The following is a 123417-nucleotide window of genomic DNA, read 5'->3' as shown; positions in this document are numbered from 1 at the left end:
CCCCAACCTAACCCCAACCTAACCCCAACCTAACCCCAACCTAACCCCAACCTAACCCCAACCTAACCCCAACCTAACCCCAACCTAACCCCAACCTAACCCCAACCTAACCCCAACCTAACCCCAACCTAACCCCAACCTAACCCCAACCTAACCCCAACCTAACCCCAACCTAACCCCAACCTAACCCCAACCTAACCCCAACCTAACCCCAACCTAACCCCAACCTAACCCCAACCTAACCCCAACCTAACCCCAACCTAACCCCAACCTAACCCCAACCTAACCCCAACCTAACCCCAACCTAACCCCAACCTAACCCCAACCTAACCCCAACCTAACCCCAACCTAACCCCAACCTAACCCCAACCTAACCCCAACCTAACCCCAACCTAACCCCAACCTAACCCCAACCTAACCCCAACCTAACCCCAACCTAACCCCAACCTAACCCCAACCTAACCCCAACCTAACCCCAACCTAACCCCAACCTAACCCCAACCTAACCCCAACCTAACCCCAACCTAACCCCAACCTAACCCCAACCTAACCCCAACCTAACCCCAACCTAACCCCAACCTAACCCCAACCTAACCCCAACCTAACCCCAACCTAACCCCAACCTAACCCCAACCTAACCCCAACCTAACCCCAACCTAACCCCAACCTAACCCCAACCTAACCCCAACCTAACCCCAACCTAACCCCAACCTAACCCCAACCTAACCCCAACCTAACCCCAACCTAACCCCAACCTAACCCCAACCTAACCCCAACCTAACCCCAACCTAACCCCAACCTAACCCCAACCTAACCCCAACCTAACCCCAACCTAACCCCAACCTAACCCCAACCTAACCCCAACCTAACCCCAACCTAACCCCAACCTAACCCCAACCTAACCCCAACCTAACCCCAACCTAACCCCAACCTAACCCCAACCTAACCCCAACCTAACCCCAACCTAACCCCAACCTAACCCCAACCTAACCCCAACCTAACCCCAACCTAACCCCAACCTAACCCCAACCTAACCCCAACCTAACCCCAACCTAACCCCAACCTAACCCCAACCTAACCCCAACCTAACCCCAACCTAACCCCAACCTAACCCCAACCTAACCCCAACCTAACCCCAACCTAACCCCAACCTAACCCCAACCTAACCCCAACCTAACCCCAACCTAACCCCAACCTAACCCCAACCTAACCCCAACCTAACCCCAACCTAACCCCAACCTAACCCCAACCTAACCCCAACCTAACCCCAACCTAACCCCAACCTAACCCCAACCTAACCCCAACCTAACCCCAACCTAACCCCAACCTAACCCCAACCTAACCCCAACCTAACCCCAACCTAACCCCAACCTAACCCCAACCTAACCCCAACCTAACCCCAACCTAACCCCAACCTAACCCCAACCTAACCCCAACCTAACCCCAACCTAACCCCAACCTAACCCCAACCTAACCCCAACCTAACCCCAACCTAACCCCAACCTAACCCCAACCTAACCCCAACCTAACCCCAACCTAACCCCAACCTAACCCCAACCTAACCCCAACCTAACCCCAACCTAACCCCAACCTAACCCCAACCTAACCCCAACCTAACCCCAACCTAACCCCAACCTAACCCCAACCTAACCCCAACCTAACCCCAACCTAACCCCAACCTAACCCCAACCTAACCCCAACCTAACCCCAACCTAACCCCAACCTAACCCCAACCTAACCCCAACCTAACCCCAACCTAACCCCAACCTAACCCCAACCTAACCCCAACCTAACCCCAACCTAACCCCAACCTAACCCCAACCTAACCCCAACCTAACCCCAACCTAACCCCAACCTAACCCCAACCTAACCCCAACCTAACCCCAACCTAACCCCAACCTAACCCCAACCTAACCCCAACCTAACCCCAACCTAACCCCAACCTAACCCCAACCTAACCCCAACCTAACCCCAACCTAACCCCAACCTAACCCCAACCTAACCCCAACCTAACCCCAACCTAACCCCAACCTAACCCCAACCTAACCCCAACCTAACCCCAACCTAACCCCAACCTAACCCCAACCTAACCCCAACCTAACCCCAACCTAACCCCAACCTAACCCCAACCTAACCCCAACCTAACCCCAACCTAACCCCAACCTAACCCCAACCTAACCCCAACCTAACCCCAACCTAACCCCAACCTAACCCCAACCTAACCCCAACCTAACCCCAACCTAACCCCAACCTAACCCCAACCTAACCCCAACCTAACCCCAACCTAACCCCAACCTAACCCCAACCTAACCCCAACCTAACCCCAACCTAACCCCAACCTAACCCCAACCTAACCCCAACCTAACCCCAACCTAACCCCAACCTAACCCCAACCTAACCCCAACCTAACCCCAACCTAACCCCAACCTAACCCCAACCTAACCCCAACCTAACCCCAACCTAACCCCAACCTAACCCCAACCTAACCCCAACCTAACCCCAACCTAACCCCAACCTAACCCCAACCTAACCCCAACCTAACCCCAACCTAACCCCAACCTAACCCCAACCTAACCCCAACCTAACCCCAACCTAACCCCAACCTAACCCCAACCTAACCCCAACCTAACCCCAACCTAACCCCAACCTAACCCCAACCTAACCCCAACCTAACCCCAACCTAACCCCAACCTAACCCCAACCTAACCCCAACCTAACCCCAACCTAACCCCAACCTAACCCCAACCTAACCCCAACCTAACCCCAACCTAACCCCAACCTAACCCCAACCTAACCCCAACCTAACCCCAACCTAACCCCAACCTAACCCCAACCTAACCCCAACCTAACCCCAACCTAACCCCAACCTAACCCCAACCTAACCCCAACCTAACCCCAACCTAACCCCAACCTAACCCCAACCTAACCCCAACCTAACCCCAACCTAACCCCAACCTAACCCCAACCTAACCCCAACCTAACCCCAACCTAACCCCAACCTAACCCCAACCTAACCCCAACCTAACCCCAACCTAACCCCAACCTAACCCCAACCTAACCCCAACCTAACCCCAACCTAACCCCAACCTAACCCCAACCTAACCCCAACCTAACCCCAACCTAACCCCAACCTAACCCCAACCTAACCCCAACCTAACCCCAACCTAACCCCAACCTAACCCCAACCTAACCCCAACCTAACCCCAACCTAACCCCAACCTAACCCCAACCTAACCCCAACCTAACCCCAACCTAACCCCAACCTAACCCCAACCTAACCCCAACCTAACCCCAACCTAACCCCAACCTAACCCCAACCTAACCCCAACCTAACCCCAACCTAACCCCAACCTAACCCCAACCTAACCCCAACCTAACCCCAACCTAACCCCAACCTAACCCCAACCTAACCCCAACCTAACCCCAACCTAACCCCAACCTAACCCCAACCTAACCCCAACCTAACCCCAACCTAACCCCAACCTAACCCCAACCTAACCCCAACCTAACCCCAACCTAACCCCAACCTAACCCCAACCTAACCCCAACCTAACCCCAACCTAACCCCAACCTAACCCCAACCTAACCCCAACCTAACCCCAACCTAACCCCAACCTAACCCCAACCTAACCCCAACCTAACCCCAACCTAACCCCAACCTAACCCCAACCTAACCCCAACCTAACCCCAACCTAACCCCAACCTAACCCCAACCTAACCCCAACCTAACCCCAACCTAACCCCAACCTAACCCCAACCTAACCCCAACCTAACCCCAACCTAACCCCAACCTAACCCCAACCTAACCCCAACCTAACCCCAACCTAACCCCAACCTAACCCCAACCTAACCCCAACCTAACCCCAACCTAACCCCAACCTAACCCCAACCTAACCCCAACCTAACCCCAACCTAACCCCAACCTAACCCCAACCTAACCCCAACCTAACCCCAACCTAACCCCAACCTAACCCCAACCTAACCCCAACCTAACCCCAACCTAACCCCAACCTAACCCCAACCTAACCCCAACCTAACCCCAACCTAACCCCAACCTAACCCCAACCTAACCCCAACCTAACCCCAACCTAACCCCAACCTAACCCCAACCTAACCCCAACCTAACCCCAACCTAACCCCAACCTAACCCCAACCTAACCCCAACCTAACCCCAACCTAACCCCAACCTAACCCCAACCTAACCCCAACCTAACCCCAACCTAACCCCAACCTAACCCCAACCTAACCCCAACCTAACCCCAACCTAACCCCAACCTAACCCCAACCTAACCCCAACCTAACCCCAACCTAACCCCAACCTAACCCCAACCTAACCCCAACCTAACCCCAACCTAACCCCAACCTAACCCCAACCTAACCCCAACCTAACCCCAACCTAACCCCAACCTAACCCCAACCTAACCCCAACCTAACCCCAACCTAACCCCAACCTAACCCCAACCTAACCCCAACCTAACCCCAACCTAACCCCAACCTAACCCCAACCTAACCCCAACCTAACCCCAACCTAACCCCAACCTAACCCCAACCTAACCCCAACCTAACCCCAACCTAACCCCAACCTAACCCCAACCTAACCCCAACCTAACCCCAACCTAACCCCAACCTAACCCCAACCTAACCCCAACCTAACCCCAACCTAACCCCAACCTAACCCCAACCTAACCCCAACCTAACCCCAACCTAACCCCAACCTAACCCCAACCTAACCCCAACCTAACCCCAACCTAACCCCAACCTAACCCCAACCTAACCCCAACCTAACCCCAACCTAACCCCAACCTAACCCCAACCTAACCCCAACCTAACCCCAACCTAACCCCAACCTAACCCCAACCTAACCCCAACCTAACCCCAACCTAACCCCAACCTAACCCCAACCTAACCCCAACCTAACCCCAACCTAACCCCAACCTAACCCCAACCTAACCCCAACCTAACCCCAACCTAACCCCAACCTAACCCCAACCTAACCCCAACCTAACCCCAACCTAACCCCAACCTAACCCCAACCTAACCCCAACCTAACCCCAACCTAACCCCTAACCTAACCCCAACCTAACCCCAACCTAACCCCAACCTAACCCCAACCTAACCCCAACCTAACCCCAACCTAACCCCAACCTAACCCCAACCTAACCCCAACCTAACCCCAACCTAACCCCAACCTAACCCCAACCTAACCCCAACCTAACCCCAACCTAACCCCAACCTAACCACTACCTAACCTAACCCCAACCTAACCCCAACCTAACCCCAACCTAACCCCAACCTAACCCCAACTTAACCCCAACCTAACCCAACCTACCACAACCTCAACCTAACCCACCTACCCACCTAACCCCAACCTAACCCAACCTAACCCCAAACTAACCCCAACCTAACCCCAACCTAACCCCAACCTAACCCCAACCTAACCCCAACCTAACCCCAACCTAACCCCAACCTAACCCCAACCTAACCCCAACCTAACCCCAACCTAACCCCAACCTAACCCCAACCTAACCCCAACCTAACCCAACCTAACCCAACCTAACCCCAACCTAACCCCAACCTAACCCCAACCTAACCCCAACCTAACCCCAACCTAACCCCAACCTAACCCCAACCTAACCCCAACCTAACCCCAACCTAACCCCAACCTAACCCCAACCTAACCCCAACCTAACCCCAACCTAACCCCAACCTAACCCCAACCTAACCCCAACCTAACCCCAACCTAACCCCAACCTAACCCCAACCTAACCCCAACCTAACCCCAACCTAACCCCAACCTAACCCCAACCTAACCCCAACCTAACCCCAACCTAACCCCAACCTAACCCCAACCTAACCCCAACCTAACCCCAACCTAACCCCAACCTAACCCCAACCTAACCCCAACCTAACCCCAACCTAACCCCAACCTAACCCCAACCTAACCCCAACCTAACCCCAACCTAACCCCAACCTAACCCCAACCTAACCCCAACCTAACCCCAACCTAACCCCAACCTAACCCCAACCTAACCCCAACCTAACCCCAACCTAACCCCAACCTAACCCCAACCTAACCCCAACCTAACCCCAACCTAACCCCAACCTAACCCCAACCTAACCCCAACCTAACCCCAACCTAACCCCAACCTAACCCCAACCTAACCCCAACCTAACCCCAACCTAACCCCAACCTAACCCCAACCTAACCCCAACCTAACCCCAACCTAACCCCAACCTAACCCCAACCTAACCCCAACCTAACCCCAACCTAACCCCAACCTAACCCCAACCTAACCCCAACCTAACCCCAACCTAACCCCAACCTAACCCCAACCTAACCCCAACCTAACCCCAACCTAACCCCAACCTAACCCCAACCTAACCCCAACCTAACCCCAACCTAACCCCAACCTAACCCCAACCTAACCCCAACCTAACCCCAACCTAACCCCAACCTAACCCCAACCTAACCCCAACCTAACCCCAACCTAACCCCAACCTAACCCCAACCTAACCCCAACCTAACCCCAACCTAACCCCAACCTAACCCCAACCTAACCCCAACCTAACCCCAACCTAACCCCAACCTAACCCCAACCTAACCCCAACCTAACCCCAACCTAACCCCAACCTAACCCCAACCTAACCCCAACCTAACCCCAACCTAACCCCAACCTAACCCCAACCTAACCCCAACCTAACCCCAACCTAACCCCAACCTAACCCCAACCTAACCCCAACCTAACCCCAACCTAACCCCAACCTAACCCCAACCTAACCCCAACCTAACCCCAACCTAACCCCAACCTAACCCCAACCTAACCCCAACCTAACCCCAACCTAACCCCAACCTAACCCCAACCTAACCCCAACCTAACCCCAACCTAACCCCAACCTAACCCCAACCTAACCCCAACCTAACCCCAACCTAACCCCAACCTAACCCCAACCTAACCCCAACCTAACCCCAACCTAACCCCAACCTAACCCCAACCTAACCCCAACCTAACCCCAACCTAACCCCAACCTAACCCCAACCTAACCCCAACCTAACCCCAACCTAACCCCAACCTAACCCCAACCTAACCCCAACCTAACCCCAACCTAACCCCAACCTAACCCCAACCTAACCCCAACCTAACCCCAACCTAACCCCAACCTAACCCCAACCTAACCCCAACCTAACCCCAACCTAACCCCAACCTAACCCCAACCTAACCCCAACCTAACCCCAACCTAACCCCAACCTAACCCCAACCTAACCCCAACCTAACCCCAACCTAACCCCAACCTAACCCCAACCTAACCCCAACCTAACCCCAACCTAACCCCAACCTAACCCCAACCTAACCCCAACCTAACCCCAACCTAACCCCAACCTAACCCCAACCTAACCCCAACCTAACCCCAACCTAACCCCAACCTAACCCCAACCTAACCCCAACCTAACCCCAACCTAACCCCAACCTAACCCCAACCTAACCCCAACCTAACCCCAACCTAACCCCAACCTAACCCCAACCTAACCCCAACCTAACCCCAACCTAACCCCAACCTAACCCCAACCTAACCCCAACCTAACCCCAACCTAACCCCAACCTAACCCCAACCTAACCCCAACCTAACCCCAACCTAACCCCAACCTAACCCCAACCTAACCCCAACCTAACCCCAACCTAACCCCAACCTAACCCCAACCTAACCCCAACCTAACCCCAACCTAACCCCAACCTAACCCCAACCTAACCCCAACCTAACCCCAACCTAACCCCAACCTAACCCCAACCTAACCCCAACCTAACCCCAACCTAACCCCAACCTAACCCCAACCTAACCCCAACCTAACCCCAACCTAACCCCAACCTAACCCCAACCTAACCCCAACCTAACCCCAACCTAACCCCAACCTAACCCCAACCTAACCCCAACCTAACCCCAACCTAACCCCAACCTAACCCCAACCTAACCCCAACCTAACCCCAACCTAACCCCAACCTAACCCCAACCTAACCCCAACCTAACCCCAACCTAACCCCAACCTAACCCCAACCTAACCCCAACCTAACCCCAACCTAACCCCAACCTAACCCCAACCTAACCCCAACCTAACCCCAACCTAACCCCAACCTAACCCCAACCTAACCCCAACCTAACCCCAACCTAACCCCAACCTAACCCCAACCTAACCCCAACCTAACCCCAACCTAACCCCAACCTAACCCCAACCTAACCCCAACCTAACCCCAACCTAACCCCAACCTAACCCCAACCTAACCCCAACCTAACCCCAACCTAACCCCAACCTAACCCCAACCTAACCCCAACCTAACCCCAACCTAACCCCAACCTAACCCCAACCTAACCCCAACCTAACCCCAACCTAACCCCAACCTAACCCCAACCTAACCCCAACCTAACCCCAACCTAACCCCAACCTAACCCCAACCTAACCCCAACCTAACCCCAACCTAACCCCAACCTAACCCCAACCTAACCCCAACCTAACCCCAACCTAACCCCAACCTAACCCCAACCTAACCCCAACCTAACCCCAACCTAACCCCAACCTAACCCCAACCTAACCCCAACCTAACCCCAACCTAACCCCAACCTAACCCCAACCTAACCCCAACCTAACCCCAACCTAACCCCAACCTAACCCCAACCTAACCCCAACCTAACCCCAACCTAACCCCAACCTAACCCCAACCTAACCCCAACCTAACCCCAACCTAACCCCAACCTAACCCCAACCTAACCCCAACCTAACCCCAACCTAACCCCAACCTAACCCCAACCTAACCCCAACCTAACCCCAACCTAACCCCAACCTAACCCCAACCTAACCCCAACCTAACCCCAACCTAACCCCAACCTAACCCCAACCTAACCCCAACCTAACCCCAACCTAACCCCAACCTAACCCCAACCTAACCCCAACCTAACCCCAACCTAACCCCAACCTAACCCCAACCTAACCCCAACCTAACCCCAACCTAACCCCAACCTAACCCCAACCTAACCCCAACCTAACCCCAACCTAACCCCAACCTAACCCCAACCTAACCCCAACCTAACCCCAACCTAACCCCAACCTAACCCCAACCTAACCCCAACCTAACCCCAACCTAACCCCAACCTAACCCCAACCTAACCCCAACCTAACCCCAACCTAACCCCAACCTAACCCCAACCTAACCCCAACCTAACCCCAACCTAACCCCAACCTAACCCCAACCTAACCCCAACCTAACCCCAACCTAACCCCAACCTAACCCCAACCTAACCCCAACCTAACCCCAACCTAACCCCAACCTAACCCCAACCTAACCCCAACCTAACCCCAACCTAACCCCAACCTAACCCCAACCTAACCCCAACCTAACCCCAACCTAACCCCAACCTAACCCCAACCTAACCCCAACCTAACCCCAACCTAACCCCAACCTAACCCCAACCTAACCCCAACCTAACCCCAACCTAACCCCAACCTAACCCCAACCTAACCCCAACCTAACCCCAACCTAACCCCAACCTAACCCCAACCTAACCCCAACCTAACCCCAACCTAACCCCAACCTAACCCCAACCTAACCCCAACCTAACCCCAACCTAACCCCAACCTAACCCCAACCTAACCCCAACCTAACCCCAACCTAACCCCAACCTAACCCCAACCTAACCCCAACCTAACCCCAACCTAACCCCAACCTAACCCCAACCTAACCCCAACCTAACCCCAACCTAACCCCAACCTAACCCCAACCTAACCCCAACCTAACCCCAACCTAACCCCAACCTAACCCCAACCTAACCCCAACCTAACCCCAACCTAACCCCAACCTAACCCCAACCTAACCCCAACCTAACCCCAACCTAACCCCAACCTAACCCCAACCTAACCCCAACCTAACCCCAACCTAACCCCAACCTAACCCCAACCTAACCCCAACCTAACCCCAACCTAACCCCAACCTAACCCCAACCTAACCCCAACCTAACCCCAACCTAACCCCAACCTAACCCCAACCTAACCCCAACCTAACCCCAACCTAACCCCAACCTAACCCCAACCTAACCCCAACCTAACCCCAACCTAACCCCAACCTAACCCCAACCTAACCCCAACCTAACCCCAACCTAACCCCAACCTAACCCCAACCTAACCCCAACCTAACCCCAACCTAACCCCAACCTAACCCCAACCTAACCCCAACCTAACCCCAACCTAACCCCAACCTAACCCCAACCTAACCCCAACCTAACCCCAACCTAACCCCAACCTAACCCCAACCTAACCCCAACCTAACCCCAACCTAACCCCAACCTAACCCCAACCTAACCCCAACCTAACCCCAACCTAACCCCAACCTAACCCCAACCTAACCCCAACCTAACCCCAACCTAACCCCAACCTAACCCCAACCTAACCCCAACCTAACCCCAACCTAACCCCAACCTAACCCCAACCTAACCCCAACCTAACCCCAACCTAACCCCAACCTAACCCCAACCTAACCCCAACCTAACCCCAACCTAACCCCAACCTAACCCCAACCTAACCCCAACCTAACCCCAACTCTGTCGAAAGCATTCCAACCCTATAGAATGCATTCCAACTCTGTAGAAAGCATTCCAACCCTGTAGAAAGCATTCCAACCCTGTAGAAAGCATTCCAACCCTGTAGAAAGCATTCCAACCCTGTAGAAAGCATTCCAACCCTGCAGACGTCATTCCAACCCAGTAGAAAGCATTCCAACCCTGTAGAAAGCATTCCAACCCTGTAAAAAGGTATTCCAACCCTGTACAAAGGTATTCCAACCCTGTACAAAGGTATTCCAACCCTGTACAAAGGTATTCCAACTGTGTCGAAAGCATTCCAACCCTGTACAAAGGTATTCCAACTGTGTCGAAAGCATTCCAACCCTGTAGAAAGCATTCCAACTCTGTACAAAGATATTCCAACTCTGTACAAAGATATTCCAACTCTGTAGAAAGCATTCCAACCCTCTAGAAAGCATTCCAATCCTGTACAAAGCATTCCAACCCTCTAGAAAGCATTCCAATCCTGTACAAAGCATTCCAACTCTGTAGAAAGAATTCCAACCCTCTAGAAAGCATGACAACCCTGTAGAAAGTATAACAACCCTGTAGAAAGCATTCCAACCCTGTACAAAGGTATTCCAACTCTGTAGAAAGAATTCCAACCCTGTACATAACATTCTAAATCTGTATAAAGGTATTCCAACTCTGTAGAAAGCATTCCAACCCAGTAGAAAGCATTCCAACCCTGTAGAAAGCATTCCAACCCTCTATAAGGCATTCCAACGCTGTAGAAAGCATTCCAACCCTCTAGAAAGCATTCCAACCCTGTAAAAAGGTATTCCAACCCTGTACAAAGGTATTCCAACTCTGTCGAAAGCATTCCAACCCTGTAGAAAGCATTCCAACTCTGTACAAAGATATTCCAACTCTGTAGAAAGCATTCCAACCCTGTAGCAAGCATTCCAACCCTGTAGAAAGCATTCCTACCCTGTAGAAAGCATTCCAACTCTGTCGAAAGCATTCCAACTCTGTACAAAGGTATTCAAACTCCGTCGAAAGCATTCCAACCCTGTACAAAGGTATTCCAACTCTGTCGAAAGCATTCCAACCCTGTGGAAAGCAGTCCAACTCTGTAGAATGCATTCCAACCCTGTAAATAACATTCTAACCCTGTACAAAGGTATTCCAAATCTGTCGAACGCATTCCAACCCTGTAGAAAGCATTCCAACCCTGTACAAAGGTATTCCAACTCTGTAGAAAGCATTCCAACCCTGTACATAACATTCTGACTCTGTACAAAGGTATTCCAACTCTGTCGAAAGCATTCCAACCCTGTAGAAAGCATTCCAACTCTGTACAAAGGTATTCCAACTCTGTAGAAAGCATTCCAACCCTGTACATAACATTCTGACTCTGTACAAAGGTATTCAAACTCCGTCGAAAGCATTCCAGCCCTGTACAAAGGTATTCCAACTCTGTCGAAAGCATTCCAACCCTGTAGAAAGCATTCCAACCCTGTAGAAAGCATTCCAACCCTCTAGAAAGCATGACAACCCTCTAGAAAGCATTCCAACCCTGTACAAAGCATTCCAACTCTGTACAAAGGTATTCCAACCCTGTAGAAAGTATTCCAACCCTGTAGAAAGCATTCCAACTCAGTACAAAGGTATTCCAACTCTGTAGAAAGAATTCCAACCCTGTACATAACATTCTGACTCTGTACAAAGGTATTCCAACTCTGTCGAAAGCATTCCAACCCTGTAGAAAGCATTCCAACTCTGTACAAAGGTATTCCAACTCTGTAGAAAGCATTCCAACCCTGTACATAACATTCTGACTCTGTACAAAGGTATTCAAACTCCGTCGAAAGCATTCCAGCCCTGTACAAAGGTATTCCAACTCTGTCGAAAGCATTCCAACCCTGTAGAAAGCATTCCAACCCTGTAGAAAGCATTCCAACCCTGTAGAAAGCATTCCAACCCTGTAGAAAGCATTCCAACCCTCTAGAAAGCATTCCAACCCTGTACGAAGCTGTTTCAACCCTGTACAAAGGTATTCCAACTCCGTAGAAAGTATTCCAACCCTGTACAAAGCTGTTCCAACCCTGCACAAAGGTATTCCAACTCTGTAGAAAGCATTCCAACCCTGTACATAACATTCTGACTCTGTACAAAGGTATTCCAACTCTGTCGAAAGCATTCCAACCCTGTAGAAAGCATTCCAACGCTGTAGAAAGCATTCCAACACTGTGGAAAGCATTCCAACCCTGTGGAAAGCATTCCAACCCTGTGGAAAGCATTCCAACCCTGCGGAAAGCATTCCAACCCTGTGGAAAGCATTCCAACCCTGTGGAAAGCACTCCAACCCTGTGGAAAGCACTCCAACCCTGTGGAATGCATTCCAACCCTGTACATTACATTCTAACTCTGTACAAAGGTATTCCAACTCTGTCGAAAGCATTCCAACCCTGTAGAAAGCATTCCATCTCTGTACAAAGGTATTCCAACTCTGTCGAAAGCATTCCAACCCTGTGGAAAGCATTCCAACCCTGTGGAAAGCATTCCAACCCTGTGGAAAGCATTCCAACCCTGTGGAAAGCATTCCAACCCTGTGGAAAGCATTCCAACCCTGTGGAAAGCATTCCAACCCTGTGGAAAGCATTCCAACCCTGTGGAAAGCATTCCAACCCTGTAGAAAGCATTCCATCTCTGTACAAAGGTATTCCAACTCTGTCGAAAGCATTCCAACCCTGTGGAAAGCATTCCAACCATGTGGAATGCATTCCAACCCTGTGGAAAGCATTCCAACCCTGTGGAAAGCATTCCAACCCTGTAGAAAGCATTCCATCTCTGTACAAAGGTATTCCAACTCTGTCGAAAGCATTCCAACCCTGTGGAAAGCATTCCAACCCTGTGGAAAGCATTCCAACCCTGTGGAAAGCATTCCAACCCTGTGGAAAGCATTCCAACCCTGTACATTACATTCTAACTCTGTCGAAAGCATTCCAACTCTGTCGAAAGCATTCCAACCCTGTGGAAAGCATTCCAACCCTGTGGAAAGCATTCCAACCCTGTGGAAAGCATTCCAACCCTGTGGAAAGCATTCCAACCCTGTAGAAAGCATTCCATCTCTGTACAAAGGTATTCCAACTCTGTCGAAAGCATTCCAACCCTGTGGAAAGCATTCCAACCCTGTGGAAAGCATTCCAACCCTGTGGAAAGCATTCCAACCCTGTGGAAAGCATTCCAACCCTGTACATTACATTCTAACTCTGTACAAAGGTATTCCAACTCTGTCGAAAGCATTCCAAACCTGTAGAAAGCTTTCCAACCCTGTAGAAAGCATTCCATCTCTGTACAAAGGTATTCCAACTCTGTCGAAAGCATTCCAACCCTGTAGAAAGCATTCCATCTCTGTACAAAGGTATTCCAACTCTGTCGAAAGCATTCCAACCCTGTGGAAAGCATTCCAACCCTGTGGAAAGCATTCCAACCCTGTGGAAAGCAATCCAACCCTGTGGAAAGCATTCCAACCCTGTGGAAAGCACTCCAACCCTGTGGAAAGCATTCCAACCCTGTGGAATGCATTCCAACCCTGTACATTACATTCTAACTCTGTACAAAGGTATTCCAACTCTGTCGAAAGCATTCCAACCCTGTAGAAAGCATTCCATCTCTGTACAAAGGTATTCCAACTCTGTCGAAAGCATTCCAACCCTGTGGAAAGCATTCCAACCCTGTGGAAAGCATTCCAACCCTGCGGAAAGCATTCCAACCCTGTGGAAAGCATTCCAACCCTGTGGAAAGCACTCCAACCCTGTGGAAAGCACTCCAACCCTGTGGAAAGCATTCCAACCCTGTGGAATGCATTCCAACCCTGTACATTACATTCTAACTCTGTACAAAGGTATTCCAACTCTGTCGAAAGCATTCCAACCCTGTAGAAAGCATTCCATCTCTGTACAAAGGTATTCCAACTCTGTCGAAAGCATTCCAACTCTGTCGAAAGCATTCCAACTCTGTCGAAAGCATTCCAACTCTGTCGAAAGCATTCCAACTCTGTCGAAAGCATTCCAACCCTGTGGTAAGCATTCCAACCCTGTGGAAAGCATTCCAACCCTGTGGAAAGCATTCCAACCCTGTGGAAAGCACTCCAACCCTGTGGAAAGCATTCCAACCTTGTGGAAAGCATTCCAACCCTGTACATTACATTCTAACTCTGTACAAAGGTATTCCAACTCTGTCGAAAGCATTCCAACCCTGTAGAAAGCTTGCCAACCCTGTAGAAAGCATTCCATCTCTGTACAAAGGTATTCCAACTCTGTCGAAAGCATTCCAACCCTGTGGAAAGCATTCCAACCCTGTGGAAAGCACTCCAACCCTGTAGAAAGCATTCCATCTCTGTACAAAGGTATTCCAACTCTGTCGAAAGCATTCCAACCCTGTGGAAAGCATTGCAACCCTGTAGAAAGCATTCCATCTCTGTACAAAGGTATTCCAACCCTGTGGAAAGCATTCCAACCCTGTGGAAAGCATTCCAACCCTGTGGAAAGCATTCCAACCCTGTGGAAAGCATTCCAACCCTGTGGAAAGCATTCCAACCCTGTGGAAAGCATTCCAACCCTGTACATTACATTCTAACTCTGTACAAAGGTATTCCAACTCTGTCGAAAGCATTCCAACCCTGTAGAAAGCTTTCCAACCCTGTAGAAAGCATTCCATCTCTGTACAAAGGTATTCCAACTCTGTCGAAAGCATTCCAACCCTGTAGAAGGCATTCCATCTCTGTACAAAGGTATTCCAACTCTGTCGAAAGCATTCCAACCCTGTGGAAAGCATTCCAACCCTGTGGAAAGCATTCCAACCCTGTGGAAAGCATTCCAACCCTGTGGAAAGCAATCCAACCCTGTGGAAAGCATTCCAACCCTGTGGAAAGCACTCCAACCCTGTGGAAAGCATTCCAACCCTGTGGAATGCATTCCAACCCTGTACATTACATTCTAACTCTGTACAAAGGTATTCCAACTCTGTCGAAAGCATTCCAACCCTGTAGAAAGCATTCCATCTCTGTACAAAGGTATTCCAACTCTGTCGAAAGCATTCCAACCCTGTGGAAAGCATTCCAACCCTGTGGAAAGCATTCCAACCCTGCGGAAAGCATTCCAACCCTGTGGAAAGCATTCCAACCCTGTGGAAAGCACTCCAACCCTGTGGAAAGCACTCCAACCCTGTGGAATGCATTCCAACCCTGTACATTACATTCTAACTCTGTACAAAGGTATTCCAACTCTGTCGAAAGCATTCCAACCCTGTAGAAAGCATTCCATCTCTGTACAAAGGTATTCCAACTCTGTCGAAAGCATTCCAACTCTGTCGAAAGCATTCCAACTCTGTCGAAAGCATTCCAACTCTGTCGAAAGCATTCCAACCCTGTGGAAAGCATTCCAACCCTGTGGAAAGCATTCCAACCCTGTGGAAAGCATTCCAACCCTGTGGAAAGCATTCCAACCCTGTGGAAAGCACTCCAACCCTGTGGAAAGCATTCCAACCCTGTGGAAAGCACTCCAACCCTGTGGAAAGCATTCCAACCTTGTGGAAAGCATTTCAACCCTGTACATTACATTCTAACTCTGTACAAAGGTATTCCAACTCTGTCGAAAGCATTCCAACCCTGTAGAAAGCATTCCATCTCTGTACAAAGGTATTCCAACTCTGTCGAAAGCATTCCAACTCTGTCGAAAGCATTCCAACTCTGTCGAAAGCATTCCAACTCTGTCGAAAGCATTCCAACTCTGTCGAAAGCATTCCAACTCTGTCGAAAGCATTCCAACCCTGTGGAAAGCATTCCAACCCTGTGGAAAGCATTCCAACCCTGTGGAAAGCATTCCAACCCTGTGGAAAGCACTCCAACCCTGTGGAAAGCATTCCAACCTTGTGGAAAGCATTTCAACCCTGTACATTACATTCTAACTCTGTACAAAGGTATTCCAACTCTGTCGAAAGCATTCCAACCCTGTAGAAAGCTTTCCAACCCTGTAGAAAGCATTCCATCTCTGTACAAATGTATTCCAACTCTGTCGAAAGCATTCCAACCCTGTGGAAAGCATTCCAACCCTGTGGAAAGCACTCCAACCCTGTAGAAAGCATTCCATCTCTGTACAAAGGTATTCCAACTCTGTCGAAAGCATTCCAACCCTGTGGAAAGCATTCCAACCCTGTGGAAAGCATTCCAACCCTGTGGAAAGCATTCCAACCCTGTGGAAAGCATTCCAACCCTGTGGAAAGCATTCCAACACTGTGGAAAGCATTCCAACCCTGTACATTACATTCTAACTCTGTACAAAGGTATTCCAACTCTGTCGAAAGCATTCCAACTCTGTCGAAAGCATTCCAACCCTGTGGAAAGCATTCCAACCCTGTGGAAAGCATTCCAAGCCTGTGGAAAGCATTCCAACCCTGTAGAAAGCATTCCATCTCTGTACAAAGGTATTCCAACTCTGTCGAAAGCATTCCAACTCTGTCGAAAGCATTCCAACTCTGTCGAAAGCATTCCAACTCTGTCGAAAGCATTCCAACCCTGTAGAAAGCTTTCCAACCCTGTAGAAAGCACTCCATCTCTGTACAAAGGTATTCCAACTCTGTCGAAAGCATTCCAACCCTGTAGAAAGCTTTCCAACCCTGTAGAAAGCATTCCATCTCTGTACAAAGGTATTCCAACTCTGTCAAAAGCATTCCAACCCTGTAGAAAGCATTCCACCTCTGTACAAAGGTATTCCAACTCTGTCGAAAGCATTCCATCTCTGTACAAAGGTATTCCAACTCTGTCGAAAGCATTCCAACTCTGTCGAAAGCATTCCAACTCTGTCGAAAGCATTCCAACTCTGTCGAAAGCATTCCAACTCTGTCGAAAGCATTCCAACTCTGTCGAAAGCATTCCAACCCTGTGGAACGCATTCCAACCCTGTGGACAGCATTCCAACCCTGTGGACAGCATTCCAACCCTGTGGAAAGCATTCCAACCCTGTGGAAAGCATTCCAACCCTGTGGAAAGCATTCCAACCTTGTGGAAAGCATTCCAACCCTGTACATTACATTCTAACTCTGTACAAAGGTATTCCAACTCTGTCGAAAGCATTCCAACCCTGTAGAAAGCTTTCCAACCCTGTAGAAAGCATTCCATCTCTGTACAAAGGTATTCCTACTCTGTCAAAAGCATTCCAACCCTGTAGAAAGCATTCCACCTCTGTACAAAGGTATTCCAACTCTGTCGAAAGCATTCCAACCCTGTGGAAAGCATTCCAACCCTGTGGAAAGCATTCCAACCCTGTGGAAAGCATTCCAACCCTGTGGAAAGCACTCCATCCCTGTGGAAAGCATTCCAACCCTGTGGAAAGCATTCCAACCCTGTACATTACATTCTAACTCTGTACAAAGGTATTCCAACTCTGTCGAAAGCATTCCAACACTGTAGAAAGCATTCCATCTCTGTACAAAGGTATTCCAACTCTGTCGAAAGCATTCCAACTCTGTCGAAAGCATTCCAACTCTGTCGAAAGCATTCCAACTCTGTCGAAAGCATTCCAACTCTGTCGAAAGCATTCCAACTCTGTCGAAAGCATTCCAACCCTGTGGAAAGCATTCCAACCCTGTGGAAAGCATTCCAACCCTGTGGAAAGCATTCCAACCCTGTGGAAAGCACTCCAACCCTGTGGAAAGCATTCCACCTCTGTACAAAGGTATTCCAACTCTGTCGAAAGCATTCCAACCCTGTTGAAAGCATTCCATCTCTGTACAAAGGTATTCCAACTCTGTCAAAAGCATTCCAACCCTGTAGAAAGCATTCCACCTCTGTACAAAGGTATTCCAACTCTGTCGAAAGCATTCCAACCCTGTTGAAAGCATTCCAACCCTGTGGAAAGCATTCCAACACTGTGGAAAGCATTCCAACCCTGTGGAAAGCATTCCAACCCTGTGGAAAGCATTCCAACCCTGTACATTACATTCTAACTCTGTACAAAGGTATTCCAACTCCGTCGAAAGCATTCCAACCCTGTAGGAAGCTTTCCAACCCTGTAGAAAGCATTCCATCTCTGTACAAAGGTATTCCAACCCTGTAGAAAGCATTCCAACCCTGTACATTACATTCTAACTCTGTACAAAGGTATTCCAACTCTGTCGAAAGCATTCCAACCCTGTAGAAAGCTTTCCAACCCTGTAGAAAGCATTCCATCTCTGTACAAAGGTATTCCAACTCTGTCAAAAGCATTCCAACCCTGTAGAAAGCATTCCACCTCTGTACAAAGGTATTCCAACTCTGTCGAAAGCATTCCAACCCTGTTGAAAGCATTCCAACCCTGTGGAAAGCATTCCAACCCTGTGGAAAGCATTCCAACCCTGTGGAAAGCATTCCAACCCTGTGGAAAGCATTCCAACCCTGTACATTACATTCTAACTCTGTACAAAGGTATTCCAACTCCGTCGAAAGCATTCCAACCCTGTAGGAAGCTTTCCAACCCTGTAGAAAGCATTCCATCTCTGTACAAAGGTATTCCAACCCTGTAGAAAGCATTCCAACCCTGTAGAAAGCAATCCATCTCTGTACAAAGGTATTCCAACTCTGTCGAAAGCATTCCAACCCTGTGGAAAGCATTCCAACCCTGTACATTACATTCTAACTCTGTACAAAGGTATTCCAACTCTGTCGAAAGCATTCCAACACTGTGGAAAGCATTCCAACCCTGTGGAAAGCATTCCAACCCTGTGGAAAGCATTCCAACCCTGTGGAAAGCATTCCAACCCTGTACATTACATTCTAACTCTGTACAAAGGTATTCCAACTCTGTCGAAAGCATTCCAACCCTGTAGAAAGCTTTCCAACCCTGTAGAAATCTTTCCAACCCTGTAGAAAGCATTCCATCTGTGTACAACGGTATTCCAACTCTGTCGAAAGCATTCCAACCCTGTAGAAAGCATTCCATCTCTGTACAAAGGTATTCCAACTCTGTCGAAAGCATTCCAACTCTGTCGAAAGCATTCCAACCCTGTGGAAAGCATTCCAACCCTGTGGAAAGCATTCCAACCCTGTGGGAAGCATTCCAACCCTGTGGAAAGCATTCCAACCCTGTGAAAAGCATTCCAACCCTGTGGAAAGCATTCCAACCCTGTACATTACATTCTAACTCTGTACAAAGGTATTCCAACTCTGTCGAAAGCATTCCAACCCTGTAGAAAGCATTCCATCTCTGTACAAAGGTATTCCAACTCTGTCGAAAGCATTCCAACTCTGTCGAAAGCATTCCAACTCTGTCGAAAGCATTCCAACCCTGTCGAAAGCATTCCTACCCTGTGGAAAGCATTCCAACCCTGTGGAAAGCATTCCAACCCTGTACATTACATTCTAACTCTGTACAAAGGTATTCCAACTCTGTCGAAAGCATTCCAACCCTGTAGAAAGCTTTCCAACCCTGTAGAAAGCTTTCCAACCCTGTAGAAAGCATTCCATCTCTGTACCAAGGTATTCCAACTCTGTCGAAAGCATTCCAACCCTGTAGAAAGCTTTCCAACCCTGTAGAAATCTTTCCAACCCTGTAGAAAGCATTCCATCTGTGTACAAAGGTATTCCAACTCTGTCGAAAGCATTCCAACCCTGTAGAAAGCATTCCATCTCTGTACAAAGGTATTCCAACTCTGTCGAAAGCATTCCAACCCTGTGGAAGCATTCCAACCCTGTGGAAAGCATTCCAACCCTGTGGAAAGCATTCCAACCCTGTGGAAAGCATTGCAACCCTGTAGAAAGCTTTCCAACCCTGTGGAAAGCATTCCAATCCTGTGGAAAGCATTCCAACCCTGTGGAAAGCATTCCAACCCTGTGGAAAGCATTCCAACCCTGTGGAAAGCATTCCAACCCTGTGGAAAGCATTGCAACCCTGTAGAAAGCTTTCCAACCCTGTAGAAAGCATTCCATCTCTGTACAAAGGTATTCCAACTCTGTCGAAAGCATTCCAACCCTGTAGAAAGCATTCCATCTCTGTACAAAGGTATTCCAACTCTGTCGAAAGCATTCCAACCCTGTGGAAAGCATTCCAACTCTGTACATTACATTCTAACTCTGTACAAAGGTATTCCAACTCTGTCGAAAGCATTCCAACCCTGTAGAAAGCTTTCCAACCCTGTAGAAATCTTTCCAACAATGTAGAAAGCATTCCATCTGTGTACAAAGGTATTCCAACTCTGTCGAAAGCATTCCAACCCTGTAGAAAGCATTCCATCTCTGTACAAAGGTATTCCAACTCTGTCGAAAGCATTCCAACCCTGTGGAAAGCATTCCAACCCTGTGGAAAGCATTCCAACCCTGTGGAAAGCATTCCAACCCTGTGGAAAGCATTCCAACCCTGTGAAAAGCATTCCAACCCTGTGGAAAGCATTCCAACCCTGTACATTACATTCTAACTCTGTACAAAGGTATTCCAACTCTGTCGAAAGCATTCCAACCCTGTAGAAAGCATTCCATCTCTGTACAAAGGTATTCCAACTCTGTCGAAAGCATTCCAACTCTGTCGAAAGCATTCCAACTCTGTCGAAAGCATTCCAACTCTGTCGAAAGCATTCCTACCCTGTGGAAAGCATTCCAACCCTGTGGAAAGCATTCCAACCCTGTACATTACATTCCATCTCTGTACCAAGGTATTCCAACTCTGTCGAAAGCATTCCAACCCTGTGGAAAGCATTACAATCCTGTGGAAAGCATTCCAACCCTGTGGAAAGCATTCCAACCCTGTGGAAAGCATTCCAACCCTGTGGAAAGCATTCCAACCCTGTGGAAAGCATTCCAACCCTGTAGAAAGCTTTCCAACCCTGTAGAAAGCATTCCATCTCTGTACAAAGGTATTCCAACTCTGTCGAAAGCATTCCAACCCTGTAGAAAGCATTCCATCTCTGTACAAAGGTATTCCAACTCTGTCGAAAGCATTCCAACTCTGTCGAAAGCATTCCAACCCTGTGGAAAGCATTCCAACTCTGTACATTACATTCTAACTCTGTACAAAGGTATTCCAACTCTGTCGAAAGCATTCCAACCCTGTAGAAAGCTTTCCAACCCTGTAGAAAGCATTCCATCTCTGTACAAAGGTATTCCAACTCTGTCGAAAGCATTCCAACCCTGTGGAAAGCATTCCAATCCTGTGGAAAGCATTCCAACCCTGTGGAAAGCATTCCAACCCTGTGGAAAGCATTCCAACCCTGTGGAAAGCATTCCAACCCTGTGGAAAGCATTCCAACCCTGTAGAAAGCTTTCCAACCCTGTAGAAAGCATTCCATCTCTGTACAAATGTATTCCAACTCTGTCGAAAGCATTCCAACCCTGTAGAAAGCATTCCATCTCTGTACAAAGGTATTCCAACTCTGTCGAAAGCATTCCAACCCTGTGGAAAGCATTCCAACTCTGTACATTACATTCTAACTCTGTACAAAGGTATTCCAACTCTGTCGAAAGCATTCCAACCCTGTAGAAAGCTTTCCAACCCTGTAGAAAGCATTCCATCTCTGTACAAAGGTATTCCAACTCTGTCGAAAGCATTCCAACCCTGTAGAAAGCATTCCATCTCTGTACAAAGGTATTCCAACACTGTCGAAAGCATTCCAACCCTGTACATTACATTCTAACTCTGTACAAAGGTATTCCAACTCTGTCGAAAGCATTCCAACCCTGTAGAAAGCTTTCCAACCCTGTAGAAAGCATTCCATCTCTGTACAAAGGTATTCCAACTTTGTCGAAAGCATTCCAACCCTGTAGAAAGCATTCCAACCCTGTAGAAAGCATTCCATCTCTGTACAAAGGTATTCCAACTCTGTCGAAAGCATTCCAACCCTGTGGAAAGCATTCCAACCCTGTGGAAAGCATTCCAACCCTGTGGAAAGCATTCCAACCCTGTGGAAAGCATTCCAACCCTGTGGAAAGCATTCCAACCCTGTGGAAAGCATTCCAACCCTGTGGAAAGCATTCCAACCCTGTGGAAAGCATTCCAATCCTGTACAAAGGTATTCCAACAATGTACATTACATTCTAACTCTGTACAAAGGTATTCCAACTCTCTCGAAAGCAATCCAACACTGTAGAAAGCATTCCATCTCTGTACAAAGGTATTCCAACACTGTCGAAAGCATTCCAACCCTGTGGAAAGCATTCCAACCCTGTGGGAAGCATTCCAACCCTGTGGAAAGCACTCCAACCCTGTGGAAAGCGTTCCAACCCTGTAGAAAGCGTTCCAACCCTGTAGAAAGCGTTCCAACCCTGTAGAAAGCGTTCCAACCCTGTGGAAAGCATTCCAACCCTGCACATTACATTCTAACTCTGTACAAAGGTATTCCAACTCTGTCGAAAGCATTCCAACCCTGTAGAAAGCTTTCCAACCCTGTAGAAAGCATTCCATCTCTGTACAAAGGTATTCCAACTCTGTCGAAAGCATTCCAACCCTGTAGAAAGCATTCCATCTCTGTACAAAGGTATTCCAACTCTGTCGAAAGCATTCCAACCCTGTAGAAAGCATTCCACCTCTGTACAAAGGTATTCCAACTCTGTCGAAAGCATTCCAACCCTGTGGAAAGCATTCCAACCCTGTGGAAAGCATTCCAACCCTGCACATTACATTCTAACTCTGTACAAAGGTATTCCAACTCTGTCGAAAGCATTCCAACCCTGTAGAAAGCTTTCCAACCCTGTAGAAAGCATTCCATCTCTGTACAAAGGTATTCCAACTCTGTCGAAAGCATTCCAACCCTGTAGAAAGCATTCCATCTCTGTACAAAGGTATTCCAACTCTGTCGAAAGCATTCCAACCCTGTGGAAAGCATTCCAACCCTGTGGAAAGCATTCCAACCCTGTACATTACATTCTAACTCTGTACAAAGGTATTCCAACTCTGTCGAAAGTATTCCAACCCTGTAGAAAGCTTTCCAACCCTGTAGAAAGCTTTCCAACCCTGTAGAAAGCATTCCATCTCTGTACAAAGGTATTCCAACTCTGTCGAAAGCATTCCAACCCTGTAGAAAGCATTCCATCTCTGTACAAAGGTATTCCAACTCTGTCGAAAGCATTCCAACCCTGTGGAAAGCATTCCAACCCTGTGGAAAGCATTCCAACCCTGTGGAAAGCATTCCAACCCTGTGGAAAGCATTCCAACCCTGTGGAAAGCATTCCAACCCTGTACATTACATTCTAACTCTGTACAAAGGTATTCCAACCCTGTAGAAAGCATTCCAACCCTGTAGAAAGCATTCCATCTCTGTACAAAGGTATTCCAACACTGTCGAAAGCATTCCAACCCTGTACATTACATTCTAACTCTGTACAAAGGTATTCCAACTCTGTCGAAAGCATTCCAACCCTGTAGAAAGCATTCCATCTCTGTACAAAGGTATTCCAACTCTGTCGAAAGCATTCCAACCCTGTGGAAAGCATTCCAACCCTGTGGAAAGCATTCCAACACTGTGGAAAGCATTCCAACCCTGTGGAAAGCATTCCAACACTGTGGAAAGCATTCCAACCCTGTGGAAAGCATTCCAACCCTGTGGAAAGCATTCCAACCCTGTGGAAAGCATTCCAACCCTGTGGAAAGCAGTCCAACCCTGTGGAAAGCATTCCAACCCTGTGGAAAGCATTCCAACCCTGTGGAAAGCATTCCAACCCTGTACATTACATTCTAACTCTGTACAAAGGTATTCCAACTCTGTCGAAAACATTCCAACCCTGTAGGAAGCTTTCCAACCCTGTAGAAAGCATTCCATCTCTGTACAAAGGTATTCCAACCCTGTCGAAAGCATTCCAACCCTGTGGAAAGCATTCCAACCCTGTGGAAAGCATTCCAACCCTGTGGAAAGCATTCCAACCCTGTGGAAAGCATTCCAACCCTGTGGAAAGCATTCCAACCCTGTGGAAAGCATTCCAACCCTGTACATTACATTCTAACTCTGTACAAAGGTATTCCAACTCTGTCGAAAACATTCCAACCCTGTAGGAAGCTTTCCAACCCTGTAGAAAGCATTCCATCTCTGTACAAAGGTATTCCAACCCTGTAGAAAGCATTCCAACCCTGTGGAAAGCATTCCATCTCTGTACAAAGGTATTCCAACACTGTCGAAAGCATTCCAACCCTGTACATTACATTCTAACTCTGTACAAAGGTATTCCAACTCTGTCGAAAGCATTCCAACCCTGTAGAAAGCATTCCATCTCTGTACAAAGGTATTCCAACTCTGTCGACAGCATTCCAACCCTGTGGAAAGCATGCCAACCCTGTGGAAAGCATTCCAACCCTGTGGAAAGCATTCCAACCCTGTGGAAAGCATTCCAACCCTGTGGAAAGCATTCCAACCCTGTGGAAAGCATTCCAACCCTGTGGAAAGCATTCCAACCCTGTGGAAAGCATTCCAACCCTGTGGAAAGCATTCCAACCCTGTGGAAAGCATTCCAACCCTGTGGAAAGCATTCCCACCCTGTGGAAAGCATTCCAACCCTGTACATTACATTCTAACTCTGTACAAAGGTATTCCAACTATGTCGAAAGCATTCCAACCCTGTAGGAAGCTTTCCAACCCTGTAGAAAGCATTCCATCTCTGTACAAAGGTATTCCAACCCTGTAGAAAGCATTCCAACCCTGTAGAAAGCATTCCATCTCTGTACAAAGGTATTCCAACTCTGTCGAAAGCATTCCAACCCTGTGGAAAGCATTCCAACCCTGTGGAAAGCATTCCCACCCTGTGGAAAGCATTCCAACCCTGTACATTACATTCTAACTCTGTACAAAGGTATTCCAACTCTGTCGAAAGCATTCCAACCCTGTAGGAAGCTTTCCAACCCTGTAGAAAGCATTCCATCTCTGTACAAAGGTATTCCAACCCTGTAGAAAGCATTCCAACCCTGTAGAAAGCATTCCATCTCTGTACAAAGGTATTCCAACTCTGTCGAAAGCATTCCAACCCTGTGGAAAGCATTCCAACCCTGTACATTACATTCTAACTCTGTACAAAGGTATTCCAACTCTGTCGAAAGCATTCCAACACTGTGGAAAGCATTCCAACCCTGTGGAAAGCATTCCAACCCTGTACATTACATTCTAACTCTGTACAAAGGTATTCCATCTCTGTCGAAAGCATTCGAACCCTGTAGAAAGCTTTCCAACCCTGTAGAAAGCATTCCATCTCTGTACAAAGGTATTCCAACTCTGTCGAAAGCATTCCAACCCTGTGGAAAGCATTCCAACCCTGTGGAAAGCATTCCAACCCTGTGGAAAGCATTCCAACCCTGTGGAAAGCATTCCAACCCTGTGGAAAGCATTCCAACCCTGTGGAAAGCATTCCAACCCTGTGGAAAGCATTCCACCCCTGTGGAAAGCACTCCAACCCTGTGGAAAGCATTCCAACCCTGTGGAAAGCATTCCAACCCTGTACATTACATTTTAACTCTGTACAAAGGTATTCCAACTCTGTCGAAAGCATTCCAACCCTGTAGAAAGCATTTCATCTCTGTACAAAGGTATTCCAACTCTGTACAAAGGTATTCCAACTCTGTCGAAAGCATTCCAACTCTGTCGAAAGCATTCCAACTCTGTCGAAAGCATTCCAACTCTGTCGAAAGCATTCCAACCCTGTGGAAAGCATTCCAACCCTGTGGAAAGCATTCCAACCCTGTGGAAAGCATTCCAACCCTGTGGAAAGCACTCCAACCCTGTGGAAAGCATTCCAACCCTGTGGAAAGCATTCCAACCCTGTACATTACATTCTAACTCTGTACAAAGGTATTCCAACTCTGTCGAAAGCATTCCAACCCTGTAGAAAGCTTTCCAACCCTGTAGAAAGCATTCCATCTCTGTACAAAGGTATTCCAACTCTGTCAAAAGCATTCCAACCCTGTAGAAAGCATTCCACCTCTGTACAAAGGTATTCCAACTCTGTCGAAAGCATTCCAACCCTGTGGAAAGCATTCCAACCCTGTGGAAAGCATTCCAACCCTGTGGAAAGCATTCCAACCCTGTGGAAAGCATTCCAACCCTGTGGAAAGCATTCCAACCCTGTGGAAAGCATTCCAACCCTGTGGAAAGCATTCCAACCCTGTGGAAAGCATTCCAACCCTGTACATTACATTCTAACTCTGTACAAAGGTATTCCAACTCTGTCGAAAGCATTCCAACCCTGTAGGAAGCTTTCCAACCCTGTAGAAAGCATTCCATCTCTGTACAATGGTATTCCAACCCTGTAGAAAGCATTCCAACCCTGTAGAAAGCATTCCATCTCTGTACAAAGGTATTCCAACTCTGTCGAAAGCATTCCAACCCTGTGGAAAGCATTCCAACCCTGTACATTACATTCTAACTCTGTACAAAGGTATTCCAACTCTGTCGAAAGCATTCCAACACTGTGGAAAGCATTCCAACCCTGTGGAAAGCATTCCAACCCTGTACATTACATTCTAACTCTGTACAAAGGTATTCCATCTCTGTCGAAAGCATTCGAACCCTGTAGAAAGCTTTCCAACCCTGTAGAAAGCATTCCATCTCTGTACAAAGGTATTCCAACTCTGTCGAAAGCATTCCAACCCTGTGGAAAGCATTCCAACCCTGTGGAAAGCATTCCAACCCTGTGGAAAGCATTCCAACCCTGTGGAAAGCATTCCAACCCTGTGGAACGCATTCCAACCCTGTGGAAAGCATTCCAACCCTGTGGAAAGCATTCCAACCCTGTGGAAAGCATTCCAACCCTGTACATTACATTCTAACTCTGTACAAAGGTATTCCAACTCTGTCGAAAGCATTCCAACCCTGTAGGAAGCTTTCCAACCCTGTAGAAAGCATTCCAACCCTGTAGAAAGCATTCCAACCCTGTAGAAAGCATTCCAACCCTGTAGAAAGCATTCCAACCCTGTAGAAAGCATTCCATCTCTGTACAAAGGTATTCCAACTCTGTCGAAAGCATTCCAACCCTGTAGAAAGCATTCCATCTCTGTACAAAGGTATTCCAACTCTGTCCAAAGCATTCCAACCCTGTAGAAAGCATTCCAACCCTGTAGAAAGCATTCCAACCCTGTAGAAAGCATTCCAACCCTGTAGAAAGCATTCCCACCCTGTAGAAAGCGTTCCAACCCTGTAGAAAGCGTTCCAACCCTGTAGAAAGCGTTCCAACCCTGTAGAAAGCGTTCCAACCCTGTAGAAAGCGTTCCAACCCTGTAGAAAGCATTCCATCTCTGTACAAAGGTATTCCAACTCTGTCGAAAGCATTCCAACCCTGTAGAAAGCATTCCATCTCTGTACAAAGGTATTCCAACTCTGTCGAAAGCATTCCAACACTGTGGAAAGCATTCCAACCCTGTACATTACGTTCTAACTCTGTACAAATGTATTCCAACTCTGTCGAAAGCATTCCAACCCTGTGGAAAGCAGTCCAACCCTGTGGAAAGCATTCCAACCCTGTGGAAATCATTCCAACCCTGTGGAAAGCATTCCAACCCTGTGGAAAGCATTCCAACCCTGTGGAAAGCATTCCAACCCTGTGGAAAGCATTCCAACCCTGTGGAAAGCACTCCAACCCTGTGGAAAGCATTCCAACCCTGTGGAAAGCATTCCAACCCTGTACATTACATTCTAACTCTGTGCAAAGGTATTCCAACTCTGTCGAACGCATTCCAACCCTGTAGAAAGCATTCCATCTCTGTACAAAGGTATTCCAACTCTGTCGAAAGCATTCCAACTCTGTCGAAAGCATTCCAACTCTGTCGAAAGCATTCCAACACTGTGGAAAGCATTCCAACCCTGTGGAAAGCATTCCAACCCTGTGGAAAGCATTCCAACCCTGTGGAAAGCATTCCAACCCTGTGGAAAGCATTCCAACCCTGTGGAAAGCATTCCAACCCTGTGGAAAGCACTCCAACCCTGTGGAAAGCATTCCAACCCTGTGGAAAGCATTCCATCTCTGTACAAAGGTATTCCAACACTGTCGAAAGCATTCCAACTCTGTCGAAAGCATTCCAACTCTGTCGAAAGCATTCCAACTCTGTCGAAAGCATTCCAACTCTGTCGAAAGCATTCCTACCCTGTGGAAAGCATTCCAACCCTGTGGAAATCATTCCAACCCTGTACATTACATTCTAACTCTGTACAAAGGTATTCCAACTCTGTCGAAATCATACCAACCCTGTAGAAAGCATTCCAACCCTGTAGAAAGCATTCCAACCCTGTAGAAAGCATTCCAGCCCTGTAGCAAGCATTCCATCTCTGTACAAAGGTATTCCAACTCTGTAGAAAGCATTAGAACCCTGTAGAAAGCATTCCATCTCTGTACAAAGGTATTCCAACTCTGTGGAAAGCATTCCAACCCTGTGGAAAGCATTCCAACCCTGTACATTACATTCTAACTTTGTACAAAGGTATTCCAACTCTGTCGAAAGCATTCCAACCCTGTAGAATGCATTCCAACCCTGTAGAAAGCATTCCAACCCTGTAGAAAGCATTCCAACCCTGTAGAAAGCATTCCAACCCTGTAGAAAGCATTCCATCTCTGTACAAAGGTATTCCAACTCTGTCGAAAGCATTCCAACCCTGTAGAAAGCATTCCATCTCTGTACAAAGGTATTCCAACTCTGTCCAAAGCATTCCAACCCTGTAGAAAGCATTCCAACCCTGTAGAAAGCATTCCAACCCTGTAGAAAGCGTTCCAACCCTGTAGAAAGCATTCCATCTCTGTACAAAGGTATTCCAACTCTGTCGAAAGCATTCCAACCCTGTAGAAAGCATTCCATCTCTGTACAAAGGTATTCCAACTCTGTCGAAAGCATTCCAACCCTGTGGAAAGCATTCCAACCCTGTACATTACATTCTAACTCTGTACAAAGGTATTCCAACACTGTCGAAAGCATTCCAACCCTGTGGAAAGCAGTCCAACCCTGTGGAAAGCATTCCAACCCTGTGGAAAGCATTCCAACCCTGTGGAAAGCATTCCAACCCTGTGGAAATCATTCCAACCCTGTACATTACATTCTAACTCTGTACAAAGGTATTCCAACTCTGTCGAAATCATTCCAACCCTGTAGAAGGCATTCCAACCCTGTGGAAAGCATTCCAACCCTGTGGAAAGCATTCCAACCCTGTGAAAAGCATTCCAACCCTGTGAAAAGCATTCCAACCCTGTGGAAAGCATTCCAACCCTGTACATTACATTCTAACTCTGTACAAAGGTATTCCAACTCTGTCGAAAGCATTCCAACCCTGTAGAAAGCATTCCATCTCTGTACAAAGGTATTCCAACTCTGTCGAAAGCATTCCAACCCTGTAGAAAGCATTCCACCTCTGTACAAAGGTATTCCAACTCTGTCGAAAGCATTCCAACCCTGTGGAAAGCATTCCAACCCTGTGAAAAGCATTCCAACCCTGTGAAAAGCATTCTATCTCTGTACAAAGGTATTCCAACTCTGTCGAAAGCATTCCAACCCTGTGGAAAGCATTCCAACCCTGTGGAAAGCATTCCAACCCTGTGAAAAGCATTCCAACCCTGTGAAAAGCATTCCAACCCTGTGGAAAGCATTCCAACCCTGTACATTACATTCTAACTCTGTACAAAGGTATTCCAACTCTGTCGAAAGCATTCCAACCCTGTAGAAAGCATTCCATCTCTGTACAAAGGTATTCCAACTCTGTCGAAAGCATTCCAACCCTGTAGAAAGCATTCCACCTCTGTACAAAGGTATTCCAACTCTGTCGAAAGCATTCCAACCCTGTGGAAAGCATTCCAACCCTGTGGAAAGCATTCCAACCCTGTGGAAAGCATTCCAACCCTGTGGAAAGCAATCCAACCCTGTGGAAAGCATTCCAACCCTGTGGAAAGCATTCCAACCCTGTGGAAAGCATTCCAACCCTGTGGAAAGCATTCCAACCCTGTGGAAAGCACTCCAACCCTGTGGAAAGCATTCCAACCCTGTGGAAAGCATTCCAACCCTGTACATTACATTTTAACTCTGTACAAAGGTATTCCAACTCTGTCGAAAGCATTCCAACCCTGTAGAAAGCATTCCATCTCTGTACAAAGGTATTCCAACTCTGTACAAAGGTATTCCAACTCTGTCGAAAGCATTCCATCTCTGTCGAAAGCATTCCAACTCTGTCGAAAGCATTCCAACCCTGTGGAAAGCATTCCAACCCTGTGGAAAGCATTCCAACCCTGTGGAAAGCATTCCAACCCTGTGGAAAGCATTCCAACCCTGTGGAAAGCACTCCAACCCTGTGGAAAGCATTCCAACCCTGTGGAAAGCATTCCAACCCTGTACATTACATTCTAACTCTGTACAAAGGTATTCCAACTCTGTCGAAAGCATTCCAACCCTGTAGAAAGCTTTCCAACCCTGTAGAAAGCATTCCATCTCTGTACAAAGGTATTCCAACTCTGTCAAAAGCATTCCAACCCTGTAGAAAGCATTCCACCTCTGTACAAAGGTATTCCAACTCTGTCGAAAGCATTCCAACCCTGTGGAAAGCATTCCAACCCTGTGGAAAGCATTCCAACCCTGTGGAAAGCATTCCAACCCTGTACATTACATTCTAACTCTGTACAAAGGTATTCCAACTCTGTCGAAAGCATTCCAACCCTGTAGGAAGCTTTCCAACCCTGTAGAAAGCATTCCAACCCTGTAGAAAGCATTCCAACCCTGTAGAAAGCATTCCAACCCTGTAGAAAGCATTCCAACCCTGTAGAAAGCATTCCAACCCTGTAGAAAGCATTCCAACCCTGTAGAAAGCATTCCATCTCTGTACAAAGGTATTCCAACTCTGTCGAAAGCATTCCAACCCTGTAGAAAGCATTCCATCTCTGTACAAAGGTATTCCAACTCTGTCCAAAGCATTCCAACCCTGTAGAAAGCATTCCAACCCTGTAGAAAGCATTCCAACCCTGTAGAAAGCGTTCCAACCCTGTAGAAAGCGTTCCAACCCTGTAGAAAGCGTTCCAACCCTGTAGAAAGCGTTCCAACCCTGTAGAAAGCGTTCCAACCCTGTAGAAAGCATTCCATCTCTGTACAAAGGTATTCCAACTCTGTCGAAAGCATTCCAACCCTGTAGAAAGCATTCCATCTCTGTACAAAGGTATTCCAACTCTGTCGAAAGCATTCCAACACTGTGGAAAGCATTCCAACCCTGTACATTACGTTCTAACTCTGTACAAATGTATTCCAACTCTGTCGAAAGCATTCCAACCCTGTGGAAAGCAGTCCAACCCTGTGGAAAGCATTCCAACCCTGTGGAAATCATTCCAACCCTGTGGAAAGCATTCCAACCCTGTGGAAAGCATTCCAACCCTGTGGAAAGCATTCCAACCCTGTGGAAAGCATTCCAACCCTGTGGAAAGCATTCCAACCCTGTGGAAAGCATTCCAACCCTGTGGAAAGCATTCCAACCCTGTGGAAAGCATTCCAACCCTGTGGAATGCATTCCAACCCTGTACATTACATTCTAACTCTGTACAAGGGTATTCCAACTCTGTCGAAAGCATTCCAACTCTGTCGAAAGCATTCCAACCCTGTAGAAAGCACTCCAACTCTGTAGAAAGGTGTTGCAACTCTGTCGAAACCATTCCAACCCAGTACATAACATTCTAACTCTGCGCAAAGGTATACCAACTCTGTCGAAAGCATTCCAACCCTGTAGTGAGCATTCCAACCCTGTATAAAGGTATTCCAACTCTGTCGGAAGCATTCCAACCCTGTACAAAGGTATTCCAACCCTGTACAAAGGTATTCCAACCCTGTACAAAGGTACTCCAACCCTGTAGAAAGCATTCGAACCCTGTAGCAAGCATTCCAACTCTGTAGAAAGCATTCCAACTCTGTAGAAAGTATTCCAACCCTGTACGGAGCATTCCATCTCTGTAGAACGTATTCCAACTCTGTACAAAGTTTTCCAACCCTGTCCAACGTTCTCCAATGGTGTCCAACCGTGTCCCGCGGGGTTCAACGGTGTCCAACGGCGTCCCACGTTGCAGTCCAGTCTAGATCATCGAAAATTCTTTTCGCGGCTTTTGGTGACTTAAACTGGACTGGTGCGTAGTTCTTGGCTTGGCATCGTTTACCAAAAATTAATCAACTGATCAATTTTTGGTAAACGATGCCAATTACCAGGTCTCACCACGAGGAGGTGACTACGCTCGAGACCCGCCCATGAGTTATTTAACATTATGCATCGGTCTCGACATTCAACCTATTGGCAAGAATGTCGAGTTCTGACTCTACTCGATCATGGGCCTGCGTAAAGAGATAGTTATTTCGTAGCCTACCCGCGAAACACCTATCTCCTACGCAGCAGTTACACGAATCTTCACAAACGTAAAACAAAGCTTACACGACGCAATATCTCCCACACAACGCAACATTATCTCACTCACACGATTACATCGATCGGTACAAACATCGTACAATAATTTGCAACCCTATCGGCATCATTCCGTTTCAAAGATACATTTCTCTAACTTGGAACGAATGCAAGGAAATGGGGCTACTATGGAAAAGGAGCCCCAACAATCAGACGATGAAGAAAAACCGCGGCTCGCCCGGAACGAACGTAATCGCGATCTCTCGAAAGATCTATCAAACCTACGTGACGTACCCCCGTGCACCAGATAACTCACAGATTCAGTGGAAGCGCAAGCATTGACCTTCGCTCGATTCCTGTCACGTCGTTTGGATCTTATCACGGTCGATGGCACTTACCGATGATACCAGTGTCCAGCAAATGGGCCTGCAATTTAACACACTCCAACTGAACAGTTGAACTCGGGAAGGGACCGCTGAACAGGATTACAAAGGCAAGGCCCCAACTGAACAGTGGGGTCCACCCCCGCGAGTTCGAACAGAATTACGGAGGACATTAAATGCAGGTCCCCTGTCCAAGTACCGAAGTACCAATCGGACAGTATTGCAGAACTGCGACTCAATCGTCAACAGATTCACAGGTATCACCAGCGTGATGACAACGCCCGCGATTCGAGGCAAACAACGAGCAGTCGTCGAGTAGTCACCAAGACAAGAGGTGTCCTTGGGCGACCAGCGAATCCAAAGAGTTGTCCCGTGTACGTTGACCCGCGCGTACCCGGAATACGCGCGAGCGAGTACGCCACGCGGCAGTTTGAAAGAACTGAGCGATCGTGAAACGATAAATCACGGGAACAATTTTTCTAATGTGGTGAGCGAGGTGATCAAGAGAGAAAAGATTTTTATTTTTTCAAAGATAAAACTCGAAGAATGGATTCCAAGATAGACAAGTATCGTTCTATAGAATGAGCTTACAATGCATTACAATACATAACATAGGTATCTACCTTATGACTAATTAGGGCTAAAACGCACGCATCCCACGTTGTCCCACGGTGTCCAACGGTGTTCCATGGTGCCCCACGTTGTCCCACGATGTCCCACGGTGTCCCACGTCGTCCCACGGTGTCCCACGTCGTCCCACGTCGTCCCACGGTGTCCCACGTCGTCCCACGGCGTCCCACGGCGTCCCACGGCGTCCCACGACGTCCCTCGACGTCCCACGTTGCAGTCCAGTGTAGGTCATCCAAAATTCTTTTGGCGGCTTTTGAATATTCACACTGGACCAACGGTATCCAACGGCGTCCAACGGTGTCCAACGGTGTCCAACGGTGTCCAACGGTGTCCAACGGTGTCCAACGGCGTAACACAGCGTCCCACGGCGTAACACAGCGTCCCACGGCGTAACACAGCGTCCCACGTCGTCCCACGGCGTAACACAGCGTCCCACGTCGTCCCACGGCGTAACACAGCGTCCCACGTCGTCCCACGGCGTAACACAGCGTCCCACGTCGTTCCATGGCGTCGCACGTCGTTCCACGGCGTCGCACGTCGTTCCACGGCGTCCCACGTCGTTCCACGGCGTCCCACGTCGTTCCACGGCGTCCCACGTCGTTCCACGGCGTCCCACGTCGTTCCACGGCCTCCCACGGTGTCCCATGCTGTAGTCCAGTGTGGGTCATCCAAAATTCTTTTGGCGGCTTTTGGATATCCACACTGGACCAACTGTATCCAACGGTATCCAACGGCGTCGCACGTCGTTCCACAGCATCCAACGGCGTCGCACGTCGTTCCACAGCATCCAACGGCGTCGCACGTCGTTCCACAGCATCCCACGGCGTCCCACAGCATCCCACGGCGTTCCACAGCATCCCACGGCGTTCCACAGCATCCCACGGCGTACCACGTCGTTCCACGGCGTCCCACGGTGTCCCACGGCGTCCCACGGTGTCCCACGGCGTCCCACGGCGTCCCACGGTGTCCCACGGCGTCCCACGGCGTCCCACGGCGTCCCACGGTGTCCCAAGGTGTCCATCGGTGTCCCACGTTGCAGTCCAGTTTAGATTATCCAAAATTCTCTTCGTATTTTTTCTTGATCTAAACTGGACTGTATTAGCATGGTTCTTAGCTTGGTATCGATTTATTGTAAAATGTTTGTACTGATCGATATAATTGTTTTCCAAAAATTAATCATCTGATTAATCTGCGAAAAAGATTACATTGAGCAGTACAAAGTTGTACAATAATTCGCAATCGTACTGGTAACATTCAATATCAAAGATACATTTGTCTAACTTGGAACGAGAGAAGGAAAATGAAACTATTGACACTGCATATGCAATTTAAAGTCTTGTTGTACTAAACTTATGAGAATATCGAGAAGTTATATTACTCCAACGTGATCGCAAAATGTTTCTTTTAAAAATGGGAAAATGGGAAAACAGGAAGAAACCTGAACAATCAGGCAATGAAAGAAAAATCATTTGGGTATCTAGCATACATATTTAATATGCTATGAAATTTTCAAATATGTAACTGAAATGTATTTTCTGTAAATTGATAAATTTGAAACAAACATATTTACTGGATTTAGTATATGAAAGAAACAGGCATCTTTAAAACGAGAACATTTTATACATGAAAAATAAACTAGTACTAATGATCAATTATAGATCAAATTACTATTGATTAAATTTTAGCGAATATAGAGAATCATTTGTATCTTTTTAATCGAAACTAGGGTTACGTTGAAAACAAGAATTTTAAGTAATAGAATTTAAACTGAATTAAAAATTAAAAATTTCATTTAAAATAACTAAGATGAGAGAAAACCCGCTTATTAGAAAATCACTTGCTTCGTCTTTTAACTTTTAACAGTATCTGTTATTTCCTACAACAACATAGTGACTTGCAACATAATGTACCGAAAGAGATGCACATAAATAATTTTGTTCAGAATTTTTGTTACAAACGTGACGATTATCGCAAATGAACTTTTGTTTCATGCAAATTGTTACGCCACGAGGCTCAGTAGAGATCATATTTCCAACCGTCGCTCGCGGTCCCTCAACGTCGCAGATATATCCTCTTATCTGCCCGACGAAAAACATAGATTGTATCGACGAGCGCATAATGATCACGCAGGCCGACTTCTTTGTTAAAATAACGGTCCGAAATCGACGGTTCCAGAACTCGCTGCCTGGTGACAACTATGCGCTCGTCGATACAATATATGTTTTTCGTGGGGCAGATAAGAGGATATATCTGCGACGCTGGAGGACCGCGAGCGACGGTTGGAAATATGATATCTACTGAGCCTCGTGGCGTAACACAAATGAAATTCGAATATTTATAAAATTCTACATTACTCTTAAAAGATTAAAAATATCGCGGTCGAAAACATTCTAAAAGTTATGGTTCTAAGAACGAACAATCACCAGCATTGAATTAAATTTTAAAAAATATTTCAAGCCTTCATAGCAACATTAAGATATTTCATTATAATACTTTTTTACGCATGAAATCGCTCACAATTTCATACATGTAAATATATATTACATATATATACATGTAAGAAATGTATGTAATGTAATAATGTAAATATATACATGTAAATATAAATTATACATTCGTAATAAGGTTCTGTATTTTAGCAGTCATGGTAACGTTAACGCTGAGAAAGGAATATGTCTTATAGCAGTATTTTCAGTAATAAACGTAGTAATAAGAGGTGCATTAATAAGGGACGCTGAAAAAGAAACAAAGCAGTAGCCAGAAGGGCTACTAAAATTCGATCGTCTTCCACTCTATATAAACCCGATCAACGCGCCGAGAGTGGAACTGAATATTCTTGTTTCGCAACGCTAATTTACTACTAATATTTATGAAGCAAAAAATTCTCAAAATCAAACGCGAAGAGTGCTTTGTTATATGTGCAATATCAATTAATCTATCATTAAAAAAAAAAAAAAAAAAAAAAGAAAAGTCTAAAAATTCCCGAAACTTGAGACGCAACGCTAATAAATTTAAATCTACGCACTCGTATTTAAACAATACGCAACACTAATAGCGAGAGATCGTAGTGCAACCATTTAGGAGGTTGCTGATGAACGACCACACTTGCACAGCTCTTGCAGCTGTATCGTGTGATCCAGGAACAGTGTCCGACAAATACAGTCGGAAGGTTTGGGCATTCTGTAAACGCAACTCTACTTAACAAAACGCGATCATTCGTTGTCGCAACGCTAAAGGGAAAAATAAGTAGAACTCGCGATGGAACAACATCGCAACGCTAACTCTTAAAGTGAATTTAATGAAAATTATTATTTACTATGTGAAAAAGCAACTTTAAATATTCTGGTATTGCTACTTGCAATACTATAAAATTAATTAAACACTTTTATAATCTAATTTTAAACAATGCAAAACAGGAAAAATTCTAAAAATTGCAAAAAGCAATCGCGATATCGTAATTCGCAACTCTAAAGCAAACGCGATTATCATTTTATCGCAACGCTAATACAACCCGTAATTAATTTATCGCAACACTAATAAGAAAAATCACGAGTGGAGGGCTGACATATCGCAGTGCAACCATTTAGGAGATTGCCGATGAACGATTACACTTGCACAGCTCTTCCAGCTGTATCGTGTGAGCCAGAAACAGTGTCCGACAAATGCAGTCGGAGGGTTTGGGCATTTTATAAACGCAACTCTACTTAAGAAAACGCGATCATTCATTATCGCAACGCTAACAGGAAAAATTAGTAGGACTCGCGATGGAACAATATCGCAACGCTAACTCTTAAAGTGAATTTAATGAAAATTATTCTTTACTATATGAAAAAGCTACTTTAAATATTCTGATACTGAAACTTGCAATACTATAAAATTAATTAAACACTTTTATAATGTAATTTTAAACAACAGAAAAAAGGATAAATTCTAATACGTATAGTTCTATAAGAAATTCTAAAAATTCATAATAAAATTTGCAAAAGACGATTCACTACTCTAAAGCAAACGCGATTATCATTTTATCGCAACTCTAATTCAAACCGTAATCATTTTCTCGCCACACTAATGCAAAGTCGCGATGTTATTTCGCAACTCTAATACAATCCGTGATTAATTTGTCGCAACACTAATACGAAAAATCGCGATTGGCCCAATGGGACGATGGACCGATATATACATCGGTCAAAAAAGCAAAGACTACTACTACTACTACTACTACAAATACTAAAAGCGAGCATAGTGACAAAGTAGTAACAATAATGACTTCCCATGCTCTGGATGACCCAGAGGATGGGGAGCCATTAGTAGTTGCCCTCTTGAGCGGCAGTTTGCCGGGCCTCTTCGGCTTATAGCCTTTTCTTTCTTCGGGCGCAATGCCCGCTGAAACTTAAATCTAAGCTCGAGACTTCTAAATCGCAAACAAAAAAAAAAACTTATAAAGGTAAAATAAAAATATAAACCGCGCAAGCTGATTGAAATGCACATGGACTGACCAACGATCACAGCGGTGATCGTTGCCCACTCGCATATGCGTGCTCGAGCGATAAACGTTCGTTCGCCCACTCGCGACCGCGACCGCGAAATTCGAAAAATCGATAGGCAAAACCAGAGACGAGAGCATGCTCTACTCGTGCCAGTTTCACCATCGATTTTTCAAATCAGATTTCCAGAAACAGGTTGGTCACGCGAAAACGCGCCTACCCGACCAGAGACTGTGCCAACCTGCCCGGCCCTACCTACTTATAATTAACAGACACACCAGAAAGTATACTACCTATCCTACCTAGCGCTATATTTAAAAAATGGCAAAACGGGCACACCAACACACTCGCTCCACGGTTCTCACACAAACGCTCGGGCGCAAAGGTCCTACACTAGAGAGGACGTCCCGGGACGCCTCCGACACCCGAGCTTAGCAAACATACACACTCTAAGGTACGTACCTTTTTCCTGAAATCGACCGACGAAGTCTAGTGACCATTGCGTAAAACGTGATAAAACACGTCTAAAGAAATTATATTTTTAAAATAAATATAAGCAAACTTGGAATTATAATTGCAATTGATAGCAATATTAAGACTGTGATTACACTTAATCGTGTAGATGATATTATTACAAATTGTGATTGTATCGAGACGTAAACTGAATCGATATATGTCTCGACATTTTTAATATTTGAAGTTTTAACGAATGAGAAAAAGCGACGCAATTCCACGGCCTAACAACACACATACATAATGTGGAAAATACGTCGTGCACGATACACTAACACGTCGTCAGTCGCTGAGAAATTATTACATTACTTAATTCTAGATCATCGTGCCCAATGTCTTTCTCCCATTCAAGTAGCACCTGGGCACGTGAATGAGGTCCTGACAATGGGCACGGAAAGGGTTAAATCTGAAAATCCTGAACTAAAAAGATGATTAGTTTGTATAATTCTTATTTAACGGTCTAACGTTCTTTGATTTTATATTTTACTATTTCGTTTTGATTAACTCTAATTTATTAATTTAATAGTAACTAAGTAATACTACTATATTAATTTAACAAATCAAAACAAAATTTTAATATTGCAAAAAAGGTAACGTTAATTGAAAAAAACTAAGACTCGATCAAATGAAATAATTGACTCTAAATATATTACTAAGAAAGAAATAATCTCAGGCGATCTCTTTATCAAGGCATATATTCGAAAGTACAGAAGCAGTGTTCCAAATTATTGCCTTGATTAAAAAATCTGCCTGTCGCGAAGTGTCTTCTTGCACGTAAAATTTCACACATTCTTGTACGGAAAAAAATGAATTTTAACTCATATTATAAATTCTAGCTGGTGAAAAAAACGAACGTGACTTAATATTGTCACGATCAATTCATTGCTAAAAATTAAGTATATTTATGTCATACAGGTATATTCGTGTAGACATTTGCCATTTGCAAATATTCATACGGAATATTAACATGCATATTTATAAATAATACAAATATATTCTCAAGTGTATATGTTTAACCTAATTATTAAAAAACTAATTATTATAATCGCGCTGTGCGAGAAGACCTATCCTAAACTAATAAATTTCAAAAAAGAATGTTACTACTCACGGGTATAAAAAATACCCGCGGTCACTATGCTCGCAAGAAATTCTACGTAATACAACCGGTCACCCGTGCCGATTCGGACCTTTCATCCTACGACATGATTGAATGACCGGAGGAACAGAAATGCATGCGACTCACCGTTCGATGCGAAGAAACAGAGGACGTTACCCTGGATGCTGTGGTATCCCAGCGAATATCATCAGGGAGACTAACATCAGGCAGGAATCGTTGAATGGCCAATAGTAGCAACGGGGGTTGCGAAAAATCTGTTACAAAAGAAAACATGATGAGTGATTGCTGACTATTTGAAAAGTTGGAGATAATGAAAAATGAAGGTTTCTTAATTTTAGTAATAATAAAGATTGAAATTCTAATAAACTTTGATTAGTATAAAAACTGAAACTCTAATATGAAAGTTCAAAATCTAAAAATTAAGAATCTAATGATTTCTTAAATATGTTAATTATTTGTTTCATAATTCGGTATTAAGACTTTAACACTTATTTTATTTTAATGAAAGATTAACCACAGAAAACACTAACCTCCCAAATTTTCAATCAAATTGTATTCTTTAATTGATAGTGATCAAAGAAAAGTATACCGAATAGATATAATAGAAGTACGATATGTAAAAATACTTACATTCTTGACCTTTCAGCCACTGTTAAAACATTCTCAAAGAAGATGAAGAAGTTGAAGCAGTGATATGCCTATAACAGAACATGAGATATCATTAATATCGTTAATACGTAATAACAAACTTGAAACTTTAGCAATAATAAAGAGTAACTTCTAATAAATATGTAAATTGGAACTCTAATACAAAAGTTCTGAAAACAAAACATTCAGGGATTTTTTATGCGTATCAGACGGTTTTATCGTACTTTAATATTAAGACTTTAAGATTTTATTTCAATTAAAAAGGACATTTATAGCTTTCTAAAATATCATTAATTTTTATTTTATAATTAACAATATTTCAAACAAAATATAATAAATAGAACAAATTGAAATACAATATATAAAACTACTTACATTCTTGAGCTCCTGGAGAGGCTTTATCCTCTTGAGGGTGGCACTGACTCTAATACCGAAAACGAATATTCAAAAAAATAAATGTATAAAAAAGAAAAAGAAAAGACTACGTTACCACGACCGCGTAAATTATAATCGGCGAACAAGAACTCTAATATCGCGTACAAATTTGATTGATAAAATTTTATTATTTTCGCGTGTGATTATTCGATCGAATTTAATCAAAACTATCGTGATTTTAAAATATTGAAAAGAAACTATCGCGTAACAAACACTGACTCTACAACCGCATTGCGCGCGGTCACAAATATTTCCTGAAAATAAAGCTGTTTAAGGGCGGTGGTGAGGGTGGGGTTGGAAAAGAAGCGAAACATCGTTTCGACAATTTTCTTCTTTTTCCTATCGGACGTTTACTTAGAAAATACTGCTACTTTTTTACGCTCAAAAATTATTATTAAGAAATTGGAATAAGTTTGAAAAATATTATTTAGTTGAAAATTGTGAGATATTTCTCGATAGCGAACAAATGCTTACGAATACCGTGAATGCAGTGCAATCGTTTGCAAGAATTATATTGTTCGTAATTAGAATATATACTGTGAATTTTCGTTATTAGAATACGAAATATACATTCCACTAATACACTATAGTCGCGTGTTATAAATATTAGAAAATATTTGCAAGAATTAAAAAATTAGGCACTAAATGTACTTAAAGAATACTGCACAAACGCGCGCGGAACCTTGTTTCGAAGTATTTGAATCTAACTGTTACTAAGTTGCAAGTTTATAATGTTAATTGTAGCAAATTCGCATATTGTAGCAAAAGAAATTGAATTCGATAAGTGAATTGTTGTGATATAACTCAATTTGAAACAATAAGATAATTAGTCAAAAATTTGTTTGAAATAAGAGAATGATTTCATACATCGGAAATAGAACAATAATTTATTTAATCGTCTTTATGTTCGTTTTAGTATTCCAAATAATTAAGAAATTATCTATTATGAAATATGTATCAAATATACTTTAAAATAAATATAAATTGTATATCAAACGTTATCCTTATTCGAATAAAAAGACAACAGAATTATTCATACAAAACTGTCTTAGTTAAAATATATTTATCGGATTGATCGTTAATAGTCTTTGCATCCATATGTCAATTTTTCTGTTACTTTTATATTATCTCTGCTATCGACAAATAAGTTACACGAAAAATTACTAGAAATTAAAACAAATGTATAAAATAATTAAATGAAATTATAGTCAAGATTCAGTGGAAAAGAAGAATAGATTTTTATATTTCGTTCCAAGTCAGAAAAGTATCGATGTACAAAATGGGCTTACAATACACTTAACATATGTATTTATCTGAATAATAAAGGTAAAACCGCACGCATCCCACGGTGTCCAACGTTGTCTCACGGTGTCCCACGGCGTCCAACGGTGTCCCACGGTGTCCCACGGTGTCCCACGGTGTCCCACGGTGTCCAACGGTGTCCAACGGTGTCCAACGGTGTCCAACGGTGTCCAACGGTGTCCAACGGTGTCCAACGGCGTCCCACGTTGCAGTCCAGTCTAGATCATCGAAAATTCTTTTCGCGGCTTTTGGTGACCCAAACTGGACTGGTGCGTAGTTCTTAGCTTGGCATCGTTTTCCAAAGATTAATCAACTGATCAATTTTTGGAAAACGATACCAATTACCAGGTCTCACCACGAGGAGGTGACTACGCACGAGACCCGCCCATGAGTTATTTAACATTATGCATCGGTCTCGACATTCAACCTATTGGCAAGAATGTCGAGTTCAGACTCTACTCGATCATGGGCCTGCGTAAAGAGATAGTTATTTCGTAGCCTAACCGCGAAACACCTATCTCCTACGCAGCAGTTACACGAATCTTTACAAACGTAAAACAAAGCATACACGACGCAATATCTATCTCCCACACAACGCAACATTATCTCACTCACAACGATTACATCGATCGGTACAAACATCGTACAATAATTCGCAACCCTATCGGCAACATTCCGTATCAAAGATACATTTATCTAACTTGGAACGAATGAAAAGAAATGGGGCTAGTATGGAAAAGGAGCCCCAACAATCAGACGATGAAGAAAAACCGCGGCTCGCCCGGAACGAACGTAATCGCGATCTCTCGAAAGAACTAACAAACCTACGTGACGTACCCCCGTGCACCAGATAACTCAAAGATTCAGTGGAAGCGCAAGCATTGACCTTCGCTCGATTCCTGTCACGTCGTTTGGATCTTATCACGGTCGATGGCACTTACCGATGATACCAGTGTCCAGCAAATGGGCCTGCAATTTAACACACTCCAACTGAACAGTTGAACTCGGGAAGGGACCGCTGAACAGGATTACAAAGGCAAGGCCCCAACTGAACAGTGGGGTCCACCCCCGCGAGTTCGAACAGAATTACGGAGGACATTAAATGCAGGTCCCCTGTCCAAGTACCGAAGTACGAATCGGACAGTATTGCAGAACTGCGAGTCAATCGTCAACAGATTCACAGGTATCACCAGCGTGATGACAACGCCCGCGATTCGAGGCAAACGACGAGCAGTCGTCGAGTAGTCACCAAGACAAGAGGTGTCCCTGGGCGACCTGCGAATCTAAAGAGTTGTCCAGTGCACGTTGACCCGCACGTACCCGGAATACGCGCGAGCGAGTACGCCACGCGGCAGTTTGAAAGAACTGAGCGATCGCGAACCGATAAATCGCGGGAACAATTTTTCCAACGTGGTAAGCGAGGGGATCAAGAGAGACGAGATTTATATTTTTCGTTCCAAGATGGATAAGTATCTTTGTACGAAATGAGCTTACAATGCACATAACATAGCTAACTATCTTATGATTAATTAAAGCTAAAACGCACGCATCCCACGGTGTCCCACGGGGTCCCACGGTGTCCCACGGTGTCCAACGTTGCCCCCGCGGGGGGGTCTTAGTCCAGTCTAGATCACCAAAATTATTTTGGATGATCAAGACCAGACTATATTCAAGTAGTTTTTAGCTTGATATAGTTTTTCAAATAATAATACTAATATTCAAAATAGTACTTGGTGTATTATTATTTGGAAAACGATACCAATTACCGGGACCCACCACGAGGAGGTAACTACGCTCGGGTCCCATTTACATAAACAGTTTTTAAGCATTGGAAGCAGAGATGCAAAATTATTTTATAACAAAGAAGTAGCGTGTATTGAAATTTATTAATTAGAATGGCTGTATTACGTGGATCTGCATAATCATACTTGAATATCGAACTTATCATCGAAGAAACGAAACCATGCAAGATACCAATTGTAGTGCGTATGGATGAATACGGTGTTGTTTCCTTGGTTTTGTGCAGACATGGAAAATTACATTTCATCCATAGACACTCAATAGGTACACTCTGCGTTACCACTGGTTTTATATAAAATAGTGAAATGAGAAATTAAATACTTTAGAATTTAAAATTAAAAAATAATGCTATATAGAAATACAATAGCACTTCAGGGACTTGAAAGATTTCGTAAATATTAAATAAAACAAAATAAATCATTAATTTACTCACAACGAATTGACGGTATTCATTTAAATCAATGAATGTAGAGTTGTTTCCAATTAATGGTACAACTGTTATAAATTAAGAGCATAATTACTTTAAATTAATGGGAGGATATAGTTATAAATTATTGGTATAATTGTTAAGAATTCATGGAGTAATTGTTTTAGATTAATGGCTTAAATGTTATAAATTAATGGCTTAGATGATATAAATTAATAGTTTAAATGTTAGAAATTAATGGTTTACATGTATAAAATAACAGTTTAAATGCTATAAATTAATAGTTTAAATGTTGTAAATTAATAGCTTAAATGCATAAAATAACAGTTTAAATGTTGTAAATTAATAGCTTAAATATTGTAAATTAATAGCTTAAATGTTATAAATTAATAGCTTAAATGTTATAAACTAATAGCTTAAATGTCGTAAATTAATAGCTCAAATGTTAGAAATTAATAGCTTAAATGTTATAAATTAATAGGTTGAATGTTAGAAATTAATAGCTTAAATATTATGAATTAATAGCTTAAATGTTATAAATTAATAGCTTAAATGTTATAAATTAATAGCTTAAGTGTTGTAAATTAACGGTTTAGACGTTATAAATTACTAGTTCAATGTTATTGTTAATATTTTTTGTTTATTTACAGTATATTTAAGTTCTTCTTCGATGTTCATACTCCGGCAGTTCAGGCACTAAAGAGTTCGCGCGCGACTTCCGGGTTCCTTATATACCTTTACAAAGTATCGAGATGTCAATCAAAGGGTAACGATCTTTTGACAAAGCAACAGACGGTTTTTCCATTATAACAAAATCACATTGACCAATTTCTTAATTTTTATTGTAAATGGACACCTTCAACGATTTAATACGACATCCATTTTTATCGTTTTAATAGTTCTTACAAGCTAAAACTATATTCACACTTCTTTGATACTAGTTTTCGACTATCAGTTAGTTAGTTAGTTTGAACAGAAAGGGAAACAAAACCTAACGGCAGTCGATGACGTTACTGTGAAATAAGTTAAGGTATTAAATAATCAGATAGATAAAATTCATATTAAACATTATATTATATCATCGATATTGGTTCATTTACTCGTGCTAATTACAAAAGAAAATGTTCTTTTTTCTTGAATAACACCTACATCACTGTGTCCGATATTTAAGATTCTTATTTAATGCTTACTTAAAAGTCAGGTACCTTTTTAATTCCTCTCAAGTTAAACAAGTAAATTTACTCGTTATAGTTGTAACATAAAATGGCTTTTTTTCTTCGATACCGCCTGCATCAATGTACGTGATACAGTTATTAATTATGTAGCCAATAATACGAACTAATTGGCTGTAATCGCTAGGTAATCGTTAGGTATTTCTTCGTTAGATCTATCAAAGGATCTATTAGGCTATTAGCGAGAGACTTATTGATTCCTTGAAGAATGGTTTGATTGTTATAAATTAATGTTTTAAATGTTGTTAATTAATGTTCCCATTGCTAAAAGTTAATAGTTTAATTGTGATTAAACCGGGCGCAAAGGACCTACACTAGAGAGGACGTCCCGGGACGCCTCCGACACCCGAGCTTAACATAACATGCATACTCTAAGGTACGTACCTTTTTTCTGAAATCGACTGACGAAGGCTAGTGACCATTGCGTAAAACGTGATAAAACACGACTAAAGAAAGTATATCTTTAAAATAAATATAAACAAACTTGGAATTATAATTGCAATTGGTAGCAATATTAAGAGTGTGACGTGTAGATGATATTATCATAAATTGTGATTTTATCGAGACGTAAATTGAATCGATATATGTCTCGACATTTTTAATATTTGAGATTGTAGCGAATGACAAAAAGCGACGCAATTCCACAGCCTAACCACACACACACACACACACACATAATGTGGAAAATACGTCGTGCACGATACACTAACACGTCGTCAGTCGCTGAGAAATTATTACATTACTTAATTCTAGATCATCGTGCCCAATGTCTTTCTCTCATTCAAGTAGCACCTGGGCACGTGAATGAGATCCTGACAATGGGCACGGAAAGGGTCAAATCTGAAAATCCTGATCTAAAAAAATGATCAGTTTGTGTAATTCTTATTTAACGGACTAACGTTCTTTGATTTTATGTTTTACTACTTCGTTTCTGATTAACTCTACTTCATTAATTTAATAGTAACTAAGTAACACTACTTTATTATTTTAATAAATTAAAACAAAATTTTAATATTGTTAAAAAGGTAGCATTGGTTGAAAAAGACTGAGACTCATTTAAATGGAATAATTGATTCTAAATATATTACTAAGAAAGAACTAATCTCAGGCGATCTCTTTATCAAAGCATGTATTCGGAAGTGCAGAAGTAGTGTTCAAAATTATTGCTGTTACGTCGCGAAGCTTGATATGGATCGTGTTTCTAACCGTTTCTCGCGGTCCTCCAGCGTCATACACGAATCGTCTCATCTTCCCGACGGGGCATACAATGTATCGACGAGCGTGTCACGTAAAATAATAAAAAAGAAAAAAGAAAAAAGGAAGGAAAAATCGAAAACGTAAAATAAAAGATAAAAAACGAAAATAAAGAAATACAAAGACAGAATTTATTTCTTCACACTTGGTTTACACTTGACTTCCGAACTCTAGGGGAGCGACTTTTTAAGACTGACGCTCTTACAATTCCACCTTTAAAAACTGATTTTTTTCTTTCTTTGTCATCCCTCAATATCCCTACTATCCACGCGTTTGTTAGCCATTCTCGAATATTCGGCGAAAGGACCGTTGGGATATTGAGGGTTCATTGAGCACTTCGCCTCGCCGACATACACTGTCGCCGAGTGCGGCCGCATCTTCATTTCTATCATCAGCCCATCGGTTCCGAAACGCGGCCCGGTCTCTGATGTAGATCGAGGTGTAGTTGATGTTACAAGCGCATGGTTGCCGCCCGGCCGCGAGTTCCAGAAACGTCGATTCGATCCGTTCTTTAATTTCACAAAGAAGTCGGCATACGTGATCATCGGCGCGAGCGGTGGCGTGATCCGAGCGCGGTGGGGGTCGTCTCCCCGAGAGGACAAGAAATTTATGCTAGGGAAGTTAGTCTTTCTTCAGAAATCATACCGCATACATCTTAAACCCTGACGAATAAAATCGCGAATTCAACGAACATCGATAAATATCAAAAGTCAAGTTCTCGGCGTTCTATCCATCAAATCGATCAATCTTCGAATTAATCAATTATTGTACTTTCCGACACGACGAAGTCCAACACTATCTGTCGACGCAATAAGTATTGTAGGCTGGTTAAATAAATAGATACAGATTATATAACTGTAGATTGCAGTTATATTAAAAACCAATCACCCCTATTGTTACGCCACGAGGCTCAGTAGAGATCGTATTTCTAACCATCGCTCGCGGATTAGTTGTCACCAGGCAGCGAGTTCTAGAACCGTCGATTTCGGACCGTTATTTCTAACAAAGAAGTCGGCCTGCGTGATCATTATGCGCTCGTCCATACAATCTATGTTTTTCGTCGGGCAGATAAGAGGATATAACTGCGACGCTGGAGGACCGCGAGCGACGGTTGGAAATATGATCTCTACTGAGCCTCGTGGCGTAACACTAATGAATTTCATTATAATACTTTTTTACGCATGAAATCGCTCACAATTTCATACATGTAAATATATATTACATATATATACATGTAAGAAATGTATGTAATGTAATAATGTAAATATATACATGTAAATATAAATTATACATTCGTAATAAAGTTCTGTATTTTAACAGTCATGGTAACGTTAACGCTGACAAAGGAATATGTCTTATAGCAGTATTTTCAGTAATAAACGTAGTAATAAGGGGTGCATTAATAAGGGACTCTGAAAAAGAAACAAAGCAGTAGCCAGAAGGGCTACTAAAATTCGATCGTCTTCCACTCTATATAAACCCGATCAACGCGTCGGGAGTGGAACTGAATATTCTTGTTTCGCAACGCTAATTTACTACTAATATTTATGAAGCAAACAATTCTCAAAATCAAACGCGAAGAGTGCTTTGTTATATCTGCAATATCAATTGATCTATCATTAACAAAAAGAAAAAAAAAGACGAGTCTGAAAATTCCCGAAACTTGAGACGCAACGCTAATAAATTTAAATCTACGCACTCCTATATATAATATCCTATATCTAATTAACTCGAACAAGAATAGCATCACCTATATTTTTGTGACGGGGCCCCCACGGAAGTATACCTGTCACATACCATAGATATGGGAGACGTGGCGACGAACGTGTTAATATTGCATAAAGTTAGTATTAGTAAAAAAAAAAGAAAAAGAAAAAAGTCGCAGACACGTACCGCGGTAGCCACAGCCACGACATTTTCTAAAATAATTTTTCATAACTAATTTAATTAAGGGGAAATTCCGTCGAAATCGGTGTGTGAATCTTGCCAGAGGTTCAACCTTTGTCTTACGATGCTGAAAATTCCTGACTTTTACCAGGGAAAAGAGTAATGAAGTAATAATCGTGAAATTAGAGGGAGAAGTACGTCTATATCCTTGCCGCACAATATAGCTCTCCTTGTCTAACAGGAGTTGAGATATATCCACGCACATTCTATATTCCTGTTACTTTCTCGCAGTTCCAGCCGGCTCCGATAGATAGCAGCATCGATCGTGCACGTCTTTTTCTAATTCATCGAATTTTCGACAGTTGCTCCCTTTCTGGAACAAACTCGTGCACTTTTGGAATCGCAGAATATAGAATGGATCTCTGACAACATTCTCGCACCGCTTTTGAGCGGAATTTGTGAATAATTATTCAGTTCCTCTTGTCAGCCAGGAGCGGTACCGCGAAATTTCGCATAGTTTCCGCTACATGTAGTTAATTTACTATCCTTTGTTCACGAAGAACTTGGTACAGGATCTAAGGAAGCTTGTACGATTCCTTATGGAGTGAATTAATCACACGAAATGTTGACTGTAATAACCAAACGTGAAGTTGACCAGTGGTGAACCTATGATCACCTATTTCACAAGATGAAGAATTTATATATTTCGATTTGTAACAATTACAGATATTTAACAATATGTTTAATTTTGGCAACTCTGCAGAATATTTTATATTCGAATAATAAATTTTCTTAACTCAATTTCAAGCATATACCGTTGTTCAACAATTATGTTAATTGTTAAATGTACATATAAATCTGATATTTTCACACAGATAGTTCTGTTTTAATTCTGTTTCTAATATTAGATTATATCAATATGTTGTCTTAGGTCAGTTATGAATTTAATTATATTAGTTTATTTATTTTTATTTATACGTTTCATTTTATTTAATAACCTTTCTCATTTGCATTTAATATCCAGTAGTAGAATTCCGTCTATTTGAATCTGTCGCACGATAAATACTTATGTCCTTACTATCTCTACATGTCATACCCCTGCCGTCCATCCAGCAGCGATACTCTTCTCTTCCTTACCATACCTACCAAACGCACGACAAAAATTGTTTACGGGAGCAAAGTTGAGTAGCTTAAAACTCTACCTTGAGTCGGAAAAAACCCCGTGGTGTAAAAACACAACAACAAGCAGGGCTCCGAAAGTCTCGAGAATCGAACACGCCAACAAAAGGTTACGAGTACGATACCTCTCCGCGGAGCTAACCGGGCTTTTTACGTGTCGGTTACTAAAACCTACATTTATGGCTGATCCATTATTCCCACAACCACGGCCCACGTTTCCTTCTTCTATCTTTTCATCTAAGAAATATTTTAAATACATCCTGTTAACCTATACACTTTGTTCGATCGTTCGCGGAGAGACGCGAGTTGTAACGGGAGTTGTAAATTTCCTTTACGATTAGATAATCGACGCTACAAAATAATCGATCCCCTATTTCGTTTAGGATAATAGAGGTAGTTGAACTGATTATAACACTGAAGTAACAGGTTACAATATACATTTTATTCCAACAACTTTTTAGACATAAACAGTTGCGCTCGGTGCGTATAGATATAAGATGAACAGATGACTGATCTAAGACTGATAATCCAGTCAATGATGTTGACTGGTCAACGCATGAAAAACCAATCAAGAGATATTTACTGATCTAAAGATGGAAAGCCAGTGAAGTTCGGTGACGATACTGTGGCGGAGGAAAGTTATTGATAGGTGTGTCTAGCGCACGAGACCATCGGATTTGTTGATGGCAATTTTGGCTAGGAAAGTGAGAGCAATAGTCGTCACTTCTAATTGGATAAGAAAAAGGTTGGTGGGTGAGGAAGGGCTCCAGCCGCTCCCGAGAGAAAATTGCTAGCTATGCTGTTCCTTACGCAAACACATTGGAAGGAATTGTTTGATAACTAAATTATAATTTTTCTTAAAGATATGATGCATATACTTTAACATTAATAACACAATTGAGTGTGGTATATTTTAAAACACGGTACGACATATTGACCCACGTCACAATTTTCACGCTCATAGCGCGATGTTGTTTTTCACATTGCTCTCCATTTTCTATTTTGAAACGACATTTTAATGTTGAAGATTCTAAAAAAAGAAAAAAGAATATACAAAGACTATATATTCTGTCTGTCTATTGTTAACACTGTTATAAAACGTTGTGAGGTCAAAAGAAGTGTGAAGCAAGACAAATGAAAAAGATCATTTAGTTCAAACGGTGAGCAAAAGAGACGGTAGAGTGAGCCATTATTGTGGCGCGTCGTAAAATAACACGAGGTTCGCGAAAGCCACTAAAGTGGCACGTAGTAATATAAGACGACATCCGTGGAAATCACTATCGTACCTAAGAGGTTAATATTTCAAAACTATTCTATTTATCATCTATATGTCAACCCTAATTTCACAATTTATGGTCAATGGTCGAATAAACAACACGTATATACATCTTTTAAACGTATCTTTATTTATTCTTTAGTCTCCTAAAATCCAAACTAATCCGTTCTTCTACCATTCACAAAATTATATTGCCCTACGTATTACCTGTTACATCATTTTATACTCTCTTTTAATTCCTTTCTTACCTATGTTAACTTCCACGCGTCTAACCCACGATCTTCAGACATATTTCACAATTTTCACAAAGCTAACCCATGATTCGATAAACTCCTACGATAAATCAACATCGTTATTACGTTTCCTTCTCCATCTTTCGCACCTCCAGATTAGATACGCGTTTATTTCATTTACGCATCTTTATTACACACCTCGTCCTTTCACCCTATACTTCAACGCTTTTATCACTACCTGCTTTATGCAGAATGCTTCACATTTTCAAACACTTTCATTAATGCTCTCATTTACACGTTCTTATTTACACATTCACGCGCTACTTCTCCCTGCTATTTCTTGCTTTATTTCACACTTTTTCTTCCACGCTTGCGCACAGCCAACGAGATATTCAAGAGATTTCTCATTGTCAGCGATGAAACAAGCTGTTTTCCTTCTTCTCGTTAGTCCTCCTGCTGCTCCTCGTCGTCAGCCCACTTCTCCAGATGGATCGTACAAACATACTCGCCGCCAATTTATACTAAAGGAAACAAACCGGTATAACCTATAACCTATAATATGACAACTAGAATTACCCTTCGCCTATTATATTTATCTTAACCCTTTTATGGCTATATCAATCTGCCATCGACATATCTTTATGCTAAACTTCCAGATACAAAAGTATCTTACGCAGCTCCCACCATACGGAAAATTCCGCAACTATCAAAAATACGCTCGTAAGACAGAGTGGAAAGTCACCGCGGACAAGATGTCGGTCATGAACTACGTAGAGCTCAGATCGTCCACCACTCGCCGTTTACAATAAACTATTCTGGTACTTTCGAAATTTAAATTTAACCCGTATGACAGACCCGATCAACGTATCTTCCCTGTTCTATCCTATCGCGACGACATAGTCTTGTTTCCCTATAGTCTTCCATATAGTTTTAGCAGAGCTACTACTATCACCTAACTAGAACCTTAGGGAAGTGAAATTTTGAAAATTTATAACCAGCAAGTATGTAATTACAGTAGTCAGTAAAATTCGAAATAAGTGTAAATCTAAGATATTACATTCTTACATTCTATAATATTCTTCTGCGTAAAAAAAAAAAAAAGCTAACTTTCCCTCGTATAATTATATTTCACGATTTTATATATATATATATATATATATATATACACTTACGTGTCAATACACATGCATTGATCGGTATTTGTATTTATATAGTACTGTAGCTTGATATTCACGAGTTGCATATACCGGTTATCGTTTAAACTTTTGAAAAGTTAAAATTGACATCAAGAATTAATAAGTAATTGAATGTAGTTTTCTGTACACTGATACGCTAATTCTGCAACGTTCGATATTATATTATAAAGGGGAAAAAAATGTTTAAAAAGTATGTATGACGTTCTGTCTCTTACAAGAACATAACCTAACGATAATAATATAATGATATTGCTCTCGATATCTTATTAGATTCGACGAAAAAGATAGTGTTTCTGGTATACAACAATTGAAATCATCGGTTCAAAAAGGAATTCGTTCGAAGCTTTTGGAGCTTTATCCTCACTTAGACGGTCATATAGATGCTATTGTTCCAAAGAAAGATGCTTTTCGAATTATAAAATGGTAAGCTTTCTCAAAAGTAATGGATTTTACATTCAGTATCAGGTGATTTTGTTTATGTTTATTTTGTGATTAGTCACGACCATATAGAGATTATAGTAAATGCGGCAGGAGATCTTTTGTTCTTTCGTCAACGTGAAGGACCTTGGATGCCTACTTTAAGATTGTTACACAAATGTAAGCGATATCTTTCTACGATAAATATGACGAAACAAAGTTTGATTAATAGAAAGTTAATTTCAAACAAAATATTGTTGTATTTTATAATTTATTATGCTTCGACACGAAATTTAATCATTCTAGACCCATTTTTTTTACCAATGGAACAAGTTGATAAAGGTGCTATCAGGTTCGTTCTTAGTGGAGCTAACATTATGTGTCCTGGTTTAACGTCGAAAGGTGCAAAGATGACACCCGTAGAAAAGGGAACAGTCGTTGTATCCTTTGTTGAAATAACTAGAATGAGGTTGTTTACCAGTTTCTAAAATTAATCGAGCATATTAAATCCTTAACTTGAAATATAGGCTGTTATGGCAGAGGGCAAGCAACATGCTTTAGCTGTTGGTGTTACTACATTGTCAACAGATGATATGTAAGTAAAAGAAACCCAGTGTAGAATGCGTGAAAAATATGAAGACTGTTCAGTGCGTTATAACAATGTAATTTACAGAGTTAAGGTGAACAAAGGAATAGGGATAGAAAATTGTCATTACTTAAACGATGGACTTTGGCAAATGAAATCTGTGAAATAGAAGACTGATGTACATTGCCCAAGGTGTATTATACGGATATATTCATCGTTGTATGAATGCACTTTGTAACATTTATAAAGATGAGATGCGCTGTTAAGTGATAATTCCAATTACGATATTACTCTCATAAATAAAAATGAAAGATTGACAATGTATCTTTATTGTACAAAGTGAATGTATACGACAAATTTGTTATAACTGTTCAAACGCATCGATATTATTTAAATATAATTTTACAGTTTACATAAAATCAAGGGAAATCTATTAGGATAGGAATAGATAGAATGGTATGCGGTTATAAAAAATAATTAACCAGATCCTGATTTAATATCTGCTTGGCCTTCTTGATTTTCCGAAGGAACGGAACGTTCATTTTCACAATGTCCCGATGCTGGAGAATAAGATGAATTACTAGCATCGGAAGTTGGTGCGGAAGCGGTGCTTGAACCCGGTACGCTGTTATTAGTAGTATTATTTTCGCCAACGGCATGGGGAGATTGTGGATGATAATGAGGACTGTGCGGGCTGTGAGGACCATGGGCGTGAGGACGGCCCATAGTATGTGGTGAATATTGCGAATATGGTTGATGGTAATACGGATGTGCGTATTGAGGATATGGTTGATGATACGGTTGTTGCTGAGAATAAGCATAGGATGGATGAGGAGGTCTTGGAGCTAGTGGAACATTTTGTGCCTGCTGAGTAGGTCCTGGTTGATATTGCTGACTGTAGCCTTGATTCGGTGGAATCATTTGCGGTGTATGTGGATTAGAAACTGGTCCTTGAGGTGGAAGCACCTGCGTTCCCTGGGTTCCTTGATGAGGTGGTGGTATTGAGTGATTAGCTAACATTCCTTGTTGATGAGGATTATGTTGTATAGGAGGAGCTGGCGAAGAAACAGGGGGCATATTCGGCGTATTCGCAGCTGCATTTGCATTTGCATTTGCAGGTGCATTAGCGTTAGCAGAAACTGCTACTGTAGTAGTAGTAGTAGCAGCAGTTGTCGTGGTAGTAATAGTAGTAGTGGTAGTAGTAATAGTAGGTTGTTGTGGTTGTAAAGATGGTTGTGATTGTTGCGTCGGTGGCTGCTGTTGTTGTTGTGGATGCTGTTGATGTTGAGTTGGTGGTGGTGGTGGTGGCGGTTGCTGTTGATGTTGAATTGGTGGTGGTTGTTGATGATGTTGAGTTGGTGGTGGTGGTGGCTGCTGTTGTTGTGATTGCGATTGTGAAGACGGTGGTGGTTGTTGTTGTTGTTGTTGTTGCTGCTGCTGTTGTGCTGCTGATGGTGGTGGTGGTGGTGGCGGCGGCGGAGTTTGTTGTTGTTGCTGCTGCTGTAGTGGACTAATAGTTCCACTGTACATTCCAGGATTGGATGTATGTTGATTAGAATTTCCTTGAGCTGATGAAGGTTCTGTTTTATTTTCAGTATATGGTGGTGAGGATGTTTCCTTTTTAATTTCATTATTAAGCTTTTCAGTTCCATTTGTTTTCTTATCTATTGCATCATGATCAGGAACCTACAAGGAAATAGCAATGCGTAACGATACTTGTGCATCAATAATAGCAACTGTTACAAATAGTACTTACATCGGATGGTGTTTCATCGTTAATGGGAGCAGGAGTTGGAGTAGGAGTAGAATTTGGAGTTGATTCGCTAGATGCAGGTCCATCCGAGCGATTTTCTTCCGCACCTTTTAATCTATCTCGCCTAAGCGCTTCGTATTGTCGTTCCACCATCTTATTGAATGTTTCTTCATCTACAGCTGGTTTACAATGCTAAAAGAGGCATGGTTTGGCTTCGGTATTTGAATAACTATCAAATAATAATTAATGGAACATATCTTATTAAAAATGATAATCTACCTTCTTCAATTCTTCTTGAAATATTTCGCTTGTCTCGATAAATTTACGTTTCTTTGCTTCAAATTTTTCTTCTATTTGTTGCAATTCAGCTTCAAGCTTTTTCTGTAACATTCAATGCCACGATATAGTAGCTAAAATAATATATATTATATTAATTTAATTAGAAATTAGCTTCTCTTTTATTGTATGTATATACCTGATGCATTGTTAAAGACTGTACTTGACGGCGTAATACTTGCATTCGTTGTGTAGTAACAACCGAGCGAACATCCGGAACTACGGTATCGCTAAATATCTCGTTAATAAGACGATGGTTTCGAGTATATCGAGAGTACGCAACGTGTTTTACGGAATATCCATCATCTTGATCTGCAAAATAAAATCATTTATATAACCTTTACTTGTCCGAATTATATAAATTTATATACCATCATCATCTTCTGCAGGTAAAATATCTATTCTTCTATCCTGCGCTGCTTGTCCTTTGGTACTGCCTGAAGAACGTTCATGACTTTCTCGGTCATCATTATTTTGTTGTGCGGCGCATAATGCTATGATAAAAATAACGATATACTGTACTAAGAATGTAATACAAATAAGTAGCGTACTTATTTATTTACTAATGTAAAATATTTACCAGATTTTCCTTTATTTTTAGCTGCGATGTAAGCTAAGTACGCAGGCGAATTGTGATAAGTTTTTAAACTTTTCTCATACTCAACCTATTGAGATTCAAGCAGTATTAACATCTAGTTTTACAGTTGTATAAAAGTAGTACCCATATATATGATCTTTACCTTTTCAGCTTCATATTCTTCGATAAACTCTGTTTTATCCTCCTCTGGTAAATCTCTCCACATCTGTCCAATAATCTTTCCTATTTCCCATAATTTTAATTCTGGATTTTGAGCTTTCACTTGATCCCAAACTTTTCTACTATATCTCATATAAGGCATAAGAGGTTTCTCTGGTGGCTTGGGTGGTTTGGGCATACGAGAATCAGCCTACTCGATATTAACATGAAATAAAATTTTGATAGATTTATAAAAATAGTGTTATAATTTCAACATGATTTTATTAAATATTCACATTATATATTTAAAAGGTACGTACGTTTGTATTTTTCCCAACTTTTTGTGGTGTAAATCCTGGATGACTATGAGGCGTTTGAATGAACGGGCTTTGCGCATCTTTCTATGGATTGTTATAAAAATTAGTTTTACATTTTGAAACGTGTATAAACTCATTTGCATAAGAAATTTACTTACGCTATTAGTTGAACTGCTACTGCTTCCACCAGAGGCTCTGAGTCTCTCTGAAATGTAGTTATTATATATATATATGTGTATATATATAACCTTTTTCTTTTTCTTTTCTCAATACGCACAGATGAAAAAGGAAAAACGGTATTTGATATAGTTAAACAATTTAAGGTTAACAACACTTACGATTAGATGCAACAATATTTGAAGTAGCCATTGCCACTTGCTTATAGTTTGGAGGTAAAGCCATTTTGTACGTCAAGTGAGTTTTACTTTCCTAGAGGTAAAACGAACACGCTCAATAACGTATAAATATTATTAACATTTATATCGTTTGTGATAAAAAAAGAAATATAGCGTGTTCCGAACTTCAAGAGATTCACTCAATCATATCGCTCTCACATCACAATTGTAGACGATGCTTCTTATACCGCGATAAAAGTATCTTTTCCTAATTCTAGCCTTAAACCAACATTGTAAAGTTTGTCGAACGAGTCGAGTGAATTGTGAAGTGTGTGAATGAACGAGAATGATCACGTGATGTATTGCAACGGGTTCAACCATTGGCTACTAATTATTAGTTAATTGCTGATTTTCATAAACAATTTCGCATTTTTGTAGTAAACTTATCAAATTAATATCTTAATTTCCACTTTTGTATTGACCAATCCTCACTTAAGAGATTAACGTATTTAAAAAAATTGATTTCACACGATGGAAGAATTAAGCACTATGTCCCTAGTTTATTTTTCGCTAACTTGTACACAGAATTCTTAAATAACCAATATTTTCAATAACTTTTAATATCTGTTATGGTGCAGATATTACCTCGTAATTATTCTTGTTTACGACCAATTCATAACTGTGATCTTCTTATAATAGTAGTATAACAGTTTATAATAATTTATATTACTACCAACTTGTTAAAACCACTAAATATATGTCACTACAGTTGCAAGTTAAGCCTAATTTTTCTAGTTGTTCTTATAATTCTTTGACGAATTCGAAAGCAGATATTTGATTTGATATTTATTTCACATTCGCGAGAATGCCATCGTTATTTCTACTAGCCTTGACAATTAGTTTCACGGAGTGTCATCGATAAGTACGCGTTACATTTATACGTGCATTATAATCTGTGATCATCGATATCTCACTTACTTATGCTCGTTATTTCCGGGTTTATTCACTCGAATTCGCAAACAGTATTTCGAGTTATTGTAACAATTAAAATATTTATTTACAAATGCGTATACATATATTGAATAATATACTTACTTATGTACATACTCTTATAAAGAATTCTTAATGATTATATTGTTACTGGTTTCAATGTAATATTTTGTAAGTTACTCATTCGGGCGTTTACAAAAATTATTTCTGATTAAAATAAGTATTGATTTCAAAGAATACATTATAGATTTTGTTTCCCTTTCAAATCGATGCATCGTTGGTATAGCATATATGGCAATGCTTAATATTTAGTTTTGATTCATCTTATATTGCAACACAATGCAATTCTATATGTGAAAGCATAAAGAATATAGGAGAATTTAAGTTATGTTTTACATCATGAAAGCAATACATATGATGGCAGTGAGTAAATTGGCAGTGTTAATCATTGTTTTCCAAAAATAAATTAGGGTAAAATCTTAAAGCTTCGATTGTGTCGTCTCTACATGCTTTTCCTCTTTTTTCCGTCACTAACAGTCTTTCGCGCGCTAAAAGGACCGATATACCCTCCGATTGAGCAAGTTCTTCCGCCGTTAGAGATCCTTTTTCTTTTATCTGTAAAAAATAAATAAAGTCAAGTTTTATACAAAAACTGTTCGAACGTATTTACTTACTAGATCTGCTATAACATCAACTATGACATTATCATCGTGCGATCGAGACTGAAGAACCATAACTCCGCTATCAAACACTCTCAATACTATAGGTAAACCTAATGATGCTAATTGTCTACTGGCATTCAGTAAATCTTCTGGTGAAAGAAGTTCTAGGCCTCTAGCTCTGTTTACACGACAATAAACATCTGTTAATGTTATCATTCCCCCAACTTCCTGCGGAATGAAATTACTTAAATATCTATCACGTATTATAAATTTAGTAACGATTACTAGGAATATTAACTTTAATCGGTTCTTCTAAAATATTTGCAAGTTGTTTCGCCAATTGCTTGAAATATTCGTTACTACTTTTATAGGAATCTCTGGTAACAGGGTCATCAATGCCAAGACTCATTAAATAGGACTTAAATCTAACCGTTTCATCCTCCGTGATGTCTCCTTGTCTCTCCTGCAATGGTCTTTGATTATGAATGTCAATTTTACAAAGTAATCTTGTTGAGATTCACCCGTATTTTTGCCGAGATGGTTTTCGAAATGGAAACCATGTCTTTGGCTACTTCCATGAGCTTCTTAAGATCTTGAAAAGCCATTGATATGCTTTCGTCCGTTGCTTTCTGTTGTTCCTGAAGGCTTCTTTCAATACCTATGATACCGGTTCGTGTCTTTATTTGTGGCAGAGGCTTATTAATGTCTCTGTTATTTTTTGTGTTGCTATCAGGATGTTCCAGAGGCACGATAGGTGTAAATTCCCAAATTCGTCTCATAATAGCATCGGACAAATGTGTATGAAAATTTGGATCCAAACCTTCTTTAAACGAGAATTTAATATAGTTGCATACGCTATTATCCAACGGGCCAGGCATTTTATCTGTAAAGCAAAGTACATTTGTAGTATTAGCATTATTACGTAGCTTGATTTACAAATATATTCTTCTAATAATTGTAATATACCGATCGGAGCCTCAGAAAGGTGTATAACAACTTTTTTACTGCGTCCAAAGGAAAATGGTCCAGGAATTTCTTCCTCGAAGAAAACTATATGACGAAGGGATAACGAAAGGCATGTATGACCGCGTGATATATCACCAGGTCTTCCCCAAAGAAATCTGTGGCTGGTAAGTACTAATTCACCACTTTCAAAATTTGTCTGTCAAAAAGTTGAAGGTTATGTTTTACTTTGATGTTACGATTAATATACATACCTTGATATCACCATCGTATATGCATATGCTAACATCGCGTCTTATATAAATTTCATTCGGAAGAAGTCGAGAATCAGCGTATTCAAATCTATTCATTATTTTTAATGATTAAGATGCAGAATCAAGAGTGTTACAAAGACACGTAGAAAACAGTTTATCTCAGGCATAAACTGTCTTACTGGCAACTTTGACGTATTCTAACCGCAAGATGTCCTTCGATTTCGTTACAATTTACCTCCACTCTAACGCTAAATCGTTGATATATATATATGTTATGTTCTGTTTATCTAAGCGTTTCATAATACCATAAATTTGATAGTTAATGTAACAATTGATTTTATTTTGTAAGCTTTTTGCTTTCGACTATGTAATTGGTACTAACAATCGCAATTTTATGTAATTTAGAATATCCACTTCGTTTTAAATAATTTAATGATTGAAATTACGACAACTTGCAAACTTATATAGAGATATATTAGACAAAAATTTATACAGGAATTCAAGGTGATAATCACGGAATAGATGACATTAGTTGTTACTTTAAATATATTTGTTTGGAATTTATTCAGTAAACGAATCGTGTAAATAGAATCGCAACCATGATTAACAATGATCATGTATGTATAGTTAATAGTACGTGATTCACCGTGTACTTGTTACATTACACGATTGTGTATAGTGGATTAACCTTTTCATTTGTAATATATTTTTTTTCACAGATTTTAGCGTAAGGTTGTTTTTCGTTTGTTTATAATTAATATAGCATAATGTAATGTGTAACGATACACGTTATACCTTTCACAAGCACAAGCTCGAACGTACCTTATTATCTTAAGGGATATGTTGCTATTATTAAAATTAATAATTTTAAATCTATACAAATTTCCATATACATTTTCCGCTCAATGAATCTATACTTTTAAATAGACCATACTTTTAAATGTAACACGAAGAGATCGTAAAAACTGAAGTTACACGCACGATCGAATCGAACCATTTAATGATATATGGGTAATTTATTTTTAGATTTCGTTTAGAAACAAGTAATTGCAGGCAGAATAAATCAAAATTACTTTATCGGAATTGATTTTGTTAAGCTATCGTTTACATTCGTTCTGTTTACTCCTCTATTGTAAACTGAATAATAGCAAATGAAACGATTTTTCCAAAATACGGGGAGAATTAACTTTTTCACGAGAAATAGATTTCTTTTCAGATTCTTAATTAATTTCTTTGTAACTGTTCTTTCCTTAACACATCGATAAAACAATAATTATTAAAATCATTAGTAAATTAAAACATTTATTGGTATGGATCGTTGAAAATCATTACCAATAATACTTCATATATGGTTATTTGTAAACGATTCAGCGTCTGTCGAAGTACATAAACGCTTTAACAATTCCCTTAAGTTCATTTAACCAGGATAGCGTCAGCAACTTGCTTGAATATTTTTATAATCGTTTAAATTTGCACGGTTTTTGATTCGGTTTTTTAATCTGGCGACGGTACGCACGAGCATAATCCGAAATGTAATTAGGGGAAGGGCTTGGCAAGGATTATTCTTCATAAAGTTTCACCTTAGTCGATAAGATACAAAGACCAATGCATATACAGGGTGAGGTGAATGTGCCCTTATTATATCACAGAGAGGCGTAACAAAAATATAAAACAATTTAAACTTTATAGTATTTTTGTATGAATCATATACGCTCATGCAACGGCTACGCGTTGCGATTCGTCCTACAATTCTGATCGCGATTTCTAAATTATAAGGCATCGTAATTCCTTTCCTCGCGAATCCTGATTTTCCGATTAATAAAAATTTTATACGTGATTAACGATACAATATCTAGAATATAAATCAAGAATATCCTAAAGAACGTGTAAGATACGAGTGAAACAACTGTGACGCGAGAAAACATTATTATATATAAAATTGATAAGATAAATGATAACGTTTATACAAACATATAGAACATACAAACAAGATAGAACATTCTGTGTATAGAACTTATTAACAATGTAAAATATTGAATTGAACTCGCGCGTAATTAAGCAAGAGTATAAGAAAGTACTCTTTGAATAACTAATGAAACTTATTTCAAGACATACATAAATATATGCATATCGGCGAGTTCTATTATTTAGGTGGTTAACTGTATCGTTTGCAGTACGAATCGCATTGGCATTATTATTGTCATCATCACTCCTTTTTCCCTTCTTTCCCCTATCCGATGATCGTTCGTTCTTATCTTATCTTTCACGCTATTCTTTCCTCGCGTTCTCTTTACTCATTCTCTCCTTTGTCCACGTTCTCTCACTTTCATTTTCTCTTGTCTCTTGCATGCTCCTTTCTCTCTCTCTCTCTCTCTCTCTCTCTGCCCCCCCCCCGTCCCTCTCGCGCTCCCGCTCCAACTGTACGCTCGCTCTCTTTTATTCTCGTTCGCTCTGTTTCTCTTAATTTCGTCTATAGCTAGCCCCTGACAAAACTAAATTCTGGTAAACGAGAAGCAAGCTATTGAATGCCTTCAATATTGTTCTCTCCCTGTCTCATCGTTCTGCGCCATACGTTCAATGTATTCCAGTTTTTAACAGTAAAACTTAGTAATACGTATCCGTAACATATGCGTACACGGGCGCAGACAGACGTACGTGAACAATTCCACCTACGCGTGTGTGCGGGCGCGTGTGCGCCACGTTGGTATTAAGAATAAAAGATCAGTTTTGTGCTGATATACAACAGTGTTTTGAATGGTAATTTGACTTACATGTATACAGATTATACATACGTACTACGTACGGTTTCATGAGTACAAAGTGGAGTACGCGAGGACGATCCAATTGATTTAGCTTCGTCGCGTCGAGTCATTTTCTTCCATTCTTTTCTTTCTCGTTCTTCTTTTTCGTCTTTTCTTTTTTTTCATTAAGATCTATCTACGAGTTGTATTTGAAGGAAAAGAGGAATCGATTGATTCGACTGGGTCTAGAATCGAACTTGCGATCCAGAATTTCCTTTTATTCGCGAATGCTCTCTCTTGATTTTGTACAGTATTTTTGAATTTTGAAGAATGAAGAAATACTCAATATTTCGTGAGTCGATTGTTGATAGTTAATTTCATCGGCATTAAAAGTCGTTCAAGTTTGAAGAACGAGGTATGCACGTAATAATTAATCACAATCGTTCTCGCTGACCACTTTGTATGAAACGATGCAGAGATACATATCGTTCACGATGGATAATTTACAAATATATTTATGGAGTTAATGAGAGTTCAGCGATATTAGTCCCATAGTAAGTTAGCGATAGAAAATATCCTGAATAAGTTCATAAGTATGGATTTAAATAGTCGGCAATTTATGACAAAAAATGTATAATATAGAGTGTAAAATTCTCTCGTAATGTAACTATACATATATATAGATGTTGTATATGTATATATACACGTGGCGTATGCGTAATGTGTACGTGTAATACGAAGAGTTAGGTTTGTTAAATTTTATCGTGTACGAAGAGGTACAAAATTTATAGGTATAGAATAGACTATGAGGTCCGAAAGGCTATCTAATTCGTTCGATTTGCGTTAACGATCCCGTTAGTCGAAGTATCACGTGGTTTTCCATTTCTGTCGGATCTATAAACGTATCGTTAATTATAAATTAAGATTTCCATGAACTTTCTTCTGTATTTCGAACAGCACGCATCATCCAATCACGATGATAATATTAATTAACACCAACGACGAAGAAAATCATTTTAATAAAATATTCATTTTCCATGTCAAATCACAAGAGAATAATTGTTTTCGTACCTTCTCCTAATTTCAATGACATTCCGCACAAATAATTCCCACCAAATGATAACGCGTCCAATTATATCAGGAATAATCGAGTATTATCGTAACCTCGAACGCTCGATGGAATCGTAATGGTGCAAATTTTGTAGGATTAAGTCGACGTAAGATTTCTTTTATGAACTGTACCGTGTACGTATAAACAACCCGGCAACAGATTTGAATCGACCAAGCATTGCTTGAAGATGGTGTAATTCGATCATGTGCCAAGTACTGTCGCGAACGCGAACAAGAAAGAGGAGAAAGGAATCGAGGTTAACCATTTGATCGTCGGAATGAAATAACAAAAAGAGATGGACAGACTGTCCGAGAAGAAAGAAGGAACAAAAGAAGAAGAAGAAGAAGAAGAAGAAGAAGAAGAAGAAGAAATATGAAAAGGATGATCGTTGGTCGTTAGAGGAGAGAAGAATATAATCAAGAATTGCGATCAATCGTTCACGTTTGGAAAAGAATGCTCTGCACGTCGAGTACGTCGTTAATAAACTCTGTACAAACATTAACAGTTCATTGGGAACAACAACATTTACATCTTGATAAAACCCTGAAACAGAGCTTCCATAAATTTTTCAACGTCGCAATGAATCTTTTAATTGCGGCGCAACATTTCTTGTTTCTTTTACTTGCCCTTTTCTTTCTTTTTTTTTTCTTTTTTTTTTTTTTTTTTTTGTTTTCAATTTCTTTTATTCCTCCGTAATTACGTAGCCAGTCATTCAACGAACAACGAGCAAGATTACATCGATACGCCGGAATAGAGGCGCGAAGAAAAAAAAAAAAAATGTATCGTACAAAAACTGACAAATAATCCTGGCGTGTAAAGAACACGATGATTATCCGACGTGGAGAAGGGTAGTTTTTTTCTCTCGAAAAAGAAATAAACTGCATTCCAACTAATATCAACATAGGTACATACGGAATACATACAGAATATGTCTCTGGTGGACATTTCTTTATACACGTAAGGAAGGTTCGATTAAGCTTGTCAAAAATGTATCGGTTTATACCTAATGTGTTCGTTTGTAAAGGAAAAGAAACCGAGAAAGAAGAGAAGAACACATTTTTTTTAATGCCATCGCTAATTCGTACGGGTTGGTTCGTGCATAATTTCGTATGCAATTTGTTGTTTAATTCACTCGTGCAATGAATCAGACTAATAAAGGCAAAAATGGATATTCCTTGGCTCTTGACATTCGCCGGCCGTATAGGATATCTCGATACAAATATTTGAGCTTCGTAGCGAGAACCTGGCGGTCTCGTTACAAAGTTCGTTCGAACCTTCCTCGTGGAGGGACACACGGTACGGAGAACCATGTGGATTCATTTAGAACCTACAGCGATTTGTGCTTGACGATGACTTTTGATATCGATATATCAGTCTGAAATGATTGATACGAGCTCCGTGTTACATCCCGATTGATCCTCGCGTTTCTTACAGTTTTGCTTGTTCATCTTCCATTTTAACGGTAACCTTGCGTCGTGATTCATCACGTTGGAGCAAACCGTGTGAGCTTTAATCACGGAGCCGTCAATTCGAATCTTATCGTTAGACGAAACAACATATCATGTACATCCATTTAGTACATGTAGAATAGGATACGAGTTTGACATTGAGAATTTTATACCATCAAATCGAAAACGATGAATTGTAGGATTTTGTTGAATTGTCGTGTTTCTGCTTGCAACGTGTCGCCACACGTTTACGAGCGTGCTTCCTTGTTAGAGCATAGAGGAGAACGGTTAAAGAGAGAAAGCTGGACATTCGGTAAAATACTTACAAGTAATCGTAACGTGAATAGAAAAATCTTTTGCATTGAGGCCTTAAGTTTGTCAGCACCCTGTAAATTCATGAATTTATATACAATAAATCCAACGAATTGTACGTGATCGTTTCTTTCAAAGGTCGAGCAACGTAACAACAAAATCATCTAGGTTTCTCTCTTCTATATTCTTTTTGTTAATGAAAATATTACTATTAATTGATATCGTGTATTATTTTGGGTTATTCTAAAAGATCACGCAGTTTCGAACGGTCTATTTTGAAGAAACGTAACTTCGTTTTCTTCTCAAGTTCCTTTCTCTTGAATGGGAATATTCTCAAAAATAGGAAGACCTCGAAAATCGAGAATACTTATCAGAATTTTCCTATTTGAAAGATTGAAATTTCTATATCGTAATTTGCAATGTTGCTCTAATTTCAAAGAAAATCGTTGAAGCATGAGAAAAAGTACCTAATGCTTTTTTAAAAGTGAACGGCTGAAAACTCGGACGAATGTCAGGATGACTCACTACAACACCGTGTCTACGTAATCCTACCGTTCTCCCAGTATACTTTAAATCCATGCAGATTTTCGTTCAATTATATATTTGCTTTGCCAACATCGTACGCGATCCTTTCATTTTCTGAGCGGATGCCACATGGCGACAGGGCGTCTTTGAGCAGCCAACATTTGTCTCCAATGGACGAATGCTCGTCCTGCTGACGTAGGTCCCACGATAACGTGTCCGACGGAGTACGGCTTCGAATTTACACCCTGTTCGTTGTTTACTTCCGCTACAGTTAGCCTTATCTGTATGTTCTGAAATTAGGTTGAAGAAATTAGCATGTCTTTCTCACCTAATACCTAACAAATTTGATAATTAAAAATTGTTCGAAACCTGCAGAATATGACTGGGTACGTTAAAAATAATTGCCTCGTTGAAGATCGGACTTTCTTCTCCCTTTTTCACGGATGTCTTCTTCTTGTGGATCTTCTTGCCTTGTTGTAGCAAGTAAACCTTTGGAACATAAACATAAATGCAATGATTAATCGGTATCAGTATGGATCATACGTGATTACAATAATTTCAGTTAGCCTATTTAATTTTGAAAATGTTTAACTTATATAATATAATAAACCTTATCTTTCTTTTTTTTTTTTTTTTTTTTTTTGAAGGGGACAATGTTTCTTCATTAAATGACGTATAAACATTTTTACAGGGTCAGTCTCGTTACTTGTTAGACACACCTCGGTGCGTACGTCGAGATTACAACGAGAGACAAGTACTTTATTACCTTAACGAAGAAATCACCGGGCACGGCACTGACACCATGTAAATTTCTAGCCTTCACAACCACCAGGGTGAGTCTTTCAGCCGTTTGTAAGTAACTCAAAGAGAACATCAACTCTCCAAGTCTTGGCGTGGGCAAAGCTGATCCTAGAAGTGGTAACCACGTAGTTGCGGGTGCTCTTGAGGCGGGTCCTAGACGTAACCTAGCTTCTCCGATGAGGGATGTTCCATCACCTATACTGGTCTCGTCAGAAAATACCTTAAAAATTTCCCATGCAGATAATATCGCTTATCAAGTATTTTACATATTTCGAATTACTTTAATAAGTACTTTAATTACTTTAATTAAAATAACATACTTCGACGAGAAGCGTTCTTCCAGTGGGACCATCGTCCAGAGGGAATAAAAAGTTTTCTTGATAGCTAGGCGACGGACTGCCTCTATACAGCCGGGTTTTCACGTGCAATTGTCTGTTCGGTAACAGACAAACTCTAAAAGAGTAAATAAGCATCGACGGTTGATTAAATTTAACTATCTTTCTTTCTATGGTGGACGTGCAATATTTAACCCTTTCATGTTTAACGCGTGTACGAAACATTGCGCTTTACAAATTATTCGCTAAATAATAATTGGTTGTGCAATAATAAGCAATAATAATCGATAAAAACAAATTTTTCACAAATATAATTCAATCCCGGACCTGGAAATTATTTCGTTCGTCGGGTTTTTAATCTAATCGGTATCGAAGGTAATAAACTTGACGAAATGTTCAAACCTGGCGAAGGTATCTTGAGCAGGTTGCCCATCCGAGGTGACGAGATCTCTGGCTTCGAGAACGCTGACCGCGAGATCACCCTCGCTATCAGCACCTCGGCCACCCCATCTGTCGTACTGGACACCGACGCACACATGACCGACGACAGGTGCTTCTTCGAGATCGTTTAACACTACACTGGTATCCGAGCATACACTTTCGCAGCTTATTGCCCTTTTTAGGTTCGATTCATCCGGCGGTGGCTCCGGATCCGGCCCCTGAGGTCCACGACGACTTCCGGGATTGATGTCATTGTAATCGTTCATCGTGTAGTTTGTGACGAATGCCTGCGCGAATGAAATTATATTTAAACAGAACTAATTTTAACAGAAAATCAATATATATATATCTGAAAGTGAAATCGTACCTGTGAGAACTTTCGCTTCAATTGCGCTTCCTCCAGCGCGACAAAAAGATCGTGACTGTTTCGTTTTCTGTGAAATAGGTCGGAGATTAATTTGCTTTTTAAAACAGATCGGCCAAGTTATCGTATATCGAAGGCTACCTTAACGAGTCAGCGTCATCGAGTTCATTGAGTTCATGGATACCGTTCAATCTCTCCATACTTTTTTTCCTTTGCTCGATACTGTTTAAAATATCCTGAAAGTGAAATGATACATACGATGATACGATTCACCGAGTAAAGTTTAAAATATAACCAAGATCGATAGTATAGTCGTATACCTCTGAGGTTCTCGTGAAGCTGGGGTCAGTCATATACGTGTAAACCTCTTGACTGTGATCTTTAACTAACAACGGCGACGACGGTGGATCTTGTAAACTATTGTACACCTAAAATCGTAAATATTTCATACGATGATAAAAATTTTAATAACATTGTAACGTCTTCCTAGACTCGACGCGTACTACCTCTTGTGCAGTTCTATGTGCTTCTAAATTCAGTTCAGGACTGTAAAGATCGGAGCTACGCCTAGTGCCGTCAGGACCTATCACATCGGAATCGTTCTCCGCGTAAATGTCCTGAACTTCATCGTGCAACCTGGTAGTGGAGTTATCCTCCACCACCAACGACGGAGATCTCGATGGGAAGGTGAAACGTTGAACTTGTTGTGCCGAGGATACCACTGAGCTATAACAACCAAGAACAAAATTGTTAATATTTATTCGTACGAAAACTTTTTCTAGTTCTTTCCTTTCTTTTTCTCTTTTTTCTTTTTTCTTTTCTTTTTTCTTCACAGAATGATTAATCCGACGTATACTTGTAAAATTCCGAGGCGTCGATGTAGCTGTGAGACGTGACCAATCTGAGAGCGTTAAATATTCTTTCGCCGGTTGTCTGCCCGTTCTTCTTTGGCACATCTTTCGGTGGGTCAGGTGGCGCGGGTGGCGGTGGTATCGGACTGGAAGCTGTCTCACCGTTCACCTTCAACGTGTTGATCGATGTTTGAATCGTATCATCGTAGAGGATACGATCCTGATCTCGGTGGAGTGCGAGCTCGTTGATCGAGTCGTATATAGGAAGATCGGGTAAGCTCTGAATATACTGCGAGACCTTTTGCAACCCTTGATTCTCGTGAAACAGGTAGCACGGGCTGATATCGTCCTGAATGCTGGAACTTGTAAAGGGCGTCATCTCGATGCTTTGCATCTCGTTGCTCTTACGATCGAGGTCGTTGCCGAGACTCTGAGTGCTGCGAAGCATCTTGGATAGTTCCTCGGATCCGTATATCGATCCTATGATAGTCTGGCTGGCGGCATTCGAAGAATTCGTCATATCGAAACTGCTTGGCGAGCCTCTCGAATCATTCCGGACATGTTGCCGTATTATGTGACTCCTTTGGACGATGTCGTAACTGCCGTAGCTCGTGTTGTTGTCCTCGTCCCCTTTCCCATCTAGCGTAGCTATAGGCACACCATGTACACCGTACCTAATTCTTGTCGATTCGAGGCCGGTATCGAATTGCCTGTAAGGATTGTGCCTATTCTGCTCTTTCCTCGGTTCTTCCTCGAATTCGTATCTCAGTCTTGCGTCGATGTGATTTTGCGAGCCGTACGGTGTCATCTGAATATTCTCACTCGTCATGGTGTTCGGCGGTTTCTCGCCGTCGAATCTAAACGAACCGTGATCGTTCGATGCTTGATGTAGACCATAATTTTTCACGGGCTCGCTCTGGAAAAGAAAGACCGACGGGCCGTTCGACCTCGAAGGAATCGGTGCTCGCTGCAAAGGCGGCGGCGGCGGCGGTGTCAAAGGTACCGGGCCAGCTTCTTGCATTCTCAGGTAGTCTACCGTGCTGGAGGTTTGAAGCGGAGATGGCCTTGGACGCGAAGTTGGCCTTGGTTGAGGTGCTGGTCTCAAAGGCTGCGGTGGTATGGTGCTGCCGGTAGCAGTGCCCAGAGGCGGATGAAGATCTCTATCTACCGGTTCGAATCTGCAAATATAGCAAGTTTATATCGTTTTGAGACGAACAAGCCTTTTTATTCTTTCCTCCATTGTATATTGTTCGTCAAAGCGTTTCTTTACTCTCTTCGCGTCTCTCGCTTTATACACGAGTGGCGAATGGAGTTGGTTGGAACGTTGTTTTTCGATCTGATTTTCATTTCTCTAAATATGATATTTTTATCACACCGATGATATCGCGGATATCGTTCGAAACGTTTCCAATTTGGCGCATATATTAAGCCGAACCGTTCATTCGTCGAATATGAAATATTGGCCGCGTGACGCGGTGCGGGATGCAGATTTGATTTCATATTTCGCAGCAGCGCGGTTTTCGCTCGTTGTCGCGTGAAATATTAGTAAACGAGTATCGATTGGCCGGCTGCGTAGACATGGTACGCTTACCGAAGAAAGGAAATCGCGTAATTTTCCCTTCGAATATAAATACTTTAACGATTGTTTCGAACCGAGATTTATTTAATGTTCGTTGTTTGAAACAACGAGTGCACGAGATGGGGTCGAATAACAACGTATAGTAACGACAATAATTAAGATTTAGTGCTTTCAATAACGACACTGTTATTCGATTGTAAGTTAGTCGAGCGCTATCGATGGTTTTAGCCAATTATTTTCCGAGTGCTTGTTATCGTAGTATATCGTTCTAAAAAGTTATCGCTGTGTCATCAAATGGTCGATCGCATCAAGCAAAATGTAAGACATACGCGGATACCGGTCTATCGCTTCGACAATGTCTGTCCTGTGTCGTAATAAAATTAACGCGCGATGGCTCCACCCTATCGTAATTTACACGGCGATTTCTTCCACGGTTCGGTTAACGATAAAATTATATTTATTATCTGTCGTGGTTGTTTCGTCCTCGTCGAAGAAATAATCGCTTTATCGGTTCACAGTGCGCGATATGACGGCTGTTCATTAACCAACGTCCAGTGAATTACGCATATAATCTAATCGGGAGTTGATTTCGCAGTTCGTTACCGCGATACCTGGTGAAAGCTCCTTGCGCGTCGAGTCTGAGGTCGCTGTCGCTGTGAAGCAAATGTTGAGATGCATTTCCAGGTTGTCGATATAAGCCGGGAATTGTCTGGGCTATTGGATGTTGCGCTTTCACTAAACCAACCTGGAAAATCCATCGTAACGAATCGTCGGAATTTGAACTTTTCGAGTGACAAAATTTAAGCGAATTTTCTATTTCCTTTTAAAGTTTCTATTTTCTCCGTTTTACCAAAATGTACCTTTTCTTCTCGCGGCGCCCATAACCACGATAGCCTTTGTCGCCATTGCTCGCAGATGTTCCAAATGTTTCTAGCTCCCCATTGCCAGTTGATACAATACCTACGGACAATATTTCAACCAATTGTTATTATTAGTAGCCTCGTTAAAATTATGTTTCCCGTTACATATCCGTTATTTATCGTGTGAAAATTGCTTTTACGGTTAGATATCGAGCTTTTGGCCTACGGTGTGAAAAGAGCTGCCGGTGTTTCTAGTTGATCGACCGACTTTACGTTATGACAAACGTCATTTTTCTTCCTCCTTTTTTAACGTTCGATATGCTAGTGAGAAAGGTGTTTGATCACATGGATCAACGAGGAAAAATGAATTTTATCAAGTGTGATACCGAAATGTAAAATAAAATTTCGCTGCATTCCCGGGCAACAGTTGTTTAATCGATTGCGCGCGAAAGGCTCGGCACACGCTTTTTGAACTTGAATCTTTCCCTACCATAGAATTGTTCAGAAATATCTATTTTTGCTTATTGTTCGGAGATATTTATTTTCTTCGCTTGTACCTAAATACTCATTATGTATTCATACGTGCTTGTTTTTATATGTTATTGACTTTTTATATGATTTTATGTGATATGATTTCATACGTTCAATGATTTACGATTAAAAAGTAGAGCATTATCGTATAGAGATCAAAGCGTTTAACAAAGCTTTCTCTCTCTCTCTCTCTCTCTTAACAAGTGTAGTGTAGAGTGTTCGAGATGAGCCTAGAAGAGGTTTTCTAAATGTCGTCACACCTTCAACGATTCAACTTGAGGTTATCGACTTGTTATTACGATTATCACAAATTCTCAGGTTTCTCGATCCTTTAACGAATCTATCGAGGAAAGACGCCCGCAGGTCGTAAAGAGATGGTTTTGCTGAAAAAAGGATAAGCTGGACGAGAGAAAAGGGCAGATGAGATAAGAAGTCACTGATACAATTGGTAGCTGAACGACTCTTTAACCTGTTGCACGCGCCGTATTTACCAGTCTTCGCGAACGTACCTGTTGTGTAACGCGAGAAAATACAGAAACAAGAAACCACTACTCGAGCTTATCGCGTTAAAGAACGTTTCTGTTATCACGAGCCTGTACAACGAGCCTATAGAATCGTAACAACTGTTACCATCGATGTTTCAGCGAAGAGGGAAGCGAGAAGTTGAAAGGTGTTATCTATTCGTTACTAGGAACGGTAAATGTAAGCTTAGAAGCAACGAGACTAAAATTTCCTGTGAATCGTGAATCGTGAATCGTGAATCGTGAATCGTGAATCTCGAAAATCTCTGGTGCGAGCTGTCACCGAACGTATTTGTTAAAAAATATAGCGGTGCAATTACCTCCTTCTGTAAAGTACCAGGGCGGCGCTAGCCACGACGACAATGGCTAAAGCCACCCCAAGAACGGTGAGCGTCCAACCCATCCTTCTTAATGCTAAATCCAGGCCCGACCACAAATCCAATCAGACCGCCGAACCTGAAACACACGGAGTAAATCCGTAGAGAGCATGATCCGATTACAGTTACAGAAGCAAGATTACCAGTGGATTAACGATCTTTATACATGCCAACTGTGTGTGTGGACCCGTTTATTCGATTTCTCAGTATTTTCGGCAATATATTACAACTACTTGTATTCCAACTACTTATCGTAACAACAACCATTTTACCTTTGATCCCATTTACGTTCTTATCGTTACGTCTAATATCGAAATCGATCGTTATATCAGCAAATTTATATTTTTACGGACACCACTGGAAAAACTGGAAAATCCATATACAGAGAATCGTTTCATTCGCTAAATATTGTAACGAGTGCTTCTATATCATATTTTCGTCTGTTATGTGCGTTCTTCCACTTTGAACGATTTTAACGTTAACGTTAACGTTAACGTAACGGTGTAGCGTAAAAAACAGCGTTCGATGGAACTGGCGAAGGACGCAAGTCAGATGGAAGCCGGAAATGTCGATAAAAGTTAACGAGGCGGCACCGTGAGCGATAAAATCTCCCCTCGGTAAGTTCTACGACGATTCGTGCCTTTGCCGACGACACGAAAGGATTTTCGCAAGAAACTCCGCCGCAAAATTAGAGTCGCTCGTGGCGGCGGTTTCATCTCTGGTTACGTCGTGAAGGATCCCTAATCTGGTCTTTCGACGTGACTGACTCTATACGAACGTGTGGCGTGTTCACCTTCCTTGTCACTTGTATACCAATGTACGCGTCATATATATGGTACATCGTTTTCAGTTGAACAGACTCGTGTTACGAATATATACGTATATATTCGTTATGTAGAGGCGTACATATGCATCGAGGAACAAGTAGGTACATAGTCGGTAGACCAAAGACGACTGGAGAACGCTTGGCCCTTGACATCGCATAGGTTGCTTCTGCCTCGAGCAACGACACACGATTTAAAACGCCATTCTCCGGAAATATATATTTACGATAAAACGATTTATTTTCTCTTACAAACTTTTCTTCCGAACTTAGCTTCTGGTAGATTAATTTATTTGTCAACTTGGCTTGCCACGTTCCCGTACTTTCCTCCGAGCACCAATCCGCATTCCCACCCCCAAATCTCTCAATATCCCGTCTCATATCGAACACGCGTATATACCTGTTTCTCGTAACCTATGCGAATATACTATCCTATACTTACTTAACCTACTTAACATACCTGTCGCATATCTAAATTATGCCGGCTACCTATACTCTTACGCTATTTTTCATCACCGCTCCATTTATCCAACCCTCTGCTAACTCTTCCTCTCTTAAATACGCTACAATCTGATCTATAGCAGTCTACATTCTATATCTATATATAATATAAGTTTCGCGTATGTAGCGAAATTGGGTAATTAGTTTCACTTTGTAACATTTCCTTGATAGATATATAATCATCCCGTGCAATTTTACAACTTAACATTTTTTTTAAATGTACATGTAAGCATTTTTGATCAACTAAACTATAACTAATAAAATTCATATCCAAAGATATCGGTCATCGAAGAAGGGTTAATATCAATTTATTACGGAGTAACGATAATTTATAGTTGGCAATTCGTTCATGGTTTTCTAGTTCTCCTTCGTACATTGTTCGCGTTTGTGATTGCTTAAGCTTCATATACGTATCATAGAGGAAGATGTTGAGGTATCGTGTTCTTCTGTCACGTACATCGGAGATTCTATATTTTTATCTGAGAAAGGAACGCGTCGTCCATTTTTCGCGCACAGGGTAATGCCCCCCCTCCCCCCTTTTATCTCAGACGTTTTGACACAAAGTACGTGTGTGGCTTAGCTTAGGTGTAGTCATGTACTCATCTTCTTTCAAAAAAAGGAGAAAGGAAAAAAGAAAGAAATAAAGAAAGGAAGGAGGGGGGGGTAGGGTCGGTAGGTTAGCGTGGAGGAGGAAGGGGTGAAAGAAAGAAGGTACACCACGGCGTGTGTGTGAAAAAATAGGCCAAGCCAGCGGAGTCGGTGAACTTTGTTCAGATACTTCGACGAGCATACAACGAGTATACAACGAGCATACAGCAATCCGGATGGTTTCCCCTTCGAAGATGCGATCCGCTCTTCAAGCGCTATAGATACGAACGATCTAGCCTATAAATCGCGCATATGTCCACGGTATTTCTAAATGTCGTACTTGCAACGCAAGTATCTTCACCAACCAAGAGAATTCCGTTGGTATTTTTCTCCTGTGACCTTATTTTTTATCGTGATTATCGATTATCGTTTGTGTTAGTAAAGTAATTTTTATATCCTTCGTTTGCCGTTATTCAAGATAAATCGTTTAATATGAATAGTATATACGAAAGTATGATCGACGGTAGGCAAACTTTGGCTGGTAAACTTGGATTTGTTAAGTTTCGCAGCAACGAAGCTTGCATGTAAGTAGCGAAAATAAACGAGTCAATGATTGAGAAACGGTGTATGGGATATGTCGGGAAAGCAAGACAGTACACAGCGAATAAAAGAAGCGTGAAAGGGCGGTGAAATTGTCCGATAGAAAAGATACGAAACGAACAGGTGGAGAACGACAGTCGTATTACTATGTTAGGAAAGAAGAAGCAAGGAAACAAACGGGTAATAACGCCGGATGGAAAAGGATTTTTACCCACAGAAATCATCCCTCGTTCTAAGCGAAAGATGGAGCACGTACGTTACCATCAGGTAGGGAATGTACTTTCAATGGTCAGACGCAGGACACGCGGGTTTTCCTTGTGCCGAAAGCTAAAGTTACAGTTAAACGAATATCGAAGAAACGTTGACGATAGTCAACTTTGTTCTCTGTTACACGATGGCAAACAACTTGTACGCTATTGACTTTCAAGTCAAAATTTCAAGCACGGGCAACGATTACGATCAGTCGATAAGTATACGATGGTACGCGCGAAACTTTTCAATCTCGAGGTAGATACGAAATACGAAGGGAAACAAGTTGGCAAGAACTCGAAGGCAGGAGTTAAGAATGCGTTCTACGTTTGGCTGAGCGAATCGCGGTGGTATACATATATGTACATGTATGATTGGTTAAAGAACCGGCTGTGTACGTGGTGCAGCAAACAGCAAGTAACTTAGACTTTTGGCAAGATGGAGGGGGAAGGGGTGGATCGACGAGCAGGATAAGATTTAGCAGGAAAGAAAAGGGCGGTGGTTGCGGCTCGCTACCGCTGTAGGTGGTGGTGCTTCGGTCTTCTCTCCTCTCCCCCCCCCCCTCCCCCATCGGAGACAATGGTAGCAATTAGTGGCGTGTAAGATTTTAGCCCGGGGGATGCAGAGAAAGAGAAAGAGAAAGAGAAAGAGAAAGAGAAAGCGAAAGAGGAAGAAAAAGAGATGCTCCGATTCTCAAGTACGTTCATTCAGGGGCTCTTTTTCGTTGTCTCGACGTGGCAGAGGAGGGAAAAGAAACGGGGTCGTGTACATCTAATCGAGCTCTCAAAGATTCATCGATCCACTTACCACCTATCGAACGTTACGCCTATTCGAAGCAACAGATATTAAGTATCGGGCACCGGTTCGAGGTGTGATGTTCGATTCGAGAACGAAAGGGTTCAAAGTTTTACAATTTCGCTCGGAAGAATATCGTTGACGCGATAAATCTATCGTGCTGATTATACTTGCGTAATATTAAAAGAAAACTTGCGAAACCGACGTTTTTATACGTTTTGTTCACTTTCTTCGAACCGAAGATAAACTTTTCACGCGACGATAGAATAAAAAGTCTACGTCATGCGTAGACTTAGGATCGATCAAGTTAAAAGATAAAAAGCTATTGATCGTAAAAGCTTTCGAAAGCTTAATTCGAGTCTCGTGGCATGTATACATATATGTATAATGCGCACGTCTGTTGTCACAAGCGCGCAAAAGCGCATTGCGCCTTTTGGCAATCAAGTATCCATTGGGAATCGATGCAAGGGTAACGCATGCGGAACGGCGAAATAAGGACGGCGAAGTAAGTAGAGGATATTAAAACCGGGTCAGACCGGAGCGTTCTGCCTCTGTTTACATTTGTGCCACTGTGTCAAGGTAACCGATGTCAGATGTACATGACGTATATACGAATCAAGAGCAGTTGATCAGAGACGAGAGAAAAAAAGAAGAGAATTTGGTCAGTCGCGTCTGTCGTCGCGTATCAACCGTTTCGATTCGGTTCGAAAGAAAACGTATTAAACGTAAAAATCCAGTCGAAACGAATACTCGACGACGACGACGACGACGACCAATTTTTTATCATCTACGTGCCCTTCGACTAAGGTTGCATTCACTTTTTAAACGGATTTTTACGGCTTTTTTAAACGTTTCGATATTTTTGCCTTTTCTTTTTCTCTTTTATTAGACACGTGGACGTTGTGCCGTTACAACGAATTTTGTACGAATGCCGAGCGATATTCGTCAGGTCAAATTTAACTATCGTAATTTTTTATCGTTTATCGCAATTGAGAAAGTTACGAGATCGGAATTCTTCACTCACCGTGAATAATTCACGCGCGAGTTTCGCTTGTTATTGACAGTTGGTATACAACACGCTTCGACTCGATTAATAAACGCCGTTGATAAACCGTGAACGGTGCAACCTGTCTCGTCGCTGTTCTCGTCAACAAAGTTAGTGTCACTTTATGCCGCTGTGTTTTCGCACAGTTTTTATAGTAGGTGAATGATAGTTTTACGCATTTAGCGATTAAATTCGACGAAAGAAATGTTTTCCTTATCCGTTTATTTAAACGAACGTTTATGCCAACATATTTATCCGAGTGTCTATAGTCAGCTGCATTATGAATCGCGGTAGTGAACGATGACAAGACTTGACGGTTGTGCATGCAACGGGCGAGTCGGCCATGGTCGCGAAATATCAATGCGAATATTTTAACAAGGGAAGTTATAATTTCTTGGTCGTTGAGCGAGACTGGAATCCGTCGATTCGTATTTTCTATTTAAATATATTCGTGCTGTTCGTCTGATATCGATATACGGATTATCCGGATTAGAGCAGATCAGAATACGATGAAAATTCCTTTGTAAGAGGACTAGTAGAGTATTTACTTTGTACTTTAATTTTCTATCCTTGTTAGAACAGGTGACTCGTCTGTCTTTGACATTGATTCTCCGATGTAACCGTCCCTAATTTGTGCAAACGAGGGGAAATGTCCGTTGAAAGAGGTAACGGGAAACCGTTGATGTCGCGAGTATTTCGTATGAATATTTACGAGCTAGATAAAAGTAACGCGAATACTGTCACTCGATTTCCAGCTAAATCGAGCGTCTATGATGCTCTATAAAATGTGTTGTCGTATTGGAACGTTTACGATTCGCAGGAATCGCGGTCACGCAGAATTTTCGGTTTCGCGGAAGAAGAGGAGCGAAGAAGGCGGAGTAGCGCAACGAGCCACGTTCTTTGATGTCAAACCGGTGACCAACTATTTTACACGAAAATTCGCGTTCTCCATTAACGAAACAACGATCGCGGAGGCGGCGAGGAAAGTTCTCGTGTAAATTGCAACCGAACGGAAGAAGATTTTAAAATACAGGTAGTAACTGTTTGTATCTTGCCACGAAAATTAGTCCACGCTAATTTTGTTTATGAAAGAAAGATACTTCGTATCTCGTATCGTAAATTTTGCTTCTTGAAGGAAGAACGGGATTGAAATATGAAAAGAATTTGTCGAATTTAAAGAAACCAGCAAGGTTAAATATTTATGAATATTTTGTTACGCTTTTTCGTCTTTTTACGCTTGTTACGCTTCTGCATCTGTCGGTATTATAATTGCTACGTGGCGACGCTTGAAAATGGAGAACGCCTCTAAAACGATGATTAGCATACGCGAAAGAAGTTGGTCTGCAGCGAGTTCGTCTAATCGAGTGGTCTCGATCGATCGGGTCGTCGGTCCCGTCCCATCCCGTCGCGTCGCGTCGCGTCGCGTCGTATACGCGGCTGCAGGAGTGCGCAGCAGGTTCGTTGCACTTTCGGCCGCATTTGTAAAACTGCATGCCACTGCACCATCGGATCTCTCGTTCTCGCCACGAAACTGCTGCGATGATCGAATTCCATTCTTAATCGGTTCAACGGTCGCTATAATGTAGTATAATAATCTCTTATACCGCGAGCATTAATACCGACGAAAAATGCAGCGAAAATAAAAATGAAGAATCGTTTGTGAATGATATTTGTGAATCGAAAGCCGCGATCGATTCAAATTAAATTGTCCTGAATTTTTAATAATTTCTCGATTCGTACTCGCTTTGACTAGACTAGATTAGACTAGAAATCAAGCAAGATTTGCTTGTTTCGACAAAAATCGACAAAAGATTTTATTTCCCTTCGACAACATTATAATCTTGGTATGTACGACCAAAGCGAAAAGGCAGGATTATGAATGTTGGCTGGGTAAACGTTACCTATAAATGCAGGCCGTTCGAGTAGCGGGAGAAAGCTGCGGGGAAATTCTTATGGAAGATGCGAGGAAGTAAGAAGGGACGGTCCGTCGTGCTTGCGATGCACGTTCATAAAGTCGGCGATGTTGCTAAGGGATCTTTATCCGGTTCGGCGATCTGTCAAAATAATCGAATCTCTATGCGTCAGCGTTGTGGCGACAAGCAGGCAGAAGCAGGAAAAGTGGATATAAGTGGAGAGAAGAGGGAAGACGGTTAGGCAGAGAAAACTGGAGGAAGAGGAAAATCAGGCGATCATAGCCTTTGGCGATGTGGTTGGTATTCGAGTTGATTACGCGTATTGGGCCACGTTCAGCCAGTGGAGCTCATGCTGGCAGAAGAAGCAGAATGAAACGAGGACCGAGGTTGGCGAAACTGGCCGATATGTTGGCGATGAACGTAGCCGAGGGTCGATTAAAATGCAAAGAAAACTACAGCGAGCTATCCAAGGACTCGGAGAAGAAGGTCTTTCTTTGTCGACTCGGGGAGGGCTGTAAGAAAGCGGAAGAGATACGAAGGGTGAATGTGGGGCGGGGGGAGGGGGGGACAAAGGAAGGCGGTAGTACTCGTATCTAGGTATGAAAACAGAGAAGAGAAGAGAAGGAAAAAAGAAAGAAAAAAGAAAAGAAAGAGGGGAAAACGGCGAGAAAAAGGAAAGGAAGGAACGTATAGATAGATATTCTTCTATAAGTACGTATACCCGCGTACCTGTTCTATTCCCTTCTTTTTGTCTTTAAGAGAATATCCCTCCTTTCGGGACATTTTCCTAGTCTCTTTTTGTCTCTCGTCTGTTTTACTTCCACCCCGTTTTTCCGTACACCGGTAAGGAGTGTGCTAGGAAGAAAGGAAAGAGGTGGAACAGGGAAAGCGAAGGTGGGTGCGTCAATGTGGACGAGCGAAAGAGATAGTAGGGATCGAAAAGAGATGGAAATTCTGGGTAGCTGCCAGATGGCGCATTGCGCTCTAGAATCTCGCTTCCCGAGTTTCTAACGTTTGCAGCCAAACACCAAAATTCTGTGTGTGTGTGTGCGCGCGCGTTTCTTGCACGGCTGTGCAAGATCGCGCGCGTGTAACGTAGCTTCACGGACGCGTATCCGTATATCCCCGCAACGGAGAAGATTGCGCGCGGACTTTTAGGGTTTCCCAAAATCCGGGGCACGAGTGCTAGCTTCGCTCGAAGCCCTAAATTTCTCTGCGAACTCTCGATTAACGACACCTAGGCCCGCGTCCTAAGCTGAAAGTGCCGCCCTAGGCTAATCGGCCTAGAGACGCGTACTCGTATCCTACCGTAATCGTATTTCCAGGCGGAGAAGCGTAAGGTTACACGCCCTCGAGGCGGGATCGATACTTATAATTACACGTACGATTCTTTCTTTTCGTCTCGAGATCGTTTATCGATTCGTATTAAATAGGACGCGCAAAGTGCGTTGGTTATCCGGGCTACGAATGCAGCGAGTTTTCGAATGCCGTCGCGTTCGTCTTGAATCACTACGAGATAGATTTGTTCGAGTCGAACAAATTTAGTTTAGAATCGAATAATACGCGCGTGTTTAACGTCGATACGAAATTAGTGGGAAAGTTCGAATAGAACGGACACAGAGCTCGGATAGCGAGCGTGGAAGGGTGATGGATGTTGGAAACGGTATACTGTGTGCGCGCGATGTATACACCTGGATCGCGATATAACAGCGTTCTATGTCAATGCCTATACGCTACTGTGCCTAAACCATTCGGCAGAGACTCTAGAGCAGCGTAATTATACCTTGACAGCTAATTTCAATTACAAATAACCGTGTGCTTTGTCATTCTCCTATTGTCTTTGAATAATCTCCTATTCAGCCTGTCGTCGAGATATCCGGACTTGTGCGCATTTTCCCACTTTCATTCTAAAACGCTCTTTTATATAATAAAATTTTCATACGAAATCTATCTTTGTCTCGTATATATTTGTTTAAGCTTTTCTATATAATCGATAGTTCGAATCGATGATTTTTTTCCATCTTCGATCTCGCGATGCCTGCGCTAACTGTCCGTTTCGATCCGTTGCGGGTCACGTAGTTGGCGCTACGCGTCACCCTCTACTAACGGCGACCATGAATTCCCGCAGCAATCTGTAAGGCGCCATCCGACCGTCTCCTATCCTTGATCTTGACGCGGCTTTCGCAAACTTTTCTCTGATCGAGCGACCTGCCTCGACGGGTCTCTCGATATCCTTCTTTTTTTGCTCTTCGCAAGTACTTGGATGGACAAAGAATTAACTACTCGTCGTACTTACTTCGTAGATACTTGGTGTCGTGTGCTTCCTTTCGAGGCAAGGAGAAAACAGTTGCCGCGAATGCGTTCTCGCTTTTTCTTCTCCATCTCGTTAACGATTCGAAACAGCGTTGCACTGAAAAAGCGCACGAACCGTTCGTTCGCGTTATCCTACTTTTCAACTATGCGTTTGCCTGAGCATCGACGCGAGATTTCATTTCAGATGCAAGGTTATCTGTACACGGTGTTGGGACGTGTCTGTTTGCGAAGCCCGTCGATGATCGTTCCTCGCCGTTGGAGTAAAAGGAAGCGGAACGAAGCGAGATGAGATGAAACGAGGGTGAGATATACGCGTGGGACTCGCCAGGCTGTTTGCCTTGCTGTTAAAATCGGTAAAATCGATCGAGTAGGAGGGCGAGTCGCGCGACCGTTTACACGGCAGAAAAATAATATCGCGTCGCGATCCTTCAACGATCTTTCGCTTGTCAAAGTAGCGTCTTGCGATTGTTAGCGGGTCGTCCGTTAGATGGATTTAAAATATTGCTTAGGAGCGCGTGGAATGCGAAATACCCTCCCCCCGCCGCCCCTGCTTCCTTCCTTCGTCCTTTTGCCTTCCTCTGTGGCCAAACACGTACAAGGCGGTGTGTGGCGGCTCTGGAAAAGAGGGAGGAAATTGCGCGAGAGAAGAGGAGACGCCGAGAGAAATACAAAGAAGAAAAGGGATACGCTCCGTACGTATATTTGGAGAAACAGGAAGACCGAGGGAGAGAGGGTTTCTTTCTTCTTTTGTGCTACCGTTTCATCTTCCACTCTATGTGGGCGCGTGTACGCGTACATACTGGCGCGAGTACGTATGTGTTTATGTGCGTGTAGTTCGTGCGTTTGATCGTGTCGCTATGTTTGTATGCGAGAGGAAAGGGGACGCGGCAAAATATGGGGACAGAGGGTAGAAAGAGACAACCGTCGCGATAGAACGACTCCGACTCTCTCTTTCTACTGGAAATAACAGAAATCCAGAATCTCATGAACGTTGCGTTGTTCTCGATGAGATTCGTATAGAATAGAAATTGATCGTCCTCCACGCCGTAGTTTCCTTTCGTTCGCGAATATCTCTAGGAAATTCTGCGCTTGCCTAGCGACTACGAGGAAGCGTGCGAATCCGAGGAAAGGTCCTCCGGTTTTCCTCCGTTTGTGGAAAAACGCGCACGTATCGGAATTTCCGTTAACGACGCGCGATGAACCTTTTGTACGGAACTGAGAAAAATGGCTGTAGAAGCGTCGACTGGCGACACGCACGGACCAAAGAATGTAACTGGGAGGATGCTGGCTACGACCTCGTGATGTCGTAAGAAATTGGTTTGTCTATCGGCAAGTTGTCTGCCGCGGACCGCGATTCTTTCCTCTCACGTTCTATAGGATTGCGCGAATCTTCTCTTCCCCTTTTTCTTCTCTTTCTTTTGTTTCGTACCAAGGCTCGAACGTACCTACGTTCACGAGGACGAAGAGAAAGAAAACACGAACGCGAGACGAAAGTGACGAGAAGGCGAAATGGAGAGGGATATGCAGGAGCGAAAGGCTCGATTCGAGAGTTTTGTCGGCAACTTCGTAAAGAATGTAACGAGGATCTGTTTCAGGAAACGAGGCTCGCCCCGGTGAACGCTATCGTCGTACGTTTCATCAGAATATCTAACCAGAAAGAAAATGGGATTTTCTCTTACGCGTGAACATGTTGTTGCCCAATCGAATGGCCAGTTAATTTCACATCGACGTTTCGAACGTCTTTTCATACGAATTTAAATAAAAAAAAAAAAGAGAGGGAATGAATTTTCCGTCAATCTATTACTTACCTATATTCGTTGATCGTTCGTTTCGGTATAATAAACGGAGTCCTATGTTTGCCAATAACGCCAAGTTTGTAGAACGCAGCCGCGAGTTAATATCCTGTCTGCACAGCGGCAAGACTCGATAAAGCTTTCGTCACGAAACAATTATATATTGGTCCAGCGTGTTCGGGCATTCGCTGGCTATATGAATACGCTTAATTTACCAAGAACATGATGTTTATAAATTCTTGGCACGTCCAATCTCCGCATGAATTTCTATCAAACTTACTGTTTCAAGATCGACGACCATCGTAATGCTTCGATATGACGGTTTTCGTTCGAGCTATGAATTTCATTTCGTATGAGATAGTCCGCAGGCAGAAGGAAAGGCAAGGATAATTTCCCTTTCCCTCGAGAATCACGTGGTAGCTTTATAAACAGCGTAGAACGACGTACTCTTTGATCGACAGGAAATTAAGATTTGTCTCACGTGGTACGTGGACTTGGCAAAAATTCCAACGGCCAAACCCGACTTCTTTCCAAGAAATGTTACGCGTTTTTTCTCCTCTTATATTTTATGGCGAGAAAGTCGCGTCAAATTTCCAGGACCACTTGCGGCATGGCGTAAAAGCTTTTACGGTGTATCCGAACGAGGATCGCTTGCGAGGAAAAGATTTTATTCGATCGTAAGGGATAAGAGAGAGAGAGAGAGAGAGAGAGAGAGAGAGAGAAATTTTCAAACATTCGTATGACTGTTGTATCACGTTGAAAATGTACGAGCGCGAGCACGCGCATCGATTTATTCGTTGACGGATGAACCTAGCCTCTCGTATTAATTTCATCCTTCCGTAATCGTGAATTCAGTCGAACGGATCGATTGATCGATTTATCGTGGTTCGATAACAACTTTTGCGCGTGTACGATCGAGTTATCGCGTCGATAGGGCGTAAATGACGAGACACGACGAACTAAGCCAAGGATAACGTGACCCTGACCCTTATGGCGGGTCGGAGGGGGTGGAGGGGGCGGAGCGGGGCGGCGGCAGCGGCGGCGGCGGCGACGGGGTGGATTCGGAAAAGAGCTCGAAGGGTACATTAACGGAAAGCGGCAACGTACCGATTTCCGGGTTAATCAAACTCGGTTCCGACCTGCGAAGCGACTAGCTTGCACGAAAGATGCACACGATCGACGGTTATCGCCGTATAAAGCTTGTCTTTCACGCGTTCTTATCGCATCGCGGTTTAGACGAGCACGAGGAGACCATCTACCAACTACTATCGCCATCTTTTTTTTCGTATCGAAAGTGTAGTCTTTTAACCAAATTTTTTACACGCTTAATACGCCAGTTCATCGAATCGTGCTTTACTTCGCTGAGATTACTTTCCGACGAATTATAATTAGGAGGGTAGTAAGTACGCTTGTAAATTAAAACGTCGTATTATCGTATTAACTTGTGCAACATCTTGTGAAACAAAACGAAGGAAACATAATTAAGCGAGAGAAATTTAATTAATTAAATTCGTGTAGTTGGAGGGAAGGTAGGTTGAACGGGTATTCGTTGTGCATACAGAGCGTAATGTCGTCGCTATTCGCACGTGTATGGATGCATCCCACGCATTGTGCAACACCCCATGAAGAATAAATCTAGTAAATATAAATATTCGAGCGGAGACGGTGGAAGGGAGGCAAGGAAGATCGATAGAATGGATAAAACCATGTAAAACGTTATTTCGTGATGACCGTGATCACAGTGATAATAATATTCGAAGAAAGCTTAATTAGAAATATACAATTAGATGTAACTAATTAATGTGTGATCGTACGATAATTATCGAGGAATAACGTAACTTTCCAATTTCTTCTTCTTCGTTTCTTGTTCCATCGGAACACTATTTTTGCTGTAAGCAGCTAGTTAACGTATAGCAAGAAAGTTTCGATAAGAGTTTCGTTTTCAAGCCACCGTTCCGAAATCGACTTTGGTCCCATAGAAGAAACACGTGGGAGAAGATACACGTGCACGTACAATGCTTTACGCGATGATTGTTTCATCCGGCAAAGGGAAACTCCACCAACGGTTTGTCGCGAAAGTTTTCACGGTGAATTTCTTCCGGTTGCTGTCTTCCCGATTGGCTTCCCTTTGCTTTTCCTGCGTTTCTTCTCTTTGTCGGTGTCGAGTCCTTCGGTCCACCAGTTCGGTTCCACTCGGTTCGACTTTCGATTCAGACGATTTGCCGATTTGCCTCTCTCCTTCGCTCTCCACGAAATTTCCGTGAATTCGAAAACAAGACACGAAAAAAGAAGAGGAGAAAATTCACGAGAAGCGAAGAAGATACACTTTGGTGGATGGTTTCGATATTTTCTTTATAAGCCGTTACCAGAACACTAGATAGTTATCACAGTAAAATTCTTGTTTCGTTTTATGTTTGTACGATTTTCGTTTCTTTTTTTTTTTTTCTGTACCGCCACCCCCTTCTCGCCTCCGCCCGCGCCACACCTAAATCCAACCGCCATCGCCCCGCCCATCAATTTTTCCAACCAGAAGGGCGCAGAAGAGAGCGTGGAATTAAAACGCATAAAGAGCTGTTGATTCATTTTCAGAGAACCCGGCAACAGGATATGGGATACTATTTGCTACTTGTTTTCATTACCAACGATTACAGAAAGAAAGTTCTTACCAAATAATTTACCACTTACGCTTATCCCTTATACGAGATTTCACGGTAAAATACTTCAATTTTCCGTCTTTTGCATCGACAATCTTACATTTTTTAAATTCAAAGGTTTCACGTAGGAAAATTTGTAGTACGCGTTGGAAGCGCCGATCATCGTCGCAATTCGTATATTTGTAAAAAAGATTTCTCCGAAATAAAGCGAACGTGACAGAAATGAAGAAATATTATAAAATAAATTGCACGAAATGGATGGATACGGGCCGGTTGCATTTTTTACTTTTTATTTCTTTTTCTTTTTTCTTTCGACTCGTTTTCTCTATAAATCCTGCGGATAGCGCAAGGGGTGTACAACGGAGGTTGGAGCGGTGGTCGCCTTTGTGCGAGCTTATTGTCTTATTGGCTCGCTTGGAAATCCATTTAGGAGGGCAAACGGCGTTAGACAATGGGTCGCATTCAACAAGTAACGAAGCCCACCGATTGGCAGTCTATTCTCGGTTACTGGTCGAAACTACTCCGACTAGCAGATCCTGATTCCGTATGCTTAGAAGTAGGATTTTCCGTGGCCTGGCTGAGATGGATCAATCTGTCTAGACGGTGCAATGGGTCTCGATCGCGATGTTGTTACAAGAGAACATTCGTTCTCGCTACGTAGCTGTTCGCATTAAAGTTGTAGGAAAATTGGGCATTTTCTTCGCAAGAAATGTCGAGTTAATTACTATTCGAATAGATAGTGCGGGATGGATGATCGAAGGAGAAACAACAGCGTAGGATAAGAATTCTTGGAACGCGTTGAACGATTTAACCTACTCTAATTTTCACTGGCGGTAAATTTCACTTGCCCGTGTTGGTTAGAGAAAGAAGAGGTATCGATGAAACGTTACTACCTATTGTTATTACAAGGGCTTTAGATATACATATCGCATGTTACTAAACTAAACTACTATTAATAAAAGTCAATTTTATCGTGTTATAAGATTTCACGATATTCAGTCGTAGATTCTTACGTAGTAAATAGTAACGACGAATTACATCGTCACCTTTGCATTTTTTCATCTTTTTTTAGTGATAATTGTCGTTGGGTAATTTGGTTGTATCGTGTCGGATAGTAAGCAAATGACGATTTGAACAGTGATAGAACAACGATAATTATAATATCGCTGACAATTTAATTAACCGGTAAATAAAGTCGCGATGCTTTTTTATTTACTATCATCTCCTCTGTGACGATAAACGGGTATATGTAGTTGGCAGACGGCCACGCGAGTAAACCTTTCGCGAGCAATTACAGGTTCGAAACCGAAACGTTTCGCCAAATCACAGACCGAGTCACCGGAACATGGAACGTCACCATCTGTGCTCTCTCGAACGCCGCCTTCCTCTTTTTTCGTTCCTTTGTCGCACGCGAATAATATTTTTCTTCTTAATTGATCGTTCGTGATGGATTATAGACGTTGAGAATTTGAATTCGAACATGTTCAGATTCAAGATGGTAGAGTTTTTCATAAAAGAAGCTTTTCGAAGGAAGTACAGAAGAGAGAACCGGTGTGATCGTATTGCCGCCAGATACTATCGGCATTTATTCTTTTCCGTTGCGATAATTATTGGAAATGAATCGGCCGAGCTCGAAGATACTAACGAAAGCTTACGGATCCGGATGCTAGATCGAAATGAAAAGCCGCAGGCTTTCAAGGAATTTATATATTCAATAATAATTTTACGATGTAAGCAATTTATTCTGTTCGAATAATATTCTTTACTTTTTTTTTTTTTTTTTTTTTTTTTAATCATCCTATTCGAGGGGATAATCAGACGTAATAGAACGAATACGGAAGACGGGCGCAAAAGTACGCTTTTTTTTTTTTTGTTTCTCTTGGTTTCCTCGAAATTTCCAGAGACTATGAACAGCGAAAATAAACGGATCGTAAGAGTTTTTCGAATAATTTTTGTTCTCTTGGAAACGATCCGTCCGCCGTTCAATCTCTTCTCCTGCTTACATATCCTGTATCCAGGAACGCGAGGTTGCAAAGTTTCAAGGATCTTAGATTTTACTCTCGTACCTCTATTTTCGTCTACCTACACCTTTCGCATCTTTATCGCATTACAGACTGGCTAAAAGTCTGGCACGGCAAGAAAATTCTTCAGCGAGGAGGAAGGTTTGCTCGTTAGATGGGGAAATCATGGCGGCCCGTAGTCGCTTCTACGGATATTCGGTTTGCGAGCAAACTGCATCTTACAAGGTAGAAACGCGGTTTCTTCTTCTTCTTCTTATCCTTTCAAAGTAAGTATAAATTTGAAAGAACGAGTAACATTCATATTCGATTTCGTTTCGATTCCATAATCTCCGTATTTTTGCTTACTTTAAGTAAGCCGTTCTAGGGTTTATTTCTCTCACAAGACCTTGGCTGCGCTTGAAGCCGGAACACCGACGGGTCCTTACGATTCTTGGCCGTTATCTTTTCTTCTCAACAACGGTCACGTCGGAGAAAAGGAAGCAGCACGGAAACGGGGGAAGGAGAAGAAAATAAAGGAGGGAACGACGGCGATGAAAGATCCTAGGGAAAATAGGCGAACTGGGTCGTGGCCAACAGCTGCCTTCTGCCCATTATTTCCGTCTCTCATTGGTGCACACCGTTACTTACTGCTTCCGTTCGGCTGCACGGAAAAAGAGAAAAAGAAAAGAGAAAAGAGAAAAGTGAAAAGACAACGGACAAAGGCAATCGATACCGTAAACGATCGGATATTCCGGTGACACGATTCATCCATGAACTCTCTGGTATATGATTTGCGCTTTTCTATCTAATTATATTATCGAACCGTGTGCGTGGATTCGTGCAACGTGATAGATAGAGGAAGAATAGAAAAAGTCAGAACGCGATAACATTTTTATCTAAACGTTTTCGCTTGATTTTCGTTCTTCGATTCTTTTCCTTTTTTGCTTCGATTTTCCAAGATCTTTATTACGCAGATTATCTATCCTCGTGTCTCACTTTGCCATTTATTTATTATTTTATTATTTATTTATATAGTTATTTGTTATTTTTACAGGCTGTCTTCGTAGGTGGTTCGCGACCTGCTTTTACTTTTAACCTTCTGTTCATTTTTATGCCAAACAGACGGCTGCTGATCCATCGTACGATGCATCGCTTTCAAATTTCACGAACGTGCATTCAACTTGGTGAATTAAGTTTGCTCGACGATCGATCGAGGCTCGTGCGGCATTCTGTTGTTCACCTGTTGGCAAATTCTTCCTGTCCACATTGATTATTTAACCAAGTACGTGACACTGATTTGCGTCATCGTTTATCGAACCGTTCCCACTCGACGCGAGTCACATCCTATTGCCGTTGGCGATGTAATTAACGTTGTCGAAAACAGATTGACACGGAATATTCAGTGCTTCGTGGAGAAATACGCGCACGACTCGCAAACAACACGTACATACGTTAAACAAATGTAACGAGAAACGGACAGCATAAGAGTAATCGTAATCTCTGTCAGCGTTTCTTCTTTTACACGCCAGATAACAATTGCAAATTTGTTATGTCTACAGAAAACTATATGTTACTCTTTACCGCTCTCTGAAACGATATTTCGACAATACGTATCATAAACGAACGTAATACAGTTGTAAAATTAAAACAGCCTGGGGTTACGATTAGGTAGAAGCGATATTTACGCGTCGTTGGAACCACGAACTGCATTCTGAACGTTGAAAAAAAGATGAAATACGTTTGCCGTAACGTACGGCCGCATACACGTCGAAGCTGACGTAAAATGAAACTGCTGTCTTGCCGGCAGCCAAAGAGTACGAGTAACTTGGATCGATCCCTAGTCAGACAAGGGTATTCGTTACACCATCGAATGGTAGCTCGTTTCTCACCAGCCGCGGCTTGGAATATCGTGCGATAGCGCGACGTTTCCACAGAGAGCATTGCACCTGTACATACGTACATACGTGGCGTCATTACCTCAGTTTTCTTGCCTTTGAAATTCTCGTCGACTCGGTGACGGTTTAATAAGTTTCGCATCCACGACGCTGCCGAGTGAGAAAGATGAACGAAGAAGGGATGAAAGGGGAATTTAATAACAGGATAGAAATAGAGAGAGAGAGAGAGAGAGAGATTGAGAAATGGGGGGAGAGAGAGAGAAACGAGGAAGCAAGAGGGGAAGAGAATCCAATAGTCCAACAATACCCAGCTAGAAGCGAAGCTCTTTGTCTCCCACTCGGATGCCAATAGCTGGCATGCTTCGGGCTATACGCCTACACACGATGGCAGGCCACCACACCAGCGCAGCGCAGTACGATCGGCCGTTGGCTCGTCATCAGCCGCTGCCGCAGGAATCTTTGAAATAAGTTTATTTGATTCGAGCGAAACCGCTCGATGCGCCGTTAAACTTATTAGCCTTGTACTCGTTCCTGGCTCGAATTAGAGTATTTTCTGATTAAACGTTGCGAGTTTATAACAATTGCTATTCATCGTTTGCGATCGAGCAAATACTTGCCTAAAAAATTTCTTCTCCTTAAACGCGTTCTCCTTAAATATCGACACGCATTTTCGTGGAATTTACAGTTTCGGTTACGGAAATTGCGAGCTTTTTATTACCGGACGAGGTAGATTATTTAGATATCGCTTATGCAGGTTTTATAAAGTAATCGTTTACGAAATCGTTTATGAAAGTATGAAAATTAATATTCGATGCAGATTCGTTTGCTCTGTTCTCGATACTATATGGAAATTCCACTGCGCTCTATCAAATATATTGTCCGCGATAATTAACAGTTGCAAAGCTGTCTGTTACATAATATCTCTGTTCACACTTTGCCACTGTATTACGTTTCTCTTTTGCATCTACTTTCTTTGCTACGTTTCGCGACGTACTTTTTATTCGAAGGATATCGTCGATATCAAGCATCTGTAGATCATTCGGTATTTTGCCGGCATCGATCGGTCCAAGTCGAAGGATCCATCGATCGCGTTCCATTAATCGCGTTCCATATTTAAAATCTCAAGAGGCTAGTTCGCACGCTTGTTCATAAGGATGTAGAAGCTCGGTTTCGAATTTTTCGATTCGTAAATCGGTTCGCGTTCTTAAAATATACGTATACGTGCGTTTTAGGTGGGTGGCACGTGACCAAAGTATACGTGTATACAGGTGTTCGTGGCCGGTGTTTAAAGTTTCACAGAGACACGAACAAGGATCGAGTTGGAAAGTTCCATTTGCAGAAGGCTTCAGTTTGAGGGTAATTAATGCGCAGGATATAACGCGACTAATATATCGTTTGGCGAACACTGCAACGATCCTGCTGTAACCGATATAGAAGTTTTGCACGGACAGCTATAGTCGAATGAAATTTTCCATGCAGCTGAAAGACACGAAAACATAAATATATAGAGTGGAATATCTATCGTTTGAAGATCTAAGATGGCTCGAATTTTCGAAAGTTCTATTCTTTCGGCTTCGGAATATTTCTTTGCCGAGCTATGACGAGTATATGATGACGATTAATTTGCGTCGTGCCACGTATCTATATCTATTAACAGGTGGGGATCGATATTTTCTTATGGAGTGTTGCTACGTATGTACATAGCGTGAGAAGAAGAAAATACGCGGATATTGGTGGTGTTTCGAAGCTTTCCTCGCGGAAACCGTCCGGACGCGAGAATTTGCACTTATGCGGCAAACGTAAGAGGAAAGGAGCGCGCCCTCGAAGGGCGAAACTTTTTCACGCTTGTTTTACCACTCGCAATTTTAGCAGCATCGTGCGAGTTGGTGGCTGTGGTTGAATTCGGCAAACGGTCGCGCATTTCGCGATCTGACGTGTCGCGTAGCGCCTTTTTGGCACCACTCTCGCCGAGAAGGAACGACTTACGTAGGAAAAAGGCAGTTGGCGAAGAAACACCGCGACGTTCGACTCGTGTCTTGCACGATGAAACGAAAGCTTTCGTATTTCGAGCGGAAATCGTGCTTCGAGGGGATGGAAACTTTCTTTTTCTTTCAATCCTGCAGAAACGATTAAGGTGGATATTGAAAAAGGCGGGAACAATTTTATCGCTTTAATGGAAGCTCTGTAAACGATAATTTCACGTTTCAAACACTTTGCCTTCTTTCTTTTCAACCAACGTACATTTTGTCGATGAATCGCTATTAACGGAGTCGTGGTGACATTTAAACGTCGGAAACATTTAAAATAGTCTAACGCTACGTTTTCCCGAGTATTGGCAATAAAAATATCGGCACGCGTTGTTGAAGTTGGACTATGGATCTCGGAGATAGCAACGGAGACTCGTATATATCATAATCGAAATGTGATTTAAGAGGACGAAAATATCCGGCCGATGGATTTGATCCGTTTGGACGGGAGAACGTTTGCGCGGTACATAGCCGGCAATATCAACTGAAAGCGACACGAATAACAATGTAAATAACGGCGTTCCGTTGTTAACTGGATCAACAGAGTCTATTCCTGTTGACGTCAATTACAAGCGGACGATCGATGATTCGCGATTAATTTCCATCATCTGCCGCCACGTTTCAGTCGTAATTAAACGCGTCGAGCGCAACGTAGTTATTAACGGACCGGCGCATTTTGCATTCTAGCCTTTTTCTCTCGTTTCGGCTGGTTTTACGCGTCTGGATGGCGTACGCGACGTTACGCGTCCAGTTTGCCATTCGACAAATCGACACGACGTACTACGAAACGTGGAAATCGAAAGGTGAAAGAATAACAACGTAACGCAACGTCTCACTTTTTCTTTCCTCTCTTGTAACGCCACTCGCCTGTTTAATCCTTGCTGAAATTCGTACGGAGCGTGATTCGTGTTGGAGATTGCGGTTAGATCGTTACCTGCGATTACCATTGGGTGCGGTGAATATCGATCGAATTGAATAATTTAACGAATTGAATAAGAAAAAAAAAAAAGCGCGAGAATTTAAACGCGTTTTGACGAATAGTCAATCGCACCGATTAATCGGCAAACGAATATTCGCTTTTGCGTTTGTTCAGTTTGTTCGAATCCACCAAATTCGGCAGCTTTATTAGCTAAAGAAAAGCTTTTAAGGAAAATCAAGTTGGGTGAAGGTGGATGCGCGACATGTTCGATCCGATGACAGCGTTGGCGAATTCAAGCAACGTTTCGTTTCTTTGAAACATCGAAGTTGAAGCGTTAACTGTTGGAATTAGAAGCCGAGCGGGACGAGTTTCTCGGAATAATCTCCGCTAAAGTAACTACTTTTCTATAGAAGCGTTCACTCGCGAGATAAATACGACAATTTACGTTCGTAGTAAATCACGTCGGAGTAAGTAAAAAGAAAGAAGGCGTTGCTTTTGATAAAAATCCGTTTTTTCAATGATCGTGAAATATTTCGACGTAAATACGGCGTGTGTCGGGCCGTGAACGAATTTCGTACGAATCGACCGAGCGATAAACCACGATACTTTTATACCAATTCATTTTTTATCTCTATAAATGAGATGTAAAAGTATGGAGACGAAGAAGGAGAAGAACGAGCTTGCATCGGCGTATTCGTTTACGCGTTTCAACGTTTCGCTTTAGTTATTATCGAGTATTTCGTCTTGGACTAATTTTACGGTTCTTTTCATTCCGAGACGAAAGAGAAGAGGCAGAAATTATGTAAGACGCTTTTCTGATCGGCCGTTTCGCTGCTGACGAGGAAAACAAAGTTTTCGCTTGAAAAAATTTTTATTTGATAAATTCGTTACATCGAACAAAATTTCTTAGCCTCGTGAGATAATTTCATGGTAGGTTGCAGAGGGACGACGACGCCGCCGCCGCCGCTCGCTTAAATTTTTGTTCATTAAATACTTGATCGGTCGTGCGCGAATTGAGCGAGCATGTGAAACGATACTTTTCTTTCCGTTTGGTTAGCGTATTTACGAACAAAGTATCGTCTGTACGAGATCGTACGATATAAAAATGAAATCGAGCAGAGAAATTGACTTTTACTCGGATGTCAGACAGTGGTTGGCGGCATGGATCGATAAAAAAGGGTTACCGTGGTAAACTGTCGAAGATGTTAACAGTTGGGGATGGAGTAAATTTTATTTCACGCGGCAAAGCACCGTTTCCAACGGAAAGAATACCGTCGTCTCCGAAGCGGAACAAGATAATTTATAATGCGTGATCCCTGGAATTATTCCGCGTGAAATCAAACAACGTCTAAAGTAAGAGTAAAAACGCTAAAGTAAATAGGGGGGCAAAGGCAGAGGCAAACGCGTTGGCCGATGGTGCAACCGCAAACAGACAGACTGTCCTTTTACGGTGGTGTTGGTCGTCGAAGAAACCGGGAACAAGGTTAGCGGTGGAAAGAGCTGATCGACATCGGTGGCGATGATGCATCCAAGCGCGTTATTAACGTTGCACCGCTACGAGCAGACTTCGGCCTTTGCGCTTGTCTGTCTCGATGCCGTGTGCTCGGCTCTCAGGCTTTGATCGAACGGGCAATATGGCGAGGCTAGGGTGTAAAATCTGCGACGACGGTGCAAAGGTGTGGTCATTGTGGTGCTTGGTGCTCGCGCGTAAGCATATACAAGTACGTTGTACGCGAATGTCGGAGGAAATAGAGTGTAGCGACGGAGGAAGGAGCGTGGCTGTATGGCAAAAGGAAGGAGAGAGCGAGAGAAACGTTGTAAACGCTGATGGAACGCCAAGCCCATCGCTCTCTCGCAAATCTGATTACCTCCTCCGCTAATTCCGGCCGTGCTCGTTCACCGTCGGTCGTTCCGTTAGCTATATCGGTATCCCTGTGTTGCACGTACGGCCAGTCTACGAACGTGTTTCGCCGACACGGTTAACCGCCAGACGTTGCCGAACGACGACCGTGTCTCGAAAATCGAATTCGCCGCTTCGGACGTTCGTCTCCGCCATTGATTTCCGGCCAGTTCCAAACATCCGATCCTTCGAAACGACGGTCGTTGGTTGAAAATTGTCTCCGACGGATTTTTCGCCAGACGCCGCCTACCGACTGTACACTCGCGTCACCCTGGATCACAATGGAACGGAGCTAGCGACGATTGATTTATAATTATCGCTGGATCGAAAACCTGTTCTCTCTCTCTCTCTCTCTCTCTCTCTTTTCGTTAAAGTTTCGAATCTTACGAATAGACAAAGTATATCTGGACGTGTTTTTCGTTTCGCGAGATTATAGGAACAGTGGCTTCTTAGAATCGTATCTCGTTTCTAGTTTTCCGGCTACGATCGTACGTTCTCCGACTTTCCCACAAACCATCGCCCTTCTTCGATTCTGTATCTGCACGATCGAAGATACATTATCTTTGCAGAGACGAATTTGATTTCGAATTGAAATTTCGCTTCATCTTAGAAGTACGCGAAATAAAACTTTTCACTTTGATTTTACGGGATTATAAATGGCTATATCGTAATTTATGTACGTAATTTATCTCGTTTTCTTTTGCTTTTTTTCCAACGATTCTTCGGCGCGTACTAAATCTTCCGTATCTTTTCGTCCGTGTCCGCGGAGAATAATGCCTCGCAGATGGCAAATGTTCGTTTCTATCTAAAAGGAGAGCAAGCTTAACCCGTTAACGCCGACTGTTTGCTCTCTGCCGTACACGCCATCGTCGATATCCTCGGTTCCGGGCTAGGATGAAACATACGCGCGAGAAACGAGGATACGAGGACGAAACGCTCTGTGTGTGTGTGCACGCTCGCGTTATGACACATGCTTGAATTTTTGAATTTTTCGTGCTTTTACACCTGAAACGGCGTGGCTCGCGATCCGAGCGCGAAGTAGATACGCGTGGTTCGAAGATACGCGACAAATTGGCCGCGTATATGCGGCTATCGGATCTTTTGCGCAATGACCGAATCTCATCGTCCTGAATAAGATTCTGATCGATATTAGCGATATTAGCGAACGTTGCTCCGTTCGTTTCGAATAATAATCAAAGTTTGCTATATTTTTGATGATTTTCCAATTTTAATGTCATTCAGCGGGAACAAATCATCATCGAACGTGAAAATGTTGCCATGTATCTTCGATCAAGTTTGGTATTTTTAACTTTGCAGTAGCGTGTTGCTTGAAATATTAAGGGAAATCGCTGCCACTTTAAGCGTCATATTAATAAAATATTCAGGTCGTTGTAATATAACCCGCTTAGAATCTTTACACGTAACAAGATTATTTTTACGCGGAAGAACGAGTTACGTTTTGCCCCGCAACAGGATAATGCACGAGTATGGCACGGCTGACCATCTCTCGCAAACGGAATACCGTAAAGCGTGCACTTTTCCAACACGATTATTTGTCGATGGCCGTAACCACGTCACGCTGAAATTTCTAAAACATTCGTCGCGCGATCTTCCTTTCGATACGTTTTCCCCTAAACGATACAATCGGGATACGATTCGTCGATCCCGATGACAATTTGCATGCGTGAAAATGAGGCAAAGAAAAACGAAAAAAGAAAAAACAAGAAAAAAAAGAAGAGGAAAGAAAGAAAAAAGATGCACTGTTTTTTTTCGAGCAAGATCCACAAGTTAGGATCGACAAGAACGAATTGAATTTAAAAGTCGCGCTTTTTAAAAATTAAACGTTCACGTTAGCGACCGATATACGCCAATGTATAATAACGATGTATAGTATAGAATAAATTTTCGTTCTAAAATCGAGCAAAGTGTCCCGGTATTTAGCAGCCTCGATGAAATATCGCGATAAAACCATAAAACCATTATCTCGTCGAAGCTCCTCTTGTTGTAAATGTAAAAAGGCTGGTAAAAAGTGGGAAATAAAGGTTTCTAGGTGCGCGAATTAATTCCTTTGGAATCGTCAAGTTGCCTTATGCCCGGGAATTACGCATTGTGTCGCTTCTTCGGAGTAACGTAATACCGGTTAAAAGCGGCGCAAAAAGCTTGAACGCTCTGTAGTAGTAACTTATTCTACCATAATAGTTTTCCGTTGTTCCTTGGTAGTTTCATTGATTTTTCTGCTTCCATCGATTGAAATTCTAACGGCGGTCGTTAGCTAATTTATTAGCCGTTTCAGTTCACTGGCATGGCGAATGACCGTCGACGCGTCCGCTAATAAATATCTTTAGCTGTATCCGGCAAAACGTTAGATTCGCGATTTACACTTTTTCCGAACGTGCCAATTTCGTGGTTTTCACCGTTTTATCAGTATGTCCGTGGTTAACGTTACTCGCATTTTCGTTCGCAAAGTTCTTTGCCGACGATGATTACCCCCCGTTTTAGGTAATCGGTATTTTTAAAGGCAACGCTTAAAGTCCAGAAATAATGGAATTTCTAGCGAATAAATTTCACCATTTGTTGCGCTTTCGTGATATAAATTAAATCAGCTTGCGTTAATCGCGATAATTTTTCTTTTTTATTTTTCTCGCGTCTTTTTTTAACACACAAATTTTAAAAAAATTTTTCTGCAATTGCGAAACACGTTACATTTTTATATTCCCTCGTTGTCGTCTGGTCGGGCCCATTTTTTCAAGCCTCTTAAAAATTCTGTAATGGGATGAAAATATATCGAATTGGTTGAACGAGAGGCAGTTACCTACCTGCTATTTGCAAGCGGTCGTTTTGTTCGCGTTCAAAAACACATGCATTTAAAACGCATTTATAACTGTTTGGCAGAGAATCGCATACACGAAAGTCCGGCAACGGACGTGATATTTCGCTCGCTTTCGTTATTACTCGTTCGTTATATGGCATTGTTTTTCCGGTTGCAGTCACATTGTTGTCGCGATTCATCGTTTCACCGGATTAGACACGTTTCGTCGTTTAATCGAACAAGTTGTCCGTACGCGATTAAATAAGGATATTCAAAGGCTAGTTACGACCGCATCGTGGTTACAGCTTTGCAACGGTTTACAATTTTTCTCTCTTCTTTATTTTTTCATTTCCACGAGCTTACTCGTTCGTTTCGTCTCTGTGTAAATCGTTATAAGTTACGGTAAAATGTTTTGGATATCGCGCTGATAATTCTGGCGATGATATTTTGCGAAATAGTTTCAAGAGATCAAACGTTGGACGTTTGTTTTCGTCGATTTGTTTAGTCGTTCGAAAGCTCGTTCGTATAAAACGCGACAATTGCCTTAGACTATCGGGGAAACGATTAATCGGTTGGAGGTTTTTCTTTATAGGAAGACAACACGTCCATTAGAAAGTAAAAGTTGTTGGAAAGAGACGCCAGATGAAATAATAAACTGTGAAAGTCGAGCAAATGAAACGGCGTGAGAGCGATTAAATTTCGAGTACGTACGTAATCGCGCTGTGATTTTTAAAAGGCGATATCGAACGTACGGATTCCCCGAATGCTTTAAATAATCGTTGAACGTTTCTAACGAAGCAGCGATGGCTTCGTACTTGCGAAAGTGGTGTGTGCACGCAACGAATACGAAATACCGTTTATTCACCGAAATTTATTCATCGTTCGTTGGCCGCTTTCGGCCGGCCGATTGAATTTCCTATGAAACATTGTGAAAAATATTTTCCTTGACCGTCTTGAAAGACGTTATCCGTTGACGCGGTGGTCGAACGAGTCGTTGAATCTTTCACGAGGAGCGTTTCAGTTAGCTTCCAGCTGATTAAATTTAGAAAAACTTTTACCCGTTTCGAAAGTGCTTCGCGTTCTCGCCGACTTTACTCGTCCGACTTTTCTATTTTTATATATTTTCCTGTTATCTTGGTTGCGGTGAGTGTGAAGTTTGGCGAATCTTCGGCACAACGTAAGTAATTTTGTGGACGGGCGCGGTCCAACGGTAAACACTCTCCGTACACCGTGTAAAAATTAGGTTTACCTAATGTACCGTGCATTTGGGTTAACCATGTTCCCTTTAATATTCCGTAAGATTATCTTCGCGGTTAATCGATTTCGACAAGTTTCGAAACTTTCCGCTCTGTTTAACTTTGACTTTAACTTTTCCACTCTGTTTTCGCTATTTGTACGGTATTGGGTATATTGGATCTGCAACAGACCGAGAGGCATGGAACAGATTTATCCATACGCGTCACAGCAAATACGGTAAGTTGTCGCGTTTTCTTCGTCTATCGAATTTTACATTCACGATGTGATACTTGTTACGAAGAGCAGCGATGCTTGTTTATGAAGATCGACCAGAGCGAACAGGCACCGTCTCGATGGCTTTTCGAACGGACTCGTAAAAAGCTGTTCGCTCATGGCGGATGTTTTTTCCGGTTGGTATTTTCTATTTTTCGGCCGCGGTCGCTTTCGCCGTGATTAATTAATTTTGGCGTTCCTTTGAGCCGCGAGATTAATTTTCAAGAGATCGCGACTCGTCGCAACAGACTCGATCCCAATATGATCGTTTTAACCTGCACCGGCTTTTACACTGGTAAATACATTTGCCCCTTTTTCCGCCCACCGCTTTTTCTCTCGTTTACGCTAAATCAAACGGTTAATTACTACTGCCATTAGAGCCTGCCAACGAGCACGATGAAAGGAACCACCTGGAACAATGATGGCAAAGAGTCCTGCCCCTCTCTTTCTCTTTACTTTGCTTCTTCGCCTCTTCGCCATTACGTCTCTTCGCCTCTTCGCCTCTTCGCCTCTTCGCCTCTTCGCCTCTTTGCCTTTTCGCCTTTCGCAAAAGCTGAATAAATTCTCGATCGATCGTGTTTCGATTCGTATTACGACGCCCGTTGATCGAGTTGCCCGATTTTACATTGTGAGACTTCACCTCGCCAAATCAATGCTCTTTTCACCGAAATAAAACTCTGTCTCGTTATTTCGTTCAGAGGAACCGTAATAGATTCTTACGAGTCGAAGAAGAGGCAATCGCGGACATGTTTCGTGATATCGAATCGTTTGTTCCATATTTTGTCTATGTTTTTATAAGGCTGACGATCTTTCGACGGATCTTAATAGTACGACACGGACCTGACAAGACGAGGATCAAACAATCGAATACGATTGCACGAGCAAGCGATTCGATCGTTACCGACGTGAATATCTTTAAAGAACGCCACAGCCTGTAAAAACATAAATTGTTTCCGTTACGCTTTTCAATTAGTTCCGTTCCTTATCCGTATTTGAATTATTTACCTAGGAATTCGGTGATTGGGGTCGCATCGACTCTCTGTCTCGTTCGCGTAATACGTTCTTCTCTCGTGCGTGGAAAGGAATTTCTTGCCGGGGAAGAGGATCGTGAATAGCGAAGCAATTACCTGGCATGGTAACGTTAACGAAATGTTTATCGAGGAAAGAACGAAAGAAGCGATTTGAGGCTTTGTCTTACGCCTTCGTCAACTACGAAATAAGCAATCGTTTAACGAGCAATTTCAGACATCGTCTTTCCTTTTCACCAGTTTACGAAACCTTTTATATCTTCTTCGTATCGGATGAATAATAATTTGCTAATTAATATTACCAGCGAATCGACAAGTATATTGTGTTGCAACGGTAAAATTGTAAAATTCATTTGTAAATCTCTGTTTCGTTAGGAGAATCGTTATTGTCATGCAAGATCGTGCAAACGTTCTATACAGACTGTACGAATTAGATGCACAAAGTAGGATAACGTAGAACGACGTCCGGTAGTTTCGTTCGGTCTGTTACGCAAAACTACTTGAAAACGATGCACCTGCATCGAGTACCGAGAGTATTCGTCCCGTTGGCGAGGCTTCGAGATTGCCTGTTGCAGGCAGATAACGTTATTACACCGTTCGTGTATTTACAGCTGTGAATGGAATATACGTATGATGTTTCAACGAGCGCATCCACGCAATGGACAAAACGGATTATCGATGCTTGGATAAAGAAACGTTAAAGTGGATTTTCTACCGTTACAGTGGATTGTCTACTGCTGTTCCAACCATACGATACTTGATCTCGTATTTTAACAAACTTTTGTTTATTTCATATTTTGCGCCACTGTTCCCCAATTTTATACAGACAATTAATTAATCATATAATACTTTATTCTTTTCGTTCTTCTACTCGTTGTTTCAACTGAGAGAATAATTCGTTTCAAAACTGTGTGAAAAAATATTCCGCGAAGAAACATTCGATATGCGATTCGAATACTATCAAACGACGAATACGTAAAGAGTATTTTTCGAAGGATTTTTTATAATAATAATTAACGCGTAGACAGCAAAAGTTTATGCAAATTAGTATTTTTCACAATATAGTTCGATTATCGTGAAAAATACCGTTAGACCGTCAAAGTACTATGCTTTCGATATTTCATATTTCATATTTGTTCATATTCCGTGCAATTTTCCACTCTGAAATTTCCTACAAACCCATAAAAAAAATCCGCAATTTGTTAACGCGTGTTCGAACGTTGGGAGTCGAAAGATCGCCGTTTAAACGGCGTTTAAATGGAACAGAAATTCGCTGTTACATCTTATTCTTGCAAGCTTGATATTCTAGAGATAGGTGAATTTCATGTATCATACGTAGGATCAAATGATGGAAATTCGTTTGTAAACGAATGGTAAAACGAATGGACGATTACGAACGGCCGAATAGTAAAAAAATCTAATTAAAAGAGGAAATATCCGTGGAATTATTGGGACCACTGTTGGCGAACTCTGGATTAGTCGGTCCTCGTGTACATGGATTTTACACGCACGCGGCTATACTCCTCTCGAGGTGCACACGAGGTGCACGCAACGTGCTTACGCCGTTCCGTCTGCCCACGAGCCGTAAACTCTCGTTTAGCGAATTTTCTCGCTAGTGCGACATTTTGCGCTTTCGCTAATTGGAAGACGACCTGGTTTCGTGCTTGTGCACGACGGTTGGCATGGGTCGTGCGTTGACGTAAGAGCGTTCGAGCATGGTGCTAAAATCGCGCATAAAGTTAAAACAGTGGCGTGGCCCGGTGGCAGCGAAGATCGCGCGTTAAACCGGCGAAACTACCCAGCCGAGGAACATTTAATTAACGGACGATTTCGCCGCTTAGCGAGCTCCCTTCTGCTGTTGCGTTTCTCGTTCGAGAAAGACGAGAGAGAGGCCGGCTCGTCGAGCTTCTTTGTTTCCAGGTGAACGTACCAGGTAAATCCACCGTCGTCTCAAGCAAATCGCGCAAGAGTTTCGAGCTTTTCTACTTTTTTTTTTTTTTCAACTAATTTTTTCAGCTAATTTTCCCATCGTTAGCTTTAAACCGTTTTAACGAGAGCTAGGGACAGGCAATTCGTCGATTTCTACTCGCCATTGTAACTCGTTTCCTTTTTAGAAACGTATAAGCATTTGTGTTGTAGGAATTGTTGTAGGAAGCGTTGGGTAGCGTATAAAATAAAGTAACGAGAATTATATCTAACGATAATACGATAGCAAAGTCGTTTCAATTTTCGTACGACTCTCTCGTTCCTCGATCGTACCACGTTCGTACTTGACTTCAGACGACGATCTTGTCACGTGCAACCAAATTTCCACACGCAGTCGCCGACGCTCTTCGCTCGTCAGCCGAAAACGCGACTACTGTTGCGTTGTATTTCACATTTGGATCTTTCCAATTTTCTTCTGTTCTCTTCTCGAACGCGGTAGTTAATGACCTTTGAAAGATGAAAACAGAATTCTCTCCCTGTTCGAGCTCTCGTACAAAGCGATTAAAAGGTTTATCGAAAAAGGCGATTCAAAGATATACTTGCAGCTTTTATCATCGTCTCGTTACCTAATTCCCTTCCTAATGTTTCCGACGTTCTTTTCGCTTGTAATTCTTTCCAAGTTGATCGATAACGACTCATATTGGTTCGTTATCATCCGTATCGACCGATCACCAGTTGCTCATACTCTGACGCTTCAAACTTGGTCTTTCCGCCTTTTCAAGAAATATTTTTTCTGTTTTTTTTTTTTTTTGCACCGAAAATAGAGATCTGCGAAATCTGTGAAATAAACTTTCGACTCGCAACGAAATCGCCAACGTAGGAAAACATGTATAAACCAGATTAAGGCTATCTCAAGAGAGAGAAGGAATGGCAAAATTAATCTGATCTTCGATCAAGGTCAAAGACAAGCACGAGGGGTCGGGGGGGAGTGGTTAGGTTGCACGTCGCGTTGAATTGAACTCGAGCGAAATCATTCAAATCTCGTTAGTAATTATCCGACAATTGTTTTGCCGACGTCGAATTAATTGAATGGCGCAACAAGAGAGCAGTTTAATCGAGTTTTGTATTAATTCCTAACGGAGTGAGTAATTGCCAACAGCGTGGAACGGGAAGGAACGAACAACCAAGTACACTGTCGTTTCGTGAAAAACCGTGCGAAATAGGCGGGTACTTTCTTTCTTATTGCCGGATAACTTTTATAATTTCCTTCCTAGTTGAGACTTGACACGCGTAAGATGAGAATGACAAGAATATGGATAAAGTTTAACACGTATATACGCTACTTTTTCTATATATTCTTGCTCGACGGTCGAATAAGAGCAAAAATATTCACGGTCCTGCCCATAATGGTAAAGAAGAGAGGGAGAAATAGTAAGAAGGGTGGGAAAAGAGGAGGAGGACAAGGAAAGAAGAGAAAAATTTCAAGTTGGTCTTTGCGGGTATCCTCGTCTGTCTGGCTGTATTTTCGCATAGGTACGCATTAATTATACTCGCGGTATTTCAGCACGGTATTTCGCTCGACAGGAATATTTGAACGTGGCCAACTCTCTTTCCTCGCGGACACCGGCTAAATGAAGTGGCGATTCCGTCGAAATTAATCGTCGGTAAACGATCAAAACGAAGTTGATTTTAGCTGTTTTATAAACGTAGCGATCATTCGCAGTTGCTCGCGATTTTCTTCTCGCGCAAAAAATTCTCACTGATAAATGTTAAATAACTGTACGGAGGAAATTCTGCCAAACTTTTTGCATCTTTTTATGGTTAAAATAAATACCAGACTATAACGTTTATAAAGTAAATCTACGATTGTTATCGGTGTTTTCCGTATTTTTGAATTGAAAAAAAGAAAAAAAAAATGGTAAAAGTCCTAAAGATTAAAAGAGTGGAACAATTCACAGACTTGGCGAGATTGTGGAAAATTTTATTTTTGAAATATCGTAGTTCACCGCTTCGATCCACCGTATAAAGTTATTTTTTTCTTGATCCTTAAAATTGTTCGACTTTACCTTTCTATACTTTGCTGTACAACAAGACACGTATTTGCTGTTTTACAAAGCACGCGCAACGTCGGATATCTTTTTTTATTCGGTAAAGATATTTTCTTGGTCCGTTTCGGTATACGACTTGCCAAGTACATGTACCTGTGGAGCACCGTGTTGAAATATAAATGCCTCGATATTACGGTTTATAAATATAAATCGCCGTTTGTCCCGCAGGTGTGCATTCACGGCGGCTTCGTTCGCGAGCGGGTTAGTCTCGTAGCATCTGATAAGCTCGAGGAAACCGGATAGACGCGTGCAAAGATATTTCCCATCGGCGAGGGAAAACTTATTCTCAAGTATCGTAAAACGTTATCGTTGTCGGATGATACGTGTTATTTTACGTTCGTTCGATTTCTCGCCGATTTGTTCGTTCCTTCGAGCGTAACGGCAAAATCTAACGCTCGTTACGATCGACCGTGTCGAGTAATAAAATCTCACGAATAATCGATGCGGTAGCTGTTAAATTAATCCGAGTGAAGAAAAAAAGAAAAAAAAAAAGAAAAAGAAAAAAAAAGGAGAAAGAAAAAAAGAAAAATAAAAGAAGCGACGTTGACTTTATCGCGCCTCGTTTATTATCAAATATCATACGTCTTACCATTTTGCCGCTTCTTCTACGATATTCGTCGTTTATCATATTTAATATCTTTTAAGCTACGTCATAATATAATATATATAATATGGCCAACTATCGACGAGCCTTTCAACGATAAAATTTATGGCGTTAATAGGCTAAATGCGTTCATACGTTATGTACGTTAGTTACGATTATAGTTCAAAACCTATATCCACGTGGGTGTAATTTATCTGGCGGAATCAACGAGTTTTCGCGTATTCGCGCCATCATCTTTCTGCGTGCGAGTTTTTACGACGTTCTATTAAATTTGATTCGATCGTGATGAACGTTATTTCTCGAGAAAGACGAGAATGTATCCGTTTCACGAAGCTTAATGGCATCGTCGTTATTAAAGGGGAAATATATCTGTATCAATACGAGAATGCATGCGCGCTTTTGTGCAGCACATTACGGCATGTTGCGAATAATTTTTGTATTACCACGTATTGCGTGAACTCGACTCGGATTTCATCGACATATTCTATGCGTTATTTCTATGCGAACAAACCTTACTAGCTTACGTACAACAATGGGTATTTCGGTGTGTTCGTTTCCGCCGCGATCACGTGCCTCTTAATTTTTCTGATTTCTTTATGATTTCGCGGTTTACTAATGGACGTAACAAGCTCGAATCAGTAAATTATTTAATTATATGTTTAGTTGTGAATATTTTAATGCTACCGAATGCCGCAGTCGCAGCACTAAGCAATCTGGATTACGCGAGTAATCGTAAAGTAAAATTACGCGACGGATTAAAAAAAAATTACCGATTAACGATCACACGTTACGGAAGCTAATCTGTAATTAGGACTTATTCGTGGGACGATAATCGGTTGGAATTTTGTAGGAATAGAAATCTCGCGCCAACGGAGCAGCGACGAAACGAAGCTTTCGATGTACCACCTTTACACAGGTAAATCTCGTCGAATCTTGCCATCTTTTAGTTCTGGTAGTTGGTTCGGTTCACCGTTTCATTTGGAATTACGAGCGTACGATCGCGCGCTCACCGTTTAATTTACCTCTGGTTGTTCGACCACTAGGCTCTAGTCCTGAATATTACGTTCAGCTCGGTCGTCCGTCAACGAGTCGTTAGATGCTGCGTGCTGATCGGAAGATGGCGTTTCAAACGTCGAATCGTGAGATTTTGCACACCGCTGATATTGGTAAATTTTTATACGACGTATTTACCTGTACGATAATTTTTATGAAAATTGTAAATAAGAGAGCGCGCAACGTATGCGAGCTTGAGAATATCTTAATTCTGTTAGCACCGAAACATCCAGTTAGCATCTAGCTTTTCGAAACTCGAATAATTGAATCGGAGGAAACGTAGATGGTGTAGATATAATTTCTGACGAAACGAAAGCTTGGACGCGCCAGTACCTCGTTTATCGCGTTTCCCGCGATAAAGATGATAAAAAACGATGAAAACGATAAAAATCGGCTTTCTACTTATTCTACGTCTATTTTACGCGTTCGAAGCGACGCGAGCAACCCTCCGGTGTGGTTGGCTGCGCGTTACCCTTGAAACATAGTCTTAGTATCGATGACAGAGTAATACCACGTCTAATGCTCGCACGCATGCACCGTTCGCGTATGGAGGTGTATATGTACCTAGGAGAACCTAGAACGTAGGAGGTTGTCGAATATACATACGCCCGTTTATCCTCGTAACGTATATTCGATACACGTACATATGTAGTCCGTAGGTTTAACGTGGCCTGTCTCGCTTCCTCGTCCCTCGCTACGAACGCGATAGACGAAATTGGACAACGAACGTGGCTCGACGGCGTTGATCACGAGCAACTCGATCGTCGATCGAGATCCGTCGAAACTGGCCGTATCGCGTGGCGCGAAGGTCGGCGTGCAGCCTGGTAGTTGGTAGCCGCCTTTAAACACAGAGTCAAACGTTAAGCACAGAGTTGAAGGAAAACGGACGAGAGAAGCGATTGCATCGAACGGATAACGTAATTACCATTCCTATCGTTATCGTAATTATTATCGTCACGATGACCGCGCATCGCCACTGCGGCTAAATTAACGTTGCCCTGGTAATTAACGTTCCTTCGCGCGGTTGGTTCGAGTTATGCGACGTACAGGGCACACGGCGTCGATCGATCCAGAGATGTCGCGTACGTACGTGATTTCTATGCGTCGTCGCAATCTATTGTTTTAAATCGTTCGAACTGATCTCGCGCATAGCCTCTCGACCATTCTCCGCGGGTTAAATACTTTAAGCACGTGGTCGAGTCTGATTAACCTAGCAATCGTTGTTTAGATCGAAGAATTTATCCGTCGATCGGCTATTCTTCGATTCGATATTATGTTTCTTGTTCTACGCTTCTCTTTTCGATACGCGTTCTAAGCGACTGTCGCTTTGACGAACGAAACACGTGAAAACGAAAATACTTTGTATCTGTATACAAGCGGATAGTTGGGCATTACCTTATTTTCCAAGCATTTCTTCTCTGAAACACGACACGCGTGTACTGCTAAATGAAATTCAATATGCTTCGATCTAATTAATCGGTATGCAAATGCTGTGATAAATTGACATTTTTATTCTTTTAGAGTTACCCATTGTTTTCTAGAAACGCGCTGATCTTTAAATATTAAATAGAAGGTGATTTAGAATTTTGATTCTGATGGCAATTTTAAGCAAGTCTTTAAGCGTAAGTCTTGAATTATGTTGGGAAAATGACGTGCAGCGTTCTAAGCACACCAATGGGGATTTGTGGATGCAGCTGTGTAACCTTGTAACGTCACGTACGTCCGTAACTTGGCAGAGCTACTCCATAACTGCCTATTCCGATTTTACGTGAAATCTAACGCTCGTGCGAGTTTCGGATTAAGTTGCTCCGATTGAACGAACATTTCGGTTGGTCGGGTCGAAGCGGAGGATTATGGCGCCGTCATAATGGCAGCAAGTCGTACACAGGATGACGACGAAACACGCGTATACGCGTATAGTTAATTCTCTTTAATTATATTTAAATACAAATTTTCTCTTCGATCGCATCGTATTATGAAAATTGATCTCTATCCGATCTATGGAAGCATACTTTATGCTTTTCTCGATATTTAGTAAGATGGTTTGATAAATGACGAATAGAAGACGAGAGACATAGATCGCTAACGATCGATTTACGCTTAATTCGTTGCACCCAACTACCTGAGAACAACGCACCTGTCTCGAGTACGAGAGGTACGTATTCTCGTGCCATTGCAGGCTACTTACAGATTGGCCACGATGTAAATATAACGTTGTTATACTGTACGCGAAATTGCAATTGCAGGTGCAACGGGTACGCGTTATATTTTATATATTATATTATATTATATTATATATGCGCCGAACAAAACGGATAATCGGATAAAGGAATTTGAAAACGCAATTCCACCATGATCAACGTGATTATAATAAAATATAAAGTTCGATTGGCTAGCGCGTGTGCGAGCTCGAAACCAAGAGCAGAGAGAGTGCGTGTATCGTAATAATACCGCGTTTCTTCCTTAATTTTGCGAAAGCACGAAACCATTCCATTCGTTAGCCACAATGTATTCTATTCGTATTCGGAAACTTAGCGCGATACTACGCTACTGCAATATAAGGCACTTATTTTCAAATAGTCCGAAAGCTGGAATTTTTACGTTGGTAGGTAATATTTACGTCTAAATAAATCGGATATTCGATATCATCTCGGAATATAAATATATAAAATGGTTCGAGTAGATTGGATAAGATCAGAAACGAATAATATACGAGATATATCGGGATAACAAGAATAATAAATTCCATTAACCGTTAAGACGTCGAATCCTTTTATTTTAAGTTTCGATTTATTTATACGAATCAACGTGTTGATAATTAATTGCTTGGCAATTTTAATATCTAACGGAGTTAGTAAAGTTAGGAAAGTTTCGGCGAACCACGATAAAATATACAACGAATATTAGTAATTCTTGTGCTAAGCAGTTTTTATCGGTATTAGTAACGATTATCTGTGGCGGAGTATGTTCCAACTAAAGCGTAGTTCGTACCACAAATTGTTGAAATCGCATGAAACATCGTCAGTCTACGGAAAGGGAACCCGCCGAATAAAACGTACTCTGATATTTTTCATTCTTTGGTACGTCCCAAGTACGTTACGTACTTTCCAAGTGCTCGCGTATCCAATCGCACGTATCCAATAGTATCCATAGTCTGGTTTGTATTTTATTCCAAAGCACGTTCTTCGCTTCCTAAGCGTTTCATCTGTACGCGACGCGCGTAAAATAAAACGGCGTACGTCATAAAACCGGCTGATGACGTGTACGTGTAGAAATACTTGGGGGTGCGTCGCCTTGTATGCAAAACTTGGTTCGTCGATAGATGGTCGTGATTGCACTCGTAGTATTCGTCATGGTTGCCATGGCGGTGTGAGAAAACAGTGGAACGAAACCATGCTGGGAATGTCGAAAGTTGCGTTACAAGTGGGAAAGAACGTGGGCTGCGTTCTGATTTCGGCTCTGACATTTTACGCTCACCACCTACGCGTGCAAGATTAATCTCACGGTGAAAAAGTAAAAGAAAATTACGCGTTGAACCTACGTCAACGAATATGACGAAGAAATGTTTTTCTTTTTTTCTTTTTCATTTTACAAAGTACACATCTTGGGCGGTGTATAGCGTGCGTGATGCGCCACTACGCCAAGTTACACGAACAGAGTATTCAAATACGCTCGATCGTATTTATCCGTTGCTGAGATATTTCACGAGTCTGGCGAATAAAGGAATATACGTGATTTTTCGCTTCCACGTTGCCTCGAAGCTACTCCTAGGAAGATTAACGATGTTTTCGCTCGTTGAAAGATGAGCGTGATCGAGAAATAAAAATTGGCGAATCGTAACGGGATTAAGCCACGCGATCTAACGAAAGACACGTGGAACACGAGACGCGAAAGAAAGAAAAAGAAGGGACACGCTGTCGAGTGTACACTCTTTGTTTGTTGTAGCTATAGCGTCGAGTCTGTAATGGTTAGGAATAAATAAATGAAAGAAAAATGCTACGAAGTGGTGGGTACAGCGACTACGTTCGATAGTAGGTATCGAGAATTCTTTTAGTCCCTGAGACTATATGGGAACCACGTATCCTCGGAAAGCTTTTACGTTTATGATCTGATTTGATCTACGAAACCGAGTTCAAGAAATCACCGAGCGGTACCGATTTCAATATGATATTGACCTCGATCTAATTTGCAGAGTCCTTGTCTGGTCGATATTACGTATATGCCTGTTCGTTCTTTTAACCTGCCTTTTCTCATACTCTGTAAGTATATTCGCTTTCGATCAAGGTTAATAGTTTTGCTGTTATAGGCTTTACAACAACGTACCGCGACTCTCTTAAAGTCAATTATTTCAAACTTTCTCTAATAAAGATAAAGATTCGAGAAACAAATAAGTATCGAAAGCAAGTAGAAGGAGATGATGAAATTTTGATTAGATCGTCTCGTGACTCGGTTTGGCAAGCTGATAAATATTTGACTGTGTATGTCAAAGTATACGTGCAAAAGAAAAAAGAGAAAAAAGAGAAAAAAGAGAAAAAAGAAAAAGAAAAAAGAAGAAAGAAGACACAATTTCTTTGAATACTCTTCGCAAGCAGTTATTTTTAATTTATCGAGACGTACGCGTCCGTACGATCCACCGATATTTATTATTCGTACTTTACTTACTAAACGAACTGCAGCGATCTTCTCTCGTTTGCTCGTGGAACGATGTAAGATTATCAGCGTGGTAATTTAGTCGTTAATTGGTGTAGTAAATTTCTGCTTGCCTGGTGCAGCGAACGGATGAAACGGACTACGATATATAGCGCCAATTATACTTGGCAACCGAAGTTAATGTAGGCGGGCAATGTTAATGGATTAATACTCGATGGGGCTATGAAACAGGATGGACAATGTTCGTATACCGTCGAGTCGACGAAAGTTGACGACGAAAGCAAAGCCCCCGGCAGTTTCGTGGAAGCTGGCTATTCACGTTCTTCCCTTGTGACAGCCGGGAAACAAAGTGGAGCGCGATAAATCTCGATCGATTTTCTTCGTGACTACGGAGTGACGCGGGGCACGGTGTAGTAGACACGTCGAACGTGCAACTTGCACGGACTTTGATTTACTTGCTCGTTCAAGCGCGCTGTTATTTTACTTTTCCAATGTTAAAGATTCTTGCAACGTGCTTCGAAGACTTTGCACGCAACCAAAATTCCAATTTTCTCAATGGAAACATTGTACGGTTGTATCTTTAACGAAGAGAACAGTTCTCGCGCAGCCGTGATATTCCGATCGTTACTCACGAACGAATATCCAACGAATCAACTACTCGTTGTTTAGGAAGAGAAAGATCGGTGGATCGTGCTGTTGGTTCGTGATTGGGTAGGTTCGATATTTGAGAAAAACTATGCCCACGTTCTTTGTCAAGGCAAACGTAACTTGCAAAAATAATCTCGCTTCTAAGGATGCTGGGGAAAGGAATTAGGCTTTATAAAGGAAATGTTTATACGCCGAGCGCAACAGTTGAAATTTCAATTTCGTTTAAATATCAAACGTAGCGATGCACGATCGATAGCGAGGTAGACTCGAGATAGCCCGCCATCCCTACACGCTTATTATTTCTAGTTTGATTTTCTAATTGGTAAAATTTGATTCGACGGGATGAGAAACGGTATACGAATTACTGTGTCACTAGGCCAAGTTTATTAGTTAATGATTATTCGGCTTATGGTCTGGAAAACGCGGGTTTACATTGGTCGGTAGATGGTTTCTCGACCGGCAGGAGGTCGTGTATCTGGCGTTCAGTAAACGCTCGATCTCTCCATGCTGGTCAACGATATTCCATGTTTCCTGATTCTACTTTCGTAAACGAATCGACGATAGCCACTGATACTGGTGTATATGTGTCACGCGTACACTGTACGCATACATGCACTGCATCGACGTTTAACGAGCAGAGTTCATGCTCGTGGAAATAGCTTTTCTCACGATGATAATTTCTTTTCAACGTTTTTTCAATCTTCCACCTTATAACCGCTAGCCACTGAACGTTTCCGATCTACTCGATATTTTGCGCGCTTGTATGTGTGTAGCAGTAGTAGTAGTAGTAGTAGCAGTAGTAGTAGCAGTAGTAGTAGCAGTAGTAGTAGTAGTAGTAGTAGTAGTAGTAGTAGTAGTAGTAGTAGTAGTAGTAGAGCGTTATAGTTTTGTCTGATATTGAATTTACGTGACAATCCTATCTTTAGAGATGGCGTGATGAAAGTTTCTACCGACTAGAATAGGATAAACTATTTCTTCCTTTTCCTCAACTTTCTCTCTCTCTCTCTCTCTCCACTCCTTTTTAAAGAATAAACAGAAATGTGATTTTATGACTTTAGTTATTCGCAGTCGTTGTTTCTACGATATATGTATTTCGCTTTAGCCTATGTAAGATTTGCACGTGCTTTTGTCATCCAACTATCGGAATGTAATGAAAAATAAAACGGACAATACCGTGCGTTTCATCGCTAAAGCGTGCCTACGATTTTTATGCGGCAAATGCGGTCGATGTGAATCGATACGATACGCGCGTCAATAGTAAATTTATATGCCTGCGCGTGCGAGCTCTAGAAGCAATTACGTTGATTAGTATTGGCAAAGAAAGGAAGAGAGAAAGATGGAAAGAACGAAGGAAGATAAAAAATAAAACTCGAAAAAGATAGACGCAGTTCGGTTCGGGGAAATTTATCGTTCGCAAATGAAATATCCTCTGTACGCTGTGGAAAATGTCGGTGGCTTTGCTCGTCTGTACGACATTACCAGGATCTTGCGTTTAGGTTATTAAAATGTGCCACAGCTACGCGAAAATATTGACAGCTGAAAGTTCTTGCCTCTTTATTTCAAAGTTGGACGCGTCCCGGCTTTACCTTTGGAAGCCGTTATTCCCGCAAGTTCGCTTTTAAAAGCTACGAAGAGCAGGTGGTCCGGTGGCGGCGGCCACCTTTTTTCGCGGATCGAAATCGAGTCATCGAGGATTCTCGTATCGTAGCGTGACACGAGAGTGTTTTCGCGACGGAACGTTCATTCGCTAAGCCGCCGCTCGCTTGGCTTCTCTATGCTTCCATCCGATTACGAATCTTTGAACGCTTGGGCGACATTGAATTCGATGATCTAGCTGTTCGAATCTTCTCTTAAAAAGTTACGTTATGGCGATACATTTTTTGGGAAGCTAAGCTAAGACGTTCGTTCTGTGTGTTTGCTTGAACCGTTTAAACGGTACATCGATCCGGTTATTCGTATCGAAATAACCGATCCCGCGTTACGATATACGGATACTCTGGATAACGGGGAATCGCGAGCAGGTCGATGCTAAAAGATTCTTCGAGCAGGATACTTGTACCTTTCTGCATAGGTACGTGTAGGATGGAAAGCGGTGTATAGTTAAAACGCGGTGTAGTAGACCGAGAGAGCTTACGACGCGCAGCACGCTTTAGGCGTGCAACCTTGTACTCTAGCTAGCTGTACTCGTATATGGGTGCAAAGTTATACATATGTGTACGAAATGGACGCAGCTGGCTTAACAAAGGGTGTACGCGGATAATATCGTTGGCGCTGCTTCGCACCGTGTAGCTCGACGTCCGTCGCGTCACAGCGGATACCTTCTCCCGTGAATTGCAACTTTTCGGTTTTCTTTTGCCCGTTCGCCGTTTCGTCGATACTCGCGTTTCCAGAATTTCGTATTTTCATCTCTCTCCTTTATCTAGTTCTTCATCGGCATCGATCGCCCTTCCTCGCCACTTTTACTTTGTTGCGAGTAACCGTTCTGCATACTCGCTCAGACATCTGCCGTTTCCTCTGCCAATTGGCTAAATTTCACGAATTGGTTCGGCCCTATTTAGGCGATTAACGCGTTTCCATGGTAATCGGTAATTTGTATTTTTTCTGATTAACTTCTAATCTTTAATCGTATCGTAAGAATCAGTTTCGATCAACATCGACTGCCACGAATACGTGGAACACGGAATTTTCAGACGTAGAGAGGAAAGAGAAAGGAAGCAGATAAAACGAAACTTTGAGATTCGACGCTTCGAGAATCGTCTTCTTCGCCTATATTCCTAATAAAATTTATATTCTGGATAGTTCAGTTTCCCTTCTCCTTCGGCTTTGTTTCGTTCTCTGCGTCGAAGCCGTTTAAAACGCAATTCTAGTCTGTTTATCTACACGTGGACGTGTACGTCCGATGTAATGGACAGCGATACGCGACGAAAAAAACTGTCAGATTGGTTTGCAGCGGTAAAGCAACTGACGAGCGGAAGCGTCGATCCTGTTCGTCCAACTATTAAAGACAAGACAGAGAGAAAGCCAGCATAGAACGAAGATGGGTATTTTTTCGTCGATATTTCGCAATTCCAGGAGGCGCGAGCCTCGCGTTCCTCTTCTTTCGTGTCGATTGCTCGTGCACGCGAACCAGCTGCGCGAGACACGGCGCGTTTCCTTCTTTTTAAAATTATTTAGCACATCGACGGCGATGTACTCGTGCTGACGAGATATCGAGTTCGAACGACCCTCGAGCTCGAACGTTCGGTCGATCCATCGGACGAGCGTACACGAGGCAGACAGGCGAAAACAAAAAACGCTTTTCAAATCACGAATCGATGTTTTACGCCACGCCCGATCGAGTTTGAAATTTAATCGGTGCGCTTGAAATACGCGCGTATCACCGGTTTCGCGTTTAGATCGAGCTTTAACTCGGTCTATTCGTAACCGTCGAGCTTGGCCTGTTGATTCGATTCGATGTTGATTCGATTCGATGTTGATTCGATTCGATGTTGATTCGATTCGATGTTGATTCGATTCGATGTTGATTCGATTCGATGGTGATTCGATTCGATGTTGATTCGATTCGATGTTGATTCGATTCGATGTTGATTCGATTCGATGTTGATTCGATTCGATGGTGATTCGATTCGATGTTGATTCGATTCGATGGTGATTCAAGGGTGGAAAAATGTTAAGACGATCAAGACGATCGAGACGAAAAAGCAAGTGAGCAATTGAGTCGCTGCAGGTAGTGGCCGCTATGGACAAATGGACCGGGATAACTTTAAATAATGAATTACGATCACAGTATAGAAATATCTCTACGATTGGTGTTTCTTGTTCTGAATCTGTTTGGAAAATTACAACTCCGACAAAATGCTCGTCGCTTTCGTGCGTATCTTCGACCAAAGTTTAAGTAAACGTTCGAAGGAATATTTCACCTTTTAACGTAAGAATTTCATGTATACGAAATCTGTGGATTTTATTAGTCTATTTGCGTCAAACTTGCGTTCCAAGGTAGGTAGATTTTTGGATGAAATATTTGAACTTTCCGACGAAAGATGGCAAAAGTGCGGTAATTGGCTAATCTCGACGGTTTTACGTGGCCGAGAATGTCTCGATGAATAAAATATGAGAAAAATGTTTGAAATCGATCTTTGTGAATGCGGACGTTGTGAATATTTAAAGAATTTCATTTGAGGATAAAGGATACCTTTACTGCGTTGTAGTGAAAATAAAAGGGGAAAGGAAAAGGAAATAAAAAGAAGAGAGAAAAGAAAAGGGAAAAGAACGATATATCTGCGCTTGTGCTGGCCTTAAATTCAGAAATTCACGCGTATGCTCCTTTTTTCCTTAAATATCGATCCTACTCGCTCCGACTAGACCATAAACTCCGCTATTCCGCAAGACGTGTGCTGAGCTTTCGGATCTCGTTTACCAAGTTCGTCGATCGAGATAGAAGGGATTTCGGACGGTGGCCGAAGAAGATGGAAACGAAACTACGAGATGGAAGAAATCCGGAGCAGGGTTCATTAGGAACGCGTCCTACCAAAGGAAAAATAATTTTATCCGACGTTTGCCTTATTTTAGTTTGTTTCACCCACTCGTAAGCAGATTCTGATTCTACGTTTATTTACGACCGCTATTTCTATTAAGTATCAGAAATTACTATTTCTTTTTTTTTTTTTTTTTATTCAATTCCTCTTCGTCTGTTTATTTCGTTTTCGTTGATTAATTTTTCCATGGACTTTCAAGTTATATCTTACGAAACGAAAACGATTAACGCAAATTTTACGTATTTTTTTCTCGTAAGACACATTTTCTCCGAGTAAGCAAACTCCTGTTCTTGATGACAACGATTTCGAGGATTTTTTACGCAACGTCAACTTTTCATCCCTACGTGTCTAACAAAGTTTACAAGTAAGAAGCAAGAATACTCGAAGGTGGAAGACATTTTCCGCGTCAAAGCGTATCGTTATCCTCGAGTACCGAACGAATACGTACGTTAACCTTATTAACCTTGTTTACCTTGAACTTCGCTATTAGCTTTTTGTTACGTACGCGATGGCCTTTAAGCGATTTAACCTAGGAAACAGTTTTATTCGATTCTTGCATGACTGGGAACAATTTTTTCCCTCGATGATCTTCGATCAAGGCAAATCCCTCGACTTTCGTACGAATTTAGATTCTCTCGTATAATTGTCGCGGTCGAATCGTGTTTTTCGTAAAACTTTCAAGGCGAACGTCGAACTTTGTCCGATTTTCCCAAATGTACCAGCATCTGTTCACGGACGTTCGCACACAGACAACGTGTCCACGACAACAGGTTTTAAAACAGGTGCACCAAAACGAACGACGAGTTTTCAGAGAGTCGAGTTTCAGTTGAAAAAACGTTACGCTGGAAGATGCAGAAGTACGCAACTTGCTGGTCGAACGTATTCACGAGAGTGCGGGTATCGCGTTCAGAACGTAAGAAAGAAGGGAAAGAGCTTGATCGCTCGATGCAAGTAGCGAGCCGCATAGATGGAGAGCTGTCGTCCTGTTAACGAAAAAAAAAAAAAAAAAAAAAAAAAGAAGAGGAAAAGAGAGAGAAGAACGGCCTGGCAAAGCTGATCGGGCGCTCTTACCGACCGATTCGCGCACGAAAAGAAGAACATTCGCCACGAGGTCACGTTGCACCCAGTCTTCCATCCACTATCATCCGTTGTACGATGTATGCGCGTTTACTTATGTGCGCGTGCCGTCGCGTTCCTAATCACCCTGTTTCACGGTTAATCAGCCGAGTGGCCGGAACACGGAGAAGGTCGGAGAATAGGGTGAGGCGCGTAACAGAGGAGACGAGATAGCTAGGACAGACAGAGAAGAAGATCGAACGACGGATAAAACGAGAAGGACGAAGATGCAGAGAAAGGGAGACAAAAATTGTTGCAGGAAGACACAGAAAGAGGCCACTACTGATACGAAAAGAGGAAGCGAGCGAGAGCAACGTGAACGAGAAACGACGAGAGACAGACAGAGATAGGGAGAGAAAGATTCGTGCTAGTTGGTATAACGTGTATTACGTGTAGCACAGACAGAGAGAGACAGAGAGAGTGGAGAGGGGGGAGAGAGAGGCAGAGAGAGAGAGAGAGAGAGAGAGAGAGAGAGAGAGTGGATGATAAAGAGGGAGGGAGGGAGGGTGGAGAAGGGAAGAGAGCGCATATCGCAGTTAAGTGCTCTCGATATATATCGCACCTGATCAATTAAGCTGCTTATCACGCCGAAATCACTGGTTAGGCTGCCGGTACTCCATCCACCCCTTTTCAACGACGATTATCTCGTGTATCGTTCGATCGGCCCGCGATTCTTTCTCTTGATCGACGTCGGCGACATTTCTGCCCACGTTTCGCGTCTCACACGGTGCGTCTATTTTGTTGGTTTACGCGACGGAACGATAAACAGGTGGAGTCTGTCCCGAGGCAAGGGTGACCAGAACGGTCGCAACGAGCCTTCCACCCTAGCGAGTCCCGCTCCTCGCACGACTGACTGAAGCCTAGAATCGAGGCTTGCAACCAACCCTCCGCCCCCACGACCCTTCACCCCTTTCAAACGTTGGGGAGGCCACGCAAGTGGCGCCACGAGCTTGCAAAACCTCGCCTCATCCCCTTCTACCCACCCATTCTGCATCCTACCATCGAACGCTGCTCTCATCTACGGGGTGGCGCGCGCGGTTAAATTCTGGCATCCTCGTGCTAGCACGGTTTACATCGTTTCGCCGCGATCGTTTTAATTTCGTTCGACCGTACCGGCTCGTCCGTATCGTACAATTCCCCGTGTCTTCGTTACAACCGGCAAGAAATATTTTTTTCCTTTTTGCATCCCTATCCCCCTTCTTCCTTTGCCCTAGCCTGTCCTCGATCGATTCTTATAATTGTCAAAAAGAGGTTGCTCCTAGTATCCTCAACGACGACGAACCCTCTTCATTTTACAATTTGCAGCACCATCTAACGCGTGTTATATCTGTCGAGTTTACTTGCGACAGGGAATTTCAAAATTTCAATGTCGAACGTTGATACGCGTTAATAATTATCGATCGAATCTAATAACTGATCGATAATTTGTCGTTCGTTCGAATTGTCTTGTCCGTAACGATCCACTCTGCGCGTCATCTGCGTTGATAAGTCGTTGATCGTCCGATTGATCCGAGGAGACTCCGCGTGACTGTTGTTCAGCGCACGCTTGACACGAATATCGGCCGATGATTGTTCGAGAATCGTTCCGCGATCAGTAGTTCGAGAGATACTTGGTATCGCGCTACTCCATGTCCATTGCACGTTACACGGTAATTTACTTTTCGTTTTCTATGAGAGCAAATTCATCCGTGGAACAACGATATCGAGCGTTCGCTTGCGATATAAACGGTGAAAGGGATAAAACGTTCCACCAATTGACGCGTGCATTTTGTACTTCGTTGTTCGAGTTAGGTTCGACGAAGCTCTGTCGGTAATGAAATTGCGTGCACTTCGTTCCAGCCGCTTTTTTCGTCGCACCATTTTCATTCAGTCACCTACTTCTCTCTCTCTCTCTCTTTCTTTCTTTCTTCCAGGAACAACCACCTGTAACCCCCCCCCCCCCTAGCCCACCCTCGGAGACAGACGTTCGTTTCAAAGTGTAAGCCCTCTCCTCCTTCTATCATCTTCCTTCAGCCACCCTCCTCTCTTACACTTAGCCTTGGCGGCTCTTTCCGCTCTTGGTCCGATCGACTGGATCGCAAATCGCACAAGACGATCCATCAAAAGACCATGCAGCCATACAGTACCCTCTTTCTCCTTCGTTTACCCCTGACTATCGACAGCACTTTCCAACTTATCTTTTTCTCAACGTGGTATACATAATTTTCGACTTGGGAACTTTCATACTTTATAGAACGTGAATGAGAAAAAGACGAAACGATGGGCCAGATTTCCCTTATAAATGAGAGATAATGTTTAAAAACTGGGATAAATGCATTTTTTCCACAAACGAGGTAAAAGCGCGATACGTTACATCCGTATTACGAATTTTTAAGCACTCATTGACTACGTGCGTACCTATAAATATTTTAATCCAAATATGCGTAATGTATTATATATTATTTCTTCGGAAGGATGATTGCGAGACAATGTTATTGTTAATTTCATTGCTATTCTTTCCTATTACTCTTGCCAATTTCAATGTCCAAAAATTTCAGCTTGTATTTACACTAACATCCGAAAACGAACGAACTTTACCGTCACAATGTAATTTTATTTTCTCATTTGTATCGCTTTTCCTTAAAGTTGCTCCGAATCTTAAAAATTAGGTTAGGTGTCCGAAATGATTTCTAGCACCAAATAGAAACTGCCTGATGAATCGATTTTGTTGCTATCCTCGAAAGTTTTTCATTTAAATCTTCCAACTTCTTTTCCATTTATTTCGTCGGACCTTCCGTAGATGGAATAGATCAATCTTGCGTGGCAATCCATCAAAAGAGCTTGCGACGCGCCTCGGTGTGTTTTCGGCGCGTTTATTTGTTGCCATGTACATCGTTTCTTTAACAACGTGTTTTCCCTCGTGGAGGAAGCAGTATAGCGTGCCTCTTTTTTTTTTTTCTTTTTTTTTTTGCAGTATTCGTGGTTCGATAAAACATTCAAGGTTTAAATAAATTTTGTCCGTTGGCGTTCACGCGATCGAAAGACTTTTCTTATTTTTTCTAAAGGCTTGCGCGTTCGTCTAAGATTGAGATTTCTGTATTTGGCTACAAAGTTACAACGTTACACGGTTAAAACGAGAGAGAAATGCGACAAAAGTCGCAATAAAAAGTGCTTCGTTCAATACACGTATCGAAATTGAAAAACTGTCGACTCGGTGCGGCGTTACTATTATTATTATTATTGTTGTTGTTGTTGTTGTTGTTGTTGTTATTGTTATTATTATTATTATTACTATTCTTATTGTTGTTGTTATAACTATTATACGCATGTAGTTCTAGTTGTTTCACGATACAAGTGCTGCACCATGCGGTCAAGTGCTGAGGTTAACCAAAACTAGAGTATACAAGAACCTATAAGATTAGGCATCTGCCCTGTTCGGTTGCACAGTAGCATAGACAAGAACCTATTTTAATTGTACGGTTCTACACTGAAGAGTTCGTATCCGTTTTTCCATCAGAAATAGGCAAGTATGAGAATGACAAAATCGCACGATAATAAAACTAATTGTCAGTTGCTTAAAGAAAGAGACTTTGATTGTTTACTACATTTTCTTTGGAGAAGAAAAGAGAATACTCTGTTCCGATGGAATAATTTTAATATATTTCTTATACGCGACAATGTTTTAGATGTAACGTTAGACCTAGTTTCTTTCATCGCGATAATGTTTTTGTTAGGTAAAACTTAAATATCAGTTTTTTATTAGTAAATCGGTGAACAGCCAATAACATTTCAGACGAAATGTATGTCTGGTATTTGCCTTACATGCGATTATAGGCGAGATGCAACGACACGAACAACACGTAACGACTAATTTGTGTAACTAATCATGCTCTTTATCCATCTTACTCGAGTTTATTAATTGTATAAATTTTGACAAACAAAGTATGAAACAAATATGGAGAGATGATGTTTGAGACTGAAATAGAAATCACTAACTAATTATGTATAATTTTATTGATTTTCGCAAATTATTATCACATATCCGATTAACTTTTTAACGAGTAGTACGTATATGTATAGTTCAATTCGTACCTGCGGTGACATTAACTAAATATGTATTTAAAATATATGTTTAACGTAGAGAACCTGCGGTTACTAGATTTTCTAAATTCAATCTTCTAGTAGATTACTTTTAAAAAATATGCTTATTGTCCAACTCTGTTTGTAATAGATGGTACGACTAAAATTTTTATTTCATTTTTTTTTTATTATTTAAAACAGGAGCAGAAACGTTTCATTGTGTTTTAAACGATCGTTAAAAATATGCGTTATATTTATTATTGAATGAAACTATAAATATACTCTGATCAATTTTTTTGTACAAACGTAAATTTTTAACATTTGCTTGAAATTTAGTTATCGCAACGAAAGTAATTTGTTTAATTATAATCTATTTCCCCGTTCCAGCTAACTGGCAACCCAATCACAGGATTACTGTCTAGCTTTTGTTTCATACGTTAGTGCTCGTTTTCCCTTAGCACTGTTTGAGAACAGGCAAAAAAATATTCATAAACCATAGCTATATACTAACCACCGTCTCTCTTTCGCTAACTTTTTGCAAGTTTTTAAAAAATTCGTTAGATTATCGTTAATCATTTGTTTCGAAGTCCAGTTACGAAACAAAGAAACACGGAAATAAATTTTCATACGTTCGAAACTTCGAGAAGAACGGAGACTTCCGGATAAAGAATTATAGGAATCGTGAAATTGGTATCAATTACATTTGCGGAGAACGTATCGTGCGTTGAATTACAGAAAAATTAGCCGGACATATCTGTTATTTCTAGAAAATATTCCCATTTGGTATACTCACCGAAATTCTGGAACGTAGAAGCTATCAGTTGATACGTCTTTGTCCATGCAGCAACAATAGCGTTTTGCTTCGTTGGCATTGGATTCGTTGGATTGATTCTCCGTGATATTCGGACAGAATATGGGCTTGTCTAACAATAGTTATCTAAGAAAATGCAAGAAACAGACGATAGATAATCAGAAACTGAAAAAAAAAAAAATATGTTCGGGAGATAGAAACAAATATAAATAAATACGATGGTATACACTTACTTTACACGTAAAAGTGAAAAATTCGCTGCGCGCAAATGATTAAAGTAACAAGTAACGCTAAACTTTTCTCTAATGAAGTTTTGTAAAGCGGTTGTATGCATCGAGGTTATATCGAGTGCATCGTTGGCGTTCGTGTCCACCATGTTCTTAAACTTTCGTCTTGCCATCGCGGCTGCTCTATGATCTTTCAACTCGTCGAATATGAATCCACGATTCAACGTTTTGTCATGTACACTTGGATACAGATAGATATCAGTGATACCCTCGAGGATCTTGTACAACTCTTGCAGAAATTCTTCCTCTCGTTTGTTCTTGGATGCACCATCGAAGAAAAGTCGACGATTATCAACCGATAATTAACGACGCCGATACGATGTCCATGTCTGATTTCGTAACCGTCGTGTTTTGTGCACGCGCTTCTCGCGCTACTTTTGAATCATTGAACGAGACGAATGCATATTCGCGAGTTGTTCCAGAAAATCAATCGCGATCCGATCAAACGACCGACTGTTTCGAACATCGGCGTTAATTCCACCTCGTAACAATCTCGATTTAAATAAGACTGTCGAGAACTAACTGATCCTCCTAAGCTTTCTCCCTTATTCCCTTCTTCCTTTTGTTTACTCACACAACCATACGGAGAATTCGTTGATATACTCGTGTGGTGGAACTTTATTCCTCAAATGGACCAATCGCAGTGATCGAAGCGTCTTACTGCCAATACAGCTGCAAAACATCTACAATTAACTCGGTTTGAAAATACAGATATAGATATACATATATACATCACAGGGGAGAGAACACGCATCCTATATTACATTTCACATTGTCTATAGTCTATAGTCTATAACGTTAAACAAGTAAATAGATTAGTTGTAGACTTACTTATGCTCACTATGGAATTACTATGGAAATTAGCATTATGGAAATATGAATACAGTTCTGACCTCTAAAAACCATAAGAATTAATGAATTCTAAGTAGATAATTATAATAGGAAAGTCATCGACTGTGAACTTGGTAACAATTGCCTATTTCCGTATGTGTATACGAACTTTCGAAAGTATTAGTTGCAATTTATATAAACCACGAAGTATCAGAAATTGTGACAGGAATTTATTTGCTACTCAAACGTTGTATCAAACAGATTACAAAATTAACTAGCATGGTTGTAGAATGCGAACAGATTGGGCAAGGACTATTACAATTAGAGTGCTTACCTAATCGACAATCTCTGTCCATTTTATTTATTATCCGTTTATTTCCTTTTCCATTTATTAACAAATTGT

The 123417-nt window shown here is 42.1% G+C and overlaps 4 protein-coding genes across 6 annotated transcripts; 1 reads left to right on the top strand and 3 right to left on the bottom strand.

Annotated features, from left to right (window-relative positions):
* Positions 1–52773: 52773 nt before the first annotated feature.
* On the top strand, positions 52774–54204 carry Mcts1 (malignant T-cell-amplified sequence 1 homolog). Its single transcript, XM_072007697.1, has 6 exons — positions 52774–53069; positions 53150–53302; positions 53376–53476; positions 53603–53736; positions 53824–53891; positions 53970–54204. Exons 1-6 carry the CDS (start codon positions 53059–53061, stop codon positions 54049–54051), a joined length of 549 nt encoding a protein of 182 aa, XP_071863798.1. The 5' UTR covers positions 52774–53058; the 3' UTR covers positions 54052–54204.
* Positions 54183–57693, bottom strand: LOC139989384 (uncharacterized). Its single transcript, XM_072007694.1, has 10 exons — positions 57363–57693; positions 57183–57229; positions 57028–57108; positions 56712–56918; positions 56552–56636; positions 56343–56465; positions 56111–56283; positions 55915–56016; positions 55639–55827; positions 54183–55568 (listed from the first exon to the last, which is right to left on the bottom strand). Exons 1-10 carry the CDS (start codon positions 57424–57426, stop codon positions 54360–54362), a joined length of 2280 nt encoding a protein of 759 aa, XP_071863795.1. The 5' UTR covers positions 57427–57693; the 3' UTR covers positions 54183–54359.
* A 734-nt stretch (positions 57694–58427) lies between these two features.
* On the bottom strand, positions 58428–60439 carry Vps36 (vacuolar protein sorting 36). 2 transcript variants are annotated; one of them, XM_072007696.1, is made up of 6 exons: positions 60229–60439; positions 59978–60173; positions 59533–59894; positions 59442–59474; positions 59024–59239; positions 58428–58964 (listed from the first exon to the last, which is right to left on the bottom strand). In XM_072007696.1, exons 1-6 carry the CDS (start codon positions 60322–60324, stop codon positions 58791–58793), a joined length of 1077 nt encoding a protein of 358 aa, XP_071863797.1. In that variant the 5' UTR covers positions 60325–60439; the 3' UTR covers positions 58428–58790. The 2 variants fall into 2 exon arrangements, with proteins under 2 accessions (XP_071863797.1, XP_071863796.1); XM_072007695.1 differs by having other exon boundaries at positions 59310–59474; positions 60229–60437.
* A 317-nt stretch (positions 60440–60756) lies between these two features.
* LOC139989383 (uncharacterized) lies at positions 60757–122689 on the bottom strand. Of its 2 annotated transcripts, XM_072007693.1 has the most exons (15): positions 122130–122689; positions 121879–122022; positions 72969–73104; positions 71597–71696; positions 71348–71481; positions 69163–70335; positions 68813–69032; positions 68627–68734; positions 68448–68542; positions 68310–68376; positions 67904–68229; positions 67487–67619; positions 67132–67386; positions 66735–66854; positions 60757–66655 (listed from the first exon to the last, which is right to left on the bottom strand). In XM_072007693.1, the coding sequence occupies exons 3-15, from the start codon at positions 73049–73051 to the stop codon at positions 66473–66475; spliced, it is 2997 nt and encodes a 998-aa protein (XP_071863794.1). In that variant the 5' UTR covers positions 73052–73104; positions 121879–122022; positions 122130–122689; the 3' UTR covers positions 60757–66472. The 2 variants fall into 2 exon arrangements, with proteins under 2 accessions (XP_071863794.1, XP_071863793.1); XM_072007692.1 differs by lacking the exons at positions 121879–122022; positions 122130–122689 and adding an exon at positions 117589–117864.
* Positions 122690–123417: the final 728 nt, after the last annotated feature.

This window comes from Bombus fervidus, chromosome 7, assembly GCF_041682495.2.
Source record: "Bombus fervidus isolate BK054 chromosome 7, iyBomFerv1, whole genome shotgun sequence".
NCBI classification, from domain to species: Eukaryota; Metazoa; Arthropoda; class Insecta; order Hymenoptera; family Apidae; genus Bombus; species Bombus fervidus.
The sequence above is the reverse complement of the archived record's forward strand: the minus strand, read 5'-3'. Positions and strand labels throughout refer to the sequence as shown.

What these genes read in the sequence shown, in the direction of transcription:
- Mcts1 (XM_072007697.1), top strand. An exon ending in TAGAAAAGGGAACAGTCGTT is followed by an intron (nt 53,737 to 53,823) that starts GTATCCTTTGTT and finishes CTTGAAATATAG; the next exon opens with GCTGTTATGGCAGAGGGCAA. An exon ending in ACATTGTCAACAGATGATAT is followed by an intron (nt 53,892 to 53,969) that starts GTAAGTAAAAGA and finishes TGTAATTTACAG; the next exon opens with AGTTAAGGTGAACAAAGGAA.
- LOC139989384 (XM_072007694.1), bottom strand. Translation starts at nt 57,426, where the DNA reads ATGGCTTTACCTCCAAACTATAAGCAAGTGGCAATGGCTACTTCAAAT. An exon ending in ACCTGCAGAAGATGATGATG is followed by an intron (nt 56,284 to 56,342) that starts GTATATAAATTT and finishes TTTATTTTGCAG; the next exon opens with ATCAAGATGATGGATATTCC. An exon ending in ACGATGAAACACCATCCGAT is followed by an intron (nt 55,569 to 55,638) that starts GTAAGTACTATT and finishes ATTTCCTTGTAG; the next exon opens with GTTCCTGATCATGATGCAAT.
- Vps36 (XM_072007695.1), bottom strand. Translation starts at nt 60,324, where the DNA reads ATGAATAGATTTGAATACGCTGATTCTCGACTTCTTCCGAATGAAATT. An exon ending in TTTTAGAAGAACCGATTAAA is followed by an intron (nt 59,240 to 59,309) that starts GTTAATATTCCT and finishes TTCATTCCGCAG; the next exon opens with GAAGTTGGGGGAATGATAAC. An exon ending in TTGATGTTATAGCAGATCTA is followed by an intron (nt 58,965 to 59,023) that starts GTAAGTAAATAC and finishes TATTTTTTACAG; the next exon opens with ATAAAAGAAAAAGGATCTCT.
- LOC139989383 (XM_072007693.1), bottom strand. Translation starts at nt 73,051, where the DNA reads ATGGGTTGGACGCTCACCGTTCTTGGGGTGGCTTTAGCCATTGTCGTC. An exon ending in GACGCCTCGGAATTTTACAA is followed by an intron (nt 69,033 to 69,162) that starts GTATACGTCGGA and finishes TGGTTGTTATAG; the next exon opens with CTCAGTGGTATCCTCGGCAC. An exon ending in CACATAGAACTGCACAAGAG is followed by an intron (nt 68,735 to 68,812) that starts GTAGTACGCGTC and finishes TTACGATTTTAG; the next exon opens with GTGTACAATAGTTTACAAGA.